This window comes from Myripristis murdjan, chromosome 6, assembly GCF_902150065.1.
Source record: "Myripristis murdjan chromosome 6, fMyrMur1.1, whole genome shotgun sequence".
In the NCBI taxonomy this organism is placed as follows: Eukaryota; Metazoa; Chordata; class Actinopteri; order Holocentriformes; family Holocentridae; genus Myripristis; species Myripristis murdjan.
The window spans coordinates 30053620-30195201 of record NC_043985.1 but is presented as its reverse complement, the minus strand read 5'-3'; the positions used below and the strand labels follow the sequence as shown (position 1 = coordinate 30195201).

The 141582-nt window shown below is 41.0% G+C and overlaps 10 protein-coding genes and 3 non-coding genes across 17 annotated transcripts; 6 read left to right on the top strand and 7 right to left on the bottom strand.

Annotated features, from left to right (window-relative positions):
• Window positions 1-33913: 33913 nt before the first annotated feature.
• hsf4 (heat shock transcription factor 4) lies at window positions 33914-55940 on the bottom strand. Of its 2 annotated transcripts, XM_030054076.1 has the most exons (13): window positions 55815-55940; window positions 51173-51281; window positions 50179-50306; window positions 49094-49218; window positions 46068-46143; window positions 45907-45974; window positions 40013-40112; window positions 38063-38181; window positions 37536-37769; window positions 36539-36656; window positions 35757-35822; window positions 35205-35303; window positions 33914-34000 (listed from the first exon to the last, which is right to left on the bottom strand). In XM_030054076.1, the coding sequence occupies exons 1-12, from the start codon at window positions 55938-55940 to the stop codon at window positions 35244-35246; spliced, it is 1329 nt and encodes a 442-aa protein (XP_029909936.1). In that variant the 3' UTR covers window positions 33914-34000; window positions 35205-35243. The 2 variants fall into 2 exon arrangements, with proteins under 2 accessions (XP_029909936.1, XP_029909935.1); XM_030054075.1 differs by lacking the exon at window positions 33914-34000 and having other exon boundaries at window positions 35244-35346; window positions 35761-35822.
• A 3195-nt stretch (window positions 55941-59135) lies between these two features.
• Window positions 59136-68565, bottom strand: nedd1 (NEDD1 gamma-tubulin ring complex targeting factor). Of its 3 annotated transcripts, none has more exons than XM_030054072.1 (15): window positions 68465-68565; window positions 67616-67759; window positions 66857-66951; window positions 66030-66146; window positions 65395-65535; window positions 64757-64986; window positions 64073-64277; window positions 63541-63664; window positions 63269-63397; window positions 62614-62703; window positions 62266-62432; window positions 61562-61754; window positions 60658-60799; window positions 60393-60459; window positions 59136-59852 (listed from the first exon to the last, which is right to left on the bottom strand). In XM_030054072.1, the coding sequence occupies exons 2-15, from the start codon at window positions 67749-67751 to the stop codon at window positions 59748-59750; spliced, it is 1941 nt and encodes a 646-aa protein (XP_029909932.1). In that variant the 5' UTR covers window positions 67752-67759; window positions 68465-68565; the 3' UTR covers window positions 59136-59747. The 3 variants fall into 3 exon arrangements, with proteins under 3 accessions (XP_029909932.1, XP_029909934.1, XP_029909933.1); XM_030054074.1 differs by having other exon boundaries at window positions 63269-63394; XM_030054073.1 differs by lacking the exon at window positions 68465-68565 and adding an exon at window positions 68410-68454.
• A 933-nt stretch (window positions 68566-69498) lies between these two features.
• Window positions 69499-77645, bottom strand: sh3gl3b (SH3-domain GRB2-like 3b). Its single transcript, XM_030054078.1, has 10 exons — window positions 77569-77645; window positions 76370-76438; window positions 76159-76231; window positions 75095-75238; window positions 74583-74716; window positions 73712-73870; window positions 72289-72392; window positions 71890-72020; window positions 71735-71788; window positions 69499-71605 (listed from the first exon to the last, which is right to left on the bottom strand). Exons 1-10 carry the CDS (start codon window positions 77611-77613, stop codon window positions 71394-71396), a joined length of 1125 nt encoding a protein of 374 aa, XP_029909938.1. The 5' UTR covers window positions 77614-77645; the 3' UTR covers window positions 69499-71393.
• Window positions 77646-78679: 1034 nt separating this feature from the next.
• On the top strand, window positions 78680-82074 carry commd9 (COMM domain containing 9). Its single transcript, XM_030054168.1, has 6 exons — window positions 78680-78799; window positions 79325-79441; window positions 79821-79960; window positions 80062-80096; window positions 80194-80297; window positions 80892-82074. Exons 1-6 carry the CDS (start codon window positions 78746-78748, stop codon window positions 81024-81026), a joined length of 585 nt encoding a protein of 194 aa, XP_029910028.1. The 5' UTR covers window positions 78680-78745; the 3' UTR covers window positions 81027-82074.
• Window positions 82075-82188: 114 nt separating this feature from the next.
• On the bottom strand, window positions 82189-97341 carry fcsk (fucose kinase). The gene is made up of 23 exons (XM_030054167.1): window positions 96946-97341; window positions 95926-96077; window positions 94865-94915; window positions 94616-94741; window positions 93962-94034; window positions 93200-93297; window positions 92893-92973; window positions 91599-91718; window positions 90880-91051; window positions 90468-90574; window positions 90253-90354; window positions 89478-89648; window positions 89279-89352; window positions 88768-89126; window positions 87837-88095; window positions 87375-87541; window positions 86484-86711; window positions 86220-86363; window positions 85867-85986; window positions 85352-85539; window positions 84724-84823; window positions 84007-84230; window positions 82189-83218 (listed from the first exon to the last, which is right to left on the bottom strand). The coding sequence occupies exons 1-23, from the start codon at window positions 97025-97027 to the stop codon at window positions 83147-83149; spliced, it is 3270 nt and encodes a 1089-aa protein (XP_029910027.1). The 5' UTR covers window positions 97028-97341; the 3' UTR covers window positions 82189-83146.
• Window positions 97342-98190: 849 nt separating this feature from the next.
• Window positions 98191-101053, bottom strand: pclaf (PCNA clamp associated factor). The gene is made up of 4 exons (XM_030054088.1): window positions 100898-101053; window positions 99852-99932; window positions 99544-99721; window positions 98191-98386 (listed from the first exon to the last, which is right to left on the bottom strand). The coding sequence occupies exons 1-4, from the start codon at window positions 100941-100943 to the stop codon at window positions 98341-98343; spliced, it is 351 nt and encodes a 116-aa protein (XP_029909948.1). The 5' UTR covers window positions 100944-101053; the 3' UTR covers window positions 98191-98340.
• A 1138-nt stretch (window positions 101054-102191) lies between these two features.
• Window positions 102192-108576, top strand: LOC115360905 (40S ribosomal protein S17). 2 transcript variants are annotated; one of them, XM_030054086.1, is made up of 5 exons: window positions 102192-102338; window positions 103539-103690; window positions 104544-104649; window positions 107075-107140; window positions 108450-108572. In XM_030054086.1, exons 1-5 carry the CDS (start codon window positions 102336-102338, stop codon window positions 108525-108527), a joined length of 405 nt encoding a protein of 134 aa, XP_029909946.1. In that variant the 5' UTR covers window positions 102192-102335; the 3' UTR covers window positions 108528-108572. The 2 variants fall into 2 exon arrangements, with proteins under 2 accessions (XP_029909946.1, XP_029909947.1); XM_030054087.1 differs by lacking the exon at window positions 102192-102338 and adding an exon at window positions 102870-102891 and having other exon boundaries at window positions 108450-108576.
• LOC115361348 (small nucleolar RNA SNORA71) lies at window positions 104339-104465 on the top strand. The gene has a single exon (XR_003928420.1). It is a non-coding gene; the product is annotated as a small nucleolar RNA SNORA71 (small nucleolar RNA).
• LOC115361347 (small nucleolar RNA SNORA71) lies at window positions 106723-106849 on the top strand. The gene has a single exon (XR_003928419.1). It is a non-coding gene; the product is annotated as a small nucleolar RNA SNORA71 (small nucleolar RNA).
• On the top strand, window positions 108232-108358 carry LOC115361349 (small nucleolar RNA SNORA71). The gene has a single exon (XR_003928421.1). It is a non-coding gene; the product is annotated as a small nucleolar RNA SNORA71 (small nucleolar RNA).
• A 1270-nt stretch (window positions 108577-109846) lies between the features above and the next one.
• cart2 (cocaine- and amphetamine-regulated transcript 2) lies at window positions 109847-114274 on the bottom strand. The gene is made up of 3 exons (XM_030054089.1): window positions 114155-114274; window positions 112794-112877; window positions 109847-110109 (listed from the first exon to the last, which is right to left on the bottom strand). Exons 1-3 carry the CDS (start codon window positions 114272-114274, stop codon window positions 110002-110004), a joined length of 312 nt encoding a protein of 103 aa, XP_029909949.1. The 3' UTR covers window positions 109847-110001.
• A 6407-nt stretch (window positions 114275-120681) lies between these two features.
• On the bottom strand, window positions 120682-125395 carry c6h15orf40 (chromosome 6 C15orf40 homolog). Its single transcript, XM_030052714.1, has 5 exons — window positions 125129-125395; window positions 124556-124685; window positions 122311-122438; window positions 122103-122215; window positions 120682-121953 (listed from the first exon to the last, which is right to left on the bottom strand). Exons 1-4 carry the CDS (start codon window positions 125333-125335, stop codon window positions 122126-122128), a joined length of 555 nt encoding a protein of 184 aa, XP_029908574.1. The 5' UTR covers window positions 125336-125395; the 3' UTR covers window positions 120682-121953; window positions 122103-122125.
• Window positions 125396-126110: 715 nt separating this feature from the next.
• On the top strand, window positions 126111-139103 carry glsl (glutaminase like). The gene is made up of 21 exons (XM_030053567.1): window positions 126111-126935; window positions 127981-128081; window positions 129252-129301; window positions 130134-130200; window positions 131204-131339; window positions 131429-131495; window positions 131579-131691; window positions 132312-132441; window positions 132905-132972; window positions 133628-133791; window positions 134653-134711; window positions 134805-134849; window positions 134926-134984; window positions 135293-135359; window positions 135440-135490; window positions 135722-135898; window positions 136624-136755; window positions 137182-137274; window positions 137364-137425; window positions 137779-137919; window positions 138567-139103. Exons 1-21 carry the CDS (start codon window positions 126889-126891, stop codon window positions 138652-138654), a joined length of 1917 nt encoding a protein of 638 aa, XP_029909427.1. The 5' UTR covers window positions 126111-126888; the 3' UTR covers window positions 138655-139103.
• The last annotated feature ends 2479 nt before the right edge of the window (window positions 139104-141582 follow it).

Genomic DNA, 141582 nt, shown 5'->3' with positions numbered 1-141582 from the left:
TCAAAGTAATAAAAAAAACAGTAAGTATGAATAACCTTGCTTCATTTGTAAATTTGTTCAAGATAAACATCTTTTTCCACTCATATCTTGATTATAATAGATTTTCTTTTTTTAAAAAAATTATATTTTATAAAAAAAAAACAACAACAAAAAAAAAAAAAACGAGGAGCACTTTTATTCATGAATGTGATCTAACAAAGGTAAAGGGCAAATATTAACCATATATGCTGTTTATATTGCTTGTAATTGGGATGAAGTAAACATCTGTTGAGAATTTTAACATAAAAATGTTTGGTTGTGTTGAATTAAAAAGCCCAAAATACAGCGGGTCTACCAGACCCTGGCTGAATAACAAACACTGGGTGAGTAACAAAAATATGAACACCACACAAGGATTAATTCCTTCTGGACAAATCTCCTGCTCCTGAAAGATGGGAAACACTTTCGAATTACCTGTATAAAAACGAGGCAACCTAATAACTTATCAATTGACTGATTCCAAACTATGATAAAAAATAAAAGCAAAACTGCATCTGTGGTGACTGCAAAAACAATTCATTTAGACCCGGCCTCTAATTCGCCCTTTGGTTAGGGTTGGGGGGTGGGGTGGGGGGCACAAGCCTGTGGCACGTGGGCATCCACACATCAGAATGTCAAATATGTTATAGCAATGTAGAAATGTCACTTATCACTTTTTCCTTTCACAGTAAAATAAGACGTTATTGTTCTAGTTTTAGTTAACAATGTAAGAGTCAGCTTTTGTTATTTTTTGCCATTTTTTAGCCTCCAAAATCTCTTCATTGGTGAAATATCTGTGGCAAGAGTCCTCTTGTCTTATGCTGCTTTCAAGTCATGTTGGAAATATCATAATTACAGTAGAGTGAACATGAATGTGCCAGTGCAGTGGAAAAAGTTGGGCACTCAAACAAAATAGCTATTGAAAATGTGTGGAAAGAGGTTGCCGCATCAATGGGAAAGACCATTGAAAAAGTAAAAAAAGATTGGATGACTGTCCGAGATAAATTCCTTCGTGCTCACTGAAAGTATAAACTGAAAGTATAAAAAGGAATATTGTTACTGGTTTCTGTAATATTGCTAATAATTAAGATTTTATTAGCAATATTACTGTAAAATAATAAATATTGCTAACTGTACCTAAAAAAAAAAAAAAAAAAAAATTAAAGCGCTCGAGCTGGATGCAAAAGCTGACTCTGCCACCCCCTACAGCGCGAGCGATGTATTGCATTTCAAGTGTTGCCCGCGTGGCTTGCGTTCAATGTGTTGACAGTTAAAGGAAGTGCATCGCTTGCTCGCGTTGCGTGCGTAGACTATGAAACGGCCCTGAGAGTCCGTCATTATTGAGACGGCTCGTGCTGATGATGAACGCTCAGCTCAAAACACAAAAACACAGACACAACCAGTCGTAGCGAAAAGATTTAGGGAGTAATAAATAAAGCAATTCATTACTTTTAATCACTTTTAAGAATAACAGCTGATGTGTAATCTACTACCTCATATAGACCAGGGAAACGACAAACCACTACTTTCATTTACATTTATTTCCTCAGAGCGATGTTAATGCACGAAACCTCAAATAAAGCATGTTAAACCATAAATCACGACTGAAATAGCAAATTTACAACAGTGAGGGTTTTTTTGTTTGTTTGTTGTTTTTGTTTACAGAGCTGTTCTCAACACATTTTACCACAAATGAGCTTTTATGCACTAATATATCTTTCTTTATGTATCTAATGTGTGTTTTCATGATACAAATCTGTCATTGTTTTTGTTTTTGCTGCTGTCCTCTCATCTTCCTGTGTAATTATATTTTGCTATTTCTGTTTTTTGTCTGTTTTAATTGGGAAGCACTTTTTTAAACGTGAGAAAAATAATCACACCATTAGATTTATTAGCAAAGAGAGTACATAACATTTTATTTTTTTGGCAGAATCTGATGTTTTTATGTGTGTGTATGCATGGTTCATATTCAAAAATAGTGTTATATTGCAGTTATAAAGTGGTTGGCGTGAGCAGAGCAGTTGAACTATATGTACTTTACACACACACACACACACACACACCTCATACCTCTGGCTGGACCCTGCTGAGCCGTGGCAGCTGATGCCGCGCCGCAGGGACACACATGAACATCCACAGCTAAAAATATGAGTGGCGTGCGCTTAAACCCCCAGGCAACCCAATATTTAAAAAAAAAAAAAAAAAAAAATCATTACATAAAAAGGTTCAGAATCACAAATGTGAGATGCTGCAAACTGATTTGATTGAACTTAAAAAGCTCATAAACCTAATCCACCGGCCGTACGTGTGTGTGTGTGTGTGTGTGTGTGTGGCGCTCGCAGGGGGGCAACAGGAGACAAATTTGTTTTTAATGCTTCCTCATCAAACAAATAATCATCAGAGTTAAAATGACAATGAGCAGCAGGATTATCATTTCATCTCCAGATTACATCGGAATGTTTCCAGCTTCAAACAACTCGATTAGATTAATGACAATCAGACAGACAGACAAGTACACAGGCAGACAGACAGACAGACAGAGATAGTCAGACAGACAGGTAGGCAGGCAGACAGACAGACAGATAAACAGTGAGATAGCCCGACAGGCAGCGAGATAGTCAGACAGACAGACAGACAAGTAGACAGACAGACAGGTAGGCAGGCAGACAGATAGTGAGATAGCCAGGCAGACAGAAAGATAGACAGGAAGGTAGATAGACAGACAGGTACACAGGCAGACAGACAGACAGAGAGATAGTCAGACAGACAGACAAGTAGGCAGGCAGACAGATAGACAGCGAGATAGCCAGACAGACAGATAGATAGGTAGGCAGACAGACAGACAGGCAGGCAGACAGACAGATAGATTGTCTTGTTTGTCTTGTTTTTCCCAGCCTCCCTCTGGGACAAACTCATAAATATTTGGAAATGTATCAACATGTGAGGATGAAATGTGATTTGTATAAAAGCAGCCATCAAATTATATATGAACAACTTCAGCAAAACCTTAAATAAAATTAAATCATTTTTCTTTATGATTAAAGAAAAATATATCCATGACAGTCGGACCAGGCTCTGTGTTCTCAGTTACATGATATGATTGAATTGACCATTGCATAATAACCTGAACTATTTGTAATATTTTTTGTTTGTTTTTTTCCTCGGCTCTCCTGCACTGCCTGGTCATCTGGAGCAAAAACCATCACAGAGCTGCAGGAGAGGAAATCCTGCTCATTTTAGCCCAGAATCACATTTTTTCCCTATTTCTGTTGTATTTTTTCTTCCCTGGAAATTCGTGGCTTTATAATCACAGATTTCCCAAGTGTTTTGCCTCGATTTTGTGAGTTTTTCTCATAAATGTACGACTTAAATCTCAGATATTCTGACTCTTTCTCAGGATTCAACTTTGAAAATGAGGCAATGGAATCAGCGTTTTGTCAGGAAAGTTGGAGAGATGAAGAGAGATGAAGACTGTACTTTAATTAATAGGCCTTGTACAATTAAAAAAAACAACACATTACAGTCATAATAACCAAAGCAGTTATAATCAAATGTGACCGAGTTATAAAAACTTAGATGAGCAATTAAAATCCATCAAATTCATTAAGACAGCTGCATAAAGATTTGAATTGCCTGTGTGAAATAATAAAGCAAATCTCCAACCCTGCAGCTTGGTCTGTAAAATGAGACAGCACACAGGTATGTCTGCCTATAACTTTTTTTTTTTACATTTGTAAATAGAAATAAATTATTAAACTGAATTATCCCACTATAGAGTTGTTCAGTGTACAAGAATTAAAAACATGAATATGCCAGAAAAATATGGTGATTATCTTGGAAGCACAACCGGCAAGCTCTTGAAACTTGAGCCTCTTTTGGCTGCAGTGTTTAATAATAATAACTGTGGATATTTTTTTGGGCAAAGCCATTTCATTTACAGTAGTAAAACCAAAAAAATAATGTTGCTTCCATTCTGTTGTATATGTACAAATGAAAGTCTTATCAAATCTGTGCACCACCCTTATTTTAGCGGCATGAACATTTTGCATCACTTTTTTTTTTTTTTTTTTTTTAATAAATCACAGGTGAGAGTATTTTCTCATTTCAGAGTCACAGAGGGGCTTCCTGTGTTGCCTCCATTATCCTGCTCCTGCTGTGTTGCTGACTCAGCTATTATTCTTCTATTATGACGATGATGATTTCAGTCAGTGTGATTTTGCAGTTGTGGTGTAATGCTGCTGTCAGTGGGAGGTGAAATAGCAGCACCTCCACGAAGGTATGGCTGAGCTGAGGTTTAACTGTGTGCACTTGTGGGAGAAAAATAATAACAATCACGCAGATTTTTGTCTTGGCCAGATTCATGTGTTTGGGTCTGGATGCAGATGTTGATTGCGGATCACTCGGAGTCAGGAAAGCGAAATCAGCAGTGATGTTACGTCTGCGAATAAATTGAATCTTTTGAATGGTGCTTTGGCATGAACGTTGTGAACCAAGTCGTAGGTGAGAGCTGCTCTTTTTATCTCGGTGCCCTAATTCCACTGCCTGCCCTGATCCTCTTACCTTCATGTAAAGTGACCGAGAACAGCAGCCCTAACCTAACCTTAACCGTGACCTAAACCAACCTGGCAACAAGCACTAGCCAATCAGAGGCAGAGGAGGGGCAGGTACGACTGGGACAGCTCAGTCAGACACAGAGGTACAGACAAAAAAAAAGCAATATTTACAAGTCAAAAATATAATTTAAAGGGTGAGGCCAGTGTTGAGACTGAGTAACATGTCATCCTTTAGTTTTGTTTGACATTTTAATCTCTGTCCAAAATAGGAAATCCAGCAGATGAGACTGAGCAACTTCATGCACAACAAGCACAGATAAAATACAGTTTAAAGCAATAGATGAAATAGATAAAATACTCGATGAAATAATTAAAGTGAAATCTGTTTCCACACCATCGCGTGCCCTAACTAACCTCAACCAGAAGTCTGTCTTCTTTTTTATCGCTTCAAAACTTCACTGTTGTAGATAAATTATCCTCACGGAGGCTTCAGTGATCATAGCATTGTAACACTGTGTGATAATCATTTGATGAACATGTCAGTGTTTTAGCGATGTAACGGTTCACTCGTTTGCACCTCAGGGTTTTAGGCCACGGGTCACCTCGTATCGTCTCTTGGCTTGAAAAAAACTGAACTGATTCAGGTTGAGAGAGCTTTTGTATGCAGGGCGTGGGAAAGTCAGACATTTGGCCTGATGTTGCCTGTTGTGTGGATGTTTAATACAAATGGGCTTTCTGCAATTTCACATTGTGCTTAAAAAAAAAAAAAAAAAAAACAGGTGCTGTTTTGAGAAAAAAAAAATCACAATTCCCACACACACGTAGGTTTGGTGATTATACGTCTCCACTGTGTTTCAGTGCGTTTTCACTTTAAATGACAGGTTTTCTCATATAAACATGACGCATACCCAAACCAAATATGTTTTACTTTTATCCTAACTGTTTATGTAACGACTGGTTACTATAACAGAACCAGTTATTAAAGTAAATAAAATTAAAGTCTAAATGTGGACCAGTTAGTCAGAAGATTAAGTTCACTCGGGAGAAGTGGGTGCGAGTAGAAAAAACAAACAAACAAGCAAGAGATCACTGTTAGGTTAAAAAGTAAATAATTCATGAAATTTATTCTTCTCAGATTCTTTATTTCTCTGATTTCTTTCTTTCAAACTGACGTATAACAACAACAAAACCACATATAACCCAAAATAAATAAAAATAAAAAATGAATAAATAACCTTTTTTTCCCTCTTTCCACCTGTCAGGTAAGTATCTAATTTGTTGAATATTAATTTAAGTGTTTAATTTATTTCTATTTGATTAATAAATTTTGTTACTACTAATTACATTGTTATTAAACTATTTACTCCTATTTCATTATGTTTAAACTCTATTTTGTTTATTACCTGCAGGTGGTTTGTCTCACTTTCTAATCAGTAAATAAATAAAGAAAATAATTAACCAAATAATAATAAGGACAACAACAGTATCAACACAGCACATAAATTATCAATAAGTGACAAAACAAAGCAAAAATAAAAAATTAAAATCAACTTCTTTGACAGACTCTGGGTTGGCTCGCCACCTCAGTCCCAACTGTGATATTCTGGAACCAGCTGAGCTGAAGATTCTTAATCTTTCAGTTGATGAAGAAGAGGATGAAGAGTGATGAAGGTGACGACGATGGGAGGGCAGCGAGTTTTTTTTTTTGGGGGGGGGGGGGGGGGGGGGGGGGGGGCGATGAAGAGGATGACGATGAGGGCGACGATGATCAGGCACACACACACACACACACAAGCTTGCTCGCTCGCTCACTCGCTCCTGGCCTTGAAAGCACACAGCCAGTACAAATAATAACAAATAATACTAAATGCTATTTCCGTTAGCGTCAATAGAGTGGTGAAGTCCCGCCCCTTCCGGTGGACCCCCATGGGACCTTTCGGAGCGAAAAAAATGAATGGTGTTCAATGGACAGAAAATAATTATTTTCTGGTCCCCCCGTCGTTATGCCATGGATTACACAAATGTTGTTTATAGGCTTAAATAACAAATTTTCATGTCAAGAGTTTGACCGTTTATTGCGCCATTGTTCAGTTAAATGCTGTTGAGAAAACACAATTAGAAAGACTACATACTGTGTCGCGTATGTGACGTCACGTCATCGCCGTTTCCCTCCATCCAGATTCAAGTCAAGATGCTGGTGTGTTTTGTTCCCGATTGTCCGCGTCTCCGAGGGCCGACGGAGCGCCGGGCCGGGCGGGAGGGCGAGCGGACCCCGCCGCCGGGCGGAAAAACTCAGAACCTCAAAAACTCAGCGCGGAGCAGAGAAATCGCCATGTCTGTTGTAGGCTTTCAGTGCGGGTGGTGACGTATATCATTCGCACCGAGAGCAGCGAAGAGTTGTAGTTCACAAAGCGGGCTCACCCAAAACCTAGCATTATTAGTATTCTTCGCGCTAAATTGTAGTCTTATTTGCGTGAAAAATTATCTTTAAATATCACAAACAACATATGTGAAATCCATGGCACAATTCAAACGGGACCAGAAAATAATTTTTATCTACCATTGGATCGCATTCATAATTTTTTGCTTTTGAGGACCCATGTACCGGAAGTGGGTGGGCGGGACTTCACCACTCTATACAAACGGCCAGTAATGGCCACCAATGCTAACTGTTGCTAACAGTTGCTAATGCTTTAGTATGGCCCCAACGTTTTTTAAAATTAGCCGTTGCTAGGAGCAGCTACTAACGGCTTTTGACAGTTAGGTTACGTATTTTATCCATTACAGAGTTAGCCTACTTTGTGACGTTTTCACTCACCAAGCTTTCTTTGAATTTTAACAGCAGGATGGTAACTGTTCCAGGAGTGTTATTCTTCTTTCTCTCTCTCTCTCTCTCTCTCTTTTCAGGATGTTTTTATTATTATTCCCTTGGTTGGTCTCTGTCTCTGTCTCTCAAGGTGCAGCTGTGAGTGAGAATCCCAGTCTCACACAGGCTTTTTTATATGGGACAGTTGTCATGGTTACTGCTTTAATATATTTATGCTGCATTCCAGGCCACCCGTAACTGGTGATTAACCGGTTAAAAGTGGGCGGGGCTATAGCCAAACCTGTGAATTTGCTCAGTGCACAAGATGAGTGACGCACATCCGGTTTCGCCAGATAGCGGCATTTCAGTTTCCGGTCTGTGTAATGGCTAACCCAAACGCTTACATTTTAACCGGGTGCCTCATGGATTTGCCCAGACTAACGATAAACTATGTCCACCGAATCGTTGCTGCCACTTCCCCTGCCCCCAAAAGCAAACAAAAAAAGGGTTTTAAGTTATACATCTCCAGGTATTTGCACAACATCGCAGTAATTTAGAGAACGTTAGCTAACGGTCGTTAGCTAGCTTTAGCTAACCAACGTAGATGGTTAGCACCAGGCGAATCACACCGTAACGTTTGTTGTTGAATCTCGTTTTTGTATGAATCTCGTTTTTGTATCCAGTGGCAAGTTAGCTGACTATACCTGAGGCCTGTATCACGAAGCAAGCTCAGTCTTCCCTGGATTTCTCAGACCTATCCGGCTACACTAATCGTGATCATGGTGATCAGGAATAACCGGTATCACGACGCCGGTTATCAACTCGCTCACTCAATCCAGGTTTGTCTCATCAAGAGCCGTGAACGCGCATGTATAAGGGAGGGTTCTGAGGCAGCAGACCAACGACAAACATGAGCGACAAGGACAAAAGCACCGCGTATTTAACGGCGGAGGAGTGCATATTATACTGGAAAAGTATGAAGTGGAAAAACAAAATTTACACACTAAATCGAACACCGTGGCTGCCTTCTCTTCGCGGCAGCCATGGTGTTCGATTTAGTGTGTAAATTATATGCAGTCGGCAATGTATTGCCGACTGCATAAATGCGCAAATTACACATCAGTAGCTCAAGTAGCCCACATCTGACGCTGACACCTATGAACTCACTGCACTGCACAGACGTGTTGCGTGCCTGTTTTACAGGCTATAATAAAATAAAGCGGACGCCAAAATTCAATCATGTCAGTACATCAAGTTGATAGCAGGGTCAGCCCTATCCCTAACCCCAGCAGGCTAGCTTTCAGAACAGGTTTAGGATAGGCATCCTATCCCGATGAGAGGTGAACCAGCTTTGTGATACAGAAAATCTGGAGTTGAGCCTGAAGTTATCTCGCTAACGCCTTAATCCCGCTTCATGATACAGGCCTCAGGTATAGTCAGCTAACTTGCCACTGGATACAAAAACGAGATTCAACAACAAACGTTACGGTGTGATTCGCCTGGTGCTAACCATCTACGTTGGTTAGCTAAAGCTAGCTAACGACCATTAGCTAGCTTTCTCTAAATTACATACCTTCGATGTTGTGCAAATAGCTGGAGATGTATAACTTAAAACCCTTTTTTCGTTTGCTTTTGGGGGCAGGGGAAGTGGCAGCAACGATTCGGTGGACAAAGTTTATCGTTAGTCTGGGCAAATCCGTGAGGCACCGGGTTAATATGTAAGCATTAGGGTTAGCCATTACACAGACCGGAAACTGAAATGCCGCTATCTGGCGAAACCGGATGTGCGTCACTTGTCTTGTGCACTGAGCGAATTCACGCCTGTGAACTCGATTGTGCTCAACGTACTCCAACTTCCTCGTTCAACGTCACACAGTTTATGTTTTGTACACAAACAGGAGACGGTTCTTCAAGAAGCCAACGGTGAGAAATTTTGTATTGGGTAGAGATAAAAAGTACTTTTTTAAGTTTATGTTGTAAATACTACATATATCATTACCTGTTAAGTGTATGAAATTAAATAACATAAGCACGCCCACAGCACGTTCTGCCATTGCCGGTTGTAACAAGAATGTTTGTCGGTTCTGCCTGGAACGGTTTGAAGTCGTGACTCGTGACTTTGAAGTCGTGATTCACAGGTGCAATTCCCCGCTGGAACATAGCATTATTTCTCAAAGTAATTAATACTTAGTAATTTAACCCATAGCCTAAATATATGTATATATTTTATTAATTTAATATTTAATTAATTTAATATTTATTTAATGTTAATTGTATTGTATTGCCCCTAGTAACCGGGGGTTACACTTAGTATTAGAAATATGTGAAATTGGCGTCTTTAAGACATACTATTCTACAACTGGCCGATCAAATCTTAGTGACTGGTAGATATTTTTTGACAGAGGTGTGGACTCGAGTCACATGACTTGGACTCGAGTCGGACTCGAGTCACATGACTTGGACTCGAGTCAGACTCGAGTCATAAATTTGATGACTTTAGACTCGACTTGACAAAATGTAAAGAGACTTGCAACTCGACTTGGACTTTAACATCAAGGACTTGTGACTTCACTTGGACTTCAGCCTTTTGACTTGGAAAGACTCCCTACTTCCCCCAAACACAAAGATTAAAAAGTATGTTATTAAGGAACGCTCTATCTCCCTCTGTGTATATGTGTGCGTCTGTGTGTTTGTGTGCGTGTGTGCTGTTGGCACAACATCCAATCAAATTAGTTCCACATTGTTTGATCCGACAGTATCCATCCAATCAAATTGCAGGACAACCAATGAAGAAGAAGTGTCAAACTTGCCGTTACTTACTACTAGACCCCTCCATCCATAAATTTTGAATAATATAGTAATATTCAATGAAAGTGCAATGCAAGCGGTGCTAATTATAAATGTAAAATAGTCGGTTTTTAAGTGTTTAAAAGTTATGACCTCCCCCATGCCTCACAGTGGTTTGGTCCGCATCCTGCTGCCCGCAGAGCGGCAGCTCAGTAACTTTCAGTCCGTCAGTCTGAGAGGCAGCAGCCTGATGAGAACTAGCAAGAAAACCTCCTCAAGTGAAAGCCAGTGAGTCATTTATCACACCACTTGTTCACCAAGCACAAGGATGTAATATGAAAAGCGATATTTTTCCCCTGCTTGGTCCAAAACCTGCCTCTTTCAGCTCACTGTTTAAGCTAATAGCTAATGATTGTTTACAGGCTGAAGCGAGTACAGGACAGTGAGGGAGAGAGAGGACAGACCACAGGAGGAGCAAATACTGAGCTTTTTATTCTTTCAAAAAGTCTGTCAGGATATTAATGTCAGAAATAGTTCATATTTTACTGATATTTTGAGTTTGTCTCAAGGTAGATATCTATTTTTTTGCATTTTAAACTGCATTATTTTGTGGCATAGTTTAATTTCATTTTCTTATTTGATCTATAAGGGACTGTGTACAGCTCAAACATATACTGTATGTCACTATTTGATGCCATATCTTGCTTTGTTTTTTGTTGACACTACAATAAATTTTTTCGAAGAATAGTTTGATGTAGTTGGATTATTCAAGGTATTTCCTGTAGTTTTAGAGCTTATTTTGAGTTTCTAGTTCTTGTAAAGCTACTTTGATGGACTGTAGTGGAAATAGAACAGTGAGTAAAGAAATTAGGATTGTTGTTTTTAATAGCATTATTTAACCCCCCGTAGCCACGTATGTGTGAGGGGGTACTTGTGGTCTGACAAAAACGGCTCAGGGGGTACACAAGACAAAAAAGGTTGGGAAACACTGGTACAGAAGACCAGGGGTTCAATTCCCCATCCTGACTAACTGACATTACTACTTTAAATTATAATGTATTACTTTTTCAAAGTAACGTGGCCAACAGACAATGATAGATGAAATTTGACAGCAATGTCCACACTGCAACAGCAACGCAAAAATATGTGCATTAATAAGAGGATTTAAGAAAAGAAAAAAATAATCATAAAAATTACTTTCCCCAGTAATTGAATTACTCTTCTGCAGCAGTAATTGTAGTAATCAATAGTAATCAAAATTACTTTTTTACAGAAGTAATTAGTAATTGTAACTTATTAGTTTTGTGAGTAATTGGTCCCAACACTGATAGCAACTGCACCGGCACCGCACGAGCTAAAAGGCAAAGAAACTTTCCAGGCTACAGCAGCGCACTGACATAGATTGTGAAACAAAGCAAAGAAGTGCCACTTCGCTCTATTTTCGCTGGCTAAAAGCAGCACACTGGCTTAGCTTGTCTATTCAGAGAAGAGGTATCACTTCGGCTTATTTTTCAATCTATGTTATCAAATGCATACTACTGCTGATTCATTGGTAGCTGAATTGTTAGGTCTGTTTGATAAGTAATTTACATTACTTACATTACTTAATTTACATTACTTACATTACATTACCAGATGGTGATTCTGCTTTACAATTTGATTTTATGACTGCAGGATCAAAAAGGTTTTCCCAGGTAGTGTGTTTTGTTAAATTAGAAGACAGTAACAAAATAAGAATGGAGCATAAAAAACAAAAAAACAACACGTTTTTATAAATAAATACAGATTTTAAAAGCATACATGATATGTTTATTACTCTGTTGTTAAAAGGACTCGAAAGGACTTGAAACTCAAACTGTAGGACTTGGGACTTGACTTGAGACTTGTCAGTCTTGACTTGGGACTTGACTCGGGACTTGCCTGTCTTGACTTGGGACTTGACTCGGGACTTGAGGGCAAAGACTTGAGACTTACTTGTGACTTGCAAAACAATGACTTGGTCCCACCTCTGTTTTTTGAGGCTGTGGTTAGGTTATATACCCATGAAACATAACGTTTAGGTTTGAAAATGGAGAGCAAGTCATCCCAAAATCTGTTGTCAAGCTGTATTAAATCCTGGATATTTGTATAGATTTTTAACAGCAGTTCTTCAGTTGTAAAGACATATTTCTTATTATTTGAACCCTGTGTGTAGTATTTTCATGGTTTCCTGTGATGGTGTTTTTGTGGGCTCTGAATGAAGATCAATGCCACTTGTGTGCTTCAGTAAATCGAGACGTTGCACAAGAAGATGGAGGGGGGAAAAAATCCATCAGCTTGAGAGGGGAAGTCAGTCGTGTCCGGAGACGCCGGCTGCCCGCTCTCTGGAGACGAGCCGCTCGGAGAGAATAAAGAGAGAGGGATGAGAGGGGAGATACTGGAAAAATGAACGAGTGAGAAAGAGGATGTGGCTATAGCTGATGTGTCACATTATGGCCAAGCAGCCCTGAGAGTGAATTTCACAGTCCAACCTGCCTCCTGTGCGGCGATCACAAAACAAAACTGCTTTTTCCTCGAGAAACGGAAAAGACTATCGCCACAGCAGTTTAGAGAGAGCCTTAAATCTGCATCGGCTCACATCAGCGGAGATGAAAAGGTGTTGGCTTGCCTTCTAGAGGGAATAGCCGGGCGAAAAGACAGAGGCCAAAAATGGAAGAAAAAAAAAAACTCTCCGGAGGAAGTGTTGATGAAAAGATCCAGGCTTTTAAGAGGGGAGGCTGAGGTCAACAAAATGAGAACGACCCTGGAGACAGAAAGGGAAAGCATTGTCAGAGTGAGAGAGAGGTTTTTAAAAGAGCGGTCAGAAAAATGATAGAGAGGAGGAAGACCTTCAGCTCAGAGAGGGACAAACTGCAAAAGACACAAAGGCTTTTCTTTCCGAGAAATCAGAGAGCAGAGGAAGGTCTTACTGAGAAGGAGGATGTCAAGACAGAGAGAGAGAGAGAGATAGCCACGAAAGTTACTTTATTTCCTGTTTGATCTAGCTCTCAGGCATTTAATTAAGAATGCAGAAACTGAAACTATCACAGCATTTAAAGATTTGCCATTTCGGGGCAGAGGCTTTTCAGCGAGTGAGAAGAAAAAATCGCTTTCCACGGTCATCAGGGAATGAGTTTGTTCTGGTTTCAGGCCCATTCAGCAGAATTTATCAACTGGTGCGAAAAAATGAGTAGTAGAAACCCAAAGGGAGACACCAGAGGAGTCACCATGCATGTGCACACGCCCACACACACACACACACACATGCATGCTCACACTCATCACCCACTGACTGTTGTTTGTGTGGATTAAGAAGGATTACACTTCACGGACACATGGTTTGGCTTCTTTAGGGGGGATTTGATGGTTGTGGTGTGTGTGTGTGTGTGTGTGTGTGTGTGTGTGTTGTCTTTTAACTTTCCTCATGGACACCAGTTTGATTGCAAGACAACAGAGATGAAGACATTTTGGAGCAGTGAGGGCTTTTGGGCCCGAGCAGCACCAGGTGTCTTTTCTAGTTTCCGAGCGGCTCAGTCGTCATTTTCACGTTGTGGAAACAGCAAAGTCTCTTGTGTCCATCTGAGCAACAAACAGCAGCTCTGAAGTCAGTGCTGCAGTTTTCTCTGCTATCTGAAGCTCATTATCAGGATAGTAATGGTGGCCTACATAGGGAGCGCCGGCGAGCATCCGCTCTGCTTGTCCCACACACAGGGCAGGGACGCTGCTTCACCTCAGGGAGCTCAGATGGAGTCCTGCTGTCGCCGTAGATGATCTGCTCGGGAGCTTTCACTCAGTGCACGAGCAGATCCGTCTCCTCTGCAGAGAAGCCTTCCTTCTTACCTGGAAAATCCTCCATTAGAACAGCAACCCACCAAGGTGTGACACACCTGGCTGTTAAAGGGGATGGGAGACGGCGCTCTGATTGGTTTACTGCACCAAAACACAGTCATGACTAATGAAGAGACTCAGTACAAGCCTTTTAACCAGGCGCCTGGCATAATGACCCTTTTTTCTGTCATTAAAAAAGCAAAAGTGAACTTGAACACGCCTGAAATGTGCCATGCTCTTCAGACCAAGTGATTAGATGGTTAACTTAGAAGCCTAGTGTGCAGAGCTCACTTTGGATATGGGCCATTTTAAGTTTAGGGACTTTGATTTAGCATTGAGGTCACAAGTAGAGTTTTGTTAAAGTTACACATGCCTCAGTGAGGGTTACCATTAAAGGTCAGGACATGGGAAAATCACAGACGCTCTCAGGAACAGAGAGAGGCTCAATGAGACACAGACGGTCAAGAGTCTTAAACGTGTGTACCTCAGCGTCACACAGCCAGCCGGAGGAAACCGAGCATCAGGCTGGACAGGAAAAGTAACAGCAGATCCTGCGCTGCATTCAAAAATGACCACATTTTACACTTTGGAATAGGAAAACATGATCAAGTGTTACCTGAACCGCGGGTTCCCGGGAACAAGCAGCTCCACAACATCAAGTAAACACAGATGGAAAAAGCAGCACTTGTGAATGGCATGTAAGTGTTATGAATGGTACAAGCAGTCACCACAGCATGACCTTAAACAAACTTCTGTCTACTGTAGGATGGTTATGTTGTTTAAATTTAAAGTACACTGCAAAAAAATCCAGTCATTTAGTTTGATATTCAGTGTCAAAATTCTTGAAACAAGGTAAAAAAAAAAAAAGCTGCGAGTGGCATGATATAATTGTAATCATCTTGTTTCTAGTATCATTTTCTTTATCCCAGTGGCTGATCTGCCGTGTTTCAACAGATTTATACTTGTTCCCAGAAAAAACTTCCTGAAACAAGTGAAACTACACTGGAAACAAGTGGGATTATCTCACCCCCCCTGGCAGATTTTATCACTTGCTTGAAGAAAAACAAGATTCTCACATCAAACATGTGGATAAATGACTTGTTGAGATTGATATTTTCGCAGTGTAACACGGAGCGGCAGGCATGGGCGCTGCGTTTTGTGCTTTTGTGCTTTTTTTGCAAGAGACGAGGAACAGTTTTTCTGAAGCTTTTGCTGCTCTGGAAGCCGCCAAATAAACAACTTTCTCTCTTTTTAAAAATAGGAGAAATCAGTGGAGTGTACGGGACAGTAAACAGGTCAGTGTGACGGCCCTGCTGGGACGGACACACACACACACACACACACACACACACACACACACACACACACCACAGACCGTTGAGCCAGAGCTCTGCTGCTGTTCCTCTTCAGATCCACTGTCATAAAGTTATCATAAACAAACTCCCGCTGCCGGCGAGTGGGAACATGGTTCAAATAACAGAATCAAACAGACTTAAAGGAGGGTACATTTTTTTACAAAGAAATCTCGTCTAAAGCAGCTAAAAATTGCTGGTTTGACGTGATGTTCCCTCGAGTACAAAGAGAAACAGGATAATAGTGCCTATAAGGGTTTCTCAAAGCCCTGTCTGTGTGTTAGATAATCCCTGTTATTCATAGGAGAGAATGGATTGGGTTGATTCATCATAAAAATTGTTAAAAAAAAAAAAAAAAAAAAAAAAGCATAAACTATTATAAAATTGCCAGCCGCTGAAATTACCAAAATGACTTGCAGTGCAGTTTCACGGTAATCAAGGACATGACAACAAGAGGCGCAGTGAACCGCTCATCAACAGACAGAAATATTATTATCTTTTTTGGGGGAAAAAAAATGGAACTCTGCAAGAAAGAAAATCAAAACAACCTGATTTCCTTCAGAGCAAACAGCGTCTGTGGAGTGGTGCGTCTCTGATGTCACAAATCAAGAATTTGAACTGAATGGAGAGCAGGTCGATCTTTTGACGTGCAGCACCGCTAACAGACACCAGGACCACAACATGATCACTTATATGGAAAAGGAGTTTTGATACCAAAGAGTAATTTGCAGAACTTTAAACCTATACAGTCTTTGACTAATGACAGTGTTATGAGTTCAGTTGTTATTACTTCTACTACTAGTACTATTACTAATAATAGTATTAGCATGAATGGAGTGTTAGTGGAAGAGAGAGAGAACTTGAAAAATAAAGGCGATGGCAAAAAAAATAATAAAATTTTTTGGTTCAGATATTTTGTCCTTCAGGCAATTTTGACAGGGGTGAAAAGTCCAGATTGACTCACCAAAAATCTCCAACAAACATTACCGACAATCACCAAAAGTCTTGACCTACTTCTAACTGCACGGTGGTGCGGACCAGTTGTGTGAGCGCCACCTACGGAGGAGGTGTAGATTTCTCTGAATTTCTTGCAGCTCTGCAAAGCCCAGCGAGGCTCAATCTGAACAGCAAAGGTCAGTTTTTCTTTTTAATGGGTCTAAAACAGAGGAACCATAAAATCGGTGGAAACTGAAATCAATATCAAAAGACTCACTTTGCAATTTTGGCAGCAAGAAATTAACCTTGATTAATGCAATGCATCTGTTTAAGTTGTACAAACTTTGTTTTTTCACCATTCTCGTCTGACAGTGGCTTATCTCCAGTGAAAGGCTGCTGGTGCTGGCAGCGGACTTCTTGCTGCAGATCCCTGCAGCTCAGACAGCAGTGTGCTGATTAATGATGCATCTCGCCTGATGCTTCTCATGGAAAACACAATGAAGCTCCAGTAGCTCTGCTGCTGATGTGCTGAACTGCACAGTTTTACTAGACTGAGCACATGAGGACAGAAAATTCCAGCAGTGAGCTGTAGTAAAAAAAAGAATGTTTCCATGCAGGCAGTGGTTAGCTTTTTGTCTTTTCCTGCATAATCCTAAAAATGTAGAATTGAGGCGAGTGCAAGAACCTTTTTGTGGCTTGTTTGTGTGCATGTTACTTTCTTGAAACTGTACTTGTTTCACATATATGCAAGAGCAAAAGTGATTTGTAGTTCCAGTCAGTATTAATATCAATAGATGTGGTACAACAGCTCAATAACAACCAGTCAATTATGATTTGTTAAGCTCACAAAGGCCCCAGTTCAGTCCTTTCAGTGATACTGAACAAGTTAGCAGTCAAACAAATAAAACAATAAGCTGTTATGTCATACCACAGTGCAGCAGCCTCGAGCCGGGTCTGTTGATAAAGACTGAGGGGCCAATTCACAAAGAATGGACTGCGGGCGCCAATGGCACCATGAATTGTACATCACTATTGAGCCGCTACCTGCACAGCTCAAGGTCTGATCCACAAAAGATATTGCCTGAATGATATTCAGTGCAAACACACCTGTAAGGTTTTGCAGCTGAGTGAAATCTGGAAAGTCTCTATGAAGACACTGATAATTTTGCTTTAACTGTGTGTGGCTATTAGGGTAAGCAACCAATTTTGCACCAAATGTATGCATATTACCTAATTAAAATATGTGTAAATAACGAAGGCCCACAGTGCTGCTGTTTGCATGGCAGTGCAGTTATGAGTGCATTCTGTGCTTTGTGAACTCCATGGTTTCTTTTTGTTTTATTTGTGCAGATTTAGCGACCACAAAAGCCGCACAATCCTTTTGTGAATTCACCCTCGAGCGTCACATCAGCGAGAGCTTCATATTCTGGTGCTGCTATGAACGTCAAAGCAGAAACTGGATCCTTGTTTAGACCCAAAATCCAGGGTTCAGTAAATGTTTTGATCTCCTGCAGTTCATTCTCCACAGCTCTGCACTTCACACACATTACAGGGGGAGAAAAGCTCTTATTTTCTGACTGTGGGTGAAAGTTATAAATGCTGTTAATACAGACCGAACTTCTACTGAGCCGTGGGAATAATGTATCTTAATGCTGGAATGCAGCGGTTGCGCCCTTTAAAGCCTTGATCCACTGTCAGCCAATGTAAAACATCACAGATTCAGTGTCTCGGTCTTGTCTGACGTCAATAACTCCATTTCACCGGCAGCCAGCTCGCATCCACACAACCCGAGGATGGCTATAAAAAGACCCTCTGTGTATGAAAAAAAATGAAACTGCATGAAAAATGCAGCAGAGTTTCAACCCCGGTGCCTCAGTCACATCATCATTACCACCGCTCCCACTAAACCTGATTTTTTTTTTTTTTCCCCCATAGCGCGCAGCCCTCAGTTCTGCTCCACAATTCATTTGCACAGCAGCTTACAGGCAGTAATGTTTGGCGGGTGGCGGAGAGGAGCGGAGGGGGGGGGGGGCTTTGCTGTCAGAGAAGAAAGACAGCAAAGGTGCTATGTGGGACACTTGGCTGGAAAGAGAGAGACGGATAAAGGAGTTGATTTTCAGAGCTGCAAAAGGTGTTTCTGTCTCCCCTGAAACAAGTGGCTGTGTGTGATTGTGTAGTTATGGACTTCTTATCCATAACAGCACGGTTCCCCCTCCTTCACCTGATAACAAACCCCTTAAAAAGAGAGGAATGCTTAACACAGCCGAAGCTCATTTTCACCAACATTTCTCGCTGGCTTACAGCTCCTCTTGCTCCTCTCTCACGTCTCTTCCTCTTACTTTTGTCTTTGCACATCTAACGAGGCAGAATCTTCTTCCACTGAAATGGCTTTGCAGTGCACTCCCCCTCCCCTCCCCTTTTTCTCACATTGTCTCTCCCTTTGTCTTCACATTTCCGCTCATCCCTCTCTTTTTTCCCTCTGCCACATGATTAAATATGTAGGATCTTCCAATAAAGGGACTTTTTTTTTTTTTTGCACAGAGCCTTGTCTCTGCTTCTGCAGTTGAAGTGCCTCTGCTCTGTGCTGCTGCTGCTGCTGCTGCTGCTGCTGGTAGTTATAAATAAAAGACAGCCTTTTTCTGTTGTAGTCTGTCCCTGCTTCTGCCTGCTGCTGCTGCTGTTGGAGTGATCTCTGAGGAGCCCTGCCTCATATTTGGGTGAGAAATTAAAGAAAAAGGGAGTGAGGAAAAGAGAGAAAGAGCGCATGTGATGCGACAACAGCAAGCACTCCTGCGTGCATCTTGTTGCTGCACTCGTTGCGCACAGGAACACACCCGAATGTGAGGAGTGTGCCTGTAAATGTGTGGAAACCTGTGTGCATGCGTGAGTGCACCTGACCTCAGTGCATGTTTGTGTGTGTGTGTGTGTGTGTGTGTGTGTGTGTGTGTGTGTGTGTGTGTGTGTGTGTGTGAGTGAGTGTTTGGCGAGAAGGGGTTAAACTCCTGTATGCTGCTGCTCTGTGGAGCGCGATGAGAGGAGAGGCACTCTGGGACAACACAGGCCATTCCAAACAGCACTCAGTCTGAATAATGCAACAAGATGGAGGAGGTGGGGAGGAGGAAGAGGAGGAGGAGGAGGAGGAGGAATGAGGGGAGAGGGTGCAGGGGAGAGCATGTGATGAGCAGGGAGGAAACAGGAGTTAGAGAAGGGCGTCAAAGAAGAGAAACAGAGAGGAAAGAAAAGAGAGGTAGGGGTGAGACGAGGAGGATGAAGAGGAGGCGGGATGAAGGAGGGTGGAGGGCAGCAGGTGGGACTCGAGGAAGCATGAGGAAGGAGAAGGGATGGAGGAGAGGAGGAGAGGCAAAAGAGGCCAAGAGGAAAAAGAAAGCCCGGCGAGACAGAGGGTGATTTTGGAAGTGAGGATCATTTCCCACTCGACAGCTAAGGTGCTCCAGAGGAGCTCTAAAAGCTAAAAGCTTCTCCTAAAAGCCTAATGAAAGCTGCTCATATAAAACCCAGAGGCATGTCAGCGCTCAGATTATCTTTGATTAACAGCAGCGAGAATCCCCTCCTGCCCTTTTCACTTAGAGATAACAACACTGAGAGTGATGATAATACGATCTGTATAGCAATGAGAAAAAGAATACACTGCAAAAAAAGTCAAATATGACAAATTATTCAGACTCATATTCAGTGTTAAAATCTTTTCTTAAACCAAAGACAAAAAATAATCACCAGTGGGATGAGATAATCCCACTTATTTCCATTGCAGTTTCATTTCTTTCAGGAATTTTTCTAAGAACAAATACAAACCTAAAGTAAATCTATTTCTGTTTTTTGCTGAGAAGTTTGTCTTGTAGGCCTAATATCTTTTTTCTAATTGATCCTTCAACATATTCAGTGAAATTGCATAGCAAACAAGTGGGATTATCTCATCGCACTGGCAGATTTTTAAATTATTATATTTTTTTTTTTCGCTTATTTAAAGGAAAAAAATAACATTGAATGTGAGACTAAATGGCCTAAGAGTGGGATTCCTTGCAGCGCTCCACACATGCACTGCAAGCACTTATCGCTAATATACTGATCAAAATTATAGCGTTTTAATTATAAATCAGGGGCTGCATGACAGTCAGACCCTATTTACTCACTTATCATAAGTCACTCTGGGAAACTGCATCGGCTAAATGTCACAAATGTAACGAGACGAACGCCAGACGTGATTTAAAAACCGGGTTACATGACGATAAATACGACAACTGCAGCAGGACTGTGAAGTAAAAAAAATCAATTACATGAAATCCTCTCGGTAAAGAAATGTGTTTTAAGAGGAGGATTTGAGACATGACAGAGTTTGGCAGCCTGAAGTGCTCGGGCATGACGCTCCCAAATCCTCGGGGCCCAGGCGGCGCGGCGCACACGCAGCCGCCTGAGCCACCGCTCGGCCTGGAAAATCCCACCACGCAGTCACACCAGCAGCTTCGGTTTCCATTTTCAGGTGCTGGAAATACACAGGATTTGTTGTGTCCATTATCCGGTAGAATTCCCAGTAGGAAGGAAGTGAATGGCATCACTTTTGCATAAAATATTGAGTTGCCAGGTGTAGCGAACAGACATGACAGCGATGCCAGCAACAAAGAGTTTATTTTTGGCTCAGTGGGGCTTACCAGGTTAAAGCCATATAAATAACACAGTGGCAGCCACAATCAAAAAACATCAGCAGCCTTGGAAGTGACAAGAACAACAACAACAACAACAGCGCCGACAACAACCTTAAGTTCAAATTTAGATCATTTGCATTTTCAGACTGAAAAGGAACAAGGACTAAGGACTGCCTTGTTTCAACAAATTTATCCTTGTATGCAGAAAAATTCTTGAAAAGGCAAAACTGCACTGGAAATGAGTGAGATTATGTCCTCCCACTGGCTGATTTTTTTCAGTTATTGTAATACAGTTGTCCATCGCTATAACGCAGTTCACCTTTCGCGGTCTCGCAGTTTCGCAGATTTTTTTTGTGTGCAATTTTGCATGCTTTATTTATTTATTTATTTTTATTTATTTTTTTATTTTTTTTACAGCACATTGTGTTCTGCGCCCTGATTGGCTAAGGGACTGTAGACCATTGTCAATCAATCTCCTCCATGCCATGTCTCCTGTACAGTACAGAATGTGTTCATTCTATAATACTGGACTTATTTTTCTACGAAGGTTTGAACTTTGAGAGTTTAAACAAGAGAGAAAAGTGAGAAAATGTTAACGCCTGTCTGAGAAAAGTGTATAAAGTGTGTAGTAAGGGGTTTTACAGCCTTAAAACATCTATAATACTTGTAAAAAAATAAAGATGACTACTTCACGGATTTCGCCTATTGCGGGTTATTTTTAGAACGTAACTCCCGCGATAAACGAGGGACCACTGTAAATCAAGATTTTAACTCGGCCGCTCGGCCATGGAGCTCCTGGCGCTCGGTTTCTGTGCTGATGTTGATGCCAGAGGAGGTTTGGAGCTCTGCAGTTACTGAGGCGGCAGAGCATTGGCCACTTTTACGCACCATGAGCCTCGGTGCTCGGCGACCCCGCTCTGTAACTTTACTTGGCGCTGCTCCCTGGTGGCCGAGTTGCTGTGGTTCCTAAACGCTTCCACTTTGCAATAATCCCACTTCCAGCTGATGGTGGAATATCTAGGAGGGAAGAAGCTTCAGCAGCTGACCTGTTGCAGCGGTGGCTTCCAATTACATTACTATTACAGCAGCACGCTGGAACTCAGTGAGCTACTGGGTTTTATAGACCTGTGGTGATGGGACTGAATGAAACACCTGAACTCAATGATTAAGAGGTGTGGCTCAATGCTTTTGTCCCTAGAGTGTATGTTTGATGAAGAGAGAGAGAGAGAGAGAGAGAGAGAGGACTTTCCTCTTGCTGACTGGTAGATGTCAGCATCCTTTTAGTGTCAAGTTATTTAGAAACACCGGTGGTGTTAGCCGTACTCGGGCAGGAGTGCCTCCTTCCTACCTGGCTGCAGCTTCACTCTGCCAGCAATCACACAAAACACCAGCCTGTCTGACATTATTGCTCTAAGACAATTTCAAACAGTGACTTTACCACTAACGCTCTCTGGCTGATGGCCGGTTAAAAGGGGCAAAATCTAATTTGGAGGTTCTCGCAAATGGAATAGCAGCTGCGTGAGAGCAGTAATAGGAGAGGAGTGCAGTTCAACAGCAATGAAACAAGAAGAAGATGAGATGGAGGGAATCTGCGAGACAGACAAGTTGAGAGGAGAGATAATCATATCTAAAGCAGCATACTTCCTTCTGTGTGTGTGTGTGTGTGTATGTGTGTGTGTGTGTTTATGTGTGTGTGGCGTGCATGTTGGCTCATGCTCGTGTAATCCACAGTGTCAGTAACTGAGACATAAAAGAGTGCCACGGTGTTGTTGGCATGCACGACATGCATCACTTTGGTGGCATAAGCAAAATTAATATTCTCTAAATTAAGCATTTCCCTGCAGCAAGTCCTTGTTCTGCCCTTGGAGTGTGTTGTTGTCTTTGCGCTGTACAGTCAGTTCATGGTGGCTTAATGAGTGACACGCAGACTAATGTAGAGCTTAACAACTTCCTTGAAGGATCGGTGGACGCTGGTGCTTTGAGATAAAAAAAGATCACAAGCAAATCTGATCTTTGTTCATTAGGGAAACAACTGGGTCGGCCACTTTTCGCAGGTCGCTGTCAATCTTCATAATCCAGTGTATTGTTGCACCATTTGTAAAGGCACACTGCAAAGAAATCTCCCTCTTAACAAGACATTTAATCTCATATTCAGTGTTAAAATGGGTGTTTTAGTACAAAATTTACGAGTGGAATGAGATAATCCCAAATGTTGCAAATATAAATGCAGTTTCAACTGTTGTAGGATTTTTCTCTGGGAACGAGTATAAATCTGTTGAAACAGGACAGAATAAGGCAGATCAGCCCACTGGGATAAAGAAAATCACACTTGATTGAAGAAAATTCTGGGAAACAAGTTGATTAGCATTGGAAACAGCTGGGATTATGAATCCACTGGCAGATTTTTTTTTCTCACTTGTTTGAGGAAAATCAATATCTTAACTTTGAACTTGAGACTAAATGATTTGTTAAGATGGAAACTTTTTTTTTTTTTGCAGTGTAACACAAGGACAACAACCCACAAAAACTGAAATGATGTTAGTTTCTTCACATGAGTGAGTTCGAATTGAAGACACTGCCAGGGGGGAAAACAAACCTTTGTTTCCACAGGAGAAACAAAGTTTGGCACAACAAAGGTTCCTGCGGGACGGTGCGCGCCGCTGTGATGTCACCTGGTTGTCGATGATGTCCGCTACACGGCCGCAGCGTCTGATGCGACGGCTTTTGATGCGAGATGGATTGTAAAGACTGCAGATACGGTGTTAAAACAGTGCACCGTATGAATTTTGCATTTTCTGAACTCTCCTTTCTCTCCCCCTTACTTGCACACACACCCACACACACACACCCACACACACACGCACTCTAAGTGGTTGTTGTCAGCCAAAAGGATTAGAGGGGGAGCTTGGGATTTCACTTCGAGAAATACATTACGGTGGTTTTACTGGTTGCATAACCTGTCGCAAGAGCGGGAGCTTCACCAGGAGTGTGCTGCTCCAAAATGAATGAGGCAGATTGCTGACTAACAAAAGAGCACGGCAGGAGGAAACACATTCAAAACAGTTTACTGTGTGATGGACAGCTGTGATGGTGTATTGAGGGGGACGAGGGTCGAGGAGTGAGGGATTTTCAGCTGCAACTCAAAGCTGAAAATGTGATTTCAAGGATGCACAACAAGCCTCTTTAGTCTGAGTTTCACTCTGAGCGCTCTCTTCAGCTAGCTGGTTTCCAAAATGGGGGAACTACTTTCAGCCGTAGCACTGCCACAGTATCACTGCGCGGTGGCACTGATACAGTGGCAGCACTGCGGCTGAAAATAGGGCCGCTATTTTGGAAACCAGCTGGCTGAGGAGAGTGTTGATGGTGAGTTAAGTAAACATAAGGCCTCATGTAAAATCAAACCAGCATAACGATAATGCTGGGCAAAATTCAGGTATATATCAAAATAAACTGCTTTTGCATTTGCCATAACCACAAATTGAGACTAGAACCATCACTGTTATCATAGCATGAAAATAGAGCAAACCAAAACTTTATCTAGTACTCACTACCTAAAGTAGTTTTTTTATTATTATTATTATTATTATTATTATTATTATTATTAAGTGGTGTTCTCACAGAGTAACTTTTCACACATTCAGGTCCATTTTTAGTAACTCTGCTCATACGCTCCCCACCCTGACTGTTACATTTCTAATTTTGTAGAGAGAAATACGTAAAAATTCATCACCATTATTTATAAATCTGAGCATGCAAACTGACGGCAAAGGTGTAAAGTTACATCTAAGTGATTTTTAGGCATGACATGATTTTTTTTTTCATGTTAAAAGTAATTGATATGTAATTTTGTTGAACAGAGATGAATATAATCAATGCCAGGAATGGGTCTTGAAACAAACGCGTGTTGTTGTTCATCCATGAAATCAGTTTTTCACCTTGTGACGCTGCTCAAAATCGTGTTGTTTTCCAATCTCTATCTATGTCATTAATTTTGGAGCAGCTCACTGCCAGGGAAGCTCCAGTTGTTGCAACAGGGAAGGAGTTAATGGACCAGCACATATAATACCACTATACGAGTAAGAATCCAAACAGAAGCCAGTAGCTGAATAGTCTGAAATTAAAGGGGCATTGCAATGTAAAGCACAGTGTTTAACCACTCCAGTAGAAAGTGTATGAGACCACATGCAGGCAGAGGCTGGATCTCTTCCTAAAGCCTCTCGGCATCCTCGCTCTGTGTCGTTCGGCGGCCTCTCTTACTGTAACACAGAGTCTTCTGGTGAAACTTTGCACCTGCTGGTCACCCAACAAAATCAAGCCCTCAAGTGTGTGTCGAGAGGCTTCAGCATGTCCACTAATCAGAATCAGGCAGCCATTTGAACGGGCTGTTCATAACCGCTTGATGAAATTGCAGCCTGCTGATTTTTCAGGAGAGCCATTCATCAGCACAGCGGCTTCAAATGAGCCCACCGGGAGTCACGGCTCATGTGCCGGAGCTTATTTTCTCTGTCAACATCTTCTGTTGCTGCCGGTGCGTCAACAGTTTGTACCATCTGGCAGCTTCAGTCTGTAATGGCTATTTCACTGTTTTGGAGGTTTATTTTTTTTTTCTTTTTGAGTATCTAAAGCTCACGCAGGACATCATTCATGCTGGCAAGGTCAGTCCCAAAGCTGTTTGTGCAGCGCTGTCTATTCTGTCCTCTTGCCAGCATCGGCTCGAGTGGCTCCTCACTTGGCCTTTTAATCGGTTTGGCGAACAGCGAGAAATCACACCATGCAGCTTTGACCAATTTGTGGCAACCAGCCGCCACCCAACGATCACTGAACACCGCCAACACGTCCGCTTTTAACCGGTGACAGGTGGTAGCTTTGAGTTTGGATATAAAAACCTGTTGCACTCTTTAGGAGAGAGATACCACCTGCACATCTCATCTGGCACCCAAGATGCTTTGGAGGGAAAGGGAGGAAAAAACAAACAAACTTATTATTAAATTAAAACATTTTTTTCATTTGAAATACACTATGTGGACAAAAGTATTGGGCCACCATTCTTTCACAAATGTTTGTAAAGGCAGACTGCATGGCTAGTTGCTGGGTTTTATACACCTGTGGCAATGGGACCGAATGAAACAGCTGAATTCACTGATTAAGGACTTTTGTCCATAAAGTGTGTGTGCGTCCAGTTATGATCAACTATGTGTAAAATAAGACAAGATGTCTTATTTTTGTCTTATTTTGTCTCTTCTATGACAAATTGATGATTAATGATAAATTATGCTAAAACCAGCAGGATAGTTGCTGTTATGTTAGTTTAGCAAACATGCATCAAAAGCAACAGGTTAATATACAATGTAGAATTTGTCAAGAAAGAAGGAAAGAGCAATATTTTCTCCTGGGAGAAAAATGGCAAACCTGTATGCTGTATATGTATTTGTATTATTCTTCACTTCTGTTCTATGTGATTCTACAGGATGCGTTATTTTAATGAGCCAACGTGCGGTTTCTCTTCGATTGGTTGGCTACAAATTGATGGATTTAAAATAATAAATCAGAAAGTTGCCTAAAAATATCCATGTGTCGACTCGGGTTATATTGATGTTGGCAAAAAATAATCCAGCCCCCGTGTGGTCTCATTTGAACGAATGCATCCCACTCAGTAATATGAGTCGGACACGCCTGCTTTGGGGCATCATGCACATCCAGTTGGAGCTGATGGGCAAAAGCTGTGGCCCTTCCAGCTGCAGAGCCACCAAGACCTTCAACAAACCCCACAAGCAAAATGTCCCCAATTGACCAATTCAGCCAAACTTCAGCATGTATTTTCTTGATCTCCACTAATGTCACACCTAAGGAGTGAGGAATGTGATTAAATGAGAAATTCTGTTTTTTGCAGCTTTGATCAGCTCATATATTTAATTTGTTGAACAGGGTGCGTCTCAAACCTCCTCTGATGTGTTTTACAGCGGCTGAGATCTGATCAGATCTGCCTGCTGAGGTGAGATCAAATCTATCTTGCTTGAACGATGCCTCTGTTTGAGAGCACAGCGGGTTGCACTGTACAGACTCTATCAGATAAATGAGTGTGGTTATTGTGACATATTGTGACGGCCTGTCTGAGGCCACGAGTTTCCCCCTGCGGATGTCACCACCTCGTAATTTATTGGATCTGGAAGACATGTGGGAAACACAGATTAGGATGACTGGGTGAGTGTAACGAGTAAGATGCATTCTTAATTAATTAATGTTAGCAGTGGGAAATAAAACACTAATTTGGGGTAGCCAACAGGTACCCCAAAAGTAAACTTGCCACACAAACAAAAATGGAGCACAAAATCTTTAGGGAATCTGCTAGAGGAATAAGAGATTATCAGTGATGAAAAGTCTATAAAAAAAAAATGAAGATAACAAAGTCGCCTAACAAGAAACACGAGCTCCACGGGCGTTCGATGTGGACAGGACAGCACCAAAAAAAAAAAAAGAAAAAGAAAAAAATTCACCGTCAGTAAAATGCACACACGTCTTGGAATTAAAAACAAAACAAAACCAAGATGGAAGGATAAACTTGTTCAGTGGTTGCAGCTCCACCAACTAACTTCTCCTGAAACCATTCCCATTTCTTTAAAAAATCTCCAAACATGCTTCGGAGCTGCTGTCAGGTTAATTTTTTCACTTTGACAGAGCCAGGCTAACGACTCCCATAGATTTCAAGTGTTTATGCTAAGCTAAGACAAAATGCTACGTATAAGAAGCGAACCACTGGACGCACAGAGGTGGAAATGGTATCAAACATCTTGTCTCAGTGTGGGTAAGGCAGAAAAAGGATATTTTCCATTAAGAAGACCTGAAACTAGCAATCGAGACCATAACATCATGGGGAAAATGTGAATCAAGACAGAGTAGAGACTTTTTTTTTGCAGTCGCCAACCGGTGGCCAGTAGGGAGAACTCCACTTTAAAGCACGTGCACATTGGGTTGAACACACAGTAATTTACACCGTCTGAAATAAACATCTAGTGTGCCGGAAAATTCCCCCAGCTGCCATGCAACTCGAACAATGCACGGGAGGGAGTTCTGAGTCCTGAAAGCTAAGGCATCACTTAAGGAAATCTCAAGGTGGGACATTGTGGAAAATGTTGTGCCCTAAGTTTCATTACCATATTTCAAAGATATATTTTGGGTGAGTTATTGTCAATTTTTAGCCCTGATGGTGCTGAAAGGTCTCACAGCCTCAAAAAGAGCCATTGTTCTCTCTTTGTAATTGTCCCCGAATAAATTAGGACATCAATAGAAACACAGAATACATCTACATGTTTAATACAATTTAAATGAGCCAACCTCTTTTTTGATGTGAACGTTTATGTGTGGTGTGTGTGTGTGTGTGTGTGTGTGTGTGTGTGTGCGCCATCCTGCTCCATTCATTGGTCAACACAAACAAACAAACTTTTTAGCTCTTTCAGACGGTCACATCATACGCCGATATGATATTGATATTTTCCCCTCGCATTAAATTAAACGGCCTTTCTGTTCCTGTCTGATCTCCTGTTGGTTTACTCTTTTGCACAGTCCCGTCCCTGTTATGTCTCACCCTTACTTCCTGTTTCGACACAAAATTGATCAATTTAAGGAAGCAAGCCGTTCTCTAAACGCTGTTTCACTGTGGCTTCAAAGAGCCGGCACATCATGAAGAAGTGGCTCAGAGCAGATGGAAACTCGAGGTCTCGTTTCAGAGCCGTCGGTGCCTCGCCGGCGCGGGCTGACCTCACCGAGGTCGAGTTAAAACTCCCTGAATCCTGCAAGGCGTCCTGTGGCAGAGGAGGCGCTGGTGTTTCCGTGGCTAATCAGGCCTCCTTCAGGGAGCGTTCTGATAAATTTGGACTCCACCGTGCAGTCCTGGAAGGCTTCGGAGTGCGAGGAGAGTGTGTGTTTCAGCGTCTGTGCTGCACGGATGACTGACACATAAAAATCCAGAGGCCAGCTCTCGGGGGAGGTGATTATCTTCACAGGAAATATTTCCTCTCAGTCTTCCTCCAGGCCGCTGTGGGCAGCCAAGGTCATTTCCTCAATATATTCTCTGGGCCACGAGGACGAACACATGACGCAAAAATGCAAAGGATCTCTACCTGTTGTTTATTTCTTTCTTTCTTTCTTTTGGCTTTGGTTTTGACACTATACACTGTGTGTGTTCCTGTCTCTCTTTAGTGAATCTCTCCTCAGAGTGTAGTTGTAGTTGCATTGACCCAACACCAGATGGTAGCGAATCACAATTTATAACAAACTATTGCTTCAACATTGGCAACATGACTCTGAAAGGTATGCATGTGTAAAAGGTAAAGCCAGGGTGGGGGGAGGCGTGTGTGTGTGTGTGCGTGTGTGTGTGTGTGTATATGTGTGTGTGTGCCTATAGGATACAGCCAGCTCCTACACTAACATGCCAAACGCTGTAATCTATAATCAGATACCACAGTTGTTTTGGAGATTTTCTAGTTAAAGTAAGCAGGGCTGTCTGCTTGCTAATTGTAGGATACGTTTGGTATTTTTCAACCTAGGCTTCATCATATAATCTTGACTCCCATCCACATTTTACAATGACTAAACAATTCGTACACAGCAACTCACCGCTCTGCTGCAGCTTCTCGCCCTAAACACACTTTTTTCCAGCTCCTCAAAAACCAGAATAAAGATCTTTTTGGAAACAGGAGACTCACAGTTGAGTTGCATGTTTCAATTAGATTTTTTTTATTATTATTATTATTATTATTTTTAATTAAGTATTAAAGAATTTGGAACAACTAACATTACTGTTTACTCCTATGCGTGGAACTACTTTTTATAACGACCACAGCACCTCCTAAACATGAGTAAACCTCCGCAGAGCATCACAGACAGCAGTTTGTAAAGCTGTAAGTATAGTTTAACACAGTGGATGTATTCAGTACAATACAGTATAATTTATTGCACCTGTAAATGCCTCCACAGTTGCAGTAAAATAAACTTCATGTAAACAAACAACAAACAACTCCAGCTGTGCCAATCACAACAATAAACAGCCCATAATCAGTATTGCACACAACAAAACAGTCACTTAGCCTCAAGCAGCACTGTTTAAAAATCTGACAGAGGCAGGAACAAATGACTTTTTAAAATGATTAATTTTGCAGAGGGGAGCTCTGCATCATCTGCCAGTGTGTATTCAAGGAGGTATTTATCATAAATCCTGAATAAACCCTTCTCTTTGTTTCTGTAGTTTTGGCAGACACTTTCAAGACGTATTCGACTGTATGCACGGTGAGTTTCATTTCTCAAGAGGGACATTTAGTTTCCCTGCTGGACTGTGTGGAAGGCAAGTTTCTCCTTGGTAAAAGGAGCAGGGAGGTTGTGCTGTGTGTGATTATGAAACACTGGAATCAACACCAACAAATACAGTTTGGATTTAAAAATATCAAACCTAACCTTTACTATTCTGACGCAAGTTGAAAACTGATGCCTCACATTAATCTCCAATAATCAGCAGATTAATCTTCTTGTTGCTGTATTTGCTGGGATTACCTGCTTTTTTTGACAGTAAAGAAAGGGGAGATGCATCGTGTATAAAGGGGTAAAAAATAATAAATTGATGGCAGTGATATGACAAATGTACGGGGTCTGTTGGGAGAGTGTAGCAGTTTAGGCTAATAAAGTCTGAGTAGGGCTTTACAGAAATAAAATGCTATAATTAGTCCAGTCAAGATGGAGAAGCCCACCTGCTCTTCTTCTTTTCTTGCTCTCTCGCTCTCAAAAATAGGCCCCATCCATTTCCACGCACATGGAGGCTCAAACAGAAACAGGAACCGACCAAAGTGTCTCTTTGTCTGCTTTCTTTCACTTTTATTTTTGGTTTTTAACAACTTAAATATTGCATTTTCATACATATGTGGCATACATGTTTAATTTCTTTGACTCTCTGTAACAATACACTGTAGTCATTGCAAAAATCCATTAAAAACAATTCACATTTTCAGCAGCTTGTGGCCCGCATTGCCAAAAGCATCCGAGCAGTGAGATCCTCCCAGTCCAGAGGGGAGATGAAAACTGACTCAAGTAGTGTGTGTGTGTGTGTGTGTGTGTGTGTGTGTGTGTGTGTGTGTGTGTGTGTCTTAACTGCCCCGTGTTGTCAGATCACAGTGCACAGATGCTTTTGGGAAGCCGGGCTCTTTGTTACAGTAGAGATCTTTTCACTCGGTGAACAAAAATACTTCATCATCATGTTTTCTGCAATCCTGACAAGCGTAAATGCCGTTTGAACACGCATCGGATCATTCCCAGTGCAAATGAATGAAATGGAAAAAACGGAATAAAATTGAGAACACAACGGCAACTGAATGTTTATCACTCCTTTTGGAAGAAGAAGGAAAAAAAAAATCACCAACACTCATATTATCGAGAGGAACAAGGATAAATGCTATGTCTAAAAATGTACTGTATACTCTCAAATATCATACAATGATTATTAAATATTCTTAGTGCAATTTCACGTGTAATACACCACAGTTTGATTGTTCTTCTCTCCCGTCTCTCCCAGGCATGCACAGTGAAAAGGTTCTGCCGGAAAAAATGCTAACCTTAAGTTTAAAAAAATATAGATAAATAAATACTGGAGGAGGGGGCGGGGTGGGCAGTTGGCATTAGCTTTTAAAGCAAATGCAAGATAATATTTTAGTTAAATCTCAAAAACACAATAATATCATGCTGGCTGGACTGAAGATTGAAGTAGGATTTTCTCAAAATGCACAAAAGAATTCATAATGCACAAAAATTGTATGTAATTACATCTTAAATAATATAACATAGGGCCTGTATTTGATTATTCTGCATTTATTTTAAAATACACCAGCTTTCATTTTTACCAGTAGTAGTGATAGTACTGCAGCTGTCATTTTCAATATTTTTCAAATTGATGCCGTGTGTCAAGGAGAAAATCCTACACTTTTCAACAAGCTGATGCAAATTGCAACCTTTTCTATTTCTTTGTTTTTTTTTTTTCCAACAAGAGACTTTGGTTCCCCTTTTTCAGTGCATGTGTCACGTACCATGGGCTGTTCTGCTCCACCGCTCTCTGTTTCCTACATTCCTCTGGTCATCCATGTATTGCAGTTCTTGTGAGTTCTCACAGATCCATACAGTATTGCACAATAAGAGTATCATCGGCTGTGGGAAGCAAGTTTTTCCCAGCAGGATATTTATTTATATTTAGAAGTTCATCTTTGAACCGTCGGCCTGTTAAAACCAGGGCTGGGCGCCGTCGTTCTTTTACATTCAGTGGGATTTACAATTGTATCACAATCGCAAACGTGTTACTTCAAGAAAGAGATTAGAGATACCAAAGTGATAATCTGCGTCCAAGATCACATTTTCAAGCAGGTACTGAGGGCTTCAGCAGAATTTCAGCGATGACGTTTTTTATTTTTATTTTTTTTCATTTATTTTATTTTATTTTTATTTACTTTTTATTTATTTGTCTATTGTTGTTGCCCATTTGCATCCTGTTTATTGGAACTTTTCTCATCGCTGTGTTTTCATGACCTCCACACACTCCTGCAGGCCCCTCATGACACGAATCGTTGCGTTCGCAGACTTTGTGTCCCACGATGAGGCCATACATTTTTTTTACATCTGAGCCTTGGAGAAGCCCTGCTCTCCAAGCGCCGGAGTCGCTCGCGGACGAGGGCGGAGACGCCGGCGTTCGGGGTTTTCTGTCCATCCTCAGAAAAGAAAACATAAGCTCTGTGGCTGTGCGCCTGCGTCTGTGTGTGTACACGCTGATACAGATTGTGCAAAAAATGCGAAAAGCGTATGGTGTTCACGTCCACGTCCTCGTGTTTCCTTCAAACTTCACATGTAAATGGACAGAAGAGAAGTCTTTCTCACTCTTTGTCTGGAAGTCAGGCCTGTGCAAAGATACATTTGAAGATGGGCGCTATGGAAAACATCGTACCTTGATAAGCCTTTATAAAAAAAATATATAAAGGTTTCCTAGTGGTTTTTGAGTGGCTTGAATCCATTTTTTCGTTGTTGCTTACACAAGAAGACCCTTGTCTCATTCCAAGAGCCCCCTGTACCATTTTTAAGGAGACTACCTCGCGCTGTAGCCCCTCATCTGTCTGTTCTCACCACATTCACAATGGTTTCAGATGGATGAAGTACTTTAGGAGCCCTTGACCTTTCTACACCCTTTAACAGACTCAAAAAGAGGGACATAACCTGCAATACATGCTACAACGCCCCCTGTGATTTCTTTTTTTTTCTTTTTTTTTTTTCAGTGATTACTTGGCCAAGGTTTACTCAGTGTAAATATCATCTTGGATACAAATATAGTATTTTTTTGCTATAAGAATAAGATCATAAAAATCTGTATACAACCATAGTTGGCTTTTTTTTTTTATAGGAAGAAAAGGTCACCTCCACAAGCAGAAACTCTCTCTCTCACCCGAAGACTTTAAAGTGCTGGAGCCAGGGACCTTGAATGCAGCGCGTGCACTCTCCAGCTGGCTTAATGGTCAAGAAGAATGGAGTCGCAATAGAATCGTGTTCAGATGTTACACACCCTACTTTTCCACTTTTGTGCTTGGCAAAAAAAAAAAAAATAATAATAATAAAATTAAAAAAACATCCACGTTGGTTGGTCACATGACTGCTCGGCTCGTCCGTCCGTCACTTCCTCCAGGTGGATGAAGCTCCGCCCACCACGGCGAGGAAACTAAAACTTATATTTCCATCGATTCCTCCAGGGAAAACTTGACAAAGCAGCGTCTTTTCCTCCTGCAGACCGCCAACCTCGACCCCCCTGATTGGTCCAGTTGGCAGTCATCTGACCAGGAAATGTAGGGCTTGATGTGCTGAGTTCATTTCTTTTACAAATATCTACATAGGCTTTTCAATGCTGCATTGTTTCGATATGCGGACGTGAAAAGAAAAGAAAAGAAAAGAAGAAGAGGAAAAAATGAACAAGTCAGGGCCGTGGATTCAAACTCATGCAGCGTGGAATGAGGGAATGGCAACTTCTCTGGCCTGAGGAGGGAAACAGGAAAGTGCAGCAGAGTCAGACAAACAAACAAACAAACAAACAAGCAAACAAACAAAAACAAATCCCCCCCACCAATGCATCTCTATCCAAACCATATTTTCAGATTGCTGCTGAAATTCTGACTACAAAAGCTTTCTCGGTGAATGAAACTGCAGGTTTTTGTTGTTGTTGTTTGTACGACATGTCCCTTTAAGGATTTCACACAGCTGTGCTCAGCTACAGGTGAATAAAATCTGAATTCTGGGTGCAGGAAACGCCGTCTCTTTCAACATGTGGTGTAAGCATTAAGGCTAAATTAATATTGCGTGCTGTCTGCGCTCTCTGTCCACATTCACCTGCTGATTGAACCACGACTCGCAGCTGAACGAGATGTGTTCAGTAAATCTACGACGGTGTATCAGGGCCACTGTAGGGAGATGGGTGGTAATACTCAGAGAAAAAAATTTTTCTGAGATTAAAATCATAAATTTATGAGAAAAAACCTTTCAAAAACACTTTATCTTATACTTTTCGTTCTTATACTCAAGGAAACAAGGAAATCCTGCTGATTTGAGCCCAGAATCACAAGATTGTTTTTCTTCTGAATCGGCCCAAGTCACGGCAAACGTCTCTTGAAAGTCCAGATGCTGATGAGAAGATTGAGATTCTGGGCTCAAATCACCAGGATTTCCTTCTAACTGAATCCCAGAGTAGAGGAAAAACTACTTTTCCAAGTTTTTCCTGCAAATTTGTGAGTTTTATAAGTTTTTTCCTCAGAATATTAACCCCCCTGCCTTGGCTCTGTAATTTTTTTTTCTCCCTGCAGTGGTCCTGGTACGCTGTAAGAAAACAGAAAAACTGTCTTGAGCTAACCTGCAAGCTGGCGAGCTATCTGGAGCTATCCGCCTGTTTGTACATTTAAAATTTATTCATGAGCCTAAAATGATTAATATATTGTTGCTGCATGTTGAATAACGATGATTAAGACATTAGATTTTATAGTTCAGTGGTTAAAAAATAAGGCTCATAAGGTGTATTTGAAGATGTCACTGCATTTAGAAGAACAGGGCATCCAGTGCACAGACAAAGAGTATGGAAATATATACATATGTACATTTTTTTTCCTTTTTTTTTTTTTTCTTTTTTTTTTTTTTTTGACAGGCGTGCATGAATATAGGAATGCAGCCATCGGGTGGCGCTGCTACCTACTAGGTCAGATAGGGCAGTCCGTGGCTTGTGATTGGTCGATCACTGCTCTTCACAGCCAGTCGCTGGGAAGGCCTCCGCTTCCTGGTTCTGAAACATGTACTGTAAACACACACACACACACACAGAGTTAATCATGATTGCAGTTCACCAAAAACTCAAAGATCTCAATACACCATCCAAAACAATTCAAACCACGCTTCCTTCTTACACATAAGATTTAAAGGTTTTTCAGCGTCTCTGCTGTATGAAAAACATCTTAGAAAGGCTGTGTCACTCTAAATTAGCTTTCAAAAATACTGTCATAGTGCTTTGTGCAGCTGTTCAGTCCATCCTGATATTGTGAGCATCATAATTATTGATCAGTGTAATCCTTAGCTGCTGGTCATGTGAGCGGTGCAGTTTAAATAAACACACATGGAAGAAGTCCAGCAACATGTGGCCGTTCATCAACAATAAGAGCACACGTGATATTTTAGAGAAGCTACATGTCAGTCACAGTGTTTTCATTGTGTTTAACATGTGTGTGTGTGTGTGTGCGCGCGCAGGACTCACTGATTTGAGGTTGGACTCCATCTCTGTGAAGTTCCACTCGGTCAGAGGCAGGCTTAAACTGAAGGGCTGGAGAGAGAGAGAGAGAGAGAGAGAGAGAGAGAAACAGGAATGAGACGAAGACATTAAAAACAGGATGACACACGTTGACCGTGCTCCTTACACGATGAACGTGCCCCGTTGAACAAGCCCATTCATTTCCAATAGAACTGAGGACATCTGGCTCACTTTGTTTCATGAACGATGGCAAATGGAAAATCTTAGAGAATTAAGCTGTATAAAGTAATTTTATTGTTTTTTCCCCTATTTATTTTTCATTAGTGTTAGCCAAGAGGCACTTGGGTTTCAGGCTGCAGGCCCATTGCTCACCTCGTCTACAAACTGTGACGGTAATAAAAGCGGTCAGGTGGTGTGTCAGTTTGTGAGCGTGATGTTCTCCAAATATATACATATCTGCACTTACGTGTACTTACATGCAGATCTCAACCAATACTGGATTTTATGTCGCAGAAAAGACTTAAAGATCATGTTGTATTGGTTGTATTGGCTTCATTGGCTCATTGATTTTTACTGCACTGCACTGTCTTTTTTTTTTTTTTTTTTTAAAGCAGAATATACGCCAACACAACACGGCTGTGATGAACCAGTACAGGCAGATACTGGAATACTGATGTACTGATGTATTGGTCAGACTCTACATACATCAGCTGAGAGTATGTGTGTGTTTGTGTGTGTGTGTGTGTATAAACATATATATATATATATATATATATATATATACTGACATCCATAACAGCAGTGCTCCCAGGCTCCACTGCGCTCTGTTGATGGCTCCTCAGTAGCAGCTGCTGCAGCTCCTCCAGGCTCATGTCCACATTCTCCACCGCATCAGACACCTCCACTCTGCACACACACACACACACACAAACACACACACACACACACACACACACACACACACAAAGGTAAAATATCAATGCAGAGGCACAAACACACAAATGAAAGGCACCCCAACCACACACTCGTATATGAGCACATGAATGTAAAGCACATAAGAAAACATGCCCGTTCAGTACAGCTCACACAAACACACATGTAATACACACATGTAATACACACATACACACGACATAAGCCTTTTCTCGCTGCCTTTTTATGACTGGATCTATTTTGCCTTTTATTTATTATCACTATCACCTCTATTTCATCACTGTTTTGCTTCATTTTTGAAGCACTTTATAATTTCTTTTTGGGAAAAATGTTATAGAAATAAAGATTATTATTATTATTATTAGTCGTAGTAGTAGTAGCAGTATTAGTAGTAGTAGTATTAGTAGTGGTAGTAATATTTGTAAAGAGCTAAGAAATCTTTGCCTTATGATTACTGTGTGTGTGTATGTGTTTGCTCACATACAGTGTGTTCTTCTATGTGTGTGTGTGTGTGTGTGTGTGTGTGAGTTAATGCTGAAACATTTAGTCAAACAGCAGAGAGTTTGTTGATTGTAATTCTGATAATCAAATACTCTTTTTAGCCATTTGTCTTTGTAAAAATCTCAAACATTTGCTGGTTGCTTCAATATTCTAAGATTGTTTGACTTTTCTCCATTTTATATCATTATCGTTATATTGTTAAGATTTGCATCACTTTGGGCTCTGCCTGCTTGTGATGAGGTATTTGTTATCATTTTTAACTTTTTTTGACAAAGTTATTAAGTGATTCATTGAAAAAATCTATTAATTGCCAGTGAAAGTGATGCCTGGCTGCAGATGGAGCGTGTCTACCTGTCCAGGGCGGCTCTCTTGCTCCTCCTCTCGCCCACGGAGGCCGCCGAGCTCCGCCCCTCCAGAACGGACTGGACCATGGCCACGGGCAGGACGGGCGGCTCCGAGGAGCAGACGTCACAGGAGGAGGTGAGCGGCACGGCCTCGCCTCCTCCCACACCGCCTCCTTTCCCTGCTCCTCCTCTCACTCCCGGGCTCACCGGCTCCTCTTTGATCAGCATCATGCACTTCTCTCTGCGGGCAGAAACCTAAAGCTCAGCAGGCCGAACGCACCAGGAAACAGCTGATCCTGTTACTGTGAACATTATTACACCCTCTGAGTGCTTCTTTTGTCTCTCAAATAGGCAATTTTCCTATCATCTAAGAATGTTTTGACTGAAGTGTTGTTGAACTTTAATTTACGCAGGTGGAAGTAAAATAAAAAGTCGCTGATTTAAAATGAAGTCTACTACTTTAAGATCTAGAAAGCACAAGGGACAAACTAGATTATTTTAAGTAGGTAAACTGTAAATTTTTCATTGGCTCACCGGGTCTCATCGGGCTGCATCTGGAGGGCCATGCCGGCCTGGGACATGTCGGTGACGTCTGATATGATTGGCCCTCCGGTCAGCCCGCTGGTAGAGCAGGAGGCGCTCTCACTGGATGGCTGGAACAAAAAAAAAAAAAAGAGGAGAGGACTGTCATACATTTATTTTTCATTCATTTATTTACTTTAATATTTTTTCCTGGGCTATGTGCCAAGCAAAACCCTTTCCTGTTTACATTTCCCTCCTTCACATCGCTGTTTTACTCAACATCAGTAAAAACACAGATGTCCATGTGCTTCCTGGCTGGCTCAGGTCTTCAGGACGGAGCGCTCAAGTGGAATGTGAAAAAAAAAATGTTTTACTTGCCTTGGAGCTCGAGCTGAAACGATTAGCTGATTAATCGATTAATCAATCAACAGAAAATTAGTTGACTGTAATTCTGATGATCAATTTATATATCAATTTTGGTCATTTATCAAGTAGAAATACCAAAAATTTGCTGACCCCAGCTGCACTCAGATCACTTAGATGCTGAGATTGTCTTACTTTGTTGCCTGGCCGCCATAATAAATAAGAAATGGCTCTTAATGTCTTTCCTGGTTAAATAAAGGTTTACTGGTCAGACTGAGTCAGCAGTTTTATGGAGCCACTTTGAACTCTGGCAAATTATGATGGGAATTTCTCTTTGTTTTTGACTTTTTGACATTTAATAGACCAAACGATGAACTGATAGATTAATCAAAAATTATTATTGTTGGAGCCATTCGACCTTAGTCAGTTTTTCAAAATGACGGGTATCTCATTGGGACAAAAAGGTGAGAAGGGAAATCTCATTCTACACTTTGGACTGTGCATCCGCTCCCTGTCTGCAGCTCCTGCTCACATGTGTGTGTGAAACGGAAAATCAGGCTAAAGAGCTTAAATATACAATACTGTGCACGTCTGTATGTCTGCTTGTTACTGTTGAACTCCACAGGACAGTACAGGATCATGCAATAGGCCTACACCTGCAGAAAACTCTGCAAATCTATCAAATGTACAAATCAAAATAAATCTGACATGATCCACTGCGATTTGAAGGTGAGATGAGGTGTTTCCGTCTCGTGTCGATGCAGCAAAACAACCACAGTGTGGCGCAAGAGGAGACACCGGCCAAAACAACATATTCACTCTCATATAGTGAATAAGTTATGTTTCAAACAAGGCTGGCACCAGAGCATTCTGAGCTCCAATTCCAATGAAAAATGATGATTAATTCAACCTTCTTAATTTCGGGCAGGACCCTCTAAAGGTGCAGCTTTTGTACCCTGGACATTGGGTACTTATTTGTACCCTGGTGGTTTGTACCTTATAGAGAGCAGTTTTGTTCCAATATCATAACTTTAATATTGACTGGATAATTGTAATACCTGTTTTTCATATCCACAAATCTACAAAACCTGTTTCATTTAAAGGCTACTCAACCTTAGCCTATGTTAAATTAACGTTTTACCTTATTCATTTATTTATTCATTCATTGTATTTGGCCACACGAATGCTGTCTCCTGATATTGTACATTAACATTTAGAGGAAATGACACATATATGTACCTTTTACTGCTTGGGAAAATATATGTACCTTTTTGGCTCTGAAAAAAAAGGTTCACATAATTACTTTGAACTCCCGTAATTAGTCCTAGGTGGTACATTTGAGTAGATTGTACCTTTGGGAACTGGAATGGACTCCTGCTGTACCCCTGTTTCTGACAGTGTGGGGCCACAAACAAATACAGCTTTCTCTAAATGTGCAACTCAATAAGGTAAGGTAATAAGTCTCAACTTGATCCCACAGATGTCAGCTCGATGTTAAAGGCCGTATGAAGCGGCTGAGTTTATGAACGTGTCTGAATAACAATAAGTGTGTAAATAATTTAAACTGAGTGTATTGGCTGCATTAAGGTGTTTTCTTACCGACTGGATGTAGAAGGGCTCATGGAGCGGCTCCATCGGGTGACTATGGCTGAATTTGGTGGCAGGAGGGCTGGGGGAACCATCGTCCAGCATGAGGGGCCTGCAGGGATAATCAATACGCAATCAGTGAGTAAATCTGTATTGATGACGGCTACCGGCCAAATTAATGAGTAAAACCAGATGTACACATCCTGGTGTGTTCAGCTCACTGTAAGATTTCAAATGCATGACTCACAACAACTCTAACATCGCTCCAAACATAAGAATTGTTTCCCATATCTGTGTTACGTCAGCACCCGATGAAAGCAATTTGACATGTCTACTTTTTTTTTTTTTTTGGTGCAGCTTCTCCTCCTCCTTTTTTTGTGCGCCTCTGCTCGATTGAAAGCTTAATTACACACTGCTGAAGTTCAGAGCCGCTAAACTAGAGCAGGCACTTTCCGAAGCCTCAGCAAGTGTGTGTGTGTGTGTGTGTGTGTGTGATTATGCACATTCATGCTCAAGTGTGATTCAGGCGACTGGAGTGTGTCGGCGATGAGTCGGCACATGTAAACGTGGCATCCTGCTCACAAAAGACGGGATGAGCTCATATCCCAGTTTTCAGAAAACAAATATGATTAGGGACGGGAGGATCAATACAAAAGTGTCAATACTCATGACTCTGAAGTTTCCTTTTGAGAAGCAATCCTCACATAAAAACGTCAATACCGAGCGTTTCCTCTAACCAGTTATATGAACATGTATTTTTTTCTGAAACTGAATCTGTATCTGATGCTCAGGATAGGAACTATTTCTCCTTCCACCCCATTCCTCTATTCCTCAAGACCTTCAAATTTAATTTTTTATGTAAGAATTTAGTCATTTTCACCGTAAAAATCATACAAAATATTTCCCTTTCTCTTTTATGTTTACAAGAATCAGTGGTGGAGAGAGTACTTCAAACTGCTACTCAAGTAGAAGTACTGTTCCTCTGCTGGTATCTGACTGCAGTAGAAGTAGAAGTACTGTTCCTCTGCTGGTATCTGACTGCAGTAGAAGTAGAAGTACTGTTCCTCTGCTGGTATTTGACTGCAGTAGAAGTAGAAGTACTGTTCCTCTGCTGGTATCTGACTGCAGTAGAAGTAGAAGTAGTGCAGTAAAAATCTACTGCAGTAAAAGTCCAAAGTGTCTCATTTCAAATGTCCTGGCAGTAAAAGTGACTGAGCTCCTTTTTCCAAACAGTAACTGTGTTAGCTGGGATCTTTTCCATGCAGTTAGAAAAGGAGGAGAGAACACGCTGCACACTGCATGCTTTTAAAGGGGCATTACGCTCAACTGACTGTAGACTCCACTGACAAAATGTGGAGTCTACATGGTTCTCATCATCCACATTTATTCCACATTTTTCACCAGTTGAGTCTAAAAGGTCCTCGCTGCAGTCTTTCATGGTGCAGCTTTTATTGTGAAATTTAAAAATGACAAAAAGCAGAACCAGCAAAGCAGAAGCAGGTTCCTCTTCTCGTCTTGCTGGCTGAGCTTTTATTGTGAAAGGTTCCACAATCTGTCATTGATCATTTGTTCTCTGTAATGGATCTGATTTAAAACATAGTGAAGGACAAAAACGTAAGCAAAATAGAAGTGAAAGTAAAATTACTGACTTTGACCGTTTTGATAAGCAGATTAATAAAAAGATTGGAGCAGGATAGTAGCGCTGGTATTACTTATAGAAAAGAAAATCACTGGTACTGCTCATTGCTAAAAATGAAATATAAATATAGTGGGTAACTGAACAAAATTTATTGATGGATAGCCCCTTGAGATGAACCATCTCGTTTTCAAGGGGGTCCAACACAAAACATACAACAGAATACAACAGCACAATCACATACAACATGCATATAAGGCTCTCAAGTACCAACCAACCCACACATCGTTCCTACAAGCCCACAACACCCACACAGAACAAGCAAAAATAAATCACACAAAGCATATCATGCACCGCCGGCTACAACAATGAAACAATAATGATATCAATAATAGTGACAGCGACAACAATAGTAATAGAAGTGGTAATACCAATGACAATGCACACAACACAATACCATCAATATACCATACATTATACTGATGCATAGTAATGTTTATACAAAGGGTAAAGAAGACACTACCATTAGAAGCAATTGCATGATGTTTTAAGGAAATAAAATAGAGAGTTTTTAAAATTATGAGATGAATTGATTGTTCTTATATTGTTAGGAAGAATGTTCCAGTCCGATGGAGCTTTAAATTTGAAAGCACGTCTACTGAATTCTTTATTAGTTTTTGGAACAAAGAAAAATGGTTGCTGGGTGTGTCTGAGAGGATATGGAGATGTGAATGGGATTAAATATTGTTTTAAATACGGGGGGCAACTGAAATGAATACACTTGAAAATGAATTGTAGCCAATGATAGTGTCTTCTTGTATTGAGTGGTAACCAGTTCAATAATTCATACATGGAGCAGTGATGTGTTCGATATGGGCACCTTAGGATAAATCTGCAGAGACTATTGTAGATGACATTGAGAGGTCGAAGATGTGTTTCAAAGGTGTTCTGATATACAATGTCAGCATAGTCCAGGATAGGTAATAATAACTGAATAACAATTCTTTTTCTGACCTGAGGAGTGAAGCAGTTTATTGAACGGTAAAGTATGGCGAGATTACGACTTAGTTTATTTGTGATAGATTCAATGTGATATTTAAAGGAAAGTACAGGGTCAATCCAAAGGCCAAGATATTTAAATGAGGTGACTTGATCAAGTGGTGAGCCATCAATAAAAGAAATGGCCAGATCTGAGACATCACCAAGACCTGGTCTAATGCCGAACAGTATACTACAGGATTTATTTTTATTCAAAATTAATTTATTGGATGAAAGCCATTTCTGAACTGAGGCAAGCTCACGTTGTAGAGAATTTTGTATGACAGATATATTATCGCGAGATGTATATATTGCAGTGTCGTCAGCATATAAATGAACTTGGCAGTCAGAGCATATTTTTGGAAGATCATTAATAAAAATGGAGAAAAGGAGTGGTCCTAAGGATGAACCCTGAGGTACTCCCTTCGAGACAATTAAATAATCTGAGTGATTTCCATTAAAGCTGACAGGCTGTCGTCTATTATGAAGATACGAGTTAAACCAGAGCAAACTATTTTGAGAGATACCAGTGGAATAAAGTTTATCAAGAAGTAAGTAATGGTCAACAATATCAAAAGCCTTTGTTAAATCAAGAAATATTGCACCAGTGAGTTTGCCATTTTCAGAAGCAGTAAACACATCGTTAGTGAACTTTAACAGAGCTGTGGTTGTTGAGAAATCGGGTCTGAAACCAGATTGGCATGGAGATAAAATATTGTAGTCTGTAATATATTGTGATAATTGACTAAAAATTAATTTCTCAAAGATTTTAGCTATAGAATTGATAATAGAGATTGGACAATAATTATTGATATCATGTGGGTCTCCTCCCTTATGGAGTGGAGTGACGGTGGCACATTTCCAGGCAGAAGGAAGAGCACAGGTTGATAATGAGAGGTTGAACAGATCGCAAAGTGGATACATCAGAATATGTGCTGCTAGTTTAATAAATTTAGTCTCAATGCCATCTGGTCCAGGTCCACAGTCATCCTTTAAATCAATAATTGTGCGTTGAACTTCAACAGGTAATATTTTACGAAAAGAAAAAGAGCTGTTACAGGAAGAGTTAACAGAGGAAACACATGCAAATGAGTCAAAAACATGCGAGTTACCTACTGATGTAAAATGCTGGTTAAAGATGTTTGAGATAAGTAATGGGTCCTGAATAATGTTAATGTTGAAACAAAGCTGGGTGTTGGTGCTTTTGTTTGACCTGTTGAGGATGTTATTCAGATTTTTCCAAAATTGTTTTGGGTCATGCATGTTTTCAGATAGTTTATTTTTATAGAGGTCTGATTTAGCATTACGTGTTTTTGTTTTACAGAGATTCCTTAATGATCTATATTTTTCCCAGTCAGCATCATTCTTATACCGGGACCTGAGTGCTAATTTCGTACCACTAGCATGTAAGTGTGAACTGGTATGACAATAAAGTTCCTTGAATCCTTAGTTTTTCTGTAACTCTTCCAGGCTTTATCCCATTGTTTAAAAAGGTTAATCAAATCAGAACTGATCCAGGGTAAATGTTGGCCTTTGACCTTTATTTCTTTCCATGGGGCGTGTTTATCAATAACATGTGTGAGGTCTGTATAAAAATAATTCCAAGCGTCTTCAATATATGGTATAAGTTGAAATATGTCCCAGTTTATTGCAGTTAAATCATGTATAAAGTTATCAAAATTAATATTCTTACTTTGTCTTATCTTAATGCGTTTTGGAGAAAGGCGAGGAGATTTAATTTTCCATACACAGAAGACACTTGAGTGATCACTGAAGCAGTCAGAGAGAACACCAGATTTAATAATTCTGTGAGGGTGGGTAACAAGGATCCAGTCTAGTAATGATTTAGATCTGGCATCAACTCTGGTGGGTTCGTTGATCAGCTGAGTTAAGTGTATAGTTTTGAGAAGGTTTTTGTCATTAGATGAAGAGCGGTCAAGCCAATTACAGTTGAAATCGCCAAGAATGATCATTTCATGAGGGTGTTCAAATGAGGTGAGAGTGGACAAAATGCATTTGGCTGAATCAGGATGGACAGGTGGAGGTCTGTAGATGCTACCTATGATAAGATGTTTATTTTCATGAAGTTTTAACTCAACAAAAAGTCCTTCAAAGAGAGATGGAAGTACTTTTGGAGTGGCAATTTCAGTAATGAAATGCAGGGATACATAAATAAATATAATATATTTCATTTCATATAAATATAAATACATTATCCAGCCCTTTCATATGGTGTTTCTGATATTTTAGATCAGTGGTTATCAAACATTTTTCAGTAATGTACCTCTTTTGAAATATTTTTTCAGCCAAGTTGCTCCTGATTGGCTGTCTCTGAGTTTCTGTATGGCTGCTACCACTAATCCATTTTTTTACATTTTTGCCTGGCTTCCCGGTCATAGTAAACAAACATCCTCACCCGACGACCATGGCAGCAGATTTAAACCACAAACACACACATCTGACACCGTCATAAAATGTGGTTTATCAAAAATACATTTTTTATTGAACTTATTATAGCATAGGCTAATTACTTTAGGACATATGCATGACTCATATTTTTTTAAATAACTTTTTTTTTTCCAATGTCACATACCCCCTGCAGTACTCCGCTGTACCCCTAGGGGGACACGTTGCCCTATTTTGAGAACCATTGCCTTGATGGCTGTCACAGACGTTCATCACTCTTTAATGATTTGCCAGCTTAGAGACTCAGCCTCAGCGGTGGGCGGTGAGTGAGGCTGACACAGCGAGCGTGTTTTAGCACGTTTACAAATGCAACGTGAAGCAAAATGACACTTCTGGGCCTCGTGTATCAGGTTGATACAAATTTCACAGCTCGCTGCTTCACGGCGATAAGTAATGAAACCTGCCCTGCGCTGGAGCCGATCTCATGCCGGGTTTGTTCACCACACCACAATCAGCAGCACAGCTGAACCAGCACTTTACACACAGGCTGGAGCAGGGGTCACGTACTCTGCTCTGCCTTCACTGTGTGCATGTGTGTGTGTGTGTGTGTGTGTGTGTGTGTGTGTGTGAGTGTGTGTGTGTCTGACTGACTCAGCACTCGTCTCCATTCACAGTGTTTGTTGAGTTGGATTGTTCAGTTTGTCAGCTGAGCCAGCCCTTCCCTCTGCCCCACTGTGGCCTGTTTGTCTCACTTTTGTTGATTTGCTCCACTGCTTGTGTGCATGTGTGTGTGTGTGTGTGTGTGTGTGTGCGTGCGCATACTCACAGTTTTCTCTTCAGGCCTACAGAGCTGGGTGTGTTGGACTGCATCTGGCTGAACAGAAACTGAATCAGCTGGCAAAGAGAGAAAAAGCACAGCATGAATCAGCATCCTCTCTCTCTCTCTCTGTGTGACACACACACACACACATACAGAGTCACACACACCTTGTTCATGACCTTCTGCTGCTGTGTGTGGTTCTGTCTCAGGGACACCACCTCTCTCCACAGGACTTCGTTCTGCCTGGAGAGAGGAGAGGAGGAGAGCGAAGGGAGAGATCAGGGGAAACAAAAATAATATAAAAGTGTCATTATCAGTTGTTTTTTTTTTTTTCTTTTTCACCAAAAAACCCCAAGCAAATTTACCAACAGCTCATTCTACACGCACACTGTGTCTTCAGGGTTTATTCAACCCTTATGACTTTTTCTGTATTTTACTCTTTCACTGAATGTGAATTGTAACGGATCACACAATCTTTTGGCATCAGTTTTCACACATAAATATATTTAAAAAAAAAAAAAAATGATGATAATATGTTTTTAGTGGTAAATACCTAATTTGAATTAGTACTGAACCCACTGAGTTGATGTTTTGTAGAGCAAAGCAACAATAACTTTGACTCCTCTTGGACTCAAACAGGCGAGTTGTGGATTTTGGGATTTTCTTCAGTGTGAATTTGACCATAAATCATTCAAATTAAAGCGCTCAGGTTCTCAAGCAGGTCCTCATCAGGTATTTGTCTGTATTTACATCCATTCATAGCTCTCAAGTCTCCCTGTTTCTGACACTAAAAGGCCTCAGCGCAGCCTGAATTTTCATTATCAAGCCACAGAACATTAAAGGGTTAGTTCACTGTTTTAGAAGCCAGGCCCTATTTACAGCTTGTCTGGTCGTCATCTGAGCAGGAGGCGAACACACCTCTCAGAGTTTCAGGAGCCGGTGCTCAGACAAAAGTAGAAAGTTGCCGAAATCAAAAATAATTCAAAAGTAAGGTCTCCCTTCTTCGGGTGTTTATTTAAATAACTATATATTTTGGCAGCGGGCACATGCAGAGTCATATCATTTCTTCAGAGCATCATTTCCCCGGTCGCTTCAGTATTAAAAAACTCACTGCTGGGTTTGAAAAGACAGATGTGGTGTCGCGTTTCGCTGAATATTCTGCTAGTAGTTAGTAGTTACTAGTTCATTCTTGTAAGTGCTCTTAATTCTCTAAATGTGTGTGTGTGTCAGAGTGTGTGTATGTGTATGCACACAGAACATGCACAACTCCAATTAATAACTTTGATTGTTGTGTTCCTACATGCTCATGTGAACACTTCCTGAGAAAAGTCCTAAGTTGTTTCAGATTTTTTTTCTTTTATCATCATTATCAATATTACTATTATTATTTCCTAACAACTCAAAGCGCCTTGGATGCACCTATGAAACTGTTGAAAACTAGTTAAATCTATTTTGAGCTGTTCATGTCATTGTCCATTGAGTTGACTTGTGCATTCCTATGCACACACACACACACACACACACACACACGCACACATACCTCATCATCCCTTCTAAGGATGTGTATGTGTGTGTGTGTGTGTGTGTGTGTGCGTGTGTGTGTGTGGTCAGGTGAGCAGGTGAACATTCTCTCTGCTCATTAGCAACAATACTGAGCACAAAGCAGCAGCGACACACAAAAGGCACACAGCGGCTATTTTCAGCAACAATAGGCTCCGGTGGGGGGGGGTCTGGGGGAGGGTGTGTGTGTGTGTGTGTGTGTGTGCGTGCAGGGGTGGATAATGGACAGGTAAATTGCTGTTCTCACACTTTCCCCCCCTCCAATAGGAACAGTGAAATTGGGCATCTGAAATAAAACGCAGCTGAACTTCATTTCCTGCACAAAGGAAGTGAAGGAAAGAGGAACCGGCTCGTTTGGGCAGCGGTGTGTTCACGCTCCGCTGGGATGTGGACAAACTCTCCATCTCACTTGCAAACTTAAAATGATGTAATTCTTAAAACAAGAGAAAAAATCTGCCAGTGGGATGAGATAATCCCACTTGTTTCCAGTGCAGTTTCTCTTGTGTCAGGAATTTTTATGGGACCTATAAATATGCCGAAACAAGGCAGGATCATAATTTTTTCCCAATTTCTTTAAAGGCAGCTGTGAGTGCCTTAAGATACCGTATCGAATGTACCATGTACCACTGTGAATTTTATTTTAGCTCTTTTTATGTTAAGTTATAGTTATTGAAGTTATAGGTTACATAATGTAGGCTACATTGAGTGTTGATCATCCATTATCTTGCATTGAATTATGATTCCCTGTATTTGAAATACTTTAATTTAAAACTTGTGCACTTTAAATGTCATGTTGAATGTTTGAACGGTGTTGGCCAATCTAAAATGCTGCGTGTGTGAAAAAGCCCAAATAAAAAGAAGCAGCAGTATTGCATACAGCTGAGTCATGTTGTTGGTTCCTTGTTTCACAGTTGGAGCGTGATGTTGTTTTTTCCGTGTACTGGACATGACGAAGGTTTATCGACGCCCTACCTCCGTCTCAGGCGGCCTCAGAGACAGCCAATCGGCTCGCCTGCCTTTCCGCTCGCATCTCCAAGATCCAGTTGAATCTCTGCCTCCTGTTCACTTTGTTGTTACTCTATTAATCTGCAGCAGATGCATCACTCATTCATGTCTGTGCCGTCTTTCAGATCTGACCTGTTGCTCACCGACACCTCGAAGGTAAAGGCTAGATATCAACCATTCTCAAGGGATCATTATCATCAGCATCAGCATCATCAATCCCTTTCCCAATTCTCTTTTGTTAATAAATAATAATAATAATCAGTTTCTTTTCATATCAGCCTTTCCTGACTGATGTTGGATCATCTCATCCATCTGGTCGATTTCTTACCTTGTTTGATGAAAATCAGGTTTTTAACACTGAACTTGAGACTAAATGAATCATTAAGATGGAGATTTTTTGCTGCTGTTATTCAGAGAGTGAGTAATAATGTTATGTAACTTGTTAAGTTTCCTGCCTCAGTAACTAAACCCAACACACAGCGGGGAAGCTGTCTGATTACTCCAGACCGATTTTGTGTACCAAGTGCCAATTACTGGAGATGCTGGCAAAAAATATTCCCAGTTCTTGGAGCAGTGGCTCAGAGCACACGCGCGCGCACACACACACACACACACACGGTGTCCTCACTGTTTCATGTCTTGCATCTGACACTCCATGTTGTCCTGTTGCGTTCGCAGCAGCTGAACCTCGTACAGCAGTTTACTGAGATCCTCCTGACGGACTTTTGTCTCCTCGCTCTTCACTATGGAAACCTTCACACACACACACACACACACACACACACACACACACACACACACACACACACAGATTTGTATGTTTACACTGCAAAAAAAAAAAACAACCTGGTGGAAAACATCTTGCTGCAACAAATGTGACATCATTTACACTAAAACAAAACTTTTCCATGAGAGGAGAGCGTCGTGTACTAAAAGACTCCCATCCACTGTCCAACATGCTGAAATACATTTAATTTGAACGTGCTATACCTTTATCGGGGGGGGGGGGGGGGGGGGGGGGGGGGAAATCATCATTTACACATTTAGACTGGAATTCTAAATATGTTTTTTGTTGACAACCAGAGGCTCAGTGTTTTCCAAAAGCCATTAGTTAAATTTTGATTTTTAAACCACTGGACCTTTAACCTCCTGAAACATGGGTGTCCTCGGCTGCCATGTTGTCTTTTCTCTGAGCTCCTGAGCAAATTTCAAGGCAGAGGTGCTCACCATCCAATCACCAAAAAAAAAAAAAAAAAAAATGCAGTTCTTACAGAAATCTTTAAATGTCAAAGAGTTTTGGTACCAATTCAGAATGTGTGCTATTTTGGAGGGATTTTTGACCCTTAAGGGATTTTTGACCCTTGAGAGCGGTCAAAAATGGTTAAATTCATATCACTTGTTAAATTCATGGTATCACCCCACAAAATTTATAAGAACACCTTATGGGACATAAACATGCATTGGGAATGGCTGCCATAATGTCAAACCCTCACACACTCCAAATAATTAAATAAACAAATAAATAAATAAATAGGCACCTAAAAAAAAAAAAAAAGTGTAGTAGAGATTTGTAACTAGAAAAATTTGACCTTTTATTTTTTATATTGTTAATATTGTGCATACCTATGACTAGAATCATTACAGACTGGTGTTTGCGTCATGTATGTGTGTGTGTGTGTGTGTGTGCGTGTGTGTGTGTGTGCATGTTCACACCTTCCTCTTGATGTGCTCCAGCAGGTGTTCGTGTCCCTGGAGGAAGTAAAGATGTTGGAACTCTGTGTCGTCTCGCTCAGGTTTCACCAGACCGCTCTGCTCAATGTTCACGACCTTACGGAAACCATCTACACACACACACACACACACACACACACATACACACACACATAGGTTGATATGCATATACATATATTTTTAACTGCATGGCTGTGCTTGTGAAGTTTTTTTTTTTTTTTTTTACTATCTGACTCAGAAACTGCAGCAGAAAAATGAAAAATAGCCTCTTGGGAAAATAATGATTCAAATAAACAGCAGAAAATTATACGAGTGACTTTACCGTATCGCTCCTACAGAGAGACACATGGCCACTTCCAGGAGCTGACAGTGCCATATATATGTTTCCCATCATTTGCACATGAACCTCAGTAAATATCATGTTCATAATGCCTGAATAAGAACGTCATAACAAGAGCGCATCCATGAAAACTGCTTAACCATGAAGTCAAATTTTATGCTTTTATAATTATAATATTGTGACTGAAAAACATTTGAAAAAGTTGTGTTGATTACAGACGCAGCGCTCACTGTTTACATCTGGAAAGGAGGGAAGGATTTCTCCTGCAAAATTGCAAAATTGTAAAATTGTTTCTGACGTGTCTTTCCTTCTGGCTTTTACAGCATCTCAGTGTCACGTGGTTATATTCAGACACAAAAATCACTTGATTAAAGTAACGTAACATAACCAAAAATCAAACACCAATAATCACTTGACACGGGACTCAAACTCAGGTCGCCCCCTCATCCCTCCAAACTTTAAACTTAAAGGTGATTAAAAACATTTTTGTGATAGATCACAAACAAATGTGATCTTATATGTCACCCTAAAACATGAAGGAGAATGCACTTGAAGATAGATAGGATAGAGCAGAAAAGAAAAGAAAAGAAAAGAAAAGAAAAGAAAAGAAAAAGAAAAAGGGAAATGTGCACCCACACATGTTGAGCTGCCGGACGAAGCTGGCCATGTTGTTGTGTTTGAAGTATTTGGGCAGGACTTCCTTGGCGAAGCGTCCCTGGTCAAACACGTGGAAACTCGTCCCAGTCTGAGAGAGAGAGAGAGAGAGAGAGAGAGAGAGAGAGAGAGAGAGAGAGAGAGAGCAGGTAAGATTTCAGCTCAGGTGTGCAGCTGAAGTCTGGTATCACTAAATCAGCCCCTTTATTATCCCATTTTATTAATTATTTTATACCATCTCTAATGGTGAGTTATGCAGTGGACAGTAAGAGGAAATGTAGAGAGCATTTATTTATGTCTTGTACATTTTGATGATGCTGAGCGTGTTTCTACTCGACAGCTGTGGAGTTGCTGTGAGGTTTATTTTTTCACTTTGACAGAGCTAGGCTAATGGCTCCCATAGACTTCAAGTCTTTATGCTAAGCTAACACTAAATGCCAACCAGAGGAACTGAACCACTGGACGTACAGAGGTGAGAATGGTATCCAACATCTTGTCACAGACTGGGTAAGTCAGAAAAAGGGGGATTTTGCCCAAAACGTTGGAATTTTCCTTTATGGTCCAGAAAATCAATATATACGTTACATACAATGGACCATATCTTGAAGGGATCAATAGTAATTTCTTGTTTAGTCACACGGCAACAAATGGCAGCACATGTAGCTTGGATAAGTGGCTGTTTTCAGATAAGGTGCTCTGTTTTCTGTCGTTGCTGTTTTATAGCTGAACTGGGCAGTTTTATATTTCGGTGTAGGTGGATGGCAGCGAGGTGAGTTTTGAGATACCCAGGAATAATTCAACACAAACATCAGTACACCACAAATCCTCAGATCTGAATTTCTTTCTCTACTTAGTGGCTGGATCCTCTCTTTCTTCTCCTACTTCAAGGTTTTACCAACAAGTGTTGCGTTCGCATTGGAAGATTTCTTGCCAGTGCCCGAATCTGACGCCAAATCAGAATTTAGGGGGAAAAAAAGGGTGAATCTGCAGCATCTCAATTAGGGGATGCTCATCTTTCATGCACACCCAATTTGTGATTTACTGTACGATGATGAGACAGGAGCGTTTTCTAAGAGTTGTGTCCACAGCCTGTCAGCCAGTGAGGAATCAAAAGAAAGACAGGGAAGATGGGACAGAGAGCGCCATGGATCGCCATGGTAACCAGGTGTGTACCTGAACCAGCTGCACCAACAGGACAATAGATAGATGTGTTTTCACAAGTCCGTACCTTTCAGTTTTAGAGATTTGAACTAAGACAACTGATGATGATGATGGATTATCTTTGGTTGTCTGAGCTCCAAATTCCACAAATTGAATTTACCTGCATCCAAAATCATCACATCGTTTTTTGAGCTTTTTTTTTTTTCACCCCTCTGGTCTCTTTAGTTTTCCCTCCCACTGAGTGTCCATTTCATTTCTCCAGTTACGTCCTCTTAGCGTCTTCAGAGATGGCGTTCACCCAGCGCTTTGTGAGAACATGGGAACATAATCTTGCCCTTTGACTCTTAATGAAGCATTTAAAATCTTCAGGTCTACGAACAGGTGCTTTATCAGTCACGATTTTATCATCTCTTACTTAGAGAAACTCTCTCCTCTTAACTACGGCTCCTCTCTGCTGCATTTCTCTAATCTGCACCACCCGGGTTATCTGGGCGTGGGTGGATTAGTCATAGTGTGTTTTAAATGTTTCATCTCATTTGACAGTCATTGCTATTTCTGGCGTTGGGTATCCTGACGGCAGGTAAGCTCCCGGTGCTCTGCGTCGTGTTTTAAACAGACTTCCCTAAGAGCTGAGGTGAATGCTAATTTTATTCAAGAAAGCCTGAGAGCTTTTATCTCTCATCACGCCAGGCTATGACGCCGTGTTTATACTCGGTGATTTTACCTTTCACACCGCTCACATGCACTTTAAAATGTTTCTATCTTCTCCAGAATCTTAAGGAGCCAAAACGTGTGAAACGACGCACCCCAGAATTTCGTGTTATCTAATAAGGCCCCTGCTTTTAGCCTGGAGCTGCGTTATCCCACCATCTGTCAGCTCCTGCTCTCTAACTCTCCAACTTACCCAGACGAAAAAGCAAACTCAAGCCCTAAGGAGAGATCGTGAATGAAAGCAGGGCATGAATGTGAGGCCCAAGGTCTGCAAATATTTTATAGCTCTATAAAAGTCCTACAGTTAAAGATATGAGCCGCATTTTTCCAACCTCATCTAACAAGCACGAATTCGCAATAGCTGCAACCACATACATGTATGTATCTATGTGTGCATGCATTTCCACACACACACACACACACACACACACACACACACACACACACACTTGACCTGTGGTTGAGGTGTCTAATGCCACCTCCCACAAGGCTCTATGACAAACTGTCCATTATTTATGGAAGGGGATGTGGCAAGATGGTGTGTGTATGTCTATCTGAGTGTGTGTGTCTTTTTTTTTTTTTTTTTTTTTTTTTAGTTTTACCAGCCATGTTATGTGAAACTTATGTGCCGTTATGTGCCGTTTCATTACAGGCCCCCGTCTCGCCCTGTTTTTTGCCCACTGAACAGTTAATCAGCTCCTGTGGCTCGTGACCAGCCTTTCCACAAAATCTTGCACACGTCTGTGAATCCGTTTGGAAATTTTGTGCCAAATCTCAGCTTGTTAGGGTGAAAACTGTGGCTGGCAAAGGGCTGGGGACATTTTTGTGGACCGAGCGACTGGCCGGCCGACCGACCGACCGACAGAGCGAGCGAGCTTTAGAGCTTCTGGTTGGAGCTAAAATTTGTCTCAACTTGAGGACATCGCTCAGCGCAAACAACCCTGCTGTCAACCTCCACCTACAGGACTGAAGCCTCGCCAGAAAAATGAGATGGAGTAAATTTTGTTTTTTTTACCAAAAAGGCTGAGAACATTACGTTTTAATCTCCCACTGGACAGTTCTGCTGTTTTAACCTGCTCTAAACCTGCTCCTCCTTCATTTACAGTACAAAAGACACTGTAGGTGGAGGTCTTGACACTGCACTTTATCAGCTATAAACAGCTCTCCGGCTGCTGATATTTTCATCTCCAATTTTAGATATGCAATAATTCAACCCTCCCTAAACAGTCCCAGCACTTATTATTATCAAAATAAGAAGGTTTTTGATTTTTATTCTTAAAGAAGAACTACAGCAACAAATGTCCATCTGGGTCTGGGGCTCCACAGAGAGGAGGGACAGCTTTCCCTCAAAGCCAAGTGATATTTTGGACAAGTGAGGACTGTTTGGGCTCTTAATGTTGTAAGTCCTTTGGTAAATATAGGAGTGTCAGTGCCTCTGAGTAGAAACAGCAGCTCTGTTCCTGTAGTTTGGTTTCCAAGTCCTGGATTTCAGGGGTTATCAATTGCTGTGCCAAAACTGTGTCATGATTACGAACACAGTCATTTAAAAAAAAAAAAAAAAAAAAAAAAAAACAGGCCGGGCATGGCTCTGTGTTGGCTCCATGCTTTGCTCACCTGACTCCACACTTGTGCTAAATCACAATTCACCGCTGAGGGGAAAGAACAACCTGACGTCATGAATCTGTCAGCCTCCCCGGGGGCAGAACCACCGATACGGACACATCACCATTTAAAGCGGAGACATTTTGCTGTCTGTGTGACTCCGAGAGCCAGCAGAGATGAACTTTGACCCAGCGATTCGAACTGTCCACCTGATGTCAGCCAAGAGACTCTGTGGTTGCTCTACAGGCGACAGAGGTTAACTCAAACTAAGTCCACGTTAAGATCAAACACAGAGAGAGGAATCAGCTTGACGTCACACTTCTAATCGCCTCTCACACTCAGGACGCTTATATCTCATCCACATGGATCTAAATTACCTTTACACAGGAATAAGTTTACATTTGTAACACAAACTCAGGCACTTTTTTCACTCATGTGATTCATGAGTGGAAAAAATGATATTACCCATGAATAGTCCCTGCCCAGATCAGTTGACAGACTCATTTGTTTTCATAATATCTACAACAAGCAGATGTTCAAGATGCCGCATGCTTAAAAAATAAAATAGATAAAGCTGTGACAACATCACCGCATGCATCACTTTTTTTTGTTGTTGTTGTTATGAAAAGCAATTAAACAAACTTGACTGCTCATAAATAGAAAACCACCAGCACTGAATATGTTTGAGAGAATATTTAACACATTTTAACACATAGAAGTTATATTAAGTTAGAGTCTAGATGTGTTGTTGTGTTGTTTTTCAATTTCAATTAACTGTTATAAAAAAAAAAAGATATTATTTTTAAGGGGTTTGTTGAGTTTTAATGTCAAAAAACAGCATTTATGACATTATAATTCTGACTATAATAATAATAATAACTATTGGTAGGGCACTTTTTAAAAAAAGTTGCTTGCTTTACATAGCAAGTCAAAATGATACACACTGTCAAGAGCATAAAAAGTAAACATAAGAAAAGGTGGAACATAGGCCCTGGTAAAACAAAGTATACATAGCCTAAATACAGTAAAATTAAATAAACTGTGCAATAAATGCAGTAAGAATAGAGCTTTTCTGTGTCAAAGTGAGTTTTGAGGGGTGATCTGAAAGCAGACAGAGAGTTGGGCCTCGGTAAAGTGTGTCAGGACTCACGGCGCTCCAGCAGATGAGGTGGTTGGTGTCGGGATCCTCCACCAGGGTCCACAGCTTGGTGAGGAAGGCCGGCACGTTGCTGGCGTAGCTGCCATCCACACCCATGGCACCCGGAGACTCCTGCATGACGCCGGCGCTCTACTCCCCAAACTGGCCACCACAGGAAACCAAATGAGGAAGAATCTGTTTGAATGTGTGTGTGTGAGTGTGTGTGAGTGTGTGTGTGTGTGTGTGTGTGTGTGTGTGTGTGTGTGTGTGTTGAAGGAGGTCCCAAGCTAGTCCATATTAAAAAAAAATATACATCCCAAGTTGATGATCCGCTGTTGATAATCCCAAATTTGTCACCCAAGTTACCTCTGGACTTCTTTCTTCTTCTCTCTCTTGGCGTCTTTTTCTTACACGCGTCTCCACTTTTCCCTTTTCTTTTTTTTTTGAAATCTCCACTTGTTATGTCTTTATTTTTATAATCAGTTTGCCTTTTTCTTTCTCTGTGTATTCCTGTGTCTACCTGTCTCTCACTCCTTCACTTTCTCTCTCCTTTCTTTCTCCATCCCCCCTCCTAAAACGCCAGTCATCCAACTGAGTGTCATCACAGATCACAGTGGGTCCATGTCAGCACACACACACACACACACACACACACACACAGCACCTCCTACCCCCCTCCATCCCCCCCTCTGCCTCCCACTAACAATCAAGAGACCGCCCAGTGAGGAAAAAAAAAAAAACAATACAGTGTCCATACAAAAGCTTAAATAATGGGCCTACACACCACTGACCAACCAACAAAACTATAGGGCTCTGGCCACAGTGAATAGTGTAACTGTTCATGTATGAGAGGAAAAAAAAAGTGAGGCAGCTCCTTTTTTTATTTCTGAAAATTATCATAAACTTCTGGATGCTGCTGTGACAGGGAATCCCTTTTACAAACATGATTTTTTTTTATTTATATATCAAACATCACACTCAACTGTTATCTGAGGCCTTCCTGTCAGCTTCCCTGCAAGTTGTTTCAGAAAGCAAAACCAATAAAAAAGAGCTCTAATTCAGCCTAGTTCTTTGGATTGGACGCCTGCACCTATTTCCATCCTCTTTCTTTAATTTCTCTTTAATTTCTGAGGCTCATTTTTGCCGAGTTGCTCACAGAACCAGCATTTTACAATCTTCCGAAAAGTCCAGGAATGTAGGTCATGTGCTGTAAATGTTTAAGAGCCCATGACGGATGCAATATGTTAGAATAGTTTATATCACAAGCTTCTGTCATGTCTCATTTTATGGAGCAAATCACAAGCTACCCCCCATTAAGGCTCGTGATGTATTATTGAATGTTCCTATGGGACTTGAAGTTCATTTGCGTTAATAGCTGCATGAATACTGCATTAAGATTAATCGCAAAATATCCTTCTGATAACTTCCTTAATGGATGTATGCCTTAAAATGTAATAACGCTGTCATCCTGCTTTCCCATGGTTTCACATGAAGGCAGACTGTTTCTGTGGCTAGGCACTGCCCTCCAATGGAAGGACCTAGAATTGCATAAATTGTAGTACTTTTAATGTTTTTTTGTTTTTTTTGTTTTTTTTTTCTAGCCAGTGACAACATGATGAAAGCCACCAGTCATGTCTGAGAGGAGGGAAAATAGCCTGACATCAGCATCATTGAGGCCAAGCAATTCACTTTCAGTTTAATTCAGTCTAGATCTCAATGGAAACAATATTTCTGGACGGTTTGAGAACCACACCCTTCCGTTGAATGGGGGGGAAAATCACCACCGTGCAGTTTTTCATCCTTACAGGAGGTCCCGCAGTTTCATCTCCTGGCTCCTTGTGGTTTCTTTGGTTAATCTAAGTTTAAAGTGACCGACTTCTGATTTTTTTTTCTCAGATCTGATGTTCATGAATCAGTGGCGCACTGGACTGAAGCATCTTCACATATATCTATTATATTTTCAACCTCATGTGTCCTTGTTGTTGTTGTTGATGCTGGCCTCTCTGCTGACAATCAGTGAATGAAACTCAGTGAGGGTGTGGGGGTGGGGACGAACATGAATTCTGATCAGAGCGTTCACACAGTGTCACATCAATAGGAACAGATCCATATCTGATTTAGCACCACATATGGAAGTGGCCTGTTCACACTTTTGAGGAAAACATCAGATATAGGCCTCTTCCTCCTGGCTGTCTGAACTGTGATCCTGGTGGCAGCACAGCCATTTTTGTCAGCACTTTCAGCAGCAGCCGCTATGATTTTTATTGTCGTTGTTGTTGTTTGTGTCCATTCATTTTCAAATTACTGGATTATTTTGGGTGACAGAGGGCCACCGGTGATGTCATCTCTGTCCAGCTGGGCCCCAGTGTGTTTCATTATAATCCAACACAGCACAACTGTCCATATACACTACCACATAAACACCCAAATATTTAATGAGATTACAGTTTAGGAGGGCTAAAGCATTTTCTCTTGATATAGTAAAGGAAGAAACGGGGGGAGGAAATCATTGTGAAGAAAAAAATGTAAAAACTCACAATATAGGCCACATGCTGCAGCGTAAATGAAATACTTCACAACCACACCACCACTCTCTCTAATAGGAACTGTAGACTAAATGTGGCACATTTGCTGCATCAAGGTTAATAATCAGGGACCCGTTTCTTTTTAAGGGCGATATTGTTCATACACAGATTATGCAACTCTCCCTTCCTGTCAAGGCGGGACAATGTGAACTGCAGTAATGCCATAATTTAGAAACTGACAGTTTTTTTTTGTGAAGATGTCATGTATATCTACTCATACACCAATGCAGGAATGTGCGAGGTGTGTGTATCTGTGTGTGTGGTGTGTGTGTGTGTGTGGGGGTGTGCATATTTTTGAAGTGAAAGATCAGATGAAACTTTAATGAACAATGTGAGGGAAAGTGGGTCAGATACAGCAAAAATAGAAACTACATAAAAATAGAAAGAATGGGGCGTATTAATTGTAAAAACATCCTGAAGGTGCACAAAATAAGAAACTGAGACAGAAGAATGACAATATATTACATCTGTGTGTGAACATATATACCAGAAAAACACACAATATGAAATGCTTTAAGTGAAAATTAACTATCCTATATTTAGGGCTATGTGCTATACATAGAAAAAGTGACTAATGCATTTTGAATCCATATGCTGGTGGCTGCAGTTTAAGGGGGAAGATCTGGCTGGAATTCGCTCTGATTCAACATTTTATTAGCTACACTATGTTGGCTTCAAATCAAAACTGTTTACACACTTCTGGGACACTGTTGTTGTTTACAGGTGAAGAAAAGAGCTCTGATTTTGTTTTAATATGGGATCTTTTTTATTCTTAAATGCTATGACTTCTTAATAAAAACATGATACAAGCAGACATGAAAGGTGCTTGGCATCTCTGACCAACATGTCCCTCTAAATGGGTTGAAAATGTACAAACGGTTAAGGTGACAGTATCTTCAGACTGATGGTGAATTTTAGCCAGAAATTAATTTATTATGTGCTGTAACATTTTCTTTTTATTACATCAGTCGGAAAATACATTTTCATCCCATTTAGAGGGCTGTTTATATTTTATTATCCTTTGCTATACAACTCATATGCCTAAGGCCTCCAGCTACAAAATGCAAACCTCAATATCTCACACTCTCACACTCACACTCACACATACACACACACATTATGATGCTGTATTTCTCCTCAGCACCAGAGGGCACTGTTGGTATTCAGTCTGATACAAAATCTTTGAGTAAAGAGAAGCAGTATCCAGCAGTTTTTCCTGGTTTCCTGGCAGGAGGCACTGAGGATGGCAGGGAGCTGGATGAGTAGTGGGGTTAGGGAGGCAGTTTTTTTCTGCTCCGGCTGCAGAGAGGGTCAGTCTGGTGGTTAAGGCTCCAGGTGGGCACGTCCGGCCTCCAGGGGGTCAGAAGTTGGTCTTCAGCCTTCGGTTCTCCTCTCTGAGCTTCTCAATCTCCTCCACCAGAGACTCGTTCACAGAGTATCTCTCTATCAGACCGTGGATCTCATTCTGAAACAACACAACATTCAACATGTCATCCAATGTGCCAATAAAAGTGATATTAACCATTTTCTTTTATTCTTTGGCTGAAATGCAGGGTTGTGGGTGTTGCACTTGGGGGGTTAAAGGAGGCAGGTTCTCTGCTCTGGCTGCAGAGAGGTACAGCCTGTTATTTAAGGCTTTAGATAAGCCCGCTAAGTGAACTGAAAGGGGATAATGTTTAAAATAAAGATGGGCAGAAGAAAGATAGTGATGCCTCTGCTTACGCTTGCAGAAACAGATTAATTCATTGTGCAACAGAGGACGAGGGTACATGACACCCTCCTTCAAGGACAGCTGCTAACTTAAGATAGTCTTTTTGTTTAATGCTTGTCAAAACAGTTATCAAGTTTTTTGTTTGTTTTTTTTACAGGCAGTAAATTCCCACAAAATCAGTCAGAGAGAAAGTAGACCCTTAAAAATAAATTTAAGAAGAAGCAGTGATTATAACAACATTAAAAGCCCGTCTGCAGAAATGAATGGGCCTGTAGCAGATTTGTTGTCTCGTACCAGCTGGATGTAAAACTGTCGGACCATCTCCACCTGCAGGTTGATGATGTCTCTGTGACAGGCATCCCTGAGGAGGAGAGCGAGAAACATCACATCTACATCAGGATGTTGCCACGCGTCACTGAAGACATGCAAATATGTGCATACAACCTTTTCTAGGCGAAGAATGGGACTGGAGTTTTGTATCAGACTTTAAGAATGCACAAAATTTGACAAATGCCCATTTTCTCGTATGCAGGGACAATCCAGGTTTTATTGCACTGACCTGAAGTCCTCCAGGGTTTCATGGATCATGTTCTGGATGAAGTGGATCTGGAGGGACGTGAGAGGAGCTGCTCCTCCCTGTCCGACCACGTCTGCAATGTTGTGAGAGAGAGAGTTGGACACCGCGGCCGCCAGAGATGGACCTGCAAAAAGAGTCGGAGCTGCTAAGTAACCAATCAATCAATCAAATTTTATTTATATAGCACCTTTCAAACAAATGCATGATATTCAAGGTGCTTTACATCTTGATTGACAAATAAGCATAAAATATGAAGTGAAAGGACATGGAGACCGATGCATGCTCATAAAATATGGTTAATTAAAAAAAATAATAATAATAATAATAAATAAATAAATAAATAAATAAAATACTGAATAAAATATAAAAAACAATATGGAAGGATTTAAAACAATAAAGACACAGCAATAATAGAATAACTGAAGAATAAGATACCGAATAAAAATATAAAAACAATATGAAATGATTTAAAACAGTAAAAAAAACACAGCAATAATAAAATAACTCAAGAATAAGATACTGAGTAAAAATATAAAAACAATATGAAATGATTTAAAACAGCAAAGACACAGCAATAATGAAATAACTCAAGAATAAGATACTGAATAAAATATAAAAAACAAGATGAAAAACAATAAAATAGAATGTAGAATATAATAGAAACTGTCAATAAATCACAATAAAACAAATACAGATAAAATAATTAATAGTAAATAAGAAGTAGAGTACCTATAAAACTATAAAATTATATTATTATAAGACACTACATAAAGGCCAGACCAAAGAGATGGGTTTTTAGTCTACGTTTAAAAGTTACGTTTAAAACCAGAATCAAACCAACCCGACTAACCCTCATCACCAGACCACGAGGAGTGCCTTGCTGTACCTGCTGTGGATGTGGGCGGGGCTCCGTGAACAGGTGTATCATAGCTCAGCTGAGGATGAATGCCATTGGCCCTCCTGAGACTGGGCTCTGGGGTAAAGAAGGGCGGGGCCGGCTGGCTGTCATTGGTCTGTTGGGACGAGGTGGGCGTGGTCTGACCCTCTCCCTCAAGGCTGGACCCGCTGGCCTTGTCCAGCTGTGAATCAAAACTTTTTCTTTAATATATGCAAAGTTATGTGACTAGCAATTTTGAATATCATAATATCATGACATGGCATGTTTTGTCTGTATTACTGTTAAAAGCAGCAATTCTCTGAACTTATTTATTTCTGAACTGTTCTGGCTGTTCTGTTATTAAACTTTGCGTGTTTTGTCATCATATCCACATTAGTAATGACTGTTTACCAAAAATAATGTGTGTAAATATCTTATGAAAGCACCAGTAGAAAATCATCACAATATCGATGTCAAATTATTAGGTAAAAATCATGGTATTTGATTTCGTCCATATGGCTAAGTCCTATAAGTGATGTGACACCAACTGATGGCAGCGATGTTATGCTACATTGTGCTATTATATTACGCTATGCTGCGTTTTGCTGTTTTGTAATGCCATGTTTATGTCTGCTGCTATGTTATGTTTCTGTTACAGTAAGCTGTGTGATGCAGTGAATTTCTAAACAGATCCTGAGGTCAGAGGGCAGGACCTTTCTGGAGTCACATGGTTCAGCTGCTGCAGCAGGGACTGGTTCCTCCTCTTTGATTGGCGGGGGCGTCTGGAAGACGGACAGAGGGCTGTAGCATCGTGTCCCGGAGGTTCCCAGGGGCGTTCCCAAGGGTGTCTTACGGTGCGGGGGGGCACCTGAGTAAGAGTCTGTAACAAAGAGAGAGTCCTGTCTCCTTGGGCAACATTGACATGATGACATCTGAACAAAAGCTGGGAATCTGCCCGGCAACAAGACCTTCAGTGGTGAGCATTAAAGATGTTTCTGTCCAGCTAAATCAAATCAGGGCTCAGTCAACCAGAAGAATCAGTAGAGCGAGGGAAGTCTCACCATCTCGGACTGGAGAGAAGACATCCAGGCTGCCCCGACGGACCACCGGCTGACCTTCCCCATCTCTGGACAACGTGTCCACACTGGTTGCTACGGACACAAGGCAGCTCAAAATTAAGTAAGGAAAAAAAAAATCACCATACCTCAGCCTCTATCAAACTGTAAAGTGATTGGCTGCTGTAACGTGTACTCTTCCTGCCAGTTGGTCTCTAGTGATCCTCAGTCTGAACAAAACATCAGGATGGAAAGAAGAACCCAGGTTTAGGCTATGTTCAAGTGCTGCCAGATTTACCATAATTATCCATAACCCAATAAAGTGGCAAAAAAGACCAATAGAAATAACGATGGCTATAATGTTTAAAGCTTGGTGGTATAAGTATCTAATTACACCATCTGTTCTACTTTTAGCTGTCATAACACTACATAATATTTCAGTATCAATTTCCTGAGTGATGGGTATACTCTTCATTCTACCGCTGCAACAAAACAAGATTTAAACAGCCTCCAAAAACCTCCTTTTGTTACATGGTCTGGTCTCTTAATGTTTTGTTAATGTTTCTGACCAGAGGCATTGTGGCATTTACAACTTGTGAGGTTGGAAGTACAAAGTTTCAAGGAGGCCTTAAAGGCAGCACAAGTTTTCAGTCCATCTGACCTTCTCTGACAGGGGAGAAGAAGTCCAGACTGTTTCTTCCAAAAGAGAACTTCTCTGGAACAGGAAGTGGCTCTGCCCCCTGCTGGCCTTCAGCCTCCCTGAACAAAGACTCTACACCAGCACCCCCTGCTGGACACACAAGAGACACAAACATGACTGACGCACTGAAATGCAATGTACGCATAATGTAAATTACTGTGATACTATGTAATGAAACGACTGTAGTTTAATGTAATGTCTAGTTTCCATAATAATAAATGGGACAAGCTGACCTGTACTTGGTGCCTGCCTGGGGGGGGCGGGGCCTGTTCCGAGGGCAGGGCTCGTCTGGCTGCTGGGCAGCTTGTTGGAGACTCTCTTAGTGCTGGAAATTTTGGTGGAGCTCAGTTTACTGGACTGAGAGGGGACAGAAAGAGAGAGAGTAAAGAAAATGTAAGTGGTGTCTAACCTAAACAGCTTTTAGATGGACCAACAACTGTTGGTCAAAGGCAGGATTTCATGATAAAGTCTTACTGCAAACAGACAACGACAGGCACGGTAATTTTTGATACACTGCCTTCAGTTTGGCAGTGATCTGAATCAATCAACCACTCAGCTTCCAGTCTCTCTGCGGCAAACCTATGTTTCATAAAACAGAGCTAAACTCAAAGCGACAGACATGCCGTAGCTACATACTATCTGCTGGTCACAGCTAAAAATACCAGAAAGGAGTCTAAATTTGGTTTTCTTAATACTTGAAACATCTTTAAAATGACTAAGATATGGCACCTTGTTAAGTCTGTTGTCTGTCATGTGTGTCAGTACCTTGTTGTGTCTGCTGGTGTTGCTCTGGAAGCGCAGGGAGGTGACAGAGGTTTTATGTGCTACAGTGATCTTGGTGGGGGCGCTGGAGTTCCTCAGGTCGTAGTGGTAGATCTTTCCCTGTGTGGATCCAACCACGAGACCGGTGCCATCAAGAGAGAAGTCCACCGCAGTCAGAGGAGACTCCACCCGGATGCTCCGTAGCACGCTGGACCACACACACACACACACACACACATACACACAGACACTGTATAAAGGATGACCCAAAAATAAAATATTCACCAACATATGCTGATGACAATATCCATGCTCGGAAATAATTCTATCATTCTGAAGAAAGTTGCTTCCCAACTGAAACTGGGCCAGCAGATTTCTCAAGGCTCATAGCAAACAATAATACTAATTAAAAGTAAATAAATAGGAATTATTTTCTCTTTATTGGCAAGCAATTTTTCAAATGAGGTCATGTCTACTTCTGGTTTGTACTTCTGGTAACTGCAGATGGCACCACTACACAGTGAAAAGGGTTTAACTTCTCTTTGCACCTAAAGCTCTCCCTCAATAAACTTTTATAATCCATAATCCATGGATTACAGTTTCCCTCACTACAGGTTGAATCAGATTGAGAGTCAGCCTGTCTAAAATGAGAAAATGCTGCCACTGAAACTCAACGCTGAGTCTTACATCTTGCTGGCGCTGTCGTAGCAGATGATCTTCTTGTCCAGACCGACGCTGACCAGCAGCAGCTCGCTGATCGGGGAGAAGGCCAGGCCAGAGCCCGGTGCCTTGTGGGCCCCGTCAAACACGTGCAGCTCCTTCTGGGTGTTGGAGTCCCACAGGACCAGGGTGCCACTGTCGGACACGCTGCCCAACAGGGAGCGCTTCAGCATGGACAGCCTCAGGTCGTGGATGGGCTGAAGGCACACGGAAGCTCTTGTTAGTCAACAAAGACAGCGGCAGGATGAAGGACCAGAAGTGTGCAAGCTTTCCTTCCAACAAATCACTGCTAACAAGGCTGTTTATTTCTATCTAATCAAGTGTTGTGACAACGGTTCTACTAGGGCTGCAATTAACACTTATTTACTGATTACTGATTAATTTATGTTAGTTTTTCAATTATCAGCTGAATGTGTCCAGTGACTACTTTTTCTACAATAAGTATAGTTTATCTCTAATTATATTACTGCATTTGCGATCAGCAGCCAGAAGATTTTTAAGAAAACGTATGTAATAGTTTGTTTCTATAAAACACACACACACACACACACAGTTGTAGCTGTGTGTTTCCACACAGGAACAGCTGCAGCATTATTGTGTCTGACCTGGTTGCTGCCGTGGCCGAAGGCTTTGCTGGACAAGTTGGTGGTGAGACTGTGAAGCACCAGATCTCCGCTGGTAGAGCCTGACGCAATGCAGCTGTCGTTGGCGTTGAAGGAAACGCAGGTCACCTCGTCCTTATGGTCCTGACAGAGACCGAAACCAAAAATTCACCAAAACCGAAGATTTAGGAACACCAAACTCATTTTGAGTTTCAGCCTGTCAGTTAGTGTCTGCAAGTAGTTTATATTACTCCAATCATTTTTATGTGTGTCTCTTTAACACATACTTTCAAAGGTTCATGATTTTTATCAATTTGTGAGCATTTACATACCATATCGAGAATGAATTTAACTGGTCTACACTAACAATTCTGTCATAAATTTAAAAAAGGAAAATATGACTAAAATTTTTAAGTAAAGGTCTAGGACAGCAACAAATGTGTGGAAAAAATAGGTTGTGTCACTAATTCTCATTTCTTTGTATTCTTAGGTAAGTCAGACCAGTTAACTTTTTCTATTCACCTCACAATTACCCAGTTATGAACAAATTCTTGTTTATAATATCTGGAATACTACAGGTCTTAGTGTAGCTAAGCACTGCCCTGCCCAGTCCAGTCCTGGCCTGTGTGAAGTCTTACCTTGAGAGAGCGGTGAAGTCTCTTGGTCTTCAGGTCCCAGATGTGAACACAGTTATCCAGACCGCCACTCGCCAGGAACTGAGATGACGAACTCAGACACACACGCGTCTGCTTTTTCTGAACAGACAATTACAACAACAGCTGCTGTCAGTGGAGATCATTAGAATATTGTACACCTTTAATAGGATTTTCAAAAATGTCTTGGAGTTTGTCCATCTCAAACATTTCAAACCAGCTTAGATCAGCGTTCAGAGTAGACAGGGATGGGGATCCTATTAATAAACAAACAAACAGTATTAGAGGTGTACTGTAATTTGACCTGTGTGACTTTATCTAACCACTAGATGGTATCGAGAGCAACAACCCATCTGCATGTAAACTCTCGGCAAAGTCTCTCCCTCCATAAGTAAACACCACAGCAGTACGGAGGCCTGCTAGGACAAACTTTGCTAAGCTCTGTGCCTGCAGGGTAACAGCTCAGTTAAATCAACCTTGGTATGTTTTGTTGCAGGTCTGATATTCTCTTTTTGACTCAGAGCATCGCCTTTTCAGCTTATCAACACCAGCTGCATCAGTTGTTCATGGATTCCACCATTTTGAATTTTTATGGGAGGGGAGAGGGAGGACCTTAACTCTGTGATGGATTTCCACAATTAACCTTGGAAAAGAGCTGAAAACAGCAACTTGACTGGTCTGTGCAGTTGGTGTTGGTTTATAACAATATGTCTGAAAAAGTCTCCACAAAGCACAGGATTGTTAATATGTTCTAACATTTCAGAGTGCAGGTTTAATGGACTGTACTGGAGGTGTACTTTAAGTGTTCTTACCCCTTCACCCAATTCAACCACCGGAAGAGGAGACGACTTGAGACTGGAAACCACCAGTTTGTCTCCGATGCTGCTGGCGCTGACCAGGTACTGGTCTGAACACGTCGGTCAAGGCTGGATCACTGTTACTGTGTACATCCTTTAGCATAGACACTCCCCAAATTTTTCATACAGTACTACTAATTCAGACCACAGACGACAAACTGATAGTATTGTTTACAGTGTAGTTTCACAAACAAAACTGTCACTCTGATCTGTTGTGTGTGTGTGATAATGAAAAAAGATTAAACTGTAAAGTGTGGAATATCACAGAATTTGCCAAAATGTTGATGGAATTTACAAAAAAAAGTGCAATGTTGTGTTACAAATTCATTGACACTGATTACATTTTGAGTATTTTCATATTGACATTGACTGAAATATTATTCATCCACCACATGAATAGACACTTTCTGATGACAAAATGCGCTTAAGATGCAAAAAACAGAATTCAGACAAACTAAAATCATCCCCATATGGTGACTGATGCAATGACATTTCAGTAAACAAACTAAAAAAATGTTATGTAAAAAACAAACAAACAAACAAAAAAAAACATTAAAATTTAATTACGTTAGTTAATAACCTGGCCTAACCAAACTGATATTTTGAATGTCACACTGAAATGTCAATTTAATGTACACATTTTGATCTATCAGAGCGTGAGCTGATGAATCCTCTGTGTGTGTGTGAGTGTGTGTGTGTGTGTCATGAGGATACTGTTGGAGCTCCAGCAGGCCTGGGCCACCGGGTGGCTGATGCTGTGAGGGTTGAACTGCTGCAGGGGCGCCATGGAAACCGCATCCCATATCTTCACACAGTCCCCTGTGGACACCAGCCGGGTCACCTCCTCCATGGCAACGCCTAGACACACACACACACACACACACACACACACACACACACACACACACACACACACACACACACACACACACACAGCATAGAGCAGCCTTGAGATTGGCAGTAGAGCGAAGTGTCTTAGAAAATAGCAACAACAGATCTCACATTTTGACTTGTAGTTATTCTTTATACTTATACCGGCTTTTAGTTAAATGCTACTGTCACAAAACTAACAGGTGATCTTGTCACCAGTTTTCTGGGTGTGGGGAAGGTTTTGGTCTCCTGTCTGTCCACACTGGCTGACCTGTGGATGACTGGAAAGCTGTCGGAGCAACAGTTAGCTAAACTTGGACTGTCAGACAGCTGACAAACTGAGCAGGGCGGCTTCAAAACTCAACTCTGTTAGTGTGTAATGCGCCTTTAACGGCAGGACAAACAACTATCCGCCGCTCAGATTTAATTCTTGTTATTTCACTGTAAACCCGCAGTTCATTAGGGCAGTGTGATTAGTTGGTTAAGCTAACTCACTAGTTTGTTTGGCTAACCGTGGAGTTAGCTGGCTAAGCTAGCTAACGTTAGCAGCGCGACAAGTAAAGTTAAATAAAGCAGTGAAGGCTTTAAGTTACCCAAGTGGCATAAAACAGGTCAAACAACATGAAACATGGACTAACTTATCGGAAACAGGTAAAATGTTTCGGCTCGTCCATTAAGAGACAGCACACCTACCCAGAAAGACGATTGAATCGCTCTTATTAAAGCTGGTTTATAATTTGAGCCGCTGGGTCCCACAGTAACCGCCACTACGGAGAGCCAGGAGGGACAGAAAGGTTTGGACACAGTCACACGTCAAACATGTAAATATACACTACTAACAAAAAGTTAGGGATACTCGGCTTTCGGGTGAAATTTCAGGATGAACCTAAAATGCATTCTAACCTTTACAGGTGAACTTAATGTGACCTTCTGTAAACTTTTGAATGCACATGTCCAACTGTTCAGTGTTTCAGTACTTTTTGCACAAGTTGCTGTTTTCTAACAAGGAGCTTAACGGCAAAATTCACATCAGGTGTTTGATGCTCCAGCTCATCGAGGTCGTATCATTAGGGAACGGCTGCTGGAGACTGGGGTACCTCAAATGGAGTGGCCTGCACTTTCTCAGACCTGAATCCCATAGAAAACCTATGGGATCAGCTGAGTCGCCGTGTAGAGGCTCGGAGCTCTGTACCCCAGAACCTCAATGTCCTGAGGGCCGCCCTTCAAGAAGAGTGGGATGCCATGCCTCAGCAGACAATAAGTCGACTTGTGAACAGCATGAGACGTCGTTGTCAAGCTGTAATTGATGCTCAACGGCACACAAGTTATTGACACTGACATTTTTTGTTGTGGTATATCCACCACTGTTGTTGGCTTTTGTTTCAAGAAATTGTTTGAGATGAGGAAATCACCAGTGCATGCTTCTACTTAAATGCCCTACTTTCATGATATAATATCACTGTAGCGTGAACATTTTACATTTTCCATAAATTTCACCCAAAAGCCAAATATCCCTAACTTTTTGTGAGTAGTGTATGTACAACCATATAACTGTATACCATATCACTATGGTACATGGTTGCCTACCCTTGATATAGAGAAATATAGATATAGATATAGATATAGATATAGATAATAGAGAAACCCAAACACATGAACTCATTTGTGGACTGGCAATTTGTTTATTGAGGAGAGGAATTAAAAATAAAGACATTACAGCGCTCATCTCTCTGGAAAACAATGGCAGAAATACGTTCATAAATCCATATGAAAGCAGAGGCAGATCTGAGAGTCTGCTTTCTTAGCGTTTTCTTGGTTTTGCCTCCTTTGGAGAAAATCAGGTCGTTTCCATTAAAAAGATTTGATGTCAAGCAGCCTAAATCGTTGCCACTGCCTTCTGAACTACCTGAAATTATTGTCACTCACATTTTTTTGGTAAAAATTGATCGGAGAGTATAATGTAAGATATATTAAAGATGACAATGCAGACATTTATGTATTGTCACTGAGCAAACTGATTAACAACAAGGTAGTAAAGTGACATCTTTAAGATAATTCTCCACCTGTCTATTGCTTATTAAACACCCAACAACATAAAATATCCACTAGAAACAGATTTTAATTGGCATTACATCAGATCAATAAAATAAACTAGGATTCCCTCATCCGGCTCGCTCCTGGCTCAAATTGAACGAGTAAACATCCTTTGGAAAATACCAGGAAAACACACACACACGCACACACACACAAATGCATGCACACCATTACATCACATTCGTGTTGATTGATTTATTTCTCCAGTGTAAGGCTAGATATCAGTCAGTTTCATCTACAGCAGTGTAATCTATATCAACTACAGTAGTTAGCTCTGTACCCATTAGTCTACTCTACATTAACTACAGTAGTTTAGTCTATAAACTACAGTAGAACAGTCTGTCAGTTTCACTTCTTTAATCTGTATCAACTATAATAGTCTATTAACTACTGCACAGTAGTCGCTTACTCTAATTAATTATAGTGGTCTAGTCTATTAACTACAGTAGTTTAGTTTGTATCAACTATTCGTTTGGTTTATATCAATTATAGTAGTTTAATATGTGTGACCTACAGTTTTATTTCTATGAACTATAGTTGGCTAATATATATCAATTATAATATTTAATCTATATTGTTTGGTCGATATCAAGTACAGCACTGTGCATGAATGACGAGTAGATCACGTATTGTGTCTTTGCTGAATTACACAAATAAGCAACGATATCCACAGCAACGTCCTGACGTGCAACAGAAAGCTTTGTGTACTTTATACGTGTGGCTCTACATGAGGCTCTGTGCTGTTTACTGACCACTTCAATCCCACAGTGCTTTGGGTGGGCTGCCAGTCAGTCAGCGCTGACTAATCTGCCTCGTGTGAATCTGTCCTGCAGCCCACAGATACCAAGTGATATGTGGGATCCCTCATCGGTCCAAGCAAGCCGTGCTTTTTGCATTCGTCGCAGTTTAAAATCGACTGACAGTGTTGTTGATGATCCTTAATCGTTACTGTAGAAATTACACAGGATGCATCCATTTAGTGTGCTAATCAGTCTGCAAGCTTTCGTACCATAGCAGACCGATGTAAATGCATTTCCAGGGTGTGCATTCACCTTATAAACACATGGGAAAATGATGTGAATGGTGACATTTTGCTGCGTCCTCCTCTGAGGGCAGCAGGAGTTTGCTGGGTGGAAGTGCAGCTAAAGGCTTTTCTTAAAGGGAAAACACACTGGAGTCTAAAGACATCATTTTTTACGAGACAGAGCCTCTCTTTAGTTTACACATCTCAGCTAAGAGCTACCTGGCATTTTGAGCTATAGTATTGTCGAGTGCAACAGCAGTGGATCAGAGATCAGCAACTAAAGTGCTCTAGGGTAAAAACTATGGCCTTCTATTCCTAATAAAACAGACAGGCAGCCTGCAGATTCACCTGTGAATAAGTACAAACACTGTGCAAAAGCCCAAAAAAAGTTGCATATACTCAAACATGAGTCACATTCCTGCCGCGGAGCAGAAATCAGAGCAGAACCTATAACCTGATTTCTGTCAGTCCCTGGTTCTCCGTTCGCCGTGGGTTGATGCGTTGTCACGGCAACGGCAGAGGAACCAGGGTGTCCACGTAACTGATGGGGAAGAATCCCGACTGGCCGCCCATCGTGCCCTCGTACCAGTTGCCGTCGATCCGATTGGTCAGGATGATGAGGTCGCCCTCCTTGAAGCCCAGCTCGCCCTCATTTTCTGGACGGAAGGAATAAATCGCCCGGCAACACGGCTGATCCAGGACAAGCTCTCTGTCCGCTGGGCGAGAGACACCAGGAGAGAGAGAGAGAGAGAGAGAGAGTTACTAGATACTGGACTGAGGAGATGCTGAGTGTAAAATATTGGACCCTGCTGCATCTTAAATTTAAGACGTCAGGATTTGCTCACGGGTAGAAAAGACGGGACTGTTCAGCGTGGAGGTTAAAACTGTGAACTGCTCTCCTGCAGGTAGAAAGATAGACAGACAATTATGTCAGGAAAACATTTACAAAAATACTGCACAGATTTATTTTTTTTTTTCCAGAGTACAACCAGAAATGAACCTGAGGAAAAGCTGGATGTGATGGACGGCTGGTGGTAAAATCTGGTTTTGCCGCTGAGCTCCGTCTCGGTTCGGATCACTTTGACACGGGGCCGGAAGCGTCGCTCCGGTCTGTTGCTGGCCGCAGTCAGCCTGCGACGGTGTGGGGTTTCAGATGTCATAAAAATGTACAGGTGCATTCCCAGGAGTACAAACACCTTAAAATCACTATCACCACTAAAACATCACCATCACCATCTTTGTTAATTGGGTGCAGCTCTGATTAAGATGTATTATGGAGTGAGCACACCAACCACTCCATTTAAATGACAGTAGAGATTACCAGGTCATCTAAAAACACTTGTTCATTCCTGTGGCAGCTGCTCGGTGGTTGTGTAACAGAATACAAACCCCTGCTCACCTGGCCTGCAGGTTGCCATGGAGACCCAACAGAATGTGGTAGGCATGGCGGTGAAAGTCCAGCACCGCGGCGATCAGAGCTGTCAGGGGACTCACCTGATCTACCTGCAGGAAGAGACACGTTGATCAGCACGGACCTGCCTGTCAGCCAAGGTCCTGACGGCAATAAACATGCAGGAGTACAAAACACAACATTCATGAAAATAAATTTTAAAAAAAACCCCTGAAAACACAACATAATTTAAAAAAAAAAAAAATCAACAAAATTAGAAAATCCTTCTCTCTTATCGGTCCAATTCTGTTGTTTTTTTTTTTTTTAGTAATAATATAATTCACTTGTGAAAGCTTCACAATGCAAACTTTGAACTTGAGTCGAGATAAAAGGTGTGGCAGCAAAGGTCAAAGATCCTTTAGAGCCCTGATAACACACCTGAAAGAAGGAGGACTGGTGAGAAAGAACAGCTTCTCCCCAATGAGTGTGATTAGATGTGGCATTTGATCAGTTTCAAGCACACACACCATCTGTATGCACACAGAACGATGTGGCAGATTTTTAAAATAAAAACACTGACTTCACGTGGAACACAGATTATGACCAATAACAAAAAAAGGGCCCTGCCTTTTCTGGTTCCTCAAACGTTGCTGTGTTTTCAGTTTTGTTCATTTGCTTTCTGAAATGTTGTATTTTGCACTTCATGGCCACCACAGATTCCATCTATGCAATGGTCTGCAGCCGCAAAGTTTTGAACAGGAAAATCGTAAAATTTATCCTGCACTGGTTATTACCTTTCAAAAGCATATGTTGTTTTTATGCTGCATTAACTATCTGAAAAGTGCTAATTGGGCAGCACTAATTCAAAATACAGGAAAACAACTAACAACTTCTCCAAGCACTGTATGTGACACATTTTTTTTCCTGTAGTCTCTTGAATAAAAGTTGTAGAGAACTAGAAGGCTTTAAATCGATTTCTCATCTATTTTACACTGCCATGCTGATCTGTCGCTTTCAAGTTAACAGGGAAACTTCGCCGCCAATGACTACAAACACTTCAGCAGCAGTGACAAGCGTATTATTGAGCGTCCACATATCAGCAGACATGTTCTCTCTGTAGGAAATTAAAGAATGAATGCATGTTGCTTGCAGTGTGAACACAAAGCGAGTCTGGCAGAAGAATCACACGACCAAATCAGTGCATCAGCCTTAGCTTTGAGAAGCCATTCTGTACCACTAGCTGGAAGTCTCATCCCCAGTTTCTGATGTCTGTCTCCAAGACAGAGAGTGGCAGACAGATTGAGGAACAAATTAACAGTTTAGGTTTCACCACAGTTGCAGAGAGTCTCCAGCTGGGGCCAGGAGTGAGGAGGTTTTCAGTATCTGTGCCTGTGTGACACAGTGAGTGCTCTCCTGGGGTTGGGGGGCTCACCTCGTTCTCCAGCAGGGTGAACATGCTCCTCTCTGCCAGCTCTTTGGAGGTGGTGAACTTGTTCCAGGCCTGTCGCACTTCCTCCTCCGGTAGCTTCCCTCTTCGCCTCTTCTTGTAGTCAAAGTCCAGCCGGCGGCCCTGCAGCTTCTTCAGCTGGTACTGAGAAACAAGAAGCAAGAACCAAGCTCAGAAAGCTCAGAAACAAGCAGAATACAACTGATCCAATCAGAACCCAGCTAAAGTAGAGTAGCTCCACAAAGCCTCTTCATCTTATTTGCTTAATTTACTTTACTTTGTGCTATGAAATGACATCAAATCCCAAATCCATCTAATTACACAATTCCCCTCAGGGATCAATAAAGTATTTCTGATTCTGATTCTGATTCAAATCAATGATGAAGTGTGATATTATTTAACTAAATGAAATTCCCTTGACATATTAAATGATGACTGCAGAAAAGGCTCATGCAAGCCAACGGGGAAACATGGGCAGCCAGCTGGATTGTTAACTGTTTCTATGGCAACTGCCGCTCACAGAGCATGCACTTACTTCCATGTTCAGTCACAAACATTGGCAGCTTATTTGTGTACCATCTGTTTGCCCGGTGACATATCCTGCTGTCTGGCCATGTTGTTGGACTAAAAACTATTTGTCTTCAGAAAGTCTGTTTTTTCAGCTCTGCAGAATTAAATGCATCTTCTTATATAACTTCTATATGAAAATGTGTTTTTGGAAATCTCTAATGGGTTTCAACACATTCAAGGGGCAGGCAATTCACCAAGCGTGCATTTATGTGTTTTTTCCATGACAGTGTGTATTAATTTGTGTGGTGTGTTTATTCACATGCAGCGATGGTGGTTCAGCTCTCACCTTGATCTCCTTAAGGTCCCTGTTATGGAGATCCTGCAGGGGGTCGATAAAGGTGTGTTTGACTTTGATGTCCAGGGCGTCCTTGGCCTGGGAAACCTGCTGCAGAGCCTCACCCGTGTCAGTGAGAGCACCACCTGCACGGAGGATGAATGGATGAATAGAACAACCTCACCTTGTGTGACTGTCTGCATGAGTGTGTATTGTGTCTGCCTGTCAGCCTTCGATCTTTTGAGGAATGGCTTCAGATTTGTTAGCCTCCAAAGCCAATCATATAACTTGCATTGCATATACAGTCCAACATTTTTAAAATCCAAACTTTGCAGTCCTATTTTTCAATGCAATGTAATATTTTGCAATGCACTGCAGGCCCGGCTAAAAAAGACACCGTAGATTAAAAAAAACACATGGAAATGACAACAAAGCTCCTCAGGTGTCATGTTTTATTTCCCGGAGGAGAGTCCTGATCGTGTTTCGCGGTCACAGGACCAGCCGTGCCGGGACTGTGAACATACCAAATCCAGAGGCAGGTCCCAGCTCCTGGCCATAGCGCAGCATGCAGTCTCCCAGCATGCCCTCTGTCTGTGGGTAGCCGACAGATCTCCCCTGCCCTCGGATCCTGGACATCGTGTTGAGCATGCTCAGTTTAGCTCTGTACGCTGTGAAATCATTGAGGCATTCACTTCATGTGGAAACACAGGGAACTTGATCTATTAGTAGCAGCAATAAACTGAGACTTAATGCACATAATTTTACACACACAACTTATACATAAAGCACATACATGTTTAAAATTTGTAAGGCACATATTTTTATATTTTCTGTTTCTTTCTATTGTCTCATAATTTAATTCTTCTCTTGAGAATTTCAGCAACAGCAACTGACCCAATTTCCCCTCAGGGATCAAAAAAGTATTTCTGACTCTGATTCTGAATAGTGGTAATAGTAGTAGTAGTTGTAGTAGTAGCCAGAGTAACAATTGTAATAGTAGTAGTAGTAGTAGAAGTAATGATTATAATGGTAATAGTTGTACTTGTAGTAATAGTGGTAATAACAGTACTAGTAGTAGTAGTTGTAATAGTAGTGATCATAGTAATAGTAGCAGTGGTTGTAATAGTAAGAGTAGTAGTAGTAATAGTAGCAGTAGTAGTGGTAGTGGTGGTGGTAGTAGTAATAGTAATAGAAGTAGTAATAGTAGTAGTAGTAGTTGTTATTGTTGTAATAGTAGTAATAGTAGCAGTAGTTGTAATAGTAAGAGTAGTAGTAGTAGTAATGGTAGTGGTGGTGGTAGTAGTAATAGTAGCAATAGAAGTAATAATAGTAGCAGTAGTAGGTGTTGTTGTTGTAATAGTAATAGTAGTGGTCATAGTAATAGTAGCAGTAGTTGTAATAGTAAGAGTAGTAGTAGTACTGGTAGTGGTGGTGGTAGTAGTATTAGTAGTAATAGAAGAAATAATAATAATAGTATTAGCAGTGCCAGAGCATAAATGTTGTGTTTTATTTTATTATTTGTGGTTATGTTGTTATGTTGTTATGTTGTTGTTTACTGTGGTAGTATTTGTAGTATTTGTTGTAGTACCTGGGTTTGGCTGCAGGAACTCTGTGGTTCTGGACAGCAGCTCCACCAGCAGAGTCTGGATCACATCGACAGTCTGAGAGAGAGACAGAGACAGAGAGAGAGAGAGACAGACAGAGAGAGAGAGAGAGACAGGATGAACCCATCAGCTTGTCTCTCTCTCCTGTTCTAACTAAAAGTTTCTCCACCAGCAGAGCAGCGTCTCCAGCCTCACCTTCTCCATCTTGACGAAGTCCTGGTCCAGCTTGGTTCCCTCGGCTCCCATCAGCCTCTCGTTCAGCAGCTGCAGGAACAGCAGCAGATCTAGAACAACCAGCTCTACAGAGAAACTGCCTGCAAGCCGTCAGTCTGATCAAGTGCAACTAGATCTGCAGAGCTGAGATCAACCAATCACCAGCTGACTCATAAAACACAGACACCTGGGCTCAAACCCCCACCCTGCTCAAGTGCTGCTGAGCAAAACACTGAACCTCTGCCTGCTGTTCAGTATGGCTGACCTCTGACCTTTGACCTACATGAGTCTGTCTGTCACTCTTCAATGTGTTAGCATTTTAATTTACAAACTACAGGAAGCAACCAATTTGCTGAGAAGCTGATGAAAATTCCCAATTCTGCCAATCATATCTCAGCTCCATCACTTTTACTTTTGCTGCTCATGGTGACCTTCATCACTCCCTGTGAGGTCAGAGGTCAGAGGCCAGAACACCTGACAGGTCTTAAATGTTCATCCTAAAAACACTTCAGCATAAGTTTTTACGTCCCTCTGTACCACATTTAAGCCATTATAAGTCATTCTATCAAGAGTAAAGTGAACAATAACAGAAAACAAATGCAATTCAAAATGGATAACACATATTAGTAACACTAAATGTAGCCTATTTTTTTATACTGGGGGGCAAAAAACAGTTGGAAATACATTTTCTTCCCTTGTTTCCTTCTTCCTGCTAATATTGTATATCTGCACCAACATATTTTGGTCGCTAAATTGTCAACCTTTAATTTACTTCTGCTTTGTTTTTTTGTTTTGTTTTGTTTTGTTTAAAAAAAAAAAAAAAAAAAAACTTCAAGCAGGTAAGTCAATGAAGAAAACGTGACAGGAGGAAAATGTCTCACGAAGGGGAATAAAGGGGAAAGAGGAGACACTAAACAAATAATAAAATAAAATAAAATAAAAACCTAATAGTACTTGTAATACCACCACAACTACTAATACTAGCCGATCACTACTATCGGTAGTAATAACGGATAGTTAGATTGATAAATAGGTAAATAAGCACAGGACAACAGAGATATATGGGACTGATATGATAAGAGCAGGCCCGGTGTGTCGCAGTAGAGAGGACAGACTCTCCGGATCTTTCACCTGCAAACCCCAACACAACCTCGGCTTGTCCCCGTTTGTCCCGCCGGTACCTGATTGGCTTTGTGGAACTGCTTCTTCATCCCGGACACGGACATCTTCCTCACCAGCGGGGCGCACCGGGCAGAGGAGGGGGGAACACCGACCGACCGACCGACCGAGAGGGAGCAGCGGACCCGCCAGGGTTTCGACAAGCTCTATCCGGGCTGACAGGCTGCTTCCCCCGCAAACACACACATACACACACACACACACACCGGACTGCGCCGCTCCGCCCCGCCGCCTGCAGCCACCGGGACGCGCCGGATGGGGCATCACAAGGTGTCCGAGTCTGCCGTCAGGGTTTATGATGTTCAGCAATTTGTTATTATAGGCTTTATTAATTACCAGAGGGTCTTATGAGGGTGTACAGCATTACAGACTGTATTAATATTAATATTGACTTTATTGTTATTTATTAGTAGTTGTAAGTCTCTATGTTTTTAGGGTCTTGTTATAGGATTACTATGGGGTCTTCTATAGCATTTATTTTTAAGTTGTTTTTTTTTTTTTTAACGGTTTTGTCAGAACATTCATTTAACAGTGTCTATAATAATGTTATACTCTGGAATTTTAATGATAATAACAACAACAATAACAACAACAGCAACCGTATAAGGTTAATTATTATAGGTTCCTATTATTATTATTGTTATTACTTACAGCTGTTTAGATAAGTGTTTATCATTATATAGTGCATTAATATGGCAGTTTATTGATTTATGATTTATTAATAGGGGGCTTATTGATATGGCTACTCTCCAAGATCGATATTCTGCATTAAAGTCTTTAAAATATAAACAATAATGATAAAATAATGGAGAGACTGTCTCTCAGCACGTTGTTATTATTTTAAATGTATGATTGTTTGTTTGTCATGCTGTCAAATATTGATCTATTATGCGAGCATAATTTATTTGCTGGATATGTTACATTTATCACCCCCCTTACTCTATTTTTTGTTCATATTTTATTTTTCTTTGCTGTAATAATAATAATTTTATTTGTATTTTGCTGTATTCTGTCACAATTTAGCAGCAGCAACCCAACATCCCCACGTGGACACAAATAAAATAAAATAAAATAAAATAAAATAAACTGGTTCATCTGAGCTGTGTGTCAGTAGGACTTCGTTTCCCATGAGCAGCGGTGTGGGGGTCACATGACAAGCACGTGACGTCACATGTCATCATGGCGGCCTCTGTTTCCAGCGAACATTTCTCCTCCTTGCAGCTTCTTCTGAAGGTATCGCCCCGCTAATCCGCCTTTACCTCGCAGTTTCCACACGAAACTCAGACTCTGTGTCGTAGGAGTCGCTACCCAGAGTTTTGACCGAAGAGTGTGTGTGTGTGTGTGTGTGTGTGTGTCTATTTTAACTCCTGTATTTACAAATCCATTTCACAAATCCTTGCAAACTACAAATATAGATGATAAAACCTCTCCTCGGTGACAGTGGAGGAACACTTTTCTCTTTTTCTAATGCTAGTTGATTTGTTTCTTTATTTCTGTATTTGTTTTGAATTAGTTTTGCATTTCTCACAGAGCCTCTTTGTTTTGAACCCAGCTCATTGCTTTAACTGTGCAGATGTTTACACATAATTACCTGTTTTCAAGTTTGTCGTCTTTGCATATTTGAGTGTTTTTAACAACAAAAGAAAATTTAATCAGGTTTCACAGTGAGGCAGTAGTATCACACTCAAGTTCCTGTTTGTGTGAAATATGGCTGATGGTTGTGTGTGTGTGTGTGTGTGTGTGTGTGTGTGTCCTCAGGCTCCATCTAAAGATGCTGTAAGGGAGGTGTGTGTCCAGAGCCACCGGGCCCCGAGCCGCCGGCTGGCCGAGACCACCGCAGCAACCCTGAGCATCTCCCCTGCCCAGGCAGCACAGGTACGGTGTGTGTGTGTGTGTGTGTGTGAGAGAGAGAGAGAGAGAGAGGGAAGTGTATCCTCATAAGCCTGTTCCACTGAATCCAGAGCAAACCGCAGAGCAGAGCTGTGGTGAGAGCTTGAACCTGATATTTCTGCTTCTGCACAGATTCTGTTACACACACACACACACACACACACACACACACACACATACACACACACACCTCTAACAAAACAAATTTGCCTTGTCTGAAATGTATGAGGTTTGTAAAAAAAAAAAAAAAAAAACTGAACCACTGCTGTTGGTCGTAGACATTTTATTTTGAAATGTGACAGATTATTAGTTCAGCAGCATTAGTCGTTGTTGCTGAGGCGGAGCTGCTGTGTCTCTCCTGCAGCTCGTCCAGTCCCTCCACTTCCTGTCTCACCACGTGCTCTTCCACAACCTGAGCTCTCCGGAGCAGATCCTCGCTCTCTTCCCCGAGTCCTTCCACTCCAGCCTGAAGAACCTGCTCACCAAGATCCTGCTGGAGCACGGGTCAGTTTCCTGCACGCCACGCTCCTTCCTATTGGTCGGTTTTAGAGCCGCACAAATGACCCGAGTGTGATGTGACGTGACGTCTGATCTTTATTTTTCAGTCCAACGTGGAGAACCGAAGCTCTCAGTAACCAAAGTGAGTGAGTTCTATGTAAAATCACAAGCTGTCTGATTGAGACTGTGGCCCTGTATGTGAGGTAACTCTGTGAACGTGTGTGTGTGTGTGTGTTCAGTCTCGCTCCCCCAGCTGAAGGAGCTGGACTGGAGAGTCGACATGGTGACGAGCTCGGACTCCGTCAGCCGCATGGCTGTACCGACCTGCCTGGTCCAGATCAAGGTCAGCAGAGAGCAAACAGCCTCACTCTGTTTATCACTAAGATCAGAAACCTCATAAAGATCATATACAGACAAAAATGTCCAAAAAGTCAAACTCAAGTACATTTTAAATTATGCACCCCTTCATATTCTGTATCGTTTACTTATTTACTTAGTTATTATTTGGAGCCGTAGAGGCAACTCTTATTTATAAGTCAGCAATATATATGATGTGTGTATAAGTAAGTAATATAAAATCATTATATATTATATACAAGAGATATTAAGAGTTATAAACAAGGTGGATTCAAAAGAACATACCAACAGTCTGTGATCCAGTCACGTGATGAAATTTGAAGACGTAGTTGATTTAATTAATTTATTTAGCTTTGTACATAACTATTACCTGAAAATTTACAGAGGTTGTGTGTATTTTTTTTTTCCTCTTTTTTTTTTGTTGTTCAAAATAAAACTTTCAAATCAAAATCAAATCAAATTAAGTGATGATGATCATCAGATTTAAGTAAGTGCATTCAGTTTGCACACACTGCATTAAAGCAGATGTGCAGATGATGACGGTGTGTGTGTGTGTGTGTGTCGGTGTGTTGCGGTGCAGATGGAGGAGTCTGGTCCTGCGGCGGGGGAGTGTGTGTCCTCGATGATGGTGGAGCTCAGCCGCGAGTCTCTGGACACCATACTGGACGGACTGGGACGCATCCGGGACCAGCTGTCTGTGGTCGCCGGCAAATAAAGGACAATGAAACGCTTCGGAGCCAGAAAACCAGCCACTGGTTTCCCACCGGGACCAGCAGCACCTGAACGCCTTACCAACGTCTTACCTGGGCGTCGACATCAAACTTCTGCTGATGCAGATTGGAAAAGGCTGATGTGTTTGGATTAAAGCTGCCAAACGCTGACATTTTGTGCCAATATTCCAGATTTTTCCAGTCAAACAGCATTTAGAGAGCGTCTTATTTCCTTAATTTGAAGCATTTCCCATTGAAACAGGTTGTTGGGGAGGAGCATAATATTTGGGGGAGGGATTATTTAAAAGTTTAAACCAATGAGGCGCCAGTTAGAGTAAGAAAAACAGTTTGATTTGATGGGCAGGAGTGTTCAGAAATATGTAATATATTTGTTTCATGGTATTTTTATTTATGGCTGTTGGTATGAGACACCACTGTTCAAGAATTGGGCTTTCATATGAAATTTGACAGAAAATTCAGAAAACTACAAGTACTCGGTGAACGACTGGCTGGTGACCTGAAATCACCTCCTTCAGTGTTAGAAAAGTTTTTACCTTATATATAATTCAGTATGTATATATACATAATGATGCTTTGTATAATGATGCACAGAGCAGACAGCAGGCAGATGCAGCTGTGAGTGAAAACTGCACGAGTCAAATGTGCACACCACTGGCCTCAACCAGCAGCTTGAATGTTGTATTTACCCAGAAATCCCATGGAGGACAGAACACACTCCTGCTTTTATAATAAAATCTTGACTAGTGCATATCACACCGCACGCTCACAAACTAACATCATACATCTGACGCTTTCGTATCTGTCTTTAAAAAATGATTTTGTGTCATGAAGCAGCAGCAGTAATAAACTCTACCTGTTGTCGGAGGTCATCGTCACCTGTGTGTGTGTGTGTGTGTGTGTGTGTGTGTGAGAGAGAGAGAGAGAGTGAGAGTGTGTTGGATCAAAAACATTCCATTTTAACGGCCTTCACTCCCCTGTACTGATCCTGAATTTTTTTCATAATTTTTGGATGTTAATTCCTGCTGTTGTTAAATATTCCAAAACAACAAAACAAAGAATTATTAAATTTAATTAAAACCAAGTAGTTACATAATATCTGTGTCCTATTTTCAAAGACTGTGCAGGTGCATTGTAGACCACACACACACACACACACACACACACACACACACACACACAAACACACAGATGTACTAAGACATTATTACTGGTGGATCTCAAAAATGAACTGATAAAAACATAGCTGATTAATGATTTAAAAGAGAGAAATCAAAGTGTAATTAATTGGATACATTTCATCCCAAATCAAACACTGTTCTAATAAAAAAAGTGATTTGATGAAAACAAGTGATTTGATTAAAGCACCCCCGTCTTTATCAGAACCAGCACTTTCATAAAATCAATTGTGTTTTCATCTAATCACTGACGTTTTTATTCAAATGATTCACGATTCGGGAATAGATTTATCAAATTAATTAGCACTTTCTCCTTTTCATCCATATTTTTTTTTTTATCATTTAATTCTTGAGAGGTCCAGACCAGACGGCCATGCAAGAAATGTTTGAGGCTTTTTGTTCTTGTGATTTATTCTGTCAATAAACAAAACGAGAGTCTTCATCAAATACATTTTTCATGCAACTGGAAAAGTCATCAGAAATAGATTTGTGTGTCTTTGAGCTGCTGTCATCTGTGCTACAGCTGCTGACTGCAATATAGTTTTCACGCTGTTCATTTAAGTCTTATTGACGCTCATTAGTAAAATGACAATAATAAATCCCAGAATCCAGCAGCTTCATCGTTCACAGACAGTCGGTCACCTGCCACAGTTGATTTGATAACTGACTGTCTTTATCCTGAACATGTGAAAGACATTTCCTGTTCGCTCTGCACACAGATCAGGTGTGTAAATCACGTGTGGAAACTACAAAGAGAATCAAAATCACCATCATCAATCATTCAGCCTCATTCCCCATAATTAACACTTGATTTTCAGTTTAACAGTCAGCCTGTGGTCACAGTGTGGGACATTCTGACCGTCACTATCAGATGTGTGTGTGTGTGTGTGTGTGTGTGTGTGTGTATGTGTATGTGTGTGTGTGTGTGCTCAGCCTGGTGGAAGGACTGTAATCCCGTCCATGTCCAGCTCCACTGAGTGAACGCTGAAGTCTCCAAGACCCTGCGGCAGAGAAATGATCACCATGGTAACTAACTGATCAATCTTCCGCATAATAAAGAAAAATACAACAATACCATGCAAAACAATTTCATTTTCAATTTCATCCAAAGTGCTTTACCAAAAAAAAAAAAAAAAAAAAAAACGAACAAAAAAGGGATTCATATACATGTGGATAAAATCAGAGTACGACAAAAATGTGATTTAAAAAAATAAAATTCTGAGTAAAATAAAAGTAAAATAAAAATATAACATTCATGCAACTGATGCAATATGATTCGCTGGTTGGCTGTTCTATTATAAAACATTTCGGTGACTTGAGTTTGTAAAGAGTGATTTGAGTCGACAATTTGATTCAGTACTTTTAGCTAAAATTTTATTAGTAAATCCATTAATAATGAACACGTGCAATAATCTAGGTATCCATTTCTTCTGTGAAAAACATATTACATAACAGAATTACTTTAACGTTATGAATTAAAATTTACTTTACTGGGAAAAATAGTTGAAACTTGTAGTATTCTGTTAGATCGTGAATTTTCAAAGTGGTTCATGTCAGTTCAGGTAGAAACAAAGATTTGTTTGATATTTTTATTTTAGCAAATCAGTTCAGCTGAATCAATATGTCATCAGTGCATTAATGCAATGGATTAATGGATCTTTACAAACCCAGTAAAGAGTTTGTTGCAGTTTGGTGACTTGTGCTCTGGTTACCATGACGACTCACTGCAGTTTGAAGCTTTGAACCAAACCACCGGTGTGTGTCTGCGTTTCGGTGTGTTTCTGCTTACCGGTGTGTTGTTGAGGAGCTGCAGGACCGCCTGCTGCTGCCGAGGCTCCCGGGTCAGCAGGTAGAGGAAGCCGCCGCCGCCGGCCCCGGCCAGGCTCTGACCCAGGACCAGCGGCCTCAGCGCCTCCATCATGGACCGGACCGACGCCGGCTCACAACCTGGAGCCATCAGCTTCTTCTGCTGCCAGGACCGATCCAGACACAGCCCCAGCCTGGACAGAGAGCCTGGAGAGAGAGAGAGAGACAGAGAGAGTGAGAGAGTGGGAGAGAGATATAGAGAGTCAGAGGGGGGAAAGAGTGAGAGAGAAGAGAGAAAGAGTACTTTGAGAATTTTTTTAAGGTCAGTAATTTCACTTTTACTTGAGTTTGTTTTTGCTTGAGTTTTGCACTTCACTACATTTTAAATCACATCATATCAGTCCACATTTGTCAATTGAGTCTACAGGGTCTGCACTTCAGGCAATTTTGCGCAATGCACCTTTAAATGAATGTAGTTGGAACCTTCTGCTCTCAACCTTGTATAACTGCATGGAAAACATCAAACCCAACACAGAAACTGTTTTGAAAAAGTAACTGAGGGACAGAGGTTCACCAGAAATGATTATACCAGAAATGATAACATTTCCTCACATAATCACTCCTGGAACGTAGAGAACATCACAAACTGACGATGCTCTCTTAATCTGGTTCTTAATCTGGCTGAGGTTAGCACTCTTACCGTCTGTACAAGCTCTGGCACACTCCTCAGCGTTGGCTACCAGCTGCTGGGCGTTCTGCACCATGGAGGGCAGGCGGCTGTACCAGCTACGCACCACATCCTGAGGAAAACACAACCATCATCATCGTCATCATCATTACCACTCAGGGTGTAAAAACGAGCCATAAAAAAAGAGGTAGTTATCCCAGCGATCTGAATGGAATAAATGTTTTTGCAAATGAGAAATTACAGAGAAGTTTAGACATGGTGGTGTTTTTTCATCCCTAATGCACAAAACAAACCGAACTGAAACTGGAATCGTGACCCAAAAACCACCGTACAAACCGAGCCGTGGCTTTATTGAACCGTTAGACCCCTAATCAACAAAACATAGCATATTACATTAGACCAGTTCTGTTGTTCATTTTCTAAACTGGTTCCTTGTTTATGTGTCCATCAGTAAAGTGCCACAGTAAAGTGCTAAGTGCTGCTTTAGTGTTTGGCTTCCAGTTGGATGGATCAGAGCAGAGCATCATGGCCACTTTGACCTTTAAAACACCACTTCCTCTGTACGATGATACTAACTTTGTGCTGATGAGGAAAGGAAAACCAAACGAAATGTCTTAAAACATCTTTAGGGGCAGATGACCTGCAGCAGGTTGCGTGCCAGGCGTGTTTTGCCAGTGTAGACCAGCAGGAGGTGCTGTTCCAGGGAAACCAGGAAGTCGTCCGGAGGCCTGAGACATTCCACTTCCACCTTCAGGGGGAGCGTTGCTTTGGAGCGACCCACCTTGACTCCGCCCACCAGACCTCCCACCTGGTCCTGCCAGCCTCCCCCTGCAGGAGAAGGCCAGTCAGATTGGATTTGCTATAATTCTTTGTAAATTAAAGCGACAATAATTGAAATCACAAAAACTTCAATCATCCCTCCACAATTTTAATTATTGCAGATTTAAAGGTGTAAACAGCTAAAAATGTTGAGTATTTTGTGGAGTGATGGTAAACATGGATGAAGGCAGATGGAAAATATCCTATACGAGCTGCAATGATTAAAACCATAGAGGGATTATTTCCATTTTGAAATGTTGAAATCTTGTAAACATTTTAATAAAACAATTGTTGTGGCCACTTGCTGGCTGCAGTGTGGACAAAAGAGGGAGAGACCTGTGGTTAGTATCTGCTCCAGGTAGAGGACGGCGTGGATGAGGGAGTCGGTGTCGTAGGTTCGGCCGGTGCATCTGTACACAGCAGCCAGCAGCGCCCCCGCCAGGATACTGCTGGTACCTGCAGGACAACAGGACAGCATTTTGTGACATCCTGACGCCATGACCTCACTGATTTTACACGACTTTCTTTCTGATGAATGTCCTTTTTGTTTTTCTTGATGATCGATGTAACAGGTTTTTTCAGTGGTGGTTGTTTTAGTTTGTGGATTTAGTTGGAGATTTTTTCAGTTTTTGAATTAATTTGGTGGTGGATGTTTGTGTATTTTTTGCAGCACACGTCTGATTTCTCACCCAGTCCAGATCCGGTGGGCAGTATGGACCAGCTGTGGAGCTCAACGCCGCCTCCCCAGCGCTCCATCAGCTGATCCCCCAGAGGCTGCTGGGAGGAGAGAGACACCAAACCACTGCACACACACACTGCCTTCAACAGGGCTCCTACAACACACACACACATACACACAAAACTCATTTACAGCCAAATCACTGATCCTGACCATCCCTTAATATTCTGTCCATCCTATAATGTCCTGTCCATCTCATAGTAACCATGGTTACCAGGTGCATGTGGCTGACAGTGGTCCTTCAGATCCTCCAGGCTTTCACACACCGTCTCCATGGAAACCCCACAGTCCCGCCCCCCGGTGTGGCTGACCAGCCGGAGGCGGGGCTCTCTGATGCGACGGGCCCTGGCGCCGATGGGGCGTTTCCCATCAACCTTCACTGCCACGTTGGTCACTGAGCCGCCATGCTCGAAGGCGATGGGTGGAGTGTCGCTCCAGCCACCTTCAAACAAACAAACAAACAAACAAACAAACAAACAAACAATCAGGACTTTTTAAATAACATAATGGCAGAGATTAAACCAAAAATCAATTTCAGACAAAAGCTGGCTCTTTTTAAAACAGACAGAAGACAATAGATTGAGTTCAAATCCTGGTACTTTTTACATCGAATCATGTTTCTGTTCACACTGATGACGGCACTTAAAACTTGTGTTGGTAACTTTTTAAGATTGGACGGACTGTCCACCTGCATGCTCGTGTGTGTGGCTCTGATGCCGATGTAATGAGGAAATAGGAACTGGCAATCTGTAGCTACAGTGAACTAAGTTACATTACTAATAAGTTAAATTAAGTTACTATAACAAATGTAGGCAATTAAAAAGGCAGCTAGGCAAATTAAATCTGACAATTATCTGTGCGATAAGAAAAGAAAGTCATGTAACTCGACAATTTTTTCCCCTAAACTACATCTGAGGATTTCTCCAGGTGGGTTCACGCCAAGGCAGTTTTATCCAATGGAATCCAGAACAACAATAAAAATGCTCTCCTTAATTACATATAAACAGTTTGTTGGCTGACAGACATTTCTAGGACTGCCCTCTCTCAGACTTGCTGGTCAGACTGAACTCAACACCAAACAGGAGGGAAGACTCAGCCGACTCACCTGCCAAGTCCAGTCTGGCCGGACACTCCACCTCCTGCCACTCCTCAAGGGGCGGGATCTCGCCCGCCCCGATGGAGATGAACTTCTGCGATGACATCACAGCCTGCCGGAGCAGCACCTGCCCGGCGCCCTCGTAGTGCCGCGCAGCCCGCACCAGCAGGTCCGGCCTGTAGGGGGCAGTGACGAGCAAAACACTTTGTGATAAGGAAAATTGTATCTACCGAGTAGAAAGTAGCAGGAACTGCTCTTGGTGTGGGGCTCAGCGTTGAGTAGAAAAAAATAGTTCCACTATAATATGATACAATACGACACAAGATCACACAAACTGGGCAAATATAATTTAACAAACTGAAGATATGTGCCTCTCATTGTTTTATGTATTGATTTTTATTTCTCATTATCATTGGATGGAAGTGCATGGTTCCTCTAGCCCCGCCCCCTCTGAGCCCTGCTCCCTCTCACCTGCTCAGCCAATGGGCTCTCTGCGTGGCGAGGGCATGGACGCCCCCCCTCAAGTCCCCCTGTTCCAACAGGAAGTAGGCGGAGCTCCAGGCCTCGTTAGCAGCAGGTCCGCTCCTCAGCCCGCCCCGCCCCTCCCCCGCCATGCACACAAGCACGTCGGCGATGCAGGACAGACACCGAGCCGCCACGCCCAGCTCCATGCCTGGCTCTGCCTTCAGGCCAGGCCCCGCCCCCAGCTCTCCTGTCCGACCAGCTGCAACTGGGGAGCGAGAAATTGGGGAGATTGACATTTCAATTTCATTAGTCAATTTTCCATATCCTATCATGCACAGTTATAACATCATTTTATTTCATATTTTGCTGTACACTTTAATATACTAGCCTATATATAAACTGGAGAAATCAATCAAATCAATCATCAAAAATCAAGGATTAGGATGTTTTAGTGCCCTATTCACTTATTATAACATATGTCTAGAGCCTTGCTAAGCATGTACACAAATAAAATAGTTTCTATCTTCTTCTTAGCCTCCTGTCCTGAATTTAATTCATTTTGAGTTTGTTTGATTACATGATTGTGAAATTACTCTATAATACTCTAATAATAGTCTAATATTCTTCTCTACAGAAGAAGGAAAAAAAATCCAAGATGTGTATTTCAAATCCACACGACACACCGTGTGAATCAGACAGCTTCAGAGTTGCTGTATGATTTATTTTTTCACTTTGACAGCACCAGGCTAACAATTCCCATAGACTTCAAGTCTTTATGCTAAGCTAACGCAAAATGTTACCCATAGGAACCCAACCACTGGATGTACAGAGGTGAAAATGGTATTGAGCATCTTGTCTCAGTCTGGTGAAGTCAGAAAAAGGGAACTTTGCCTAAAACGTTGGAATATTCCTGTGATGCTACTGTGGATCCACTCACTGCAGTCCAGAGTCTCCAGCAGCGCCCCCTGCTGGCTTCCCAGCACCGCCGCCCTGAACCACGGCAGCAGGCAGACATCTGTGCGTTTTGCGAAGACGTCAATCACCCTCCTCCTGCCCGCCAGGAACAGCAGCTCCTCCCTCCACTGCAGCTCCGCCTCCTGGTGGGTGAGCGACAGCACCTCCTTCAGGGACAGCCTCCACGCCTCCCTCCACCTCTTCAGGCAGCCGCCGCCCCCTCCCAGCAGCCAGGTCACACCTCCCTCCAGGCCCACGGCGCCTCCTCTGGGGTGGAGGACCGGGAAGAGACGAGCCTCCAGCAGGGAGCGCTGTTCTCCTCTGACCCACAGCTCCTCTGGCCTGAGAGGAGGGGACAGGAGAGAGAAATATAACACTAAAGTTAAAATCCAAGTGAAGACAAAAATAAGTGAGAGATTACTTATGTAAATACGAAATAAAGAAGAACAGAAACAGAGCCGTGTTTAACGGTCAAAGGTAAAGAAGAGTCCTACTGGATTCCAGTTCTGCTAAAGAAGAGACTCCAACTCTGGTTGAGGAAGGAGGCACTGCCGGCATCAGACGAGACCTGAGGAAGAGGATGAGGATGAGGAAGAAGAGGCCTGGGTCAGACTCGCTCCTCACACAAGTAACACAGTCATTTTAGGATGTAATGCAAGGACTTTTTTTAGAGTGTGTAATTTAATTTTCTACCTCCAGCTCGTCCTGCGCTCCCATCACGGTGAAGACGTTCAGCTTCAGCTCTCCCAGCTCAATGCGATGGCCCTGGATGATGATGTCATTGGCCAGCGACAGCTCTCGGGTGTCTGATGTGGACAACTTGAGCCCTGACAGTAAACAGCCCGAGGGGACCTCCAGAGGACCCTGGGCACAGAGGTCAAAGGTCACATGAGGAAAGAGAAATCATGTCAGTAATCGAAACAGAAACACGTTTCCTTAGACCGAATCTGCTCGGTCTCATATCGTCATATCTTTCAACTCTATTGATGTTTTTATCACATTTGTTGTTTCAGTTTTTGTCATTGCAGCGATTTGTTTGTAGTTGGTGTTTCCTTTGCCAATATTTTCTACTGCCTCAGGTTATTTTCTGATATTTTCTGATTTTATGGTATATTAATATATTGAGTAGTGAGTTCCTAAGTGAAAATGCGGTACTTGCTGTGTTTTAAAATATGCTGTAATTCATCTTTTGTTTGACTGATAGATATCTCAGTTTGACACAGAACTCCTTTGCACATTCAATGTTCGGTATTGTCGCTCTGCTCTGTGATCGTCATCAGGAAAAACACATTTTGAGCCACTTGATTCCTCTCGACTGCCACAGTATCTGAATATATATGTTCAGTTAATTATTACTGTAAAACTGTAATATCCTCTTCTGCTTGAATTTCAATTTATGATTACAAAAGCACCTCCATCATCCCTGCACCTGCATTTTCCCTGATGTAACAGCAGTAAATCTCCTGACCTGTAGGTGGCAGTGCTGCACCACAGCTCCTGTTGCCAGGGCGATATCTCCCTCTAGCACGCTGTTGATGACCCGGGCTCCTTCGCTCACGGCTCGCTCGCTCTGATGGGCGACAGTCAGGCGATTAGCGCAAGAAAAAAAAAAAACTCACTGTGCTAACTGAGGACCTGAGTGGGGCCGGGGTCATGAGGACGCTGAGGAACAGGAAGTGTCACCTGGATGTGAGACAGAGTGTTTCTGCGTGTCCAATCACAGGTCAGACGGGAGACATGCTGCTTCCCGGAGAGAGTCAGGTAGTCATAGCGACCGCCAGGGACATACGCTGTGAGGACGAGAGCAGAGCGTGGATGAGGACCCGTTAGAGGACAGGATGAGAGCAGAGCATGGATGAGGACCCGATGGAGGACAGGACATGGACATTTACCCAGACTGAGACCAGGTGTTTGATACCATTCTCACCTCTGTACATCCAGTGGTTCAGTTCCTATGAGTAGCATTTCGTGTTAGCTTAGCATAAAGACTTGAAGTCTATGGGAGTCGTTAGCCTAGCTCTGACAACAACATTAGCCTGGATGAAGAACAGACGGGTCCAAAGAGAAAGAGACGGGGCGGCAGATGTCTACCCACCGAGGCTGAGCGCAGTTCCTCTCAGGATCCTCCACAGCTCCGCCCGGCCGCTCCTCATCGCCGCCCCCTGTGGCCCGGTGGCAGAACAGCAGCCGACTCGCTCCTCGTTCACAAACTGATCCTGGGTCTGATCTGAGCAGAGGCACTTCAGCATGTCCAGGAAGAGAGAGATCTGAGGAATGACAGCAGCAAAGGGACAAATAATTACCAGCATCAATAAAACTGACAGCAGACATTAACAGTAAAGCAAACTGTACCCCATATATAAGCTGAACCCTAGGCCGGTTGATTTATCTATCTATATAGATATATATATTAATGATTCATCATTTCATCTGTAGTGTGATATAATGATAAATGCCTATCACAAGTTATTAGAACCTAAATGATATCTTGTAACTGCTTATGTAGTGTGAACAAAAGCCAAAAAAAACCCTAAAATACAAATTTTCTAATGACATGAAATGGAGAAAAGCATTCAAACCATAGCACTTGTGAAGCTGCAACCAAAGCAGAGTAAAATAATAATATAATCGATCAATAATCAATTTTCTGTCCACTGACAAATCCATTTATCAACCCGTCGTTTCATCACAACCAAAAGCACAAATGAATCATTGACATAATGAAAATATCGAGCAGTGAACATCAGCATGATAAATTCTCAAAAATCAATGCCTGGCGTTTTGTAGTGATACTAATGAGAGACAGACAGGTACCTGGAGGGGTGGAGCTCCAGAGTCCAGGCCCAGGTAGGTGCAGCCGTCCAGAGGAGGAGTGACGTGGGCCTGCAGTAACTTCTCCGATACGACCCTGCTGAAGAAGACCGGACCTGACACCTATAGACAGACAGGCAGGCAGACAGACAGACAGACAGGCAGACAGACAGACAGGCAGGCAGGCAGACAGACAGACAGACAGACAGACAGGCAGACAGACAGACAGGCAGGCAGGCAGGCAGGCAGACAGACAGACAGGCAGACAGAAAGACAGGCAAGTCAACATCCACATCACCACTGGCTACAGTCAGTCTATTCCGTAATGGTCTAAATAGGGCTGAATGATGTACTTATCTCCCAGTTCGATACTATCACGATACTTGGGTGACGATTCAATGTGTATTGTGATTCTACATGTACTGCTATTTGATTTTATGATTTATTGCAACTTTTGTTTTTTGAATTATCCTCTAGTTTGTGGTTGTAAAGTTTCATAAAGCTGTGAATATCCTAGAGGCCACTATAGGTCATTTTATACAGGGATATCAAGTTTGAAAAACTGGTCTGACGGCAGTGAAATGGCTGCTATTGGGGGCAAACATCATCACACATGATAGTCCATGAAGATTCATAGTGTCTACACTTTATATAGATCATTTGATTCATCACACATGAATCAAATGTGGCTCATTGGATCCACAAGAGTCTCAGCTTTCCAGTCAAAGCCAATCAATGCAACTCCAATTGTCTTATCTTTAGACCTAAACACTGTGGGTTGAAGCTTGACAAGAGCCAGTCAGTCATTGTTGATCTTAACAGCTATTCATTACTGATTCACGTTTTTGTATTTTCAACAAATGTACGGTACAGAGAGATTTCTTGTGACAATTTTAAACAAAATACTAAAACGAATGTATAAGCTCACGGTTTTGATTGCTCTCTTGTAAATGGAGTAAAAATGTTTTTAAGAACTGCTTGGTTTTGTTAACAAATGTTAGATTTTTTTTTTTTTTGTTAGTGTGTTTATTCATGTGGATGTGGAATTTAGCCAATGACGTGATGAGGTTAATTAGACAATTGTAGAATAGGTGAAGGCAAACCCCATTTGTTCAAAACATAAACATTTGGCCGTGTATGAATCATAAACATTAGAAATTCAAGAAAAGGTCAATTATTATTTTCCTGGGTTTCAGTGGAGAGTTTAGTGTCATCAGTGTTATAAATATTTCACTACACCCCCCAGTTTGAGAGGGTGTGTTTGATTCCATGACAGGAAGCAGGGGAAAGGTCTTACCAGCGGCACCTTCCCGTCAGGCATCAGAGCTTGTTGGATCTGTTCGGCTGTTCCCTTGTAGATGATGTCCCTGACCTGACCCTGAGATGTAAAACAAACGCACCCTCACACACACTGGTTAATTTAACAATTTAAAAAAAAAAACTGCAATTGTACAGAGCTTTAAAAAATGTAACAAGGAGCTTTTAAAAATCAAATGAAATCAAATATCACATATAAATCATTAAATAAAACAAATAGAAAATGAGAAAAGAAGCTAAAAGAAATATTAAAGATATTAGCGCATGTCCATTTAATTATAATTAACCTGTTTGTCGGTCAGGTAGACTCCATGATTGGCTGCGTAGGAGACGTCACCCGGTAGAGCCAAAACCCGAACGCCAGAGAAACCCTCCCACGACAACACTAACACACACACACACACACACACAGAGTGTCAGAAAATGAGAAATAAAAGACAGTCCTGCTCACAGACTGACTGACTCACCTGTCACTGCTGGATAATACCAGGTTTCTCAATTTTATACATTTTTACGCTTCTTATCACCCCTCAAAATGCAAGACTGAACTTGTGTCAGATCCATATCTTTTCTTATATTCCTCATAATTTGTCATCATCCGCTCACACTGAGCTGCTGACATGAGGACATGATGTATTCCTACTACTTTGATTTTCACCGACAATGTTTAAATCAGTGATGTTTCCAGGAGAAATAAAATCTGGCTGATCTGATTCTAGTGGGCAGAGCAGATGAGGAACAAGTAGGAATAATCTCAGAATAATAATCTTGGTTATACGTCCTGTATTAGATTGGAGTAGTAACCCCAACACTGTGTATAACTATTCAGTAGTTTATGAATATGAATAGTGAATTTGGAATAATTTACCCTATTTTCAACACCAGTGTAACAGTAAATCATCACTTAAAGACAGACAGTGATAATTAGTAGCACTCTAAACACTGCAATATATCTAGATAGTGATAGTTAATAAAACTCTGACCATAAATACTGGTGATAATAGTTAACAGTACTCCAGCTATAGATAATAATAGTTAACAGTGCTAACCGTAGTCGGAGGGAACAGTCAGGATCATGTCGGTGCTGCAGACCCAAACACCAGGAGGAGAACCAGGACAGATCTGAGCACGTCAGCAGAGGGCAAACAAACAGTTTGATTAATGGTTAATAATAAACAGCAGTGGCCCCAACATAAATCCTTGTGGCACTCCACACACAACAAAGTTATATTCATGTTATAGTTTGATACCTCAAGTATTCCATCCCATCATGCCTGCATATGTGAGCATGTATTTCTTCTATGTGATATGTGTATGTGTAGTTTAGTCTCTTAGAGATACGCACACGTGTGTATTCTGTCTGTGATGAGTGACGATTTGTTTTTTTGTTCTGTGATGTGTCTGTTTTCTCAGTATGATATGTGTTTCTATATAATATGGGCATGTTTAACTTAAATCTTAAATTAATAAACATACATTTTCTAAGCAATGTGTAAATAAGAGTTTGTTCTTAGTGACTTGCCGAGTTAAACAGAGGTTTAATAAATAAATAAATTCTCTGAGGTGTATGTATGAACTTTTTTTCTGTGTGAACTGTTATTTTACAGCACATGTTTTGTTACGCACATGGACTGTTTTGACTTTCTCTTAGGAAATAAGAAATGCCTCCCAAATTATATCAGACTTGGCTGGAAGAAGCAGACCTGGTTATTGAGGCAGTCCAGCAGCAGGTCCAGACAGCAGACTGGAGCCTGGACTTTCTGATCTGGTTTCTCCTGAGCCAGCCAGCAGAAAGCCCTGCTGCAGGGACTCCAGGGGAAATCACGGCCCTGCAGACGAAACACAGCTGCTCAGACTGAAAAAAAACACACACACACACACACACACACACACACACACAAACACACACACAAATCACAGGGAAAAGAAGTAAAATGCCCCGCTGGACTTACAGTGTGCAGGATGAGGATGTGAGCATCATCCAGGACGTCGGCTGTGACCACCTGAGGAGAAACTACACATGAAGCGATGTTTCCCTGCAATCAGGCTCAGCATGAAGAACGTCAGCGACCATAGAATCAGTTTTATTATAGCAGTACAGTCTGTATACTGTACTGCTATATACTCTAACCAGTTTAATTCTATTCAACTGTACCTAACCCTAACTCTATTTGGCTAGAATTAGATTAGTTAGAATGTGTAGACGAGGTTAGATGCTAGAATTAGACTGGTGGTGAGTCGGGTTAGGTAGAATTACACTGGTTAGATAGACCCGCCAGTAGGGCTGGGAGAAAACCTGATTCACTCAAGTGTCTCAATTCTTGTTTTTAATGATTTTTAATGATTTTTTTATTACACTGCAAAAACTCAAAATCTTACCAAGATTATTTGTCTTATTTCAAGTCAAAAATGTCTTATTACTAGTCAAAATATCTCATTACACTTAAAATACGACATGATCACCTCAGAAGTAACTTGTTTTTAGACAACTGTCTCTTGTTTCAAGTGAAAATTTGCTTGAAACAAGTGAAAATTTGCTTGTTTCATTGGCAAAATTTGTTTCTTGTTTCTAGCTAATTTTCACTTATTTCAAGTGAATTTTCACTTTTTCAACTGGCAAATTTTGCCAATGAAACAAGCAAATTTTCACTTGTTTCAAGTGAATTTTCACTTGAAACAAGTGAAAATTGTCTAAAAACAAGTTACTTCTGAGGTGATCATGTCTTATTTTCAGTGTAATGAGATATTTTGACTAGAAATAAGACATTTTTGACTTGAAATAAGACAAATAATCTTGGTAAGATTTTGCGTTTTTGCAGTGTACTGAATCCATTTACTGAATCAATACAATCTAATTTAATCAGCACCCAAGTATTGTAATAGTACTGATTTGGGAGATAAGCACATCCGGACGGAGCTATGTAGAATCAGGCTGGTTACAATGGATTATGTAGTAACGTAGTTAGACTGGTCAGACTAGGCTGACCCACCCAGTCGGACCAGTTTGACTCACCGTGTGCCCCGCTCTGTTGCTCAGGTGTTCTGCAGCCACCAACAGAGCGTTGAGCGTCGCCCCGCCGCTGCCCAGCGGCTCCTGGCGGTCCCTCACTGTCAAAACCAACGCACCCCGAGAGAGAGAGCCACGCTGCTGCCTCAGCTCCAGCTCTGACACACACACACACACACACACACACACACACACACACACACACAGAAACAGGCTATAGTGTATCTCAGCATACAGACATTAATTAACCCTTCTGTTACCTTTGTGGTCGATTTGAACCCACTTAACATTTAATGTCTCTAAAAACATGATAATATTGTTTTTTTATATATGGATTTTCCTAATTTAATGGGTAAACATGAAATTAACATGATGATACGGTTTCAATGCCCTGTACCCATTGGTGTTTCCAGGATTTTTTTTTTTTTTTAAGCTGTACAAAGCCTATTTATAATCTTTTCTAATCTTTCCTAATCTTCAAAAAACATCCCTTCAGGGCCCTGCTTTAGATCCAACATAACCACACACCTGTAGTAATATAACCACACACCACATGTCTTATTTGGGAGGTAAAAACCTGATTCCCACAAGAAACTGGATGTATAATTTATTTTAAAGCGCTGTCTGGGAGGTCAACAAGACACATAATGTACCTGACACATAAACTTGGGAAGCAATTTTTATTTGGGTTATTGGTTTATTTTATCATTTTTGGGTTTAAATGACCGGGGTCAAATTGACTCCAACTTATAAAAAAAGGTAATAAATTTGAAGATGACAGGAGAGTAAAAGAACTAAAATGATGCAGGACTATTGTGGTGACTTGTGGTGTGTGTGTGTGTGTGTGTGTGTGTGTGAGAGAGAGAGAGAGAGAGAGAGAGAGAGAGAGAGAGAGAGAGAGAGAGAGAGAGAGAGAGAGAGAGAGAGAGAGAGAGACATGCAGCCAAACACTTCTCTAATCTCATCTTTGACATGTTGACCTGTGAGCAGCGCCCCCTGCAGGCCCGCGGCTCCAGGAAGCCTCACCTCTCTGGAAGGAGTAGACGCTGTCTTTATGCTGGCAGGTGAGGACGACCACCGTCCAGCTGAACCGGCCGCTGCCCGACATCAAACCTCAGATTATAATCCCAGATGAGACTTTAAACCCGCAGCGGGAGCGTTATAATGTCCTCTGAGGAGTGCGTGCACACCTCGGCTCCATCAACAACCACATAACACGGCGATTTAACCTGAGAACCGCACGGTGAACCTGGGGGAGTAAAACTAACGCACCCTGGTCAGACGGAGCCGCAGTTTGACGCGCTATCATCCGGATGTTTGGGACTTTTTACGCATTTTGCTGCTGGAAAATGACGAACTTTATTTCCTCCTCACTGCCGCATACCGCGCGCCTGGATTTTATTCTTGACCGTTCGCGCTTCCGTACACAAGAGGTGCGTTTGATTTTACCTCCCGCACCTGCCAACAAGGCGGGGTTTGTGTTGAAACCTCTTCCTGTAACATTGAGAATAACGCGTTCGGTGCATTTCCCCAATTGGAATTTAATTTTTAGAGCATTTTTTTCTTGTCTTGGTTTATTTTTATTGTAGAAACACCTGAAGGAACTGTTATATTGAACTACACCTTTTACTGTAAACTATTTATTTATAAAGTGGCATGCGCTGGAAAACTAGTGAAGGCCTTGAAATAATATGAAATCGCTTTTCAGAAACAGTTAAGGAAATAAGAGATAAAATATTGATTTTTTTTCCCCCCTCACACCTGGTTGGAAGTTTTCGATAAATGAAGACGATGAATCAACAAAGCCTGACATCCGACGGATTTGTGATGTATTTAATTTATAAATTTGGTTTATATCAGTTGTTACGTGTATTAAGTCATAATTTGATTATTGCTCTACATTACTTTGGTAGATCAGGTCGAGTGGGAGTGGACCAATCGGCTTTCCGTACATCACTACAGGGTGCACTTTATTCTTTTATCTGCGCCTCTCGTTAGAGCGGAGTCTACAAAGGAATAACCTAATATGACCTTTATTTTTTTCATTATTTAGCAGATAAAACTGTCTGGAAGCTACCGATTACGCAGTTTTTTACATTATAAAATAAGCTCTGCACATCTCCAATTTCAAATATATACTCCAAATATCACTTTATTAGTTTCATTTCAACAGACAAGCTGCTGACTTGTTCCAAAGTATTAAAAACTGAACCACGTGACAGTAAAACACAACCATCCAGTCAAAACATGGCCAACAGAAATACTCCACAATTAAAAGAATAAAAAAAGGTTTAATGAAATTCTATACAAAATTGAATTCATCAGGAAATATATACAGATTTACAGGGGAAAAAAATGCCACTAAGTCCATTCAGTCATTTCGGGCAACAGGACAAACAGGAACACTGTGGAAAATAAAATTCATTCATCTTCCTCCTCCTCATCCTCAGGAGGCAGTGGTTTGGACCTGGAGAGAGAGAGAGGGAGAGAAACAGTGAGAGAGAGAGTAAGAAAAGGGCAAATGCATCCCACCAAGTTTTCCTCAAAGCCACTTTCTGCTAAAAATCGAGCGCTGTGTTAATTTAAAACTTGTTCATCTGGTGACGCAATAAATCCTGCATGTAAATCACCATGAGGTGCAACAAAATTCAAATTACAGAGGATCTCGCTGCTATCAGTTTCAGGATTCAGATATATAACAGAGGCATAACATATAAAGCGTGAGACAGAATATCGCTGGCCAAAGAGACGGTCAACTGATTAATACAAAAACTAATTTCACCAATAAACTCTCACTGCAGAGTAAAACAAAGCTGACAGATTCCTCGAGGACAGCAGAGGCAGACCAGGCCACCATGGCGCTAACATTTTGGTTTTAAAAACTACATTGCTAAGTAAATCTAACAAACCACAGCAGGCTGGTGAATTTGTTTTACGCCCGTGGCTCCACTTGTAGTAAAAAAAAAAAAAAAAAAAAAAACTCGGCTACTTTTAGCAACTGACCAACCATTGTGGTTACGGACCCGATTAGGAACGCCTCAATAAACCCACAGTTTGGTTTGTATTGTGGGTTTTGGGTCACAATTTCAGTTCCTGTTCAGTTTGTTTTGTACATCAGGAGGAAAAAAAAAACAAAAACACCATAAAACTACCATATCCAGGGTTCTCTGTATTTTGTTTCACTTGCAAAAATAACTTAAATTTAGAGATTTGGCATAACACAATATATGAAATCAAGAAGTATTCTTTCAAATGCAAAAGTGCTGCTTAGACTATTTAAAGCCAACACAAAATCACTGAGTATATTTGTTAATTCAGCAGCTCAGTGTGTGGTTCAGTGGCTCTAGTACAGGGGATGAGTTTCTAACACTGCATTGTGTGAGATGTATTGTGGATGGAAAGGTTGCTTTAAAAAAAAAAAAACACCCATTTGTCCTGATATTAAGTCTGCATCACCATCACAAACAAATGTAGTGTTTTTCGGATGCATGGCATAAAATAAAAGACTGTATTCTCCTACACGAACGCAGCAGAGCCAAGAAACTCTAAAAATACCATCACTTCTCACTTTCCAACCGTGCTACATATCTAGGATGATATTTAAAAAGAACAGGCGGTCCGTACTTCTTGGTGGTCTTTGACACCCCGCTGCCTCCGGCCTCCTCGTCATCCTCCACCAGAGGCGCCTGGTTCTCCTTCTCGGGCTTCCTACCGGGACCGCCGAAGAAGTCCCCGATGCCCTTCTGCCAGGTTGGGGTGGGCCGGGGACACACTGGGTTACCACCAGCATATTTGTTCTTTGCTGCAAAACAAACATGTATGATAACCTCAGCATGACCTCCACATTTAGGATGCATTGTGTGTATTATTGATGTGTTTTTATGCGTTTGTTGGTTTTAGTAAAGTGGTATACAACAGAACTTGCGACCCACCAGGCGTGGAGGCCTGACTGCTGGGGGCGGAGTTGGATGAGCTGGAGCCCAGGGACTTCCTGGGTGCAGAAGCTGCAACAGCTGGAAGTAAAACACACACACACCATTATAACTGGAGGTGACATAAGCTTCAAGTGATGCTTATACTCCTAGCAGCAACAATTAAACAGGAGGGAAACAGAAACCCACAGCCTCATTACTGACATCCTGTCTCTACCCACAGCTTTTGTATATTCTTGTATTGCACCTAAAGTCCTTTAAAAATATCAGTTTAATGTTTCATCGATTTATTCCTGTACTGTTTTGCTGATCATTAGCTTCTCTCTTTAACTGGACATACATCTATCAAAATACACCATTGAGCCTTGTGTGAACCAGCTATAAAAATGCTGTATGGTGGATCATTAATATGCCGACTCCGCCAGAAGACCCCTTTCAGTGATAAAAACGTTTAAAATGACGTTTACCCTATATATTTCTCTATGAATAAGGAAAACGACATTAAATCTCAATTCTTTGAATGGAGTCCGGCGTGGCGTCCCCCTCAGCCGAGGCGAGAGACGCGCACCGGCGCCCAAAAACTGGCGCCAGTTTGCTGGGATGAAAGACACACAGGGGGGAGAATATTTCTAGCGAAATGTCATCTACCGTGGCAGCTCTACAAACACCACGACTAATAATTTTAAGTCGGTAATGCCATTTAAATCTGCGGGAAAACCGTCAGGTTGTTCGGACGGAACCAGGAACCGAGCAAACCCAATCGCCATGTTGGCGGGAGGCTGTTTAGGTCAACACGGGTTATGGATCCACCAGCTGTTTGATTACTAGTTCTTTCAAATAATATCAACAGACAGAGACAACATACAGCACCAGCGTGATAAAGTTAAAGTAAGATAAAACATTTTAACTTCATTCAGAATTTCAACCCGAGTGTTTGGCAGAAACCGAAAGCCCGCTTTGGGTTTCTAATCACTGGCACCGGGACCGCCGGCATCACGACAAACCACACAAGATGAATGAAATGTTGGTGTATTTTGTGTCTTTACCTTTTCTGTATGTTGCGGGGACGCTGTCGGCTTTTGTTCTCACCATCTTGGTACCGAAGTGTAAAGTTTTGTGCAGCTCCGACTAGACCGGCCGAGACAGACTGAGCTCCCGCCTGGATTTAAAATGGGAGAAGTGCAGCGGCGTCGACGGAGGGGGGCGGGGCTAAAGGAGGGGACGCAGGCCAGGTTCCGGTCATGATTTCAAAATAAAGGCACTCAAAATAAAGACTTAAAACATTTATCACACAAAAGTAACTAATCAGGTTACCACAATTAATGTACAACAGTTAAATCAGTGAAGACAATGAGCACAGAATGGTTTCAGCACACCTAAATTTCTTCTAAATTTGCACATTGACCTACTTCTATGCACATTTTATACACCCATGCACACGGTTTTTTTCTGTTTTTTTTTGGTTGCACATTGCTTTTTGCACACTGGGTTGTACTTAGGTTATTCTGTTGTTCTGTTGTTAGGTTATTCTTATTCTGTTATACTTAGATCTTATTCTTTATTTCTATTTTTTTTATTTACTTAATCTGTAATCTGTGGATACTGCTGAAGAAAATGTGAATTTCCTGCGGGATGAATAAAGTATCTACCTACCTACCTACCTACCTACCTACCTACCTACCTACCTACCTAAATAATGTAGTCGTCACTATTTTCCTGTGTGAACATCTTCATTCATTCATTCATTCATTCATTTAAATCTCTATTGAAAATACATTCAAATATACAAACAAGAGTATGAATTATGAATTTGAATATTATAACTATACATCTGTTTTATATATTTATTACATATTCCATTCTACAGGTATTTTGCAGATATATTTCATTATACATATCGTCTATGCAAAGGTTTAAAGGTGAAAGGTCTATAGATATTCCATAAATTTATTTTAGTATCTTATTTTTCATCACTTTTAGTGCAATATCTGGACAAGCTGCTGCTTTAACACAATAATTTCCCAATGATCAAAGCACGCGTTGCAGCAAAATGTTATATTTATTTATGTATTATTTATTTACTTTAATGCAACCTTAGACAGTGACTGGTCTGTTGTGATCAATAAAATAATTTGTGAACTACATTGTAGTTTTTATCATGCTGTATTTTCATTTATTTATTTATTTTTTTAAGAATGCATATTTTTTTGTGCTACATTTAAGAATTCTAATAAATGTGACCCTCCAGTGAGTGATACGCGCTTTAACGACTGAATATTTTTATACTGCCCATATTAGAAGCTGTAATTCCAGAGTGAACTGTGCGTGGTAACCCGCTGTTGACGGACCAGTGGAGGTCGGCTTGCTGTTTCACTCTCCGGCCTGCAGGGGGCGACAGAGGCTTTCTCTCTGCTCTGACTTCCGCGTGAAGATTTAACGCTCCACCGGAAGTCCGCTTGTCCTCTTCTACCAGGCCGATCCAACATGGTGGGTAGTTTCTATGTTCATACCCGACATTATCCGTCCTAATCCTGCGTTTTTAGAGGTTTAACATGGCTGTGAATGTCATCGACACCAACCGGAGTGTCTAACACGCACAGTGATGGGTTTCTTGACGTTAGATGAGACTTAAGTGCGTCTTAAAAATGATTTTCCAGCGGAGAGTTGGCGCTAGCGGAGGAAGCGGAGTGAAGCCGCTTTCCTGCCGAGCGAAGCACGTTTCGTATCGCCAGGATTGATCAGAGGAGTTGACCAAAATAGTGAAAAAGGACAGATACACCGGTTGTCTGGTGTTGTTGTCGTCAAATTAATCCACTGGCTATCAAACATGTTCAATATTTTTTAAAGCCCTGAAGGCAAAGACAGCTTAGCTTAGCTGCTACCTGCGGCTAACAGCAACTGGGTTTCTGTAGAGATGTTAGCCGGTGAGGTGTTGAGGTGTTTGATTTAGTGCCTCTCAGGTTATTTTGGGTTTCTCCGGCACAAATACTTGTCGTAGATGTTTGGTTATTGCTTAATTATGTAAAGTATAAGTAGAATGGTAAGTAGCATGCCTGTTTTTGTGGTTATTGACAGAAGAATCGGGTAATGATGGGAAGAAAATGAGGTGATCCCTTGATTTTTATGAACTCAGGGTTCAGTCTGAATTATATTTGCTTGAATGGTCACAAACAATCAGTGACCACATTCATTGCACATTGAAAGGTTAGCCTAATATGGGTCAGTATAAATCATGATCAGAAATACTTTATTGAGCAAAGAGGCGAGGTTGGGTCAGCTGCTCAAATTTTCAAGAGAAGAATTAAATCCTAAGAAATCAAAAAAGCTGCGTGCCCTGTGTTTAAGTGTGTGCATTAATATGGCTAGTCATCACAGCATTTTTTCTTAATCTGGTTTATATAGATATTCTAATAATTGACTTGTTTAGAGTGTCTTTTTTTACTTTAGTAAGTTATACACCCAGGTTTGGTGGCCTTTGACTCGTGTAGTTCAAAAACCACTCAAAAGAGACTTCAGTCTTGGTTAAATTAATCCTACTGAGATAATCAGGTGAGGACATTAATCTGTCAGCTCTAGGTGGCACAGTGTTGCATAAAATCACTTAGGAGATCATTCATGTGAAATCGTGATTGTGTTGAGTGCGTGTGGAGGTGTGCTTACCAAATTTTTTTGTCATTGGGTTTGCAGGGACGAGTCAGGACCAAGACGGTGAAGAAGGCCGCCCGGGTCATCATCGAGAAATATTACACCCGGCTGGGTAATGACTTCCACACCAACAAGAGGGTGTGTGAGGAGATCGCCATCATCCCCAGCAAGAAGCTTCGCAACAAGATCGCTGGGTGAGTCCCTCTTATCGTGCTGGATGAGTTTGATATTCTGACCACATAGCTCCACTGGAAACCAAGTCTGCAAGATAAACAATGAATAAATACAAACATCCTGCAGCTGAAAAATAGAATCATTTCAACTTTGAGTTGAAATGATGCAGTTTCAGTCGCTCCACTTTGAGTATCCCTCTACCTTTCGATCAGGTGACAGCTGAAATGTTTTGTTAACAGTGTTAGCAGCCCTTTCAGTTTGTCTGGCGAGATACAGGAGTTTTCTCGTCCTTGGCAGACCTGCTTCTTCCACTTGTTGAGAAAATTAAAGACCATGGGTTCATCATAACAGTGAAACTTGGAAGCAACATGTTTTGATGCTGTGCTTTCAAGCGGCATTCATGTGAAATTGCCGAGTAGGAAATTAACAAGCAGCCATTTTCAAGCTGTTTATAGTTGTTGATAGTTTACTGCAACTTGTCTGTCTGTTGTTAGATTTCATTACCACCGATTTGAAAAAGGTTTGAGGGAAAAATCCACCCTATAACCACTAAAAAAGTAAATGATATCACTTGAATCATGATCTCCCTGAATGCACTGAGCATCACAGATTGATAATATAACATTTGAAGAGGACCATGATGGGTTTTCCCTCTTTCCTATTCTCCACCCTGTATCGAAAGTGATCATGGCGCTCTGGTTGCCAGGTCATTGATAGTACAGGAATATTAATCTGGGAGCCTTTCCCGTGTTTGTTGGACTTTTTATTCCTGTCAAACCCTGTTGCTCTCAGACATTTCAGTCTATCATGTCTCTTCACTGCGATGATTGTGAATTATTTCGAGTTGCGGTTGATGACCCGTGTTCTCGGCAGGTATGTGACTCATCTGATGAAGCGGATCCAGAGGGGTCCAGTCAGAGGAATCTCCATCAAGCTGCAGGAGGAGGAGAGAGAGAGGAGGGATAACTACGTACCAGAGGTCAGTGTCACAGAAACAGTGTCATGCTGTCATGTTTACCGTTCAGGCAGCACTGGACACCGTTTTGATGTGGTGTTGTGGTGTGTTAGTTTGCCAGCACAGAAATACAAGTTTTCCAGTGTGGGAGAGTCAAGAGAAGCATAATTTTCTTATGTTTAGTGTTTTTTTTGTTTGTTTGTTTGTTTTTTAATGCTTCTGGGTTGTTTTTGCTGAAATTATTTGAGTCTGAAATGTAGAAACATGCCGTTTTGACTTGGACTATTTATACACTCTGAAAAAGAAACACTAGATATTAGATTTACTCTATCTTTTGATGGGAAGCAAGGAGTGATAATACCCTGCTCACTACAAAGTCTGCAGCCTCCAGAAATCCCTGTAATACATACAAATATTGCTATTGGAGTTATTTTTAGCGATGCATGATAATATCGGCATGTCTTCAGTATCGGTCAATATGGCTTTAAAACGAAACTCTGCTGATGGAAAATGCCAACATAAGAAATAGGTCACCTCTGCCCTTGTTGTGGTTGTTGTCAGGATTGTCTCAGGGTAAGCCTTTGAAGCTGTTGTCCCTCTGGGTTTGATCGCTGTGTGCCTAGAAATGAAGATGTTGAGTAAAGTTTTTGTTGTGCCAGGAGTTTCCTTTCCTGGTTAATGCCACCAGATGGCAAAAAGGAAGGGGCACACCACTTGGAATATTTAAAATAAATGGGGTGTAGTTGATGCATGGCCCACAAAAATGCTGTTGAACACCTCAAACAAACTGGCTGTCACTGTAGCTGTGCCATAAATGTGACTAGAGGTCGTTGGAGTCGACGACCTGTGTGTGAGATGCACTCACCTGCTGAACATGGGGTTTTACATGGACATGACTGCCATTCTGTTTTCTCCACTGTTAAGTCGAGAAAGAGGCTCTGCTGTCCTCTAGTGGACCACTCAGCATTTGTCAGCATCAGTCTGTAGAAGGAAAGAGCAACATGTGGCTGCAGAGATTTGAAAAAGTCGACAGTAAGCCTGTCTCGAGTGATTAGGGGCTGTCTCACATGTGTGGAGGTGAATGAGTTGAGTAAAACTGAGCTGCTGCTTGGCTCAGTTTGTTAGTCTGCTCACAGCAGTCTAGTGGACAGACAGTGGGAACAACCTTTTTTTTTTTTCCTCGACTGCAGAAGCTCATTAGCAAGTAACATTAATGTGTTGGGAAAGAGGTGCAGGTGATCTTAATATTGCATTTCTGCCTCCATTTAGTTGTTTGTTTTTGATTCTTGCTTTGGATACCAGGCCAAATGTAGACATGATATGACGTCCAGATATTTCCAGCAGCTGCAATGGAGTTTGATAGTATGAGATGTTTGAACAGTCGAAACAGTCTATGATCAACGCCTAATTTTTCAGTGGTGTCAGCTGCATCTGGTTACAGCTGGTGATGGTAGATGGTATTGTGGTTCTACAGAGAGACACTGGCCTACAAATTGTTTTCTCCAAATGTAAGAGAACATGTTTGTTTGCTACAGACCCCAGCAAGTCACACCATCATTTTGACATTATTTGAGAAAATCAAAACTATGATGCAAAATGGATCGTTCATTTCTACTAAAATCATGAATCATATCACAATGATTTTTTTCCGGTATTGTTGAGCCCCAGTAGGAGCTTGAGCTGCTGCTGCTGCTTTATCTTCATGTGTTTATGTAGCATCATTTCCGGTTTGCAGTGTTGAAGTATTAATGACTCCTGTGGTTTAATCATTTGTTTTGCTGATGTTAGTTGGTGTTGACATAAATTGTATTTAAACATGGTGTTAATAAAGATCTGAGAAAGTTGTATTACTGTGCAGTTCAGAACAGTGAATATCACTTTGATTACAAGGAATCTGATTTCAACAAGCATGCACAGCCCAGAGGTTAAAATCATCAGAAACAGAATTTACCTCCCAGTAAAACTCAGTTTCAGATTTTCCCCCCCACAGATTTGTTTGTTTATTTAAAAGTCATTATTCAAGTTACAACATTGCATTTTAAGCATAAAAATGGCTCAAGGCAGCCACAGTCAGCATGTGAACACCGCCTCAGTCTGTCCTGTATCGAAAGTGATCATGGCGCTCCAGTTGCCAGGTCATTGATAGTACAGGAATATTAAGATGGGAGCCTTTCCCGTGTTTGTTGGACCGTCTGTTCCTGTCAAACCCTGTTGCTCTCAGACATTTGCCTCACTGACATAATCCAACACACATAGCTGACACGTCCAGGGTAAAGTCAGTTGAAGTAGTGGTATACAAAGTAGCTCATTTAAAATTTAGAGGAAACTTTGTGAGCCAGTTTTAAAGGAGAGTCTCATGTTAAGTCAGTTTGTGATGGGAAGAGCCACATTGGTGGAATAAACAGTTAATAACTAACCACTCTGTCTGTGTGTGTGTGTGTGTGTGTAGGTCTCTGCTCTGGACCAGGAGCTGATTGAGGTTGACCCAGACACCAAGGAGATGCTGAAGCTGCTGGTAAGACTGTTGATCTTTATAATGATGTCATTATAGATGTAATAGTACACAGTAATCACTGAAGCAAATCAGTTTTGTTAATGTTGAAAAAGGAAAAAGCTGCTCTGAGTCTTAGGCTGTAATGTCATTGTAGTTGTACTGAATCATAATAATGTATCAGTACTGTCCAGCATCTCACCGTCTGCCCACATCTCTTAAAATCTTAGTATTTATTTTGACCTTAAAGGCCACAATAGCAAAATGATGAACATTATCTCATCATGTTTTCAGTTTGTAAAATGACGTAAAAAACCTCTGCTGAGTTTCAACTGTGCCTATTAATGTTGGACGCTGTTCATTAAGTTTCTCCACATGGGTGTTAAGACCGTCATGTCCTCATTAATTTAAACACGAGGCCTTGGTTTCAGTCGCCTATTTTCCGGTGTGGCTTTATGTCGCGGAGCTGCAACAGCCTGTCAGCCCCCCTGCAGCGTTGCCGGTGCACGCAGCTTAAACCAGAGAGCTATCACAGCTTAAAATACCAGCACCTGTTTTTGAGTCATGAAAACCCGTTTGGGATACTTCTCTTCCCTCAGAATCCATTTGAAAACTAAAACCACAGTTGCACATAGCAAGGACATGACTCAGCATGTTGTCCTCATATTACTGTAAATCATCACACTGATGGTGCTGATGTTTGCTAAGCCTCACGTGGCCGTCAGACAGAAAAACTTTAAATCTGAGTTTTAGAAAAGTATCCAACACTGTAAATGTCTAGTCTGTCAACATTTAGTGATGTGAGGAAAGCAGCAAATGACAAACTGGCATTGCTTGGCCTTTTCTCAACAATGAAATAAATTGAATATTGATGGAGTATTATATAGTTTATTGCGGCTTGTGGGTTTGAATATTTGTCTATGAAAGGATTTCTACCTCTGCCTGGCATTAGATTTCATTGCTACAAATTTGAAAAGGTTTTAAAGGGAAATTCAGCCTTAAAACTGCTAAAAAACGTAAGGGCAACACTTGATCACAATCTCCCTGAATGCATTGAGCATCACAGATTAATATTACATTTGAAGAGGATTATGATTTCTTTTGCCTATTCTCCACCCTGTATCGAAAGTGATCATGGCGTTCTGGTTGCCAGGTCATTGATAGTACAGGAACATCAATCTGCGAGCCTTTCCCGTGTTTGTTGGATTATTTATTCCTGTCAGACCCTGTTGCTCTCAGACACTGATTTTTTTTTTTTCCACCAGCATTTTCCTATTATTCCAGTTGTTGTTTTGTCAGATATTCACACGGGTCTTTGCTGTGTCTTCCTCAGGACTTCGGCAGTCTGTCCAACCTGCAGGTCACCCAGCCCACTGTCGGCATGAACTTCAAGCAGCCCCGAGGAGTCTAGACGTCTGTAAAATATCTTCTAATAAAACCAGTTGGGAAAAAAAAACTCCTGATCAGGAACGTGTTATTTATTCATATTGTACCTGGTATTAAATGGTCATTCCTGTGTTTTTCATGTCAGATTCAGACGGTTGTGATGGTAGACAAGCAGATGATCATTTGGGAACATGACCAGCTCCTGATTACTAATAAACGTTGACTCTTCTCCGCTGGTTGTCTGCTAGCGGGATTTCCAAAATGTTGTATGGTTTTTGTAAAGTCAGAAAACCTGGAAAATTTTTTTCCAAAAATGAGTTCAATTCATGTGACAAGTCATGAAATATTATGGAAGTTTTCAGCCCCAAATTAAACACATTACTAGGTAACACACTAGTTATTTGCTCAATTCTTGAAATAATTTAGAAATGCCTCAGGAGTTCAGGACAACTCTTACCGCATCATAACCCCCACCCAAAAATAAGCATTTCACTGTTAATGCGTGTTTTTTGTGTACATTTGACATCAAAACATTAGATTCAAGAAGGGCATTAAAAAATGTTTTCATTAATTCTGTGGATTAATACTTGAACATGAACCTGAGGCGTTTGATCCCTCAGCCTTAACATCAGTAAACAAGGTGGTGTGTCCTCCCATTTGAAACTGCACTGAGCCTTTAATGATTCACTGTGCCAAATTGCTGGCTGTTGAAACTGGTCAAGGACAAAAAACAACTTAAGTCTGTATAGATCATGGAAACTGATCATTTTAGGCCTGTGCCATGCTGCAGAACCACCAGGCTTCACCACATGGAGCTAAACCTTGTCCTTGTACCTTCTGTCCTGAGGGGGGCGCTATAAAGATACCACCCAAATACAGCACAGTTAAGCTGCAGCTCCTCTTGTTCTGCCTGCCTCTTGCCTCCTCCCTGATGGAGAGGATAAACTCATTTGGATCCCTTTTTCCCTGGTTGCTGTCAGTGAATGAAAGATTAAATTACTGATGATTCCTAAACTGTAAACAAATAAATGCAGATTTACTCTTAAGAAGGCACTGGCTTTAAATCTCAGCCTCCTGCCAGTTACATCTGTCTCATGGGTTTTACAGAAAATGACTTATTTTCTCATTAAAAGTTAAGGGTTGTTTCTTCTAGTGCAAGTGGTGGAAAGTTATGGTGCTGTGTTTGATTATGTTGCTGCTACTGCAACAAAGAAAACCACTGAACCTTGAACTTTGGGGTCAGAAGTTTCCAGCCAGCAGAGAGTCCATAACATTATCTGATTATTAAAATTAAAACAGTGAAAACAAGACAGTAAAAATGAGTCATTGGAAAAGCAAGATAATACATCTTTAATACAGCACAGACAAAAATTCACATCATTTGGCAAAATGCCTTTAAATAAAGGTTCATAAAAGTCATTCCATTTCCTAGGCTACATTTACAGTAGTTTAATTTGATTTGTGTGTATATTTGGAAAAAGAGACATCGTGGGCCGGCCTCATAAGCACTTCAGCAGGAAGAAGTTGCAGAAGGCTCCTCGTGGACAGTCACACATCTTACCGATGCGGGATCCTTTCCTGACCGCGCAGTGTTCCCCCAGGTCACACTGCACACATACACACACACACACACAATGATATCATCAACACACTGTAATGGCAATGTGGCAATAAATAGAATATCAGCACACAACTAGAAAATGAAAATAAATAATAAGGAATAGAAAGAGGAGTTACTGTCATTAACGAATTTTCTTGGTTACAGTCTTGAGTTTGCATTTATTATGGACTACCAAGAATGAAATATTTGGTGAATATAGAAGTGTGAGATATAAGCATCCATAAATCCATGTCTGCATTAGTATGTGTAAAAAAGGGCTGTTCCACCTGCACAATCTAATACAATCCAGTCCAACTGCTGTGCCATAAAGTTTCCTTTCCTGCTGCCTAAAATGCTCAGCTTTTCTCTTTGTCACAGTAATAGAGGTGCTCATTCACTTCTATGTTTGGCATTGAGCTCATAGTTAGTGCTGCTGTTGGACTGGACTGCATTTTACTGAGATGTGTTTCCACTATTCTGTCTGCCCTCATTGTATATAAATAGCAAGGACAACAAATCAGAAACACCTCTCGATATAATGTAGTCCAGTACGAGACCTCTGCAAACTACAACCTCAATAATAAACACAGAATTAAACTGACACATTCTGCACGATGTCAACAAAAAACAAATATTATAAACTGTGTTAAAAGGTAGAATTTATGGCACAGCTGCTGACCTGAACTGCATTAGACTGTAGGTTGATGTATCTATATAGATAGATACAGATACAGACATAGATATATACTATAAAATATAATAGTATAACAGGACATTTATAGCAATACACATGATGTGCATAATACAGGTCGCCTACTGTACATCTTACATCTACAATGCATCAGTACAATCAATCATCAATACATTTAAAACCTTGAATATTCAAATAAGAATGTACACTCAGTTAAATTTCAGACATTTAGTGGATCAAGTTGCCGTAATCTGAGCTGCATTCATGTTTAGGGGATTATTTTACAGAAAAAACTCAAGATTGTCAGTCATTACTGCACATTTTGTTGCTGAACGCTCTGCTGTGATTGGCCGGTTCATCCCGACATCTGTTATTTCGGAACACTATTTCATGTCCTATACATACTGATACTGATATACTTAAATGTATCATAACAGAAATTATATAGGCTTCTCATGTTAGATAATCATATCTAGTTATTATAATTAAAAACATGAAATCACTTTTATTGCAGTTTCCATAGCCATGTATATTCTATCTGTCTTCTGATTTCCCTCCTGATAATCATTCTCGTTATATGGACAGAAAATCAGACACCACAAGATAGCCAACATACACAGTCACACAGCTACAGCCAAATTTAAATGAAACAACAATAAAGTCACTTTGCTAAGTCATGAATGGCTGAATGACCCTCTACACATTCACTGACTCTTCCTTAATTAAATCCCTAAGAAATGACTGAAGAGAATGAAGACATATGCATTGTGGGAAAAGAGATGAGCTCCACCATCATTTCTACTGAACAGAGATTGTAAAACAAAGCTGATTTTTATTCTCCTCAGGTTTGACTATGCAAGCTACAGCTAACGCCAGATGCATTCAGATTATGCACTATGACATGTAGTTATTGTATTTAAATAGTTCTGTGTTTGGATCTAATTGATGCAATTAAACAAGAACAGCAAAGCTTTGGGATGGATATGATCACGATGATGCAAATGGCTGCATGCAAATTCTCATGAAAACTCTTAAAAGGAGGGAACTGTGAGGGAAATTATATTGTCAGTACTTAACAACAATACCCTTTATCTGCTTATGTTTTCTATTATATTATTTTTTCTATTATATTTCTATTATCATGTAACCACTTTTATTCCCTGTTCATGTTTTTTTTTTTTTTTCACATTTTGTTAGGAGAGCGTCTGCCAGTGTTTCAGTCTCTGTGTCTGGTGTGCAGAAAACAGAACAGACTCCCAGGCTGCACTGACTTCACAGCTGAGTTACAGTTTTCTTTTTAACCCGTTACACTCACCAGTTTGTTTCTAATGAGGAGACAGAAAGGTTTTGTTTTCTGCTCGGCAACAGTCATAACCCTCCACAATTTAACAGAACCAAATGATATGTAATGTTAAGTAACTAGGAGGTATATATGACATACTTTTAATTCATAACTATGTATCCATGACATGTTTCATATTTAATCACCTATATTTAAGGAGTCATTGAAACAGTTAGGCACCTGATTATATCACTCTGGAGTCAAAATATGGCCCCTTTTAATTCATTTCAGTCAAATTAATCGGCACCACCTTGTGGCAAAAAGACGCTACTGTTTGTTACATGGTAGATTTTTTTTTTTTTTTAGTTGCCTATAATTTGAAAAACTTATAAAGGGGCAACAACAATGCTGCATATATGGTTAAGATGTACATATGATTTTTTTTTACTTACTATGTTTAATATATATGAAATAGGTAATGAAAACGTAAAAGCTGGAAATGTTTTCACATTTTGGTGGATGGCTACAAATGCAAATAACTGCATTAATCTGTGTTTTTTTTGTTTTTGTCTTTTTTTTAGTTGCATTGTGTAAAGTGTATGTTTTGCTTCCTCAGGAGACTGACATCCATCTCTCTTTCAGATTTGCTTGAAAAGTTCTCTGTCTCATAATGAAGTCATGTTAATAATGAAGTCACGTTAAGAAGCCTGACACTCACAGAGGGAACCTGTCCGTATTTCTTCTCCCAGGGATTAATCCTCTTGGTCTGCAGTTTCTCCAGCACTTCGTGCAGAGCCCCAAGCTGCCAAAACACACCAAGACACAAGAGTTCATCACTTCCCACGTCAGCTCCCTTTAATTACACTAAGTATCCACTGTAGGAGTGTCTAAGACAGACTGGGATAAAGAAATAGAAAGGACATTCACTGTCATACATCAAATACAGGCATTGTCCTATCTAGCATTTGAAACAGTATACCTGTGTTTTATTGATGAAAATAAACTGGACTTTAAGGATTGAGTTGATAGTCACAGTGTCATTATTAGTAACAACACTAAGCTATTATGACATGATACTATTATAACTGTTATAACTGCTACGTTATTACGTTTAGTGTACACCTGGTTGTCTTATGGTCTAATGTGGATTTAACAGCTTGTTTTTAAATTAAAATAATTAACTCTGCAGCCTCTTTAACTCAGTTACCTTCTAGTTTTAGTAGTGGTGTTAACATGCAATAATGTTAACACTTAAATATTGGAGCTAATATTATTTACCAGCCTGCTGGAGTAGTAATACACAAAGTTAGTCCTATTGTCTTTTTTTTTTTTCTAACTTATTTGTAATAACTGGTTAGCTGACAGTCTGTTGAGGCTGTGGTGTTAGCAGTAATACTAATTAATTACACTAAGTAAGGACTGTTTAAGACAGGCAATTTGATAGATAGATAGATAGATAGATAGATAGATAGATAGATAGATAGATAGATAGATAGATAGATACTTTATTCATCCCCCAGGAAATTCGCAACAATTTAACAATTAAACAATTAAAACAGTTTAACAATTTAACAATTAAAACAGTTTACTTGTGTTTTATTTGAAAATAAACTAGACTTAACGGGTTGTCAGTCATAGTATCATTACAAGCAATGACACTAAGCTATTATAGCTATATTTTAACTGTTATATTATAACTGATAGGCTGGTTATCAGGCTCTGATGTGGACCTAACTGCTGGTTTTTAACTAAATTAACTCACTTTGTAGCCTGTTTAAGTCGGTTAGCTCGTAGTGTAACGTTAACACTGAAGAATTAGTACCCTTTTCCTTCTTACCAGCGGACTGGAAGAATAATACAGTAAGTTAGTCCTATTTTCTTTTTTAATTTTTCAGAAACACCTGACAGTCTGTTTGAAATATATCGGCTGTCCTGGCGTCTCTGTCTGAGCAGCTGGATGTTAAACTCTGTTATCTTTCAGTCTGTTGGGTTTCATTGTCAGCAGTTTCTTTTAAAACTTTTTACACCGTTAATAAAAGACGATTAAAGATAATATCCCGTCGGTGTGTAAGCACCTACCAGTCTGTTGGAGTTGTAGCGGTAGTCCTGGACGTCTCTCTCGTCCCTCTCGGCTTCCGTCCGCCCCGCCGGACAGAGTGCAGACAGCAGCGCCGCGCACAGCACAGCTCGCGCCCACATGTTGCCAAGGAGACAGTTCCGGTCCGCGAGAGTCCTCCGGTTTTTCCCGCCCTGCCCGGTCCGCGGGCACTTTGATGCCGAGCCGCCCCGCCCCCGGCCGCGCTCTGACGTCACAGGTATGACGTGATCTTCAGCTTTCTGATTCAGGAATAATTACTGATAACTTGCTGTTTTTCATATTAATGCTAATTACTGACAGGAAATTACATTTCTTTAATTATTCAACGCCAATTAGCCTACCGCCTCATTTATTATTACTGAAAAAAAAAACAAAAAAAAAACAGTGATTACTGATTTCTAAGAACAGATAACCGAACACTGAATTATTGATCACCAGAATCAGAATCAGAAATACTTTATCGATCCCTTAGAGGAAATTGGGTCAGTTGCACAAGAAATAAATTATATGAAATAGAGAAATAAACAATAATAATAACAATAAAAAAAAATGTGCCTTAGAAATTTGTAAAAAAAAAAAAAAAAAAGAAAAAAAAAGTGCATATGTACCTGCAGTGCTGTGTGTAATTACTAATTAATTAATGATCAATTAATAATTACCGATTGCATAGGACTGTTACTAATAACTGACTGACGACTAGTTGTTCGTTATAAATATTGATTACCTTATTGCTCGTTACCAATCACTAGTTATAGGTCACTAATTGCTTATTGGTAATTGTTTCTGATAATATGAGCACTGCAAGTCATGCAGCTACATCATAAATATGAATAAAGTGAAACAGCTCTGGCTTTAAAATGGCCTCTGTTTTACATAATAACTCTGATCCATTCATCACAGCTGTTTTCAGACATTTTCCTCTTTCTGTATTTTTATTTATTTCCCCCCGAACCACGAGAAATGTTTCTGAAACCCCCTGAGATGTAATCTGAGCAAACATTGTCTTTGCCTCAATAGATACAGCATGACTCATCATTTTGTTTAAATCCCAAAGCTCCTTTCCCCCCCCTCCACACAAGTCTGCTTATTTTGTGCGGTGTGTTATGTAATATAGAACTTTTTTTTTGTCTAACAAGGCAGATGGCAAACAAGAGCAAACAAGTTTCAAGTTTGAAAGAAAAAAAAAGTCTCTCTATTGTTTTGGTATTAGTGGTCATCTGTCACTCCCACATTGTGATACAGACAACTTTGACAAATAGAGCCTGCTGTGTATGAACAGGGGTGTGAATTCATGCATTTCACATTGTGCTTATACTGATGGATACTTTGCTTAATAATGCATTCAGTATAATAATATATAGTATGTGCAATAATGCATTCATTTTGCTCAAAATGAGGCGTTGCGTTACAAGCTTTATTCACTCGGCACATTTATAAAAGGGTATTAAAACAGTAGACATGACACATTGGGCAAAGACATAAAATAAAAGCAAATGCTGTACATTTTTTCATGGTTTATCTGGTTCATCTGGTGCTTTCTATCAGCCACATATACCATCCATCGTTTGGACAGCCTGAACCCAGCCACACCAGCTCTGGATGAGGTGATTAGCTTTGATAAATTTTCCTCCTGCTCATTAATGACAAGAATATTTCTGTGGTAAATTGCTGTTATAAATCTGCACGACGCCTCGGCTGGTGGGGCAGACAGAGAGCGTCTCAGTTTTGCTTTAAATTGAAGTGTATTTCCTCTCTGCTCTGACTTCATTCATTTTTCATACATGGTGGTGGGAGAGGAGCCAACCTGCCACACGCAGAAAACACAACGTAAACCTTCACTTGTGGAAAAAAATCACACTGGAATCACATGTGAAATAAACCACGTGTGTTTTTTGAACACATGTGATCTACAAACACATGTGATTTGACTATTTCACATGTGATGTTAGTGTTGGTTTTTCCACATGTGGTCTGAAACCACGTTATTATTTCACATGTGAACAAGCAAAAGGAAAAACGTGATTCAAGACCACATGTGGTTCGATTCACATGTGTTTTCATGTTTTTACACATGCAACCTGCAACCACAGGTGATGTGAAGAAGTCTTTAATACATGCACATATCTGTCCCACTCCACAGGGAATACATTTTTGCCTAGTGTTTTGCTTTTTTCTTTAATTGGGTGCCCATTTTATCTTTCTTTTTCTCTCTTTTTCATATTGTATTGGCATTAGGCGTTTTATACTATGTGCTCCATAAGTACACAGTGTTTTCTACAACATATTATTGATTTATGTCACCATATAATACCATGTACTTTCTGTTATTTCTGGGAACCCAGTTCATGGTATTCAAAACTAAACTGCACCATGTAAAACCAGCCACCTGTTGCACTGGTTAAACACTCATTTATAATATTTTTTCTCAAATCCATAAAAGTTTGAGGACTTTCAATGCAGAGGACCTTGAGACTTGACACACCTGCACCTCTGGAGCATTTCAAAGATGTAATAATTCGCAATTTTTCATGTTTTAATTTCAGAATCAGAAATACTTTACTGATCCCTGAAGGGGAACTGGGTCAGCTGCAGTTACTCAAAATCTCAAGAGAAAAATATATTATACGCAACAGTGAAATAACAAGAAATAGAAAAGGAAATAAAACAAAAAGAAAGTATGTGCATTGTATATGAATATGCGTATTAATACAACTTGTGAATTAATCCTAGGTGTAAAAATATATGTGCGTTGTGTATAAATATTTACATTAATCCTACAAAACTATTGCAATAAATACAAAAACAGAAACTGGGCATATGTAAAATGTATACCTTATCGACCAAATATACACAGGGAGATTGCACTGTTGAATTAATTTGATTGCTGTTGGTTCGTCTGATTTTTAAGTGACTTTTATTGTCAAAGTGAGGAAAGTTACGCAGACAGCAACGGCTTAACTGACAAAAAGAGACCTTTATACCGAGTAATGAGATATGCTTGATATATATTTGCTTGTGTAAGCGTCTTATTATTTGTGTATTTGTTTGGTGACATTATTTTCACGAGTTGACCAAAGTCATGTCCCCGTTTTATTTCAGCTGTCCTGTGGTGTTTTCTTTTGAAGGGGTCTTAAATGAAAAAAATAAACATAAACTCATGTTTTTGTGATATAATGTAACTGGTATTTGCTGATATTGATGTATTTTTGCTGCGGTCATTGTGGAAGTCAACATCTGGTTTTATCTGCAGTGTCACATTCAAATCCTCTTGTTGTCAACCAGGCGTTTGTGTTGAGCAGAGGAGTGTTGTGCTGATGGGAAGTTAGTAATGGGCAAAGTGGAGAATAGATGGCAAACAAGTGAAACGGTCTTAGGATCAGAAGCAGCGTGTTATGTCAGCTCCTGGAGGGGTAGGTGGGTATTTGCCGCCATTCAGAAAACGCTATAAATAAACCAGCAGAGAGGGGCGAGGTAAGAGGTTTAAATCATGTCGCCTTTTTCCGCTTCCACTTCCTGTCTGGCTCCGGGACATTATTTAGTTGACGCTTGTCTCTTTATGGGATCAGCTTGGAAAAACATCCCTATAAACACACCCCGCCCATTAAGAAAAATGAAATAAAATCAAATAAAAAGTTAAATATGCTGACTTCACGCCTTACTGGAAAGGCCAAGATGAAAGCTGTTGGTATTCACAGCACAGAGAAGGGAATCTGCAGCAGGACGCAGCTTTGCATCTTTTGATCATTTTTTTCTCTGTGGGTGTTTGATCCTCTGTCAGGCCCGGGGCGATTCCCCCGTCACCCTTACATCTTCTATTAAGTCTGCCCAAAGAAGTGGCATGTCATGTCACTGTCGACACTTGAATGACTTTCGAACAGTTGAATAAAGCAGCCATCTTTTAGTTGGTTTTAAGGAATATTGTTCTGGCAGTGTGTGTGTGTGTGTGTGTGTGTGTGTGTGTGTGTGTGTGTGTGTGTGTGTATGTGTATGTATCAATGATTAATGTGCAACCGTGATAACAGCATATGATTACACAACTTTATTCACAGGCTGGCACTGATCATCACTGGCAATCACTCGAGTTTGATGGTCATTTCTGGTCATTTGATGGTCATTTCTGAGGGTCCTGATGTGGCCAAGGCTGGAGACGCAGACTTTGGTGCAATGTGAGCATGGGATTTGGATTAAAAGAATACTTGACCCAAAAACTGTTTTCTGTCATTTACCGGTTGTCATGAATGTCTGATGAAAAAGCTTTAGATTGCATGCCTCTCGGTGAACAGAGGTTTCAAACACTGCGGTCATTTCTGGTAGAATGGAGTTGAATGGTGACTTCGACAAACATCAGCAAAAAGGAAATGAAAATGTCTCAGTTTTTCAAACTCTTCGTGCGCTGTAATCCAAGTCTTGGCTCCTCATTCATATGCTCAGTGTGTCCCAAACCAATTTACTTTTACCTCAAAATGGTTAAATAAACCACTTCTGGAAAATATCTCATGCACGAGCACCTGTGCATGACTGACCTGCAAATTCACTGAATTCAATTCTTACACTCTGATAGCAAACTGACAGAAGCATTTAAACCTTTCATCAGATATTTAAGACAATTCTATTTAAGGAAATTATATGAAACATGCAGTTTTTGGATAAAGTATTCCATTAAGATCCATCACTGCAGTGGTCTGCATCACAAAGCCTTGCCCTGTCTGCATCTATGTGGTGGTCTGCAAGGTTTGCAACATTTATTCCTGTTATCTTCCAAATAAGTTTTGAAATGTTGGAGTCACCTTCTCCTTCATGTTGCACCACTGTTCATTTCAACTAAATCTCATCAACAGGGAGGCAAGGAAGCAGAGAAATCTGACTGGATGTTGATGGCTTGAGTGTTAATGACCCTGAAAAGCACGTGCTGACAAGCTTGTTGAGCATCGAGGCATCAGCTGAGTTTTCCTGGTCACTCAGTTCTGTAGGAAATGAGCAAATCTCTGCTGGTTGGTAATTGTGTTGCTCACTGTGTGAATCGGAGGTCAGTGCAGAGGTTAACAGGCAAGAGAATACAAGACTGAGAGTCACAGATTCATCACTTCATCTTCTCAGTTTCCCTCTGATCACCAATGCTTTGAGAAACCCGGCTCAATCAAACCCAGATCACCTCCATTAGCTTCCTCCACTGACCAGATTGTGACACTTCCAGCCTGTTAGAAAGCAAAAAGTGTCTTATCAGTGTCTGGACAGCCGGCAAATTACTTGTTATCTTTTAATTGCAACTGCTGATCACATTTTTACAAAACTTGCAGGGATGATACACCTTGTTCTGATGGGTTCAAGGGCTGACATATGTTTTTCAGTTGCTTGGTTAAATGCACATTAGAAGATGCATTAGAGGAGGTGGAAGGTCACACCGTCCCTACTCTTGCAAAACTGAGACTGCCTCACACCCTTCATGGGACCGCGGAGATCTCCAAATTTTCCAGGCTTGTCACCAGCAGCTTAACACAGCGCCTGAACATCCTTCATCCTGACAGGAGGTTCAACGTCCAGACAGGATTCACCAGCAACCATAAACCTGCTGATCCAGGCTTACTGTGCTGCTCTGTCTGGGACTGGAGGAGCTATCGAATGACAAACAAAAACACTTTCTTCCTCTGCTGGCAGAAGAAACCACCATGACTAAAAGTAGACATATGATTTGGTCATTCTTGAAAACAAATTCCCTTCCGCCTGCACCGAAGTAATTTCTTCTGTTATGGTCTAAACGACACTAAAAATATAACTGGAAAAACTTTCACATTTTGGCTTAGTAGTCCCTGACAAGCCAAAAAACTGTGGTGTGTTTGCAACTCGCGTGTAATTTGGCCCGGTCTTTAAAGTCTGCAGTTTTAGAGCGAAGCTTCAGACAAACCGGGGGAAGTTTGATATGGAGTCATTATCTGTCCAGGCTTTGATGTCAGCTCAGATTGTGATGATCCACCAGAACTCCTCACTCTTTGAAGGCTGTTTCCCTCTTGGTTTAAGCAGGAGTGACCAGGCTCATTATTGCGCCACTAATTCACTGCAATCCTCTGATACTGTGAAGCTGATGACTGATGGTAATGAGCTTTTTCCAGCGACTCTGGGCATGCTGCAGGGCTATTACACCCACAACTCTCCAGCAGCAGCTCAAACAGGGCACTGGGGACCGAGCTTCACGTGCACCACCGCCACTGATGCTGCGAGCCTGTGAGTGGGTGGCAGGGTGAGCATCAAATCATGTTCACTGATGAAGCTCCCATCAGTGAAGTGAAACATACGGACAGGATCTGGTTATTAGAGCCACCAGTCAGCACCTGGGATGATGTTATTGTGATCATAACTCTGATGCAGATCCCTGCACAGCAGCACTTTTATTATTAATGGGCAGTTCTGTTCAAGTTTTATTAAAGAAAGAAACAAAAAAAAAAGTTGAATAGTTGTGTGAATACCAGTATTAAATATTTATGTTTATTTTATTTAAGAGAGAACAGTGCACATTCATAAACATAAGCACTTTGATGTACTGTCTAAATGTGTCAGATATAACCATACAACAACCATAACCGTATCTGGATTTCACTGCATTCCAGGATTTATTCTGTGATGCAATGTTGTAATTTACTTTTTTTTTTGTTCAACTACATTTCCTCAACCTGCTATGTCTTCTTCATCTTCTTCAGTTATTAATTTTCTAAGTTTCCACAGACAACCATTGAAGATATAGGTTTTACATACAAAAGAGAGAAGCAGTTGGAGGTTTTACAGGCTTGAAAAAGTAAGAAGAAAAGAAAGAAAGAAAAGCCCCTCACTCAAAACTCATCCTCTCGTTTCTGCGTTGCATCCTGGTCTATTTGTGGTATCTGTGATTGTTGAACGTCGGTGCCAAATGGAGATTATAGAAAAGAGCCTTTCATAATATGAAGGAATGACGTCAAAATGTGACACGCTTGATGTTTAAAGTTGCTGAAACATTTTCTGCTGCCAAACTCCATTGTCACTGACAGAAATATCCAGAAGTGACATCACATCATGCACATTTGGCCAGTTATTTGCTGGAACAAGAGACACAAACCACAAAGCAACAACATGCAACAATGCAGTCATTTCAGGATTTGACTAATGACCAATCAGGGTTATTTGCACCATAAACCTGCAGTAATAATAATGCTTTTTATGATAGTCAGTGACAAAAAATAATATTAAAAAAATCACCACCTCTGTCAATGACTTTATTTTGCCAATGTGCTAGGTAATAGTATTACAGTGCCACCTACTGCCTGGTTCTATGAATTCAGTCTTCTGTTTTTCCAATAAGATACTATGTGACTATGAAAATGATGAAGGATTTCTTTCCTTTTTAGCAAAATCCAACTTATCAATCCAATTTAGTTTCCTCAACTTACTAGTGACAATACAAAAGTGTAACAGGAGGGAAATGTAAGATTTGATCAGTTGGGTCATAATCTGCAAATTAAATAAAATCAGACAGCTGTATATTAGTAATGTTCAGCTCATTTAATCTCAATAATATACAAAAAAAATACTTTATGAGTCACTTAAGGTTTTCCAACATATCACATGTAAACTTCTTCCTTTCCTGAACATTAAGCTGGCCCAGTGGTACCAGGTACAGACCTCCTGGTCACTGGTGATTGGTGGATCTGTCCATTTCCCTGGTAACATTCCTGTTGTTCTCGTTCCTCAGTGCCTGCAGCAGCCGAACAGGTCGAGGTGAGAAGCCCGGACAGAGTTTCCATCCTCATGCATCCTGTCACGAGGCGGGACAGACCAGGAGGTTCAGTCAGCTCATATAAATATCACATATAACTACTTCTGTTTTCAAAATTTACCAAATAAATTAAATGGATTCAAGTTCCAGTTTCAAAGTTGAATTATTTAGATTCAGAGACTTTGCACCTCCATCTTCTTCTGTCCTCCTGTCAGCCTGCAGCCTGTCTGAGCTTCTTCAGCACCTCCTCCGGGCTGAGGGAGGAGTCCAGCCTGATGACTTTGTCTCTGGACCTGGAGCCCTGCAAGAGCAACGAGGAAGGAGTCAAGGTTAACAGAGTGAACAGTGAAGACGAGGATTAAGGTGGCTCAGTGCTTTGTATCAGAGAGCAGGAACCTTGTCAAGCACGACGTGGCTCTTCTTCAGGTCCAGGACGTCGGCCAGGTAGCGGACCAGCTCGGCGTTCGCCTCCCCGTCTGTAGGAGGCGCTGCGACGGCGACACCCACCGCCTCTGCAGAAACATCTGGAAGAGGAGCCAGTGGAAAATTGGGTTTCTAATTACCAATTATCTGTCTGTCAGAGGTATAATTTCTCTTCCCTCACATTCCTGTTGGCCAGCCTAACACACAATGTTTCTACCACACCACACACGCACGCACGCACACACGCACACACACACACAGGCCCTTATTTCAGGAAATACACTTTTTCTAATCAATCCCATTCTCACAGCAGCCTAAAAAGACTGATGAAAACCAAACATGTGACACCATCTCTTAGTTTGCTCTGAGAACAACACAGTGTGGCAAAAAACAGGCCACACTGCGGCTACAGTCTGCTAAAACTGATGCTACTAAACTAAAACTGAAAGGCAGAGGGGACTATAGACAGAAACATAGATAGATAGACATAATAAGTTAAAGAAAAAGGGAAATATATAAAATATACAGTACAGGCCAAAAGTTTGGACACACCTTCTCATTCAATGCGTTTTCTTTATTTTCATGACTATTTACATTGTAGATTCTAACTGAAGGAATCAAAACTATGAATGAACACATGTGGAGTTATGTACTTAACAAAAAAAGGTGAAATAACTGAAAACATGTTTTATATTCTAGTTTCTTCAAAATAGCCACCCTTTCCTCTGATTACTGCTTTGCACACTCTTGGCATTCTCTCGATGAGCTTCAAGAGGTAGTCACCCGAAATGGAGGTGTGTTTGGGGTCATTGTCCTGTTGAAAAATAAATGATCGTCCAACTAAATGCAAACCGGATGGGATGGCATGTCGCTGCAGGATGCTGTGGTAGCCATGCTGGTTCAGTGTGCCTTCAATTTTGAATAAATCCCCAACAGTGTCACCAGCAAAACACCCCCACACCATCACACCTCCTCCTCCAGGCTTCACAGTGGGAACCAGGCATGTGGAATCCATCCGTTCACCTTTTCTGCATCTCACAAAGACACGGCGGTTGGAACCAAAGATCTCAAATTTGGACTCATCAGACCAAAGCACAGATTTCCACTGGTCTAATGTCCATTCCTTGTGTTTCTTGGCCCAAACAAATCTCTTCTGCTTGTTGCCTCTCCTTAGCAGTGGTTTCCTAGCAGCTATTTGACCATGAAGGCCTGATTGGCGCAGTCTCCTCTTAACAGTTGTTCTAGAGATGGGTCTGCTGCTAGAACTCTGTGTGGCATTTATCTGGTCTCTGATCTGAGCTGCTGTTAAACTTGCGATTTCTGAGGCTGGTGACTCGGATGAACTTGTCCTCAGAAGCAGAGGTGACTCTTGGTCTTCCTTTCCTGGGTCGGTCCTCATGTGTGCCAGTTTCGTTGTAGCGCTTGATGGTTTTTGCGACTCCACTTGGGGACACATTTAAAATTTTTGCAATTTTCCGGACTGACTGACCTTCATTTCTTAAAGTAATGATGGCCACTCGTTTTTCTTTAGTTAGCTGATTGGTTCTTGCCATAATATGAATTTTAACAGTTGTCCAATAGGGCTGTCGGCTGTGTAGTAACCTGACTTCTGCACAACACAACTGATGGTCCCAACCCCATTGATAAAGCAAGAAATTCCACTAATTAACCCTGATAAGGCACACCTGTGAAGTGAAAACCATTTCAGGTGACTACCTCTTGAAGCTCATCGAGAGAATGCCAAGAGTGTGCAAAGCAGTAATCAGAGCAAAGGGTGGCTATTTTGAAGAAACTAGAATATAAAACATGTTTTCAGTTATTTCACCTTTTTTGTTAAGTACATAACTCCACATGTGTTCATTCATAGTTTTGATTCCTTCAGTTAGAATCTACAATGTTAATAGTCATGAAAATGAGAAGGTGTGTCCAAACTTTTGGCCTGTACTGTATAACTCATAAGCTCAAAAAGCTTTAATTCCACATGAAAGCTGAGCAGCAAGAGATAAAAATTCACAAATTTATATTTACATATCTAACATTTGAAAAGTAAGATGACATTTTTATTTAAAGAGACTTATGAGCACATATTGCTGTCCCAACTAATATCAGTAATATAACGTCGGCTTCATGACAGTTTCTGCCGAGCTGCATGCAGTCGGCTGAGGGGCAGGTGACCTCCCTCTCCTCTCAGGTGCCATCAGGACGGAGTGCGCCTCACCTGTGATCCCGTTGTGTTTGGAGCCGGGCTTCACGTGCACCGTGATAGTGACCGCGCCGCTTTTGTCTCGAGCCACCGGCCCGGCCGCCTCAGCCTGCCGCTCCTGCCCCGAGCTCACCTGTCCTCTCACCTGGTCGGCGGAGCAGAAGAGCTGGTTATGGTCGAGGCTAGGGACAAAACTCCACACCTCCGTATTTATTTATCCAAATGTCGCCATAGCATACGATACAGGAGGGTTCACACTTATTTGAAATTTTAAGTGTGGCAACAAAACAGCATAATAATACCAACTGGACGTAAAAAAAATGCACTTACTTCACAAATTAATTCATTAACAGCACAGACCAATCACAGTCTTACCCTAGCCTTAGCCCTAATTTTGATATCGTCCATATCGTCTGAGGTATTAATATTGTGCATTGTTCCTATCGAGATGATGATATGATCACGATTTTTGTCTAACTCCAGTCGAGTCCATTTAATCCTCTGCATCAGACTGGTGGTTATAGCGAGCTGTAATCCGGAATGAGATTATGAAGGTGTTAAATTAGTTATTTGACTGTGTAAACTCACCGGTTTGTCTTTTTTGGGCATTTGACGTTTGACAGAATAATCCCGTCGCCAGGAAACACCGACAGGTACCGACAACCTGGACTGGGACCGGACAGCGAAACGACAGGCGGACACCGGGATGAAGGGAGATGAAGGATTTAGTGTGACGAAGTTAAAATGTGTAATTAATCTCAAGAAACTACAGGTTACACCTGACCAGCAAGGCATCTGCCAGTTAGCGGTTAGCTGTCGGCTAGCTACAGGAAGTAAACAAAGAGACTTCCGCTGGTGCTTTTCAAAACAAGAGCCCAGCTGACAAACGTGTTGGCAGCGTTTTCAAGGTGTCCAAAAAAAAAAAAAAAAAAAAAAAAAGGATTTTTATACACTCTGTGGTGTCTACAGGTCCTTAAAAAGTCTTGAAATGTCTTAAATTCAAGTTTGCAAATGCCATGTCTTAAATGCCATTAAATTAAATCGTTTCATATGAGAGTTTAATTTGAACATTTATCCAGCTATGCACTCTTTTTAGACTGACTCGTCTGTCTTTAGTCTTAGCTGATATAGGCTATTCACCAGCACAGAGAAATCCTAGAAAATCCTAAAAATTTACCTGTGAAATTCTGTGGGGGAAAAAAAGAATTGGGTAGATTTATTACAACATCACCTACTGTAAAGAACCCCTACAATACTTAGAAAAACATAACATTTCACAGAACCACCCACTTAGTATCGATCATGTCCCTACTCTCAATCACAAACACAGCATTTACCTTTACACCCACCGGAAATGCTGATTTATATGAGAAAAAAATCATTTGCCCCCCTAATAAAAGTCTTAATTTTACTTAAAATCTGTATTAAGAAGTCTTACAAAGCATTAAATGTAACCCTGTGAAACCTGTAAACACCCTGGTTTTTGAATTCTCAAATTTGAGCAAATAATTTTGAAACTCCATGGTAAAAATTAAGATTATATTAGTAGAAAAATATCATATTAAAATAATGTTGTTCTCTTGTACCTAAAATACCTTTACACCATATATATTCACGGTCATCGGCCTATGAAAGATGCTATAAGGTGTCCAAAGATACATGAGGACTTGAAAAATGAATTGAAAAATACAGCTGAGCAGAAAGTACTGAATCTCACCCAAACTTTTTGCAAAATATAAACAGGCACCCACTTTTTCATAAAATATAACCCATAAGACATGTTTAGATTTTAAATGTTTTTAACATGACTTATGTGGAGAAATGAGGCGTATTCCATTGTTGAAAGTGTGGGGACTCACTGAGTTTTTATTGAACCTGACAGTTTTTATCATCTCAGACCCAGTTCATAATTTTCATTTCATGGTTCTCCAACTCAACATAACTAAGTTGCATGGAACCCTTTTTTTTTTTTTTTCAATTAAATCCTTTTCTTTCTCTGCTTTCCTCTGTTTATCTCTTGCGTAACTTTCATAGTTTCTGTAGTTTTTATTGTCTTCTTTTAATATTTTGTGATGTCACACTGAGTCATTTTGTAAACATTTTTCTTTTCTTTGATAATTGCCGGTTCTTGTTCAGCGGTGTGTGTGGTGGATGTGGACCTCTGTGGTGAAGCTGGGAGTGTCTGCAGGCGCTGACTGGTTTTCTCTCGTCTCCAAGCCATCCCACTAAGGAAAGTTTATAGCCTGCAGACATGCTCTCCGAGGGAGCCAGTCGCCTCACTGACTGCTTCGTCTTGTACGTGAGGGCCTTTGCAGAGAGTAACTGGAGTAACACAGTTTAAATCTTCAATGGAGAACAGCCCGAACCAGGAGGTGGAGGACAGCTCGTATCTGTGGTAAGGAGGAGGATTTAACAGAACTACCTGTTTCACCAAAAAAAGACACGCTGTGGTTTATTTTGTCTGCTTGCTACCTTCTGCTGTCTGCATGGGAGGTCCATTTCTAAACAATGCAGCAAAGCTAAGGCTATTCTGTGTAATGAAGCCGCCGTAAAGCTGGAAATGTTCCAGTTTTGACATTCCTGCTGGGCTGGTGAGGGACAGGCTGAGACGTGGCAGAGGCTTCCACCACACGACACGAACAGAGACTGAAAACACGGGAGAAAAATAAAACCGAGGCTGTAACGGCAGCTCTGTCTTAATCTGGGTCACTTCTGTTTGACCCTCAGACCTGAACTGTGCAGGTCCAGCTCAGGTTAGAGTTCCTGATGCTGGCTGCTGTTTTGGGGTTTGGTTAAAGACACCAAACTGTCTGCAGGTTTTCATCAGAGCCAAGCACTACAGCAGCTCATTTCACTTTTTAACACACCAACCAGAGAGGAGGGACTCGTTAATGACATTTAAACCTATAGACTGATCCTTTATTTAACCCTCTGCTTCCTCTCTGAAAGTGAATTCCCATGTAAACTAATTAAGGATCAGATTCACCTGATCAGTCTGATTTACTGAGCAAGCAGCTGTTTTGTCAACTCTGTGTTGTTGTTTTTTTTATAACTTATAGTTGCATGAGTAGTACTAAACACGTAAGCAGTAGTACTAGCAGCAGCAGTAGTATTGATAATAACAGAAATATTTCTAGCAATAGTAATAGTGATAGTAGTATCAGTAGGAATGATGATATTAGTAGTAGTAATAGTGGCAAATATTCAGTGTGTCTGCTGAATAATTGGTTATGTTTATGGTATTGTTACTAGGTATTATTGGCTTCTCAGTGGATAAAGCTGGAATCATTTTGCAAGGCTCTGCATGTTTTTGTTTGTTTGTTTGTTTTTTGTGTGTTTTTTATGGGTCATTTCTGCTACTTACCTCGTTAGAAGACAAATTAACAGTGAAATGAATGGCTAAGCAGAGCGAGTCTGTTTTTAACTCATTGTGTTTCCAGCTTCCAGAGAACTCCATCTCTGAGACGCAAATGGAGGAAACGCTACGGCGGTCTGGACGGCAACAAACTGCTGGAGCCCAATAAAGACCCAGATGTGAGAGGTCTGTGTGTGTGTGTGTGTGTGTGTGTGTGTGTGCGTGTGTGTGTGTGTGTGTGTGTGTGTGTGTCTGAGTGGGTGAGAGATGTGAACCACCCTGTGATTAGTGGTTTGTGAGGAATTTCCATGTGGGCGGAGCGTGCCAGGAGCTAAACTAAGAGATTCTGCTCTGTCTGGACCGTAGTCGTCGCCACAGAGCTGCTAATTGGCTGGAGGGCGTGGCCTTTGGCTCCTCCCCCTTTTTTAAAACCTAATTTTTTTTTCCCCAGGGAAAGGTTGTTTCACATAAAATTCAACATGTTCACACTGGGAGCTGCCTGGTCCTCGCAGCTGCTCCACAGTAACAGCTGCAGATAAAGTGCCTTGCTCAAGGGCAGCTTTGACAGTTGTAGGTTGAGAGATGTGAGATGGTGAGGTGACATGGTTTTCATCATGTCCATATTTTGAAAATTACGTCTATAATTGGCAAGAAACTGAGGAAATCTGTGGAAATGAAATTGACAGCCAGCCAGGGGAATTTATTAGTTAATTCATTCATTTATTTACTTATTTATTTGTTTGTTCATTTATTTCTTTATTTATTTCTGCTTTTCATATCTTACTCATTTTATTACTTCTTCTCTTTTGCTGTTTTGAGTTTTATCCATGTCTTATTGATCATAATCCTGCCTCAGCTGTTTCCTCATTGCCAATTGATGAGAGTTATGATAGATCAGCTGTTTTACTGTGTGTTGCATGTATTTGGATGAAAAGTTTCATATAAATAAAGTCTGATTGATTTATTGATTGATTGATTGATTGATTGATTGATTGATTGATTGATTGACTGACATAATATTGGACAGATTTGTGCCCATAATGTATAGTTTCATGATCTCTAGTGAGACTGTGTTGTTAGTGAAATGCACTATTTTTTGTTCTAGGGCTCAAAATGCATCCAGCAGCATCAGTTTTTATTCTGTGGTGTTATTTTATGTTCATGGGGTGGAATGCAGAGCAGTTAGAAAGTTTCTGTGTAGTCTATTTTTTGAGTTTTTTTGTAAATTCCATTTATATTTACTGTTGGAATTTTGGACTCCACACCAAAACAGCTCAGAAACTGAAGCTTCTAACCAAGTGAGAGTTTGTTGAAGTAGGAACAGATACACTGATTTTTTGCTCTTTTCTCTGGCAGAGGATGGACAGATGACAGACGAGAGTCAGCAGAGGAACGCTGAGAACCAGGTAGGCCTGCCTTAACTTGTATTTCCCTCTCTTCTCGCTGATGTGTTCATCAGGCAAACTCTGCTGTGAACATGAAAGAGCGAGGGAGGAGGAAACCTGCCCTCATGCCTTCTCATCCCTGACAGAAGGCCAGACAGCCTCGTTGTCTTTAATCCAAACACAACATGTCACTTTCATCATGAAGGATCCTGTCAGAGCAGCAGAGAGAATAACTCATTTTAGATTCTAAACATTGATCCAGAGACCAGTGAGGTCACTAGCAGAGTAATCTTCAGAGCACACTTCACACATTCCCTCAGTGGGATGAGATAACACTTGTTTCCAACAGTAATCAACTTGTTCCAAGAATTTTCTTGAATCAAGTGTCATTTTCTTGATACTAGTGGTCTGATCTGATTTATTCGGCCTTGTTTCAACAGATTTATACAGGACCTGTTCCCAGAAAAATTCCTGAAATAACTGGCTCAGCACTGGAAACAAATGGAATTGTTGCATCCCACTGGAAGAGTTTTTTTCCCCACTAGATTTTAACATTAAATGTGAGATTATATGATTTATTAAAAGGGAGAATTTTTACAGTGCAGTTTCAGGTGGAGCATCAGAATTGTTAAAAAGATAGACGATAATGATGATGATGATAATAATGAGGTGTATATTTTTATACAAAGGTGTATATTTTGGCATGACAATCTAGAGTCAACAAGAGGAATAAAGAAGCTTCTTTTCATTTCATTGTGACTTAAAAGTTTGTGACTTTAAATTTGTGGAATTAAATGTTTCTCTCTTTGTCTGTCATCTTCCTCTTTCTGTCATGATGTTTCTCATTTCCAAGGATGCGGCTCCCCGCCCGCTGCCCAGAAACCACAAACCTGTCAGCCTCGTGAGTCCCGGACCAGCAGGTACAGCTGGAGGGTCTTCTCCAGAAGGTCCAGCTCCTGATGGATCTGCTTTCTGGTCTATTTAGCTGAAATCATTTTTTTCCTCCACTCAGGATGTCAGGATGTCAGGAACCATGTACCAGGAGTACCACTCTGCTGGTTTCTGTCCCAGTCAAGCTCTGGACCAGGTGATTTCACTGGCTGATCATCAGTGAAATCAGATGGTGTAGTGTTTAGCTGGAATGAAAACTTCCACTGTCAGTGCTCCATGTTACATGGTTTCCTCCTTCCACTCTTGTGTTAAAGCTTCAGCCTACCTGCTGAAGTACCCCTGAGCGAGATACTGAAATCCTACCTGCTTACTAACCCTGCACCCTGTTATAATTTTAAAATGAATTACACCGCTTGGCCTGATGGGGGCACTTCCTTCAGTATTTCCAACACTGAAGGAAACTACAACACTGAAAGTTTAATTTGGTGAAAGTAAGAGGAATGATGCATCTTATCACTGATTGCCTCATGTTGTTGTGGGGTGGGGGATGCATATGTACTTGTTCTCTGTTGGGATTCCCATTGGGTGTATAGTCTTTCAGATGTCCACAAAATATTAAGATAATGACACGGTGAACTTAATTGACTTCACTTTCCTGGCTAACAAGTACAAATGGTAAATGTACTGCATTCATATAGTGCCTTATAGTCCGCCAACTATTCAAAGCTCTCACATTCTCCCATTCATACACTGATGGTGGAGGTTTCCATGCAAACCACCAACCTTACCTACCCATCAGGAACGGCTAGGGCTTCAGTGTCTTGCTCAGTGGCACTCCAACAAGTTCTCTGGTAGGGCCGGGGATTGAACCAGGGACCTTCTGATTGCTAGGCAACTGCTCTACCTCCTGATTTGTGCTCTACCACACCGCCCCTATCATAACACAATAGTCATCATAACATAATAGATGCAGATATTATAGATTAATAACAAAATGATAGTCATAATAATAAAATGTGTTTGTCCACCCAGCAGCTCCTCTGTCAGTCAGTAATGGCTGCCTGAAGCCTCCTCTTCCCCAGACAGCAGTCGTCCAACCAGAGGACAGAGGCTTCGTCCCAGCCCATCCCTGGTTCCCCCACCAGCAGAGCCCGTCTAAACGCAGGGCGTAAGTCTTTCTTTAATTCACTGTTTGTTACAGCCAAGAAGCTGTCAGCCAAACCCTTCACCCTGACTGCTGAATCTCTGCTGTTTCAGAGCCGCTGACGTGTTGTTTGACAGCTTCGCTTCGGACGGAAGAATCAACATCAACCAGTTCTTTGAGGTTCTAACTATTTTCTTCCATTTATATTACTGTTTATGTTCTGGCTTGTTGAGGGTTCTGAGTGTGTTTGCCTTCCCTGTCAGGCGGTTTGGAGCTCTGGCCTGCACAGATCAGACCCCCGACTCAGAGAATGTTTCTTCCACCTGAGGAAACTGCAGGACGCTGAGGGAACAGTTGACAGAACCTCCTTCCACAGGTCAGAACCCAGCTTGTATTTCTGTCTGAAAATGGTTGTCTTTCCTGAGCAAAAGGTTATTTGTTGAGAAATTTCAAGCTGGTTTTAGGAAGCCCCACAATACTGAGTCTCCCCTTCTGAGGTTGACAGATGATTTTCAGGTAGCAGATTCAGCCAACTTGCTGTACTTAAATTTTCAATAGCTCTAAGATGTATACTGATTTACCATCTGGAGCATACTGTTTGCAGATCTGGACTGGTTTCACTCTTACCAGCACAGTAGAAACTTCTCATTGTGAAGTGGAAACTCCTCCTCTTCATTTGCGCTTATTTCTCATGGAGTTCCCCTGGGCTCTATTCTAGGTCACCTTCTGTTTCACATATTGAATCTTCCACTGGCTCAAGTAATTTACAAATTGAATATCTCCTTTCATTGTTATGCAGATGATACACAGCTCTTTCTCCATTCTCCATTGAAGCAGGTGTCATGGTGTGTCACAGGATTCCTCTGTAGTTTGTACTGATTGTTGTAATGGTTGTTTTATTGATTGTGGCTCTGGTTGCTGTAGGAAATCTGGGCAGGGTAGTGGCTGCATTGCTGGTTCTGGCTCTGATATTGTGGTGTGTTTTTCCTTCTGTAGGTGTATCACAGGATTCGTCTCTCTCATCCTCAAAGCCCTGCAGGGCCGGTTTGTCATTCCAGATTTTTCTACCTTCACTGAAGAGACACAGAAGTTGTTTTCGAGGTGTCGTCAGCTGTCGTCTGTCCAGGTGAGCTCTGCTGGAGGTCAGAGGTCAGCCATTGCTTCCTCTTCCCCTGGATGAGGGGATGTCTGACAAGAAGAATACTGGGTTGAACTCCCATATCAGCAGAAATTTGTCAATAATACATTGTGTTGTATTGGGTTGTACTGTTGAGCAAGGCACCAAACCTCACTAGTAGACTGTGGAAGGTTGAGGTTATAGTGGTCAGCTCCCAGTGTGAGGGTTTATGGATCTGTATGATTATGAAGCAGAGTGGTACTGGAAAGAGCATGGAGTTCAGAATACCTTTCCTGCATAAATAAAACGAATAAATAAAACAATCTTCTAATGTCGAAACTGTTTTCTATGACTGTTTCATTTGAGAAATTGAAATGCTTCAGTCTAACATCAGTGCTGCATGGAAATTAAAGCTGCTCAGAGATGAATGAGCCCAAAGATTGTTATCAGTGCTCTGTGTTTGTCTAATCAGGAGAAGGAAAAGGAGGGTGTGGACAGTGCCAAGTGGGGCGTCTCAATCTGCACTGTGGATGGACAGCGGTATGTTTGGCTCTTTTCATGGCATGTAAAAACAGGTAAAAGCCAAAAAAAAAAAAAAAGCACGTCGCCCCTGCAAATGAGTTGTTATTGGGCAATTAGTAGATGTTATGTCTACTCATGTTTTTTGATTAGCAAATGTCATTTTAAATATAAAATGGTGCAATGAGAGTCTTAACTCCCCAGTGTCTCATTTCAAAATCAATGAGCTTTGTCTAATATATTGCACAGTGTACATGGTGTACAGACAGCTAATCGAAGGTGCCCCACTTAGAGTGTAATGAAAGTGCTAAAATAGAACAATGAGATACATTTTCAGCTGTTTTGTGAAAATCCCATCAGCGGCATCCAAGCTGCTGTTCATGATACACAGACAATTAGCTCTCCCCTTAGGCCAATTAGCCTAATTTTCAAAACACTGGAAATTCAATCACTGGTATCCAACATATTGTGAGTAACAAACGGTCTCTGAGTTGAACAGATATAGTGACAAGAGCCCTGATTCAGTGTTTTGGAGACTGCAGGCTTTCACAACCCTGTGCCAGTCTCTTGAGAAATCCCAATCAATCTAAACTTATATTATTAGCTTTTGTTTGATAAGGGAATACATACTGTTGTCTGTCTGCCTGTCTGCCTGACTGTCCTGTCTGTCTGTCAGGCTGTCTCTGGGTGACTGTGCAGGGTCTCTGGTTCTGGGTGAGGTGTCGTGGCCACTGGTCTACGGCGTGGCGGTGGACCTGCTGGGCTCTGACTTCGTCCACAGATACGTTGGCATGGAGGAGTTCTCCAAATACGACTCACCATTCAGCCTCACTAAAACAGGTTCGCAACCATACTGTCAACTGCCACTGATCGGCGTTAAGATCACAAAGCGATTTCAGCTTTTGTAAAATGAGCAAGAAATCTGACATGCAGATTAGACACACCTTTTTCAGCTGTTCAGTTTAAGGTGTGGATTGAGGTTAGACTTAAGTTTAGACCACTAAAACAACTTTATTTAAGGGTTAGGGTTAAGGCCACAGGTAGGTGTAGGCAATTGAACTAATTTTAATGAGGTTAAGGAAAGCCTTTGGTTATGGTTAATAAGAAAAATTTGCAATTACTCCTTGGTGAGACTTGGTGAGCTGACCTCACTGATGGCTGCTGGGAGGTCTGGGATGCAACTGCAAAGCCCCAAATTAATGATAAGTTGCTCCAAAGTCCTCTCTTTGTTTAAAAAATGATGTTTCTGCTTTGCTTCAGTGGTTTTCAATCATGTGTCATCAAGGCCCAAGGGTCTGCATGTTTTCAGTCAGGATTCAGTCATTCTCCTCTCTTGTGGTCAGAAAACCAAACAGCATTGATTTCTGATTTTCTAGTTGTCCTTTTACTGAACAAAATAATTTTCCACCCACATGAAGCCGACCTTTTCTAACATTTTTCATAAAACTTTGGGAATACAAGGTCAATCCAACTTCAGTTTGATACTGAAAAGCTCATTTTTTCACTTAACTGAAAGAGGCATTGTTACATTACTTTGAAAAGTAACAATAATAGGATCCCCTTAATGAGTATTGTTATTACTCCCCCCTGCTGCTGATGTGTTAAATGCATCCATTGTATGTATGTGGGACCCCTGACCTTTGACCCCTGACCCGGTGAAACAGAGAGGGCAAACAGGCTGACTGACATTTCTTTTTACAGGAATTCCTCACAGCCCGCTGACTGAGACTGGAGCCATCGTCACTACATCTTTACTACAGGTAACTCACACTCATCCATCCATCCATCATTCATCCATTATCCATTCATCCATACACCTCCTGTTGATAGTGATGTCATTTCCTCTGATCCAGCTGGCAGGACGGCTGTGCGCAGAGGAGGAGGAGAAGTACGACTCGGTAAGTTAGGCAGATGGCAGGTAGAAACTACAGCATCCTCTCCAGAAACAAACTGAGTCTGTTTAATCGTCTGTAGGTGCTGAACGTCATCCGGAGGCTGTGCAACAAGGAGCATGCCAACTTAAACTGCACCAGGTATAAATACTGCTACAGGAACTTTACTAAAACTTTGACAGAGTAGTACTTAGGTAAAAACAGTACTAATGTGATACCCCCGGGAAAATGGGTTGTAGTTAAAGTCCCTCTGATTGGTTGGCTGGTTTATTGGTCTAAAATTAGTGAACTATGAACAAACGGTTTTCCAGATGATTCCTAATGGCAGGGTAATGGGGTTCCCTAAATTCAAATATGACAAATTACAAGCCACCTCAAAATTATTGTACTGTGTGTGTGTGTGTGTGTGTGTGTGTGTGTGTGTGTGTGTGTGTGTGTGTGACCATCAGCTACCAGAGCAGCAGGAAGGCCAGCGTCCGACTCCATGCCTTGTCCTTCTACCTGCAGGAGAAAAAGGTAACAGTCGAGTCCTTCCCGTCAGGACAGGCCGACTTGGTCCACTTCCTGCTGGCTCTGATCTGTATTCTGTGTTTCAGTGTTTTCCAGAGAAAGCTGACATTAACGCTGCGTTGGATCTAATGCTGCAGGTATGACAACACTGTTTCCATTTTCAGCTTTGTTTATCCTGAGCGTGCAGACTCTTTTTTTTCGCCCCACTAAAACCTCACACAGATACAGAAATGCACACATCCAGTCCTGGATGTGTAGATACACTTGTCTTTTACATGAATTACATATTACAGTTTAATTACATCCTCTGATCTGGCACATGCTGACTGTGTCCACTGTGTCTCTGTTGTGTCTCTACTGTCTGACAGTGCTCCTCAACAGAGGTCACCTGCGAATCAGGAGCTGCCATGGCTGCATCGTTAGCCAATGGGGGCCTCTGCCCTTTGTCAGGTGACCAGGTGTTGTCGCCAGTGGCAGTGCGGAGTATGCTGTCCATGATGCAAGTAGCCGGGATGAAGGATTACTCCACAGCCTTCCACTATAAGGTGCAGTTAGAAATGGTTTCATCCTGTAGTGTTTGGCCAATTACAGCCACACAACATTTTTGTTGAGGAGTAATTTCCAGGGTTCCCATGGATCTGGTTTTACCATTCTGTAATCTGAAAACATAAAAGTTTCCAGATTATAGAATGGTAAATCCAGGCTGGAAAAGTTTTGGAAAATGAATGAAAGGATGGCCTTGAAAGGTTTTTTTTGTTTTTTTTTGTTTTTGTAACAGTGGTCAATACTCAAGCTCTCCATCTTAGGATCAACACCTCATATGCAGTTGATGTAGTAGCAGAATTGGCCCATGCTATGTCTTACCTGCCAAACATGCCAGTTTGAAGTACCTAATTTTACCAAACAAAAAGGTGAAAGTCCTTTACAAGTCCTTGAATCTGATTTTGAAGAAAGTGTGGAAACCCATGATAGCATTCTGTGGTCAAAGGAGTATTATCTCTGCACCAAGATCCTGACCCTTAACCTCTTTTGACCTTCGTTTGTCACTGTGGATACATTTTTCAGTTGAGTCACTACAGGAAATTATTTAAATCAATCCAGCATTTCCACTTTGCAGAGAACATTAAACAATATTCTCTTATTTGGGAGAGAGGACACTCTTTGGGCAGGATTATACTTTAAAAAAAAAAAAGAAAAAAAAAAAGATTTGTTTGTTCGTGTGTGTGTGTGTGTGTGTGTGTGTGTGTGTGTGTGTGTGTGTGTGTTGTAGACGTCGATACCAGCCATGTCCAGCAGCCATGGTGCCCTGCTGGCGGTAGTCCCTGGTGTTCTGGGACTGATGGCTTTCTCTCCTGAGTTAGATGCTTCTGGAAACCCTTGGAGAGCCGTCCACTTCTGCCAGGTAAAGACTAAAGAATAAAGAATAAAAGAATAAAGACAAGGATGTAGGACAAAACCTTGGAAATAACTCAAACATTAGTCTGTAGCAAAGATGATAGTGTACAAGGAAGAAAGAAGAGTAGGATGTCAGATAAAGTCTGCAATGTAACATGTAGGATATAAGATAAAATGGTAAATCCCATGATCTAGGATTAAGGCTTGAATGTAGGCCAAACACTAGAAAACAGAAAAAGTATAGTGACCAGAATTTACTGAAAAGGGTTAGGATGTTGAATTCTATAGGACCTAGGATGAAGAACACAGATTTAGATAGATATAGATTTATAATGAATATCAGCATACAGGACACAGATTGACATTATAGATGTAGGTGATGTTGGATGTGACACTACACAATGATGTACGGTATGTCTGTTTGTATTTGCAGGAGCTGATATCGACGTTTCAGCTGCACAGCTTTGACATCAGGACTCCGTTCAGGCAGGTTTTGGCCTACAGGCAGTGGAAGGCTGAATCCGAGGTTAGCTGTTTATTCTGATCACAGAGCAGATGATCTCAACCTCCACAGGAACAGAATGAATCTCAGTGTGACTCTCTTCCCCTCCGCAGGGCTACCAGATCATGAATGTCCTGCTGGCAGCTTTTAAAGGAGACATTCAGTCCCTGAGAAGGTACTAAAACCGCTCTGCGCTGACACCGGGTGGCTTTCCCCACCTGAGATATACTTCTACCTGTCCAATATATCTCTGTATAAGTCATTCTTCAAGACCTTGGTTCATTCACGAGGCTCTCCTCAAAGCACCTGCAACTCTAGTAAAGAGATCTCATTGGCATTATTGCTCAAATCTCAGATTATTATGTAACATATGTGCCTGCACAGTATTCACAAGATGAAATTACCGATACGTAGCAACGTTCAAACTTCACAGTGAAGTTTTTTAATGAGAAAGAATGTTGATTTATAGATGGTGCTGATGTTTTTGGACACCTCCAGTCATTTCGCTTCTTCTCTGGATCTCTGCAGGTACTTCCTGTCTGGTGTGGATGTAAATGCCGTCGACTACGATGGCAGGTCGGCTCTGCATGTCGCAGCCGCTGAGGGTCACACCGAGGTCATCCGCTTCCTGCTGGAGAACGCAGGAGGAAACCCCGCCCTCAAGGATAGGTGAGGACCAATCAGCTCTGTTCTAAAGGCCGGCACTCGCTGAGTACTGACAAGCACTGACAGAGAGTTTTCTTTTGGGTTTGCTTTTCCTCTTCCATGTTGAGGCTTCCCATCAAGTCAGATAGTTTGTGGAGTTTATCAGTCTAGTCTGGTGTCAGTCAAGAGACCTTCACATGATCCCAGTGTAGCCTGCTGCTGCATTCAAGAGCCCAATTTCCTCATTTTCTACAATAGTTTTCTATGTGTTTTCTGCTTAATTACTGAGATGAAGCAACAACCAATGCTAAAATATATGTAACATAATATTCCTGTAATAATATTCATAATATCCATGGCCTTATTTTCACTTTTTATTTAGCTTATTGATATGTAAAATAAAACAAGATCCATGAAGAGAGCCTCAGTTTCAGGGGCTATTTAGGTATTATTTCCAAAAACACATGAACACATGGTGAGTCATGTCAAGACAACACACCTGTGGTCCAGTAGCCAAGGCACAGATCAGAAAAAGCTATTGTTGACAAACTCCACAACTCCTCTTCTTTTTTTCCTCTGCCTTTTACAATGACCCTGTCACTCCTCACTGTCCTTCACACAGATATTGGTTTCCTGACAGAGTGACTGATGTAGTTTTGTCATTCCTCCAGGTGGGGGAGCTCTCCTCTGAACGAGGCCAGGAGGCACAACCAGGAAGCTGCAGTCCAGCTCCTGCAGGGGCAGCAGGGTGCCCTGTGAGCAGCTCAGCCACTAACAAAACCTTCACAAACCATTTCTATGAGCATAAAGACAGCAAACTACACATGAAATACTGAAACACTCCTCAAAACAGCGATAAACCTGGCATTCATGGATCCATGGAATTGTTTGTTTTTTCTAGGAGATATCTGGCCAAATATAGATGACATGACATTACATCCAGATATTTGATAACAGGAAAATTTTCCAACTTAAACATCTATGATGCATGCCAGGTTTACGTGTCAGTCCTGGTGACATGCAGCCAAATGAAGAGGACGTGGATGAGAAAAAAAGTTCGTTTATGTTTGTGTTTTTTAATGTTGAGTAGGCTCTGTCAGTGCTATTGTATTGCAGCACTGGATTTTTATTTCCATTAATATTTTATGAAATTAAAAAAAAAAATGGATCTCATGACTGTAGAATATGATGAAGTAAAACACTTTTCTCCATATTTCTGTTGTGTGTAACTGTTTCTTTCAAGAGAGTGCATGGAAAACCAGAGGTATTATGTTGTTTAACAAGCATCGGTAAAGTAAATAAAATATCCTCAGGATCAATGCAGTAGTGTGCAATACCTGACCAAATCCTCTGCTTAACACATGAAGTATCTGCTGTACTCAGCTGTGGGAGCTGTCTGCATGGTTTTGAAAGTTTGATGGTATTTTGTGCATGAAATTGACTAAGTCCTCATTGAGAACGGAAAGGTAACCTGTTGAAGCCAGAATAATTTTCAGTGGGATTTCCAATGTTGTTTTTGCACTGAAGCTGCAAATAAAAGGTTGACAAAATGCAGAGTAGGTATATAATAAGTTTGCATACAGATAAATCTCTCTCTGACATGAAATACATTAAGCTCCACCCTTATTCATCAGACTGCCTGCGGGTGTTTCGCGCCCTCTGCCTCTCTCTTGTTGTTTCTCTTTCTTTCTGTCTTCCACTCATTCACTATCATCTGTAACCAGCCAGTCACACTCACCCATACATTCCCCACATATGTCTGGAGGTTGATAATTACCTTATAATAACCCTTTCGTATTATTAAGTCAAATTTGCCATAGACCTCTGTGCTTTTGTTTGCAGTTGTCTGTATCTTGTACAAGTTTTTTCATATGTGATACTGGTGTCGTTTTACATTTTTAGTGTACGTTAAACTGTAAACTAATCACCTTATACATGTAATTCCGGCAGTAGATCTCCCACTTTTTTTCATCTGTTTGATCTTTCGAACCTGTCACAGGCTACTAAGCCTCCAAGGCTTTTTCCGTTCGTGTCATTCACTCCATCTGATTCTCCTTTCATGTATTTCATTTGCCATCTTTTTTTTTTGTTCAGTGCAGGGCTTTATGCACTGCAGCCTTTATGCACTGCAGTCCTGCTATGATATCCGTCTCTATGTACAGAATCTTTTGGAAGAATGGTGTTGTATCTATAGTGCAAGCCTCCTCCAGAGACTTGGACAAGCTATTCATAGGCTCATTGTAGCTGTTCTGCTGGTTTGCAGTGGCCTAACATCTGACTAAGACACATTATCTTAATTTGCCACTTGTCTGTATATCTGTCTGCCACAGAAAACAGCAGGGAGGGAAGTTACCACAAGCCAAATGCTGGCAAACACAGACTGCCGTGCCGGGCCCTGTTCTTTGTACATGGATAACTGAGTTAGCTGGATTAGTTTGTTGGCGGTTTGACAGAATCTAGCTAATCTGCGGTTCTTCAAAGCAAGTTTAAGGTTTTGTCTAATTTGTTGCCACAGCAACAGCATGTTTGAGCCAAATTTATGAACAATAATGAACTAATAGTACGTAATATACTTTATTTGTCACTGTAGGGATACAACAAAGTTATGTTTGGTAACTCATGGAGACCAGCGGCAGTCGAAAAACAAGATAACAAGGTTAAAAAAAAAAACAAGATAAGATAAATACAAGGCAACAAGACAAAAACATGATGATATCTATATATAATAAATAAAGGCACTTAAATAAGGTTTAAGACTCAAACCTAACCCTTGAATAACACATGTATTAACAAATAAGGGCACTTGGATGAGGAGGGTAAGCAGTGACAGTGCCTTAGGGTCAGTTTTTATCGGTATAAAACATATAAGAACTATTAACATTTCCCCATATTTGTTTTAGTTGTTTTGGACACTGAAGAACTATAACATGCCATGTATAATCTTCAAAAAACTTCCCTGTGCTTTATAGCCCTCAGTGAACATAACCACACCTGCACTCCTGCCAGCACCACTGATAGTTCATGTGACATTTGGGAGGGAAAAACCTGATTCCCACAAGAACTTTAATGTATAATTTGGGGTTGAGTGATGAAGTTTATGTTTTATTTAAAGGACCATTTAGATAGTCAACAAGACATACAAATTATTATTATTATTATTATTATTATTATTATTATTAACCTTTATTTAACCAGGTAAATCCCATTGAGATTAAAAATCTCTTTTTCAAGGGAGACCTGGCCACCGGTCAGCAGCAAAAACACTAAGTTACAGACAGAGAAACGACAGAAAGAGTTAAAATCACAAGAGAAAATCACTACAAACAAACAAACAAACAAACAAACAAACAAACAGATAAACAGATAAACAAACAAATACCAAATGACCTGACAAATAAAATTGGGTTTTAATTTTTATTATAATCATGGAAATTACTGGGGCCAAAATGACTCTATTTGATTAAAAAAAAAAAAAAAAAGTTAGTAGATTTGAAGGGTTAGATCAAGTGTGAGGAGTGAAGCCCAGATCGGGAATAACCCCACGGTAACCCTAGACTCGCGAAACTGCAGTGACCTCGCTACTGAATCAAGTGCGCATGCGCGAGATATCGCATAGCTGGGGTTACCATTTGGACACAACCCTAGGAGCTTAGGACAGACCTTCATTTCCCACAATTCCCTACCCAT

Coding starts and splice junctions, on each gene's coding strand:
- hsf4 (XM_030054075.1), bottom strand. CDS start 55,940: ATGCAGGAGTCTCCGGGTGCCATGGGTGTGGATGGCAGCTACGCCAGC. Junction 49,219..50,178: donor TGGAGCACATCAAGAGGAAG/GTGTGAACATGC, acceptor GTGTGTGTGAAG/GTTTCCATAGTGAAGAGCGA. Junction 38,182..40,012: donor AGCCCTTCTACATCCAGTCG/GTAAGAAAACAC, acceptor TTTTTGTTCCAG/CCATCCAGTGAGAGCGCCTC.
- nedd1 (XM_030054072.1), bottom strand. CDS start 67,751: ATGGAGGAGGTGACCCGGCTGGTGTCCACAGGGGACTGTGTGAAGATA. Junction 64,278..64,756: donor TACGACAGCGCCAGCAAGAT/GTAAGACTCAGC, acceptor TGTGTGGTCCAG/CGTGCTACGGAGCATCCGGG. Junction 63,665..64,072: donor ACACCAGCAGACACAACAAG/GTACTGACACAC, acceptor GTCCCCTCTCAG/TCCAGTAAACTGAGCTCCAC.
- sh3gl3b (XM_030054078.1), bottom strand. CDS start 77,613: ATGTCCGTGTCCGGGATGAAGAAGCAGTTCCACAAAGCCAATCAG. Junction 76,439..77,568: donor AGTTCCACAAAGCCAATCAG/GTACCGGCGGGA, acceptor CTGTTCCTGCAG/CTGCTGAACGAGAGGCTGAT. Junction 72,021..72,288: donor CATGGCAACCTGCAGGCCAG/GTGAGCAGGGGT, acceptor ACACCGTCGCAG/GCTGACTGCGGCCAGCAACA.
- commd9 (XM_030054168.1), top strand. CDS start 78,746: ATGGCGGCCTCTGTTTCCAGCGAACATTTCTCCTCCTTGCAGCTTCTT. Junction 78,800..79,324: donor CCTTGCAGCTTCTTCTGAAG/GTATCGCCCCGC, acceptor GTGTGTCCTCAG/GCTCCATCTAAAGATGCTGT. Junction 79,961..80,061: donor AAGATCCTGCTGGAGCACGG/GTCAGTTTCCTG, acceptor TTTATTTTTCAG/TCCAACGTGGAGAACCGAAG.
- fcsk (XM_030054167.1), bottom strand. CDS start 97,027: ATGTCGGGCAGCGGCCGGTTCAGCTGGACGGTGGTCGTCCTCACCTGC. Junction 85,987..86,219: donor GCCCACCGGATCTGGACTGG/GTGAGAAATCAG, acceptor GTTGTCCTGCAG/GTACCAGCAGTATCCTGGCG. Junction 85,540..85,866: donor GGAGCAGATACTAACCACAG/GTCTCTCCCTCT, acceptor CTTCTCCTGCAG/GGGGAGGCTGGCAGGACCAG.
- pclaf (XM_030054088.1), bottom strand. CDS start 100,943: ATGGTGAGAACAAAAGCCGACAGCGTCCCCGCAACATACAGAAAAG. Junction 99,722..99,851: donor CAGTCAGGCCTCCACGCCTG/GTGGGTCGCAAG, acceptor TTTGTTTTGCAG/CAAAGAACAAATATGCTGGT. Junction 98,387..99,543: donor GTGTCAAAGACCACCAAGAA/GTACGGACCGCC, acceptor CTCTCTCTCCAG/GTCCAAACCACTGCCTCCTG.
- LOC115360905 (XM_030054087.1), top strand. Junction 104,650..107,074: donor GGGATAACTACGTACCAGAG/GTCAGTGTCACA, acceptor GTGTGTGTGTAG/GTCTCTGCTCTGGACCAGGA. Junction 107,141..108,449: donor AGGAGATGCTGAAGCTGCTG/GTAAGACTGTTG, acceptor TGTCTTCCTCAG/GACTTCGGCAGTCTGTCCAA.
- cart2 (XM_030054089.1), bottom strand. CDS start 114,274: ATGTGGGCGCGAGCTGTGCTGTGCGCGGCGCTGCTGTCTGCACTCTGT. Junction 112,878..114,154: donor GCTACAACTCCAACAGACTG/GTAGGTGCTTAC, acceptor GTGTTTTGGCAG/CTTGGGGCTCTGCACGAAGT. Junction 110,110..112,793: donor AATACGGACAGGTTCCCTCT/GTGAGTGTCAGG, acceptor GTATGTGTGCAG/TGTGACCTGGGGGAACACTG.
- c6h15orf40 (XM_030052714.1), bottom strand. CDS start 125,335: ATGCCTTGCTGGTCAGGTGTAACCTGTAGTTTCTTGAGATTAATTACA. Junction 124,686..125,128: donor TGCCCAAAAAAGACAAACCG/GTGAGTTTACAC, acceptor TCCGCCGACCAG/GTGAGAGGACAGGTGAGCTC. Junction 122,439..124,555: donor CAAACACAACGGGATCACAG/GTGAGGCGCACT, acceptor CTCCTCTTCCAG/ATGTTTCTGCAGAGGCGGTG.
- glsl (XM_030053567.1), top strand. CDS start 126,889: ATGGAGAACAGCCCGAACCAGGAGGTGGAGGACAGCTCGTATCTGTG. Junction 126,936..127,980: donor GAGGACAGCTCGTATCTGTG/GTAAGGAGGAGG, acceptor TTGTGTTTCCAG/CTTCCAGAGAACTCCATCTC. Junction 137,275..137,363: donor AGTGGAAGGCTGAATCCGAG/GTTAGCTGTTTA, acceptor TCCCCTCCGCAG/GGCTACCAGATCATGAATGT.